Below are 141078 nucleotides of genomic sequence, written 5' to 3' on the forward strand. Positions count from 1 at the left end.
ATTCTTAATCTCTGTACTTTTCAAATTTTGAAATTTCAATCTTGACACAAACCACGATGATTAAATCCATTAATTGTTTTTTTATGAGTAATTTGTCTCCAACATAAGATTTTGGGCATAACTCAACTTAATGAATTTAATAAACTATTATTTGGTCAGGACTAAAATTTTAAATTTTGAGAAGTACAAGGACTAAAAATGACCAAATTAATGTACATGGGCTATATTCAAAATTTATGCATAGTACAATGGCTAATCGCATAATTAATCTATTTTTATTTGATAAAATGTTGCCAATTTTAATAAATAAGTAATTGTATTACATGCATGTAGGTGTGAAAACAACACATTTAGAATATATGTGTGCATTAAAAATAACATTCAATAAATAATGAAATATATGATTTTAAACTAATAATAGTACATATGTTGTATGTACGAAATTAAAATAAAATGGTATTCTAGTCATTTCTCCAACTGAGTTGGTATTCAATTAACTGGTAATATCAACTCAATTAAAAGTTTAAATTTAGTAGAGATAAAACATCTGGTTTGAAACTAATAATAATGACACATATGTAATATGTATGAAATTAAGATTAAAAAAAAAGGTATTTTAGGGATTTTCCTAATGGAGTTGATGCCTCAAAACAAAAGTTACTCAACTATATCATGGGGCCACTACAAGATTCTATTGTGAGCATGATTGGAGTGTAGGGTATGCCTGGTGTGGGGAAAACATTACTAGTCAAAGAAGTTTCCAGACAAGTCCAAGAGGGTAAGTTATTGGATTCGGTGGTTATGGCCATTGTATCTTCAACTCCTAACATTCAGAAAATCCAAGATCAAATAGCAATGCTATTGGTTTTGAAGATTGAAGAAAAGAGTACGATTGTAAGAGGCCATAGATTATGTGAAAGGTTAATGAATGAGAAGAAAGTACTTATAGTTTTAGATGATATTTGGAAGAAACTAGATCTCGAGGAAGTCGGAATTCCATTTGGAAGTCAGCACAAAGGATGCACGATACTGTTGACGTCAAAAGATCAAAATGTTCTAAGAAATGAGATGGATGCTACAAAGACGCGAAGAAGCTTGGGAGTGTTTTTTTTTTAAAGATGATGGTTAGGGACTGTGTTGAAAGTGTTGAGCTCCAACCCACCGCATTTGAGGTAGCCAAATAATGTGCAAGATTATCGCTTTGCATTGCAACAGTTAGAAGGGCATTGGAAAATAAGAGTATTTGTTTGGAATGCTGCTTTACGAAAACTACAAAGGCCCTCCTCAGAAAAAATCGTCGAGATACCTACTAATAGGTACTCGGCTATAGAGTTTAGCTACAATCATTTACAAGGTGATGGTCTTAAACAGACTTTCATCCTTTGTAGCATACTACGATTGAAGACTTGTTGAGATATGCATTTGGTTTGGGTTTAATTAATGGTGTCAACACCTTGAAAGAAGCACGAGGTAGGTTGTGAACAATGATGAGTACCCTCAAAGATCTTGTTTGTTGCTTGATGGTAATAGTACCAATGAGGAGTACTGTGATGCGCATGATCTTACTTATATTGTCGTCAAATCAATCGCTTCAAAGAACAATTCGGTGTTTGCCTTAGCAGAGGAGGATGTTCTAAGAGATTGGCTAGATGGAGAGTCAACGAAAATATGCAACAAGATTTGTTTGTTGTGTCCTATCATCACCAAGCTTCCTGACTAGTCGAATTGTCCGCGGCTACTTCTTATCCCTATATATAGCAAGCAACTTTCCCAGATGTTGTTGTTGTTCCAATAGGGTCGGAAGCGTGTAAATTATTGTACTAAAAAATCACACAAAGTTCAATTCCCAGGGAAGAGAGGTGGATCACATGGATCTCTTAAATACCAAGTCTTTCCTTAGACAGAATATCCCTTCTATAGTAATTTAATAGCACAATTAAATACTACTATTATACCCTCAAATATTGAAAGAAAAATAGGACAAGAAAGAACACAAGAGATTTAACGAGGTTCGGTAAATTATACCTACGTCCTCGGGCACTAACACCAGATGATAACTTTACTATCTCCAAAATATTACAAACAAATAGAATTCCTTAAGAATTCTCAAATGGGAGAAGAGAGAAAACTAAGAGAGAAAGATTGGTTGGGATGGTTGAAATGAAAAATGAAAAGGCCTATTTATAGTTGAGGTTCAGGGACTAACTTGCAAATGGCCTAAAAAATTAGGGACCAAAATTGCAATTATCCCATTCAACTTTTCAACATTCGGTGCAACTTGCTCAACCTTTTTAACAAGTTGCTTCCTACCTTTGTTGACTTTTCAACAATCTCCACCTTGAAGATTTGATTAGGATAATCACATCTTCACATACTTCCTTCAACTCCCCAAATTCGATAAAGCTATCTTTTGTAGTGCCTCCAAATGCGCTCTTGAGCGCCATACACCTAAAGGTGCTCAAATTCTCAGGATGTTAATCAAGTTCAAACAATGATTAAACTTGATTGTTGTTACCACCTTGGTCATCATATCTGCGGGATTATCTGCTGTCGGAATCTTCTGAAGTAGAATTTTTCCTTTTTCAAAGACTTCCCGCACAAAGTGATATCTTACGTCGATATGCTTGGTTCTTGAATGATAGACTTGATTTTTCGCTAAATGAATAGCACTCTGACTGTCACAATATAGACTAATGTGACTTTGAACAACTCCCAAGTCTTTCAATAATCCATTAAGCCAAATAGCCTCCTTAACAGCTTCTGTAACTGCCATATATTCTGCCTCTGTAGTAGACACAGCTACTGTAGACTGTAAGGTAGACTTCCAACTCACTGGGGCTTTCGCAAGAGTAAACAGATACCCCGTAGTTGAACGACGTTTATCTAAATCACCAGCAAAGTCGGAATCAACATATCCAACTACAAACTGACCAAGTGCTTCATCCTGTTCAAAAATTAAACCAACATCTACGGTTTTTCGAAGATACCGTAGAATCCATTTCACAGCTTGCCAATGTCCTTTTCCAGGATCATGCATATACCTGCTCACAACTCCAACAGCTTGTGAAATGTCAGGCCTCGTACACACCATCGCATACATCAAACTCCCAACTGCATTAGCATATGGGACTTTTGCCATATATTCTCTTTCTTCTTCAGTTTTCGGAGATAATTGAGCACTAAGTTTCAAATGAGAAGCAAGTGGGGTACTTACATGTTTTGTGTTTTCATTTACACCAAAACATTGTAATACCTTTTTCAGATATTGCTTCTGATTCAAACAAAGCTTGCCTCTCTGTCTATCTCTACTTATCTCCATGCCGAGAATCTTCTTGGCCTCACCTAGATCTTTCATCTCGAACTCTTGATTCAACTGAGCCTTCAGCTTATCTATCTCATTTTGGCTCTTCGAAGCGATTAACATATCATCAACATACAAGAGTAGATAAATGAAAGATCCGTCATGCAGCTTCTGCAAATACACACAATTGTCATATTTGCTTCTTGTGTACTTCTGCCTTCTCATAAAGCTATCAAATCGCTTGTACCACTGCCTCGGGGATTGCTTCAATCCATATAGCGATTTGTTAAGCTTACAAACCCAATTTCTACCACCAGCATCTGTGTATCCTTCTGGCTGAGTCATATAGATCTCCTCTTCTAACTCACCATGCAAGAAAGCCGTCTTAACATCAAGTTGAGCTAGCTCCAAATTCAACTGTGCTACCAAGGCCAACAAAATTCTAATGGAGGAATGCTTCACAACAGGGGAAAATACATCATTGTAGTCAATTCCCTCCTTCTGAGCGTAGCCTTTAGCTACCAATCTTGCCTTGTAGTGTATATCCTTCTTGCTAGGAGATCCATCTTTCTTTGCGAATACCCACTTGCATCCGATTGCCCTTTTACCTTTCGGTAATTGCGCCAACTCCCAAGTATTGTTCTTCCGGAGAGACTGCATTTCTTCATCCATGGCGCTTTTCCATTTATCACTTTCTAAGCTTTGCATTGCTTCTTGATAAGTGATAGGAATATCATCAACAACGGGAAGGGCGTAGGCCACCATATTAGTAAATCGAGCAGGTTTACGAATTTCTCTCCGTGGCCTTGCAACTGCAACTGGTTCTGGTGTACTTAGTGGTTCTTGGGTCAGAACCTCTTCAACCTCTAATTCCTCCATTGTGGCTGGAGAATTAGACTTATTAACTGGGCAAATCCCCATCTGCTCAAACTCCACCTGTTTTGGAGTACACTCCACCTGCTGTGGAGTATTGCTCGTCTGAATATCTTTATCTGCTACCTTTTTCAATGTGGCAGATTCATCAAAGGTAACATCTCTGCTACAGATCATTTTCTTTGTGTTTAAGCACCAAAGACGAAATCCCTTCACTCCAGAAGTGATTCCCATAAAGAGAGCTTTCTTTGCCCTCGGATCTAACTTTGACTCCTTCACATGGTAATATGCAGTGGATCCAAACACATGTAAGGAATCATAATCTGTAGCCGGTTTTCCAGACCATACCTCCATAGGAGTTTTTCTTTCTAATGCAGATGATGGCAAACGATTAACAAGATGGCCAGCGTATGTCACAGCCTCAGCCCAAAATTGCTTGCCCAACCCAGCATTGGACAACATACATCGAACTTTCTCCAGCAATGTTCGATTCATACGCTCTGCCACTCCATTCTGTTGTGGTGTATCCCTAACTGTGAAGTGTCGAACAATACCATACTCTTGGCACACATCGAAGAACGGATCACTTTTATATTCCCCTCCATTGTCCGTCCTAAGCCGCTTGATTTTCTTGCCAGTCTGGTTTTCGATCATAGTTTTCCATTTAAGAAAAACTCTAAGCACTTCATCTTTAGTTTTCATGGTATACACCCAAACTCTTCTGGAAAAGTCATCAACAAAAGTAACAAAGTAGTGTTTTCCTCCCAACGAAGGTGTTTTGGAAGGCCCCCACACATCTGAGTGAATATATTCCAAAATACCTTTTGTATTATGGATAGCAGTGCCGAATTTCACTCTCTTTTGCTTTCCCAGAACACAGTGCTCACAAAATTTTAATTTGCAAGCCTTTGCACCTTTCAAAAATCCTTGCTTTGCCAGAATTTGCAAGGATTTTTCGCTGGCATGTCCCAACTTCATATGCCACAACTGCATTGAGTCCAAGTCTTTGTTACCGGAAGCTGTAGCGACTGCTCCAATAACTGTACTACCTTGGTAGTAATACAAGTTATTTTTCCTGATGCCCTTCAATATTACAAGTGCGCCAGATGTCACTTTCAAAATCCCATCTCTCATAGTAACAACTGAACCATTGGATTCCAAGGCTCCCAATGAGATGAGATTTTTCTTCAAACTGGGCACGTACCGAACATCAGTCAGAACTCTGGTTGATCCATCTTGATTCTTTAATTGGATTGAACCTATCCCAACAGTTTTACAGGCATTGTCATTGCCCATATAAACAACTCCTCCATTTAGTTCTACTAAATCAGAGAACCACTCCCGGTTAGGGGACATATGATAGGTACAACCCGAATCCAATATCCACTCATCTGAATGGAACGACGATGATAATGCAACCAGTGATAGTTCAGAGTCACTAGTATCATGCTTAGCAACACAAGCATCTACAGCAGCTTTTCCCTTATTCTTCAGCTTTGGACAATTTTTCTTCCAGTGGCCTTTCTCATGACAAAAAGCACATTCATCTTTCCCGAGTCTGGACTTTGACTTTGATCTCCCCTTTTGAGTTTTCTTCCGAGTGTATGAACGACCTCGGACTACTAAAGCTTCTGTATCTCTGATTGAGTTTTTCTGTTTGTCCTTCTTTCTCTGTTCATAACTGTATAAGGCCGCACAGACTTCGCTCAGAGATATATCACTCCTGCCATGAAGTAGAGTAGTTTCTAGGAACTCAAACTCCTCAGGAAGTGACCCCAACAGCATCAAAGCCAAATCTTCATCTTTGAATGTCTCATCCATATTCAGCAAATCAGTGACTAACTGATTAAATTTGGTGATGTGATCATTCATTGTGGTACTTGGGACGTATGTGAAGCGAAACAGTCTTTTCTTCAAGTGGAGCTTATTTTGACTGTTTTTCTTCAAAAATTTTTCTTCAAGTGCCACCCACAACTTATTTGCAGAAGTCTCCTTTGAAAAAGCATACCTCTGCTCTCGAGAAAGGCATGATCGAATTGTGCCACATGCCAACCGATTGATCGCCTTCCAATCTTTCTCCTGTACATCATCTGGTTTCTCTTCATCAATGGCAATGTCTAGACCCTGCTGAAAAAGGGCATCTAGAACCTCACTTTGCCACATACCAAAATGGCCCGTGCCATCAAAGATCTCCACGGCCAATCTTGCATTTGCAATTGTCGGTCTTGTCCACATGGACGATGTTGAAGCTCCTACACCGACCATTTTCTCCATAATCTTTCAATATACCTAAGGAAATCTTTTCTGATGTGGAAGATCAGTTTAAACTGCAACCACAGAGCATACTACGATTAACCTTCGGCTCTTGATACCACTTGTTGTTCCAATAGGGTCGGAAGCGTGTAAATTATTGTACTAAAAAATCACACAAAGTTCAATTCCCAGGGAAGAGAGGTGGATCACATGGATCTCTTAAATACCAAGTCTTTCCTTAGACAGAATATCCCTTCTATAGTAATTTAATAGCACAATTAAATACTACTATTATACCCTCAAATATTGAAAGAAAAATAGGACAAGAAAGAACACAAGAGATTTAACGAGGTTCGGTAAATTATACCTACGTCCTCGGGCACTAACACCAGATGATAACTTTACTATCTCCAAAATATTACAAACAAATAGAATTCCTTAAGAATTCTCAAATGGGAGAAGAGAGAAAACTAAGAGAGAAAGATTGGTTGGGATGGTTGAAATGAAAAATGAAAAGGCCTATTTATAGTTGAGGTTCAGGGACTAACTTGCAAATGGCCTAAAAAATTAGGGACCAAAATTGCAATTATCCCATTCAACTTTTCAACATTCGGTGCAACTTGCTCAACCTTTTTAACAAGTTGCTTCCTACCTTTGTTGACTTTTCAACAGTTGTCAACTGACTTCTTCAAGGAAGCAACAAATCTTAAAATCTTAGTTTTGATTCGTATGCATTTTTTTCTTTACCTTCATCAATTGATCTCGTAACAAGCCTCAATACATTGCGCCTAGCCCAATGTGAATTGGGAGATAATATAACCATTATTGGATGGGTCAAGAGAGTAGAAACCCTTAGCTTTATGGAATCTAATATCAGAATTGTACCCAAGGAAATCGGGCAACTGGTGAAGATAAAGTCGTTAGATGTAAGTGGTTGTACCAAACTCAAAATAATTTCACCCGATGTCTGGTCAAGTCTGTCAAGATTAGAAGAGTTATATATGGGGTGTCACTTTTATTCAGTAGGAAGTTGAAAGAGCTGGAATAAACAAATTAGTGCGACTCTTGCTGAACTCAACACATTGTCTCATTTGTCCAAATTAGAAATTCAAATTTCGAATGCCAAGGCCACACCAAAGGACTTCTGGAGTTGCAAAAAGTTGGAATTACATGATTTTCCCAAGAGAGGAATGGCAATGCTTTGGAAGCTACTAATATTCAAGAACCCTAAAACTCTGGCTAACCACAAGCATTTATGATTTGGATAGTGGAATTAAGAGGTTGATAAAGAAAAGTGAAGATTTACATTTGGATGAAGTGAAAATTGTGAAGATTGCACTTTAGAAGAGAAAAATTTGAAGAAGTTGCATTCTTGTGAAATCAAAGAGCTATTCTGTATGGAAGGAGATACTGGTAATAAGGAGATGTATGCTGCTCCAACTTTGTCGACAATTAAAAAAAATAAACTTGGAAGGTCTTGATAATCTAAAAGATTGTTTATGGAAGAAAGACGTACGAATAGACCACATTCTACCCAAGCTTGAAACTGTTGAAGTTTTACAAATGTGACAATCTGATGAGCTTAGGGTCATCCTCAGCAGTGTTTCAAGATCTCACCAATTTGTATGTGCGTAAATTGCAAAGGAATGAAATACTTAGATACATGTTTAGCAGTACAGGGTATAGCCCAACTCAAAGTGTTAACGATAATTAACTGCATTTCAATGAAGGAAACGGTTGCAAGTGAAGGAAATGAAGCAACAGCTGACATTATCTTCAGCAGGTTGAAAAGTTTGGAGCTTGTGAATCTACCGCAACTTAAGAGCTTTTGCTCAAGTGACCATGCTTACTAATACTGACCGGTTGTCCTGAGTTGGGGATATTTTGAAATGGAGTTTTAAAGGCGCCATTGGTGGAAAGATTAGAAGATGGAAACGGTACGGGACATTGGCACAATGACCTTAACAGCACTATCCAACATTTGCTTTCAATAAAGGTATGTACTATTTTATATTCTTTTAATTTACCTTTAAATATTCTATTTTATTCCTTTAGGTACTCATTGTTTCTTTGTTTTGGATTTTATACCAAGGTTTAGTCTACAAGGGAGCAGCAGGATATAGGAGTAGTTGGTGAAGAAAAACCACCCTTTCTCAAGACATTTTCAATGAGCAGGTGTGGGGTATGCTGCTGTCATTCAGGATTCTCGAGGCCAAGTTGTTAAAGCTACATCGGCAGAAGTGAGGGGCTGGTTGAACCATGAATGGCCGAGTTGATTGTCCCTCTTAGTTAAGGTCACTTCTAAATCTAATCAATCGGATTACTTATTGGTGGTCGAAGCATTACAAAATTTATGTTCTTTTATTATTGAATTTGGTATAACCCTTCATGATTGTTTAATGCTACAATTTTATTTTGAATCTTTATCATTTCATTAGATTATGGAGGTGTCAATAAAGCAATTCATACTCTTATTAGGATAACCTTATTACAAGCAAACCACTTTGAGTGAGAAGCTCTTCACGCTAATATTTGTTCTATTGTGGCTTCACATCTTGGCAAACCGTTTGAAATTACTAATCCGAAACGTCAATTCGAAACCAGTCTTGCCAAATGGTTTTCTTTTATCAAAGCCAATGACTCTACTTCTTGCCCAATAAACAAACAACTGTAGCAAAAGCAAATTTTTTAAAAAAAATGGTAAGTAACAATTAACCAACAATGGATTTTCTTCCAAACAAAAAATATCATAATCATTGTGTTTGTGTTCAAGTGTTGAGGGGGTTAGCACATGCAGTAAAAATGCAAATAAAAAAAAATTACCAAACACAATGCCTGTTTAATGTTTGTTGAAATGTCTCAATGAATTTAAGCATGTTGTAATTATATCGTGAATTTAGTGTTGTAGGATTTTCACCCGTTTGAAACTTAAGCTTTGATAAAACAAATAAAAAAAAAAGGAAAATGAATTTGTTACTTAATTCTTGGAACCGATTTCCACAACAACATTATTATTTTGGTGTTTAATTTCATCTTCCCTAAATTACATAAGTGTCACTCTAAAATATCGTCACTTTAAAAAAAAATTAATTAATTTAGTCATTATTTTTTATAAAATTAACTAAAATATCACTCAACCATTAAAACCCTTAATAGATTGCTGACTGGACCTACAAAAAATTTATTCTTTTAGTCCATTTAAAAAGTACAAAATTTTTAAGTTAATCACTTAAATCCCCATTAAAAGTCCATATTAAATAACATAAAAGAATGTTAGATCTAGCCTCTAATATGTTTTAGTCATCGTCTTTCTCCATTGTCTCTTCTGATCTCGACACTGAGATAAATTTTTTATTTACTCATGTTTTCCTATTTATTTATTTTTCAACTAAATAGTTTAGTTGCATCATTTTTCAAATGCATCATAATTTATAAAAAGATAACTCTTTACGTAGAAACTATATGTATTAAGATGTTTTTTAAAAATACAAAACTTTTCGTTAACCCAAACATTGAAACCACACAACAATTACATTCCACTTAAATCAAACAAAAAAAAATAAATGAATAATAATCTACATAACTTTTTCAGATTAGTGTACCCTTTTCACCTTGTATCAAGCTAACATGACTTTAAAATCAATCATCTAAACAGTATGAATATCATGTTGTAGTAGCTATGGAACTTTTATAATACGATTTGGATAGGATATATATATACACGAATATAATGTCGTAGTAGCTACGGAACTTTTATAATACGATTTGGATTGGATATACATATTGATATCTACCTAAGTATTCTACATTTTATCTATAACAGTTCGTTTTTTAGTGGTGTTAAAAACAGTAGTTTTGATATCACAATTTCGATGATTAAATAAGTAAATATCATCTATTTAATATTTACGAGTTAAAAATAGTGTTATAATAAAATGTGGTTTCATTGATTTTATTAAATTAGTCAGTTAGTCAAGGTAAGGTACAAGCGGTACGTACCGAAGGTCAATGATTTTCGAAAATGAGATATTGAGACCTCATTTGCATAGATCGAGCTCGTAAATATTTTTATTAAATATTTACAAAATTGTAGTATAAGTGAATTGAAGTTTGGCTCATTAATTTTAATTTTTGAATAATTAATTAAAAAAAACTAAATCATAAAAATTGTAAAAGTTAATCACTATTGTCTTAAAAGAGTTGATTGAGTGCAAAATCATAATTGAATAGATCTTTATGGCAATTTAACTATAGTTAAGATAGTGGACTGTAAGCATGTGTATTTTAGATTAAAAATATGTATAGTTAATGGCACTTTAGTAATTAAATAAAGGAATAAACAAATATAAAAGGTGATAAAATTTTCATGTTCTTATTTCGTCTTTTTTACAACCGAAACCCCATGGTTGAAACCTTAGAAAAATCAATCAAGTTTCATTTGTTATGCATGGTATGTTTTTCAAGCTTATTTCTTGTAAATTTTATATTTTTGAGATCGTTGCAACTAGATCTAACTAATTCGTACCTTCGTTTTCAAAACTTTCAAAGATTTAAAAAGTTTTCATTTATATTATTTAAAGTTTTTGAATATTTATGGTAGATTTTGAAGCTTAGAAATGAAATAAAATTAATTTGTTAAGTAAATTTTATTAGTTTTAAGTTAGGGATTGAATTGTGAATATATTTAAATTGGTATGATTTTTTTAAAATTTTGATAATAGGAGGCTGTAAATGGACATAATTGAAGTGGGTTTAAAATTTGGAGTTCAAATTTGGAAGAAATAGTAAGTTCGGTTTAATGGGCTAAACTGAATAACATGCAAAATTTTAAGGGTAGTCAAATAATTAAATTGAGTTGATACATGTTTATAATTGATGAAATAAAAGGGTTGGAATTAATAAATTGAATTAAATTATTGAATAAATAAGAAATTGGACCAAATTAAAGATAATTAGGGAAATAACAAAAATTACAGATTAATCCTTAGAGAGTTGTTTGTTTGTTGTCTTAACCAGGTAAGTTCATACGGTATGCTTGAGTTAAATTGTTATGCACTTAGAATTATAATTGTAATTATGTTTAATGGAAATTTTGATTGTTTATAATTTGGTATAAAAAGGTGAGTCCCAATAAGTGTAACTCTTCCACTACTCAACCACCGACGATCAACTGCCGCTAGCCACCGAGACGCCACCGTTACAACCACAGACACCACCGTGTCTGACGATGTAGATTCGACACCCTAACGGCACCATGAGCTAGTTCGGTTGCTGTCAGTTCGGTTCGGTTCGGGTCAATGACAACCCGACCGATCTGATCTAACCATCGGTTGCACCGTCAACCCAATTTCACATATTGGACCCAGTTTGACCAATTTTTGGGTCTTGGTCTTAGTTTTGGGCTCTCGAGCCTAATTTACAATCTCAGGTCTAATTTTCAAGTTCAATTACTCATTGGGCCAATTGTCTAATTAGAATATTAACTTTCAAAAAAATTTAATTAATTTGATTAATTTAAATTTACTTGATCAAAATTAATTTTTTTCCAAAAATCACTTAGATTTTCCAAATTAATTTTTCAAGAAAATTCTTTAATCAAATTCTATAATTGAACAATTTTCACGACCATCTAATTTAATTCCACATCGAATAAATCGACTCAAATTAAATTATTCCCAAAGTCGTAGAATTTTCTTCTGATTCAAATGCAGTCCGGTCAAGTTTTAGTGATTACAGTTATGTCTAGAAGCACCGTTTCGATAATTCACAATTACTTAATCATGGATTCAGTCTACAAGAAGTACAACGATTGAAAAATCCCTATTGTATACCCTTTACGAAAGCAATTCATCCAACTGCTTTGTCCAATGACCTCGTCATGTGTGTGTTACCCTCATATGATATCCTTGATTCCTTTGAGTTAAATCCGTTCACTCAATACAATATTATTTTATCTCATGTTACCATTGTGTCTTCTTAATGATTAATATTATCATTGTCAAAAAATGATTGTAATAAATTGCTCGTTTGAGAACAAGCAACCCATGATCACGTTCCATATTTATCAATCCACACAATGCCAATGAAAGGATATTATTAACTCTTTAATTGAGCTATGAATTCCACTGTTGCTAGTAAAGTCATGCCATACACAAGTCATGTACCCAACATATCGGCTATGGGCTCGATCATCTTTAGAGCATAAGCCTCCACTTATATCAAAGCACATGAGTTGCATACGCATGGTCAGTGACTAACTCAGGATTTAGGTAAATCACGCCATGAACATCACAAGTGAATTAACTCACAAATGGATTTAGAATTAATTCATTTTGGGTCAAGTCTAATGTATCATTCTACCAATGAATACATCTATGTCTCTACTTGTGGAGTCAACTGCTCCGATAGCCAAGACTAGCCATCTCCCTAATTGGAATTGTAGACGACATAATAATCCTTCTCAGTTTTTGAATCAAATACTCACTTTGATTCTTTTACAACATTACAGACTCATTTAGATTATTTACTGAAGTGAGTTGTCTTTCTCGCAATGTAAATGTTCTTACAATGTAATTTATCTTCAGTTTGAACTTAGACAATCAATGAGCTAATATTTGCTTGTCACAATTTCGCTATGCATTTAAAATATAAAAGACATATTAGTGAAATGTGAAATTAACTTTATTTATTCATCGTTCAAATAAATAGAAAACAAATACGTGTTTACTACAATATGGACACATTTCCCAACATGTTTATAAATGATTGAGTGAGTTTTATGCAGGTCATATGTGTACCTATTTGTATTTATGAATTAAGATAAATGTTTAGGCATGAAATGAACTTTCAAACTTGTGATTTTTTACCATCTGGATAAGTATCAATACCAAGGACCAAGGTATTAATATTTGACCAAATGAACAGTGTTTTCAAAATTAAAGAATGCCAAAATAGTGTCGATGCTGATTATAATATCGATACCTACCATAAAAGTATCAGTATTTATTCCTTTGGTACTGATACCTAGTTCCGAAGTTTTATAAATATACAGCTTAGTTCTTTTTCATGTCCGAATCTAATCTATTGTATTTTAAAGCTCAATTTAGTTTTATTTTCATTTATAATAATTGATATGCGTATTAATATGATCATTCAATGTTTTAAATTACATGTGATTGTTCTGAAATTATTCGTAGCATCTCGTAACTCGATTTCTGCAATTAGACCGGGTGAGGGGTGTTATATTACCTATTCACATACAGGCTATAACATCTTTGGCAACTGCAATGGTGAGCAATGACTACTTCGTGACTCATAATTTTTTTAAAGTAAGAAGTTATGGGAGAGATGAGTATCGATGGTCAAAAATGGTATATCTAATAGTTAAGAAAAAATAGTGAATTGAATAGTTATATAAAAATAATGTTTAGCTTTAGTTTTAGTTTTAGTTTTATTAGCAGCAACAACTCCATTTTTGTCTTCTTGTTAAATTGGTGAGAAAGGTGATACATGCACGGAAAGGGTGAAATTTATTAAATTTCATTCATCAAATCTACCAATTTTCAAGTTTAGGAAATCAGCAAACCTACGATAACTTTTTTGGATAGAATCTAGGTATTTCTAGGTTTAGATGTTTTGATAGCATTCGAAGATCTATCTCTTAGCTTCGAAGCGTACTTTGAATCACTCAATTTTGAGTTTGGGAGCTCAAGTTATGACCATTTTAGTAAAGACTACGCGAGCAAAATTTTTGGATGGGATTATTACATAAATTATGAGTTTTGGGCTTTTAATTTGAGTTTAATTCATATTAGGTTCGATTTTTAGGCTTAATTTTTTATTATATATAAGTCTGATATTATATTTATTAGGTTTTATTATTTTATTATTTATTTATTCCAAATTTGGGATATTGTTTAAGTATTTTAAGTTGTTTAGGAGTTTTATGTTTCTTAGTCAAACAAGAAAGTTTAGTTTAAAGCTACTTCTTATTTAGATTAATTAGAGTTTCAGCATACATTAGAGTTTTATTTGGATGTACTTAGCTAGTCTATATAAAGGCCTCTTCATTTTTCATTAAGTAGAGAATTGTCTTCGTTAATAAAGTCTTCAACTCTAGGAGTTTATTTCTTTGTGCAAGATTGTTTTATTGTGAGTTTTAGAAGTAGTTTTCTCCTCGATTTTCTTCAATGAGTCATGTGAATTCATTCTTTACCCTTCAATTCGCCAAGAATTATTTTTTGAAGGGTTGATTAGAGCCACTAATTGAGTTTGTTGGGATTTATATCTCAAAGGGTTCAATTGGACACTTATCATTCTATCCAACATATCCATCAGTTTACTTGTTCCATCTTCCACTTTGTTTTAATCTATCTTTTCTTTATTTAGCTTGTTAGAATTAAGTGACCCGAATCCTTATTTAAATAAAATATAGTGGTAAAATAAAATAAAAGTAAAATCTCTATAGAACTACACTTCTTTTATTTTCTTTTAGAATAAGGTTTTTTAAACCTTATTAAACTCCATCTATTTGATATTGATTAGAATAAGGAGTTTTAATCTTACTACACTCCTATTAGAATATGGTTTTACAAGCCTATAAATAGACATAGTTTACTCATTTTGTAATCATTCGAATTCGGCATAGTGAATTATCTTCTCCTCTACCCGTGGTTTTTTTCCCAAAAGGGTTTCCACGTAAAATATGTGTATTCTTTATTTTTCTCTCTCTTTTTCTTTGCGATAAATTGTCAGTATCAACGTTCTATTTTTTACAATTTGGTATCCAAGCTTCTGGGTTGTTCATCTTAATCACAGTAATAGCGTCTTTGAAGTATGAAATTCTGTTGTTGGATTGCAACACCAGATTTGCGTTGTGGCAGATAAAGATGCAGACAGTTCTTGCACAGATGGACTTAAAAGAAGCCCTGCTAGGGGTAAATAAGATGCCTTCAACATTGATGGAGGAATAGAAGAAGTGTAAGGATCGAAAGGCGTTAACATAGTTACATCTGCATTTGTCTAACAAAATTTTGCAGGATGTGATGAAGGAGAAGGCCATCGCTGGATTATGGAAGAGGTTGGAACAAATATGTATGTCGAAAAATCTAATTAGCAAGCTGCATATGAAGCAGCGTCTTTATGCTTATCGTTTGGAGTAAGGTGCATTTATGCACAAACACTTAACAGTGTTTAAAGAAATTCTCTCAAACTTGGAGGCCATGGAGGTTCAGTATGATAAGAAAGATCTAGGGTTGGTTCTACTTTATTCTTTGCCCCCGTCTTATTCAACCTTTAGAGATACGATTTTATATAGCTGCGAATCTCTGACAATTGATGAGATTTATGATTCTTTAACCTCGTAAGATAAGATGAAGTATCTTGTGGTTAAAATCGACTCTCAGGGAGAGGGTTTCATTATTCGTGGAAGATAAGATCGAAATGTTGATGATGATTATAGAAAGACACAAGAACGGAATCCTCACTGTAAATCTGAGGGTAGATCGAAGTCTTTAAACAGAAGTAAAACTTGTAACTTCTGCAAGAAGAAAGGGCACATTAAATCTGAGTGTTATAAGCTACAGAACAAGATCAAAAGGGAGGCTGCGAATCAAAATAGAAAACAACCATAAAATTTTGATAAGACTAATGTTGTAGAAGACTACAGCGATGGTGAACTTCTAGTCGCTTTTGTCAACAATTCTAAAGTGAGAGAGGAGTAGATCCTTGATTTCGGGCTACACTTTCCACATGAGTCCCAATTGGGATTAATTTACAACTTACGAAACAGTGTTTGAATGTGTTGTTTTGATGAGAAATAATACTTCATGTAGAATTGCAGGTGTTGGAACAATTAAAGTTAAGATGTTTGATGGAGTTGTCAGAACACTTAATGACGTATGACATGTTCCAGAATTGAAGAGAAATTTAATTTCATTAAGTACTCTTGATTCAAAATGGTACAAATACACAGCTGAAAGTGAGGTTTTGAAGATTTCCAAAGGTTCTCTCGTTGTGATGAAAGGGCAGAGAAAGACTGCCAAGTTATATGTTTTGTAGGGTTCTACTATTATTGGTGATGCAACTGTCGCATCCTCTTCCTTGTTAGATGATGATATTACTAAACTTTAGCATATGCGCCTAGGGCATATGAGTGGGAATGGCATGGCAGAATTGAGCAAAAGAGGACTTCTTGATAGGCAAGGAATTTGTAAACTGAAATTCTATGAACACTGCGTTTTAGGGAAGCAAAATAGAGTTTGATTCACCATAGGAATCCATAACACGAAGGGAACGTTGGAGTATATTTATTCTGATAAGTGGGGGCCATCCAGAGTGCCTTCGAGAGGTGGAGCTAATTATATGCTAAATTTTATTGATGATTTTTTCAGAAAAGTTTGGGCGTTCTTTCTGAAGCCGAAAAGAGATGTGTTTTCCACATTTAAGTCTTGCAAAACTATGATTGAAAAACAGACTGGAAAAAAAATAAAATACTTCTGCACAGACAATGGCTTAGAGTTATGTTCTGATGAGTTTAATAAATTGTGCCAGTCAGAAGGGATTGTGAGACACCTGACAGTTCGTCATACTCCACAGCAAAACGGTGTTACAGAACGAATGAACAAAACGATCATGGAAAAGGTTCGATGTATGTTGTCAAATGCCAACTTACCAAATTCATTTTGGGTCGAAGCAACCTCTACTGCATGCTTTTTGATCAACCAATCTCTGTAACACCCCTTACTCGTATTCCAGCTCGGAACATAGTATGAGGTATTACTAAGTTTTTAAAAAAAATTTCGACAGCATTTCTGCTTAATTTTGCTTAAACCTCCTGCAAATTTAAAACACAATCCAATATATATATCAACCAAACTCATTTATAATAATACTCACAATTTAACTATTAATGAACACCACATTTAAAACGAGGCATAACATAAGTTTACATGATGATTCCATATTTCATAGGTCGTCTATACATGCCATAAAATTTCCGGAGCGATAGTAGCAAAATACCCCAAGTGTGAAGGATAGTGTGGATGATTGTCTGACTTCGTTCCAAATTTCCGAGTTGTTGGAAGTCACTATAATCAAGGGAAAAATAAAATCGAGTAAGCATATAGCTAATTTATTCATGAATTTATTTTTCTCACATAACTACACCAAAATATAAACTTATTCATGAATAACTTCATTGTTTAGGCAATTTCCAGCAAACAGTTTTTCTGTGTCATAATCGCTAATTTATTTTTATCCGGAGCTACAGGGCTCCAAATTGAGTTACGTAAATTTTCCCTGAAACTAGACTCATATACCATTTCACCATAAAAATTTCAGAATTTTTGACCCAGCCAATTAGTACAGTTTATTCATTAAACCTTCCCCTGTTTCACTGCCCAATGGTTCTGACCTTCCTCACTAAAATTCCCTTAACTCTCTGTACAAAATTTGAAAAATGGTTTCGCTTGTTTCTATTAAAAATATACTCAATAAGGAATCCAGGGATATACATTTCATGCCATAATTATTTTTTTACAATTTTTTGTAATTTTCCAAAGTTAGAACAGAGGATCTCAAAATCAATCCAGCCCTGTTTCAGTAAAATTCAGATATCTCCAAAAATACAACTCTTTTGCTTATTCTATTTCTTTCATATGAAAATAGACACATTCAGCTTCAATTTCATATATTATTCAGCTTCCCATTCATTTTCAACCATTTATGGTGATTTTTCAAAGTTACCCAACTGCTGTTGTTCAACACAGTTTATAATTAAATCGTTCCTTTTTCGTTTTTGATATTTTCTCCCATCTCATACATGGATCGATTTAGTATCCAACTCAATATTTACCCCATAAAATTTTCCACCATATGGCAATATTCACCTTCCACACTTTTTCGTTGAACACTCGGAATGTTAACCGTTATTGGTGGATCTCGCACTTAGCACCACCACTGAATCGGGGAATCAACACTTAGCAACCCCTCGGGGGAATCAGCACATAGCAACCCCCTTTTCATTTCAAAGATACGGTGGATATCGCACTTAGCACCACCAATGAACCGGGGAATCAGCACTTAGCAACCCCTCGGGGGAATCAGCACATAGCAACCCCCTTTTCACATTTCAAAGATATGGTGGATCACGCACATAGCACCACCAATGAACCGGGGAATCAGCACTTAGCAACCCCTCGGGGGAATCAGCACATAGCAACCCCCTTTCACATTTAAAAATACGGTGGACTCAGCACTTAGCAACCACCAATAAGTAGGGGAATCAGCACTTAGCAACCCCTCTATATGTAATATGCTCCGGCCTATTCCGAGTGTCCAACCAGAAACCGTATTTTGCAAACCTTACCACCTTTCCCGATTTAACAACATTTTTGGAATCTTGCCAAACACTTATTTTAATTTCAAATAAATCTCAACACATGTCAAATAATATCAAAATAATACATTAAGTCATGTGTTTACTTACCTCGGTGCAAAATATCGTAATTTTGCACTTTACTCCACTATCTTTTCTTTTCCTCGTTTGATATACTCTTCACGTCTTTCTTGATCTATAAGAGCAAATTTAACTCGTTTAAAGTCCACATTTATTAAAATAATTCACCACTCAACTTTTTGAAAAATTACAATTTTGCCCCCCAAACTTTTTCATAATTACATTTTTGTCCCCAAGCTCGGAAATTAAACTTCATCACTTATTCTTAGGTTTTATGACATGCTGAACATTTTTCCCTTCTATGGCAACATCAAATTCCCACTCTAACACATAATTTTGAACATTAACTATTTTTACCGATTATGTCTATTTACCCGTTTTCGCTTAAAATTGCTTAGCAAAAGTTGTTTAACATAATCTCTAGCTTCATATTCCACCATAAAACAGCGAAATAAACACATTTCACCTATGGGTATTTTTTCAAATATTAACCCTAACACGAATTAATGGTAGAATAAGCTAAACCAAGTTACCGGGATTCTAAAAACGTAAAGAACATTAAAAACGGGGCTTGGAATCACTTACTATGGAGCTTGAAAGCTTAAAAACCCTAAATATGGCTTCCCCCTTGCTGATTTCGTTCACCATGAAGAAGATGAGCATATTTTGCCATCTTTTTCCCATTTAATTCTATTTAATAACCAAATGACTAAAATGCCCCCATTTAAAAAAAATCTATTTCACCCATTTCTTATGTCTATTTTTGTCCATCAACTAACTAATGGTCTAATTACCACATAAAGACCTCCAATTTAAAATTTCATAACAATTAGACACCTCTAAGATGTAGAACTCAACTTTTGCACTATTTACATTTAGTCCTTTTGACTAAATTGAGTCTCAAACGTCGAAATTTTCGAACGAAATTTTTACGAAAATTTTCCGTGAAATTATAGACCATAAAAATATAATAATAACCATATTTTCCCTCGTCGGATTTGTGGTCCCGAAACCACTATTCCGACTAGGCCCAAAATCGGGCTGTTACAATCTCCATCCATTGCCATTGAGAAAAAAACTCCACAAGAGGTATAATCTGGTAATCCTGCTGACTATTCTGATTTAAAGATCTTTGGGTGTCCTGAGTGTGCTCATGTTGGTAATGAAAAATTGGAACCGAGATCCATTAAATGTGTTATTCTTGGTTATAAAGCTAGTGTAAAGGGTATAAGTTATAGTGTCTTGAAAATAGAAAAGTTGTGATTAGCAGAGATGTTGTTTTTGATGAAACTGCTATGTTACCTAACTTATATCTTAAAGACTTTTCAAATAAAGAAAATCAAAAACAAGTGGAGCATCAGATTAATCCAGAATCTACAACAGAGTTGACTCCTCAAGCCAGTACAAAAATTCAAAATAGAGTTGCTTATTCACCACAATACTATATCGCAAAAAAAAGCACTAGAAGAGAAATTAAACCTTCAAATAAGTATGCCAAGGCTGATCTAGTTTGTTATGCTTTAAATGTGGCTGAAGATATAGATGTAAACCAAGAGTCATCTAATTATTCTGATGCGGTTAGCTGTAAAGACTCAGAAAAGTGGATGTTTGCTATGCAAGAGGAGATGGAATCACTCCACAAAAATAAAACATGGGATCTTGTAAAAATTTCTAAAGGTAAAAAAGGTTGTTCGTTGTAAATGGGTGTTTAAAAAGAAAGAAGGGACTCTAGGAGTTGAATAACCCAGATATAAAGCAAGGCTTGTTGCAAAGGGTTACAGTCAAATTTCAGGAGTGGACTTCACAGATGTATTCTCCCCAGTTGTGAAGCATAGTTTGATTCAAGCTTTGCTTGGTATTGTGGCCATACATAATTTGGAGCTTGAGCAGTTAAATGTAAAAACTGCATTTTTGCATAGAGAGCTTGAGGAGGATATTTATATGTAACAACCATAGGGTTTTACAGTCTTAAAAAAAGAGAACTATGTTTGCTTGCTGAAAAAGTCCCTTTACGGTTTGAAACAATCACCAAAACAGTGGTACAAGAGGTTTGATTCCTTTATGACTTCTCATGATTTTAAAAGAAGTAGCTTTGACACTTGTGTTTACTTTAAGAAAAATAGTGATGGTTCTTTTGTGTATCTACTCCTTTATGTTGATGACATGTTGATAACAATAAAAGATAAATGAGAGATAAGAAAGGTCAAAGCCCAACTAAGTGAAGAATTTGAGATGAAAGATTCAGGACCAGCAAAGAAGATACTTGGTATGGAGATTCTCAGAGATAAAAAAACAAGTAAATTGTACCTAAGTCAGAAGGGGTACATTGAGAAAGTTCTTTGTAGATTCAATATGTAGAATGCTAAGCCTATTAGTACTCCTTTAGCTACCCATTTCAGACTTTCATCTGCTTTGTCTCTATAATCAGATGATGAGATTGAGTACATGTCACATGTTCCATGCTTTAGTGCAGTGGGATCTCTCATGTATGCTATGGTTTGTTCACGTCCAGATTTATCATATGCAATCAGTACAACCCATTTTAGACTTTCATTGACTTTGTCTCCACAATCAGATGATGAGATTGAGTACATGTCACATGTTCCACACTCTAGTACAGTGGGATCTCTCATGTATGCTATGGTTTGTTCACGTTCAGATTTATCATATGCAGTCAGTGCAGTTAGCAGATACATGACGAATCCCAGTAAAGAACATTAGAAAGTAGTTCAGTGGATTTTAAGATACTTACGAAGTACTACTGATGTTTGCTTACAGTTTGGAAGAACTAGAGATGGAGTCATTGGGTATGTTGATACTGATTTTGCTGGAGATTTTGATAGAAGAAGATCTCTCACAGGTTATGTCTTTACAATCGGAGGTTGTGCAATTAGTTGGGAAGCCACTTTGTAATAGTTGTTTTGTCTACCACTGAAGCTGAGTACATGGCAATTATTGAGGCTTGTAAAGAAGCTATTTGGTTAAAGGGACTCTTTGGTGAACTCAGTAAAAACCTTCAGATTAGTACAGTATTTTGTGACAGTCAGAGTGCCATCTTTTTTTACAAAAGATCAAATGTTTCATGATAGAACAAAACACATTAATGTTTGATATCATTTTGTTCGTGATATTATTGCTCGTGGTGATATTGTTGTGGGCAAAATTAGTACTCATGAAAATTCTGCAGATATGATGACTGAGTCACTTCCTATAACCAAGTTTGAGCATTGCTTAGACTTGATTGATGTTCATTGTTGAAGTTAAACCCTTAAGGGGTTTTATGGAAGAGGTGGAGAACTTGTTCGTTGAGAGTTCGCGATGAAGAACTTGTTCATTGAGAATTCGTTTCAAGGTGGAGATTGTTAGAATTAAGTGACTCGAATCCTTATTTAAATGTAATATAGTGATAAAATAAAATAAAAGTAAAATCCCTATAGAACTACACTTCTTTTATTTTATTTTAGAATAAGGTTTTTTAAACCTTCTCAAACTCCATCTATTTGATATTGATTAGAATAAGGTGTTTCAATCTTACTACACTCCTATTAGAATATGGTTTTACAAGCCTATAAATATACATAGTCTACTCCTCTTGTAATCATTCGAATTCGACATAGTGAATTACCTTCTCCTCTGCTCGTGATTTTTTTCCTTTATTTTTCTCTCTCTTTTTCTTTGCTATAAATTGTCATTATCGACGTTCTATTTTTTACATAGTTATTATTTTGAATATTTATTATTAATTTTTAAATTTATTTATTTTTGTTATTTTCTTTGTTTTTCTTTTCTAAATCTATTTGGTTTCTTCCTTTCTAGTCACATCCAAATCTTTGTTTCTCAAGTCGAACAACTTGAATACGATCTTTCTTCCACCTTAATCCACATTGGTTCTCAATCCTCCATAAAAAAGGTTGCACCCCAAACAGTTGTCAAATTTACACATATGGCACTTATCCATAACTTCATTCGATTGTAATACGATTGAAGTAGAAGAAGAACCCTTAACCATGGCTAGGGTGTCGAAATCCAAACCAAAGTCAACAACAACAACAACAGTGGAGCAAAAGGAAGATATTGAATTGATGCTTATGTTTTTAAGGGCAGAAACCAAGACGGAGTTTTCTTGTTCAAGTGAAAGACAACGAAGCAGAGACAGTAGCGACATCATAGAAGGTGGTGCTATGATAAATCATTATCTTTTCTATTGCCTAAGCATAAAAAAATTAAAACTTCGAGGGTATAACAATGGTGTTAACTGAATTTTTTAATTTTTAAATGGACTAAAAGAACAAATTTTTTCCTTTTTTTTTGCAAGTCCAGTTAGCAATCCGTTAAGGGTTTAACGGCTGAGTGACCATTTTGGTTAATTTTTATAACGGCAGTAAGCAAATTGAGAAAAAAATTAAAGTAACCAAAATAGAAATCATGTTATTCTAAGGTAACTCCGATGTAGTTTACCCTTTTATGTTTGTTAGTGTTTTTTTATGCTAATTACATTTGACGTGAGTTATACCTGCGTTTTGGATAGCTAACGGTAATGTATTTAATGAGAACTAAATTGTTATTAAGTGAATCTTAGAAAAGAATTTTATCCTGACCTTGAAAATAACAATCCATGTATCTTAACCTAATTTGTCAATGGATATGAAAATCATATTGGAGAGGAGCCTAACCCAAATAAGATTAAGTGATTGCAACTGAATTCCTTTATGAAAATTTATTACTTTTAATTTAAATTGTAATTTTATTTTATTGTTTGATTGTACTAAAATTTTTGTCTATAATTCTTTTTAATAATATATTTTGTTTGGTTGTTGTGCCGATGGAAACTCTTGCATAATTGCTTATGATTTGCATCTAAAGATGTCCATGGGAGAAAATGTTTTTTTAGGTTTTAAGAATATAAAAAGCCATGGATTTGGAGCTAAAAGTCTGAAACTAAAAATGGTTTGAGGAGTAATAAAAGATCTTTTATGCAGTGCTCTTGCAGTATAGGCATCTTGAGCTAGAGAGCCTCTAGTTGAGTTATTGAAGACCCTCAACACATGTTTTTGGATGTGATTAGATGATGTTTTGTCTTGTTGAGGGGCCACACCACATGAATTCATATGTGGTTGGCAAGAGTTCAAGTGTTTTTGCACGTATTGTCATGTTGTTTTTAATTAGATTAGCCAGTATAATCTAATGATTAGACCTTTATACTTAAGTTTTTGGCAAAGAGTTGTGTCTTTCCTTCAATCTCGGCAAGTCATCAAGATTGTTTAGAGGCATTGAGCCTTAAGCGAGGTATTTGAATAAGGCTATTCAATTTCAGTCTTTATTATACTAGGCTTAACATATATGCCAAACAACCTGTACATGGGTCTAGAAGAGCCAACAAAGAGAGCTATTTAATTTATACTTGTCCAAATTACCCCTAAGTGCCATATGACACCTTTTGTTATGAATTTGCAACCTCATCCTAGTGGTAGACATCCTACCTATATGATCTTTGATGCCTCAAACAATGCAACTGTTAAGGAGTTAAGAAGCATTCACATGTCCTTCTAGTTATTGATGGGTTTCATAAATTGGATCACCTCATTTTTTTAACCCGTAGATCTAACAAATGTAAATTTACATGCTAATCTTCTAGATTGCAATCTCAACTTCAAAACCCTTGCCCATCAATTAGTGTGAAATTGAAGGGCATCAGTGTTGTATATGAGGATGTTAGAGTTGTGTAACCCGAATATTTGTTAAAGAAATACAGTGGTAAAATAAAGGAATCTGTGTAGGATATGTATAGAACTACACTTCTTCTATTTGACATTGATTAGAATAAGAATTTTCAACCTTTAAATAAATGTAGTTGAAACTTCTCTTAGATCATTCATTTTTCAATATTCTATTGCCAAAAATAGACCTAGAAGAGAAATTAAACCTCTAAAGAGGTTTACTGAGGCTGATTTAGTTTCTTATGCTTTAAACGTGGCTGAAGATATAGATGCAAATCAAGAGTCATCTACTTATTCCAAGGCAGTTAGCTGTTAAGATTTAGGAAAGTGGATGATTGCCATGTAAGAAGAGATGAAATCACTCCATAAGGATAGAACATGGGATCTAGTGAAGCTTCCTAAGGGTAAAAAGGTTGTTCGTTGTAAATAGGTGTTCAAGAAGAAAGAAGTGACTCTAAGAGTTAAAGAACCTAGATATAAAGTAAGGCTGGTTGCAAAAGGTTACAATCAGATTTCAGGTGTAGATTTCACAAACGTGTTTTCTCCAGTTATGAAGTATTGTCTGATTCAAGCCTTGTTTGGTATTATGGCCATGTATGATTTGGAGCTTGAGCAGTTAGATGTAAAAACAACGTTATTGCATGGAGAGCTTGAGGAAGATATTTACATGCAACAACTAGAGGGTTTTATAGTCTTAGAAAAGGAGGATTATGTTTGCTTGCTAAAAAAAGTCCCTTTTATGGCCTGAAATAGTCACCAAGGAAATGGTACAAGAGGTTTGATTCATTTATTACTACTCATAATTTCAAAAGAAGTAGCTTTGACAGTTGTGCTTATTTTAAGAAAAACAATGATGATTCATTTGTATATCTACTCCTTTTTTTGATGACATGTTGATAGCAGCCAAACATAAATGAGAGATGAGGCCAAAGCTCAACTTAGTGAAGAATTTGAGATGAAAGATTTGGAAGCAGCAAAGAAGATACTTGGAATGGAGATTCTTAAAGATAGAAAATCATGTAAATTGTACCTAAGTCAGAAATGGTACAATGAGAAAGTTCTTTGCAAGTTCAATATGAAGAGTGTTAAGCCTGTTAGTACTCTATTAGCAGCCCATTTCAGACTTTATCGACTTTTTCTCCACAATTAGATATGAGATTGATTACATGTTATGTAATAGCCTATTTTCAATAAAATCAGAACAGTGATTTCGGGGCCACAAATCCGAGTCAAAAAGAAAATTTATTTTATTAATATTGCATAATCTGCATTACGATAAAAAAGACGTATGAAAATTTTGATAAGAGAATTTTACGGATTTTAAATTTAATTAGGAGGAAAGGACCAAATTGCATAAAATGTAAAAGTTGAATTCTAGTAGCTATAAGTAGCAAATAGCTATAGAATTTAAAATTTGAGGTCCTTATATGGCAATTAGACCATTAAGAGAAGTTAGTAGATATTTTTGATGATTCATCCATGGAAAATTAGAAAAAGAAAAGGACTAAATTGGAAATTGAAATAAATAAAAGATGATAAATAAAATAAATATCTAATATCATCATTTTATATCATCTTTCCCAATTAAAAAGCCATGGAAACCCTAGAAAGAGAAAACTTGTTGGGCCAAATTAGGTGAGTATTCAAGTCCCGTTTTTAGTAATTTTTTAATTTCTGAGATCGTAATAACCTAATCTATCTATTTTGGGGATTAATTTGTAAATTTATCAAAGAATCAAAATTTTTCCATGTATGAATATGCTGAAAATTGGAAATTATGGTAGAAAATGAAAGGTTGTTGATAGATAACAACTTTTGTAAAGTGAATTTTGATGAAATTGTGATTTCAGGACTAAATTGTAAAGATGTAAAATTCATGGAAAATTTATTATTTTTGTGAAATAAATGAGCTGTAAATCTTATATGAAAAATTCAGCTAGGTTTGGAATAAGGATTGAATTGCATGAATTTCATTTTTTGAGCCTAGGGAAAAAATTGGAAATAATTAAAAGTATAGGGGCAATATGGTACTTTTGCCTAAGATGTGGATTAGATTGATTTGAATGTGAAATGTAATAAATTAAGGATTAAATTTATTTATATAGATCTGGAAAGACTAAATACAGAATTGGATCGAGGAAAATAAAACGTATCGGATTAGTAGATTCTCAAATACGAACAAGTATCAAGGTAAGTTCGTGTAACTAAATTTTGTATATTTATATGCTTGAATTGAATGTTATGTATGTGATTGTATTGTTGTTATGAATATGAAATTAATATTATATCCGACAATACCTGACAAACATCAAGTTCCGATTGAATAAATGAATTTCGATGGATACAAGATTTCCCGTATTGGATGTGAAATTGCATATATTACGGACACACCACAACTCGAAAGAGCGTCCCGTTATTAGCCCTCTTAAGCTTCCCGTTAAATGATTCTTGTGAGCTTTTCGTTAATAGCTTTTCGGAGCATCCCGATCGGTTGTGATCCTGCATGTGTTGTGGACACACCACAGCTCTTATGAGCGTCCCGATATATGGCTCTTCGTGAGCTTCCCGATTAAAAGCTCTTTGTGAGCTTCCCGATACTGGCTCACTTAAACTTCCTGATATATGGTTATCCGGAGCTTCCCGTTAATGGCTCTTTGGAGCTACTCGTTATTGGCTTGCATGAGCTTCCTGATTATGGCTCTTATGAGCTTTCCGTTATACGGCCCGGATAAACTTCCTATTACATGGCTCACATGAGCTTCCCATTATATGGCTCGAGAGTGTACTTCCCAATTATGTGCTCTATTGAGCACACCTGAATATGAATTGATGGATTACAGTTTCGTACACTTCAAGTGTACTACCGGTGTATCCATTGAAATTTCAAATAAATTCAACAGGCAAAGTTTCGATATGAGATAATCTTAATTTGAGATGAATTATTTTAAATGTAAAAGTTATATGAATATATGATGAGGAAAACATATTTATATGAAATTGTTATATGATGAGCTCATCTTTGTTACATGAAAAGTACTTGGAATTCATGACTAATATGCTTGATGAAGATTTGTATGTGTTTAGGCTATTGATTTTATTGGTTTGGATGTACTATGAGTGTTTATTTTAAATGAATATAATTGGTAAGTAAATTTCCTGCTATACAAACTTACTAAGCATTATATGTTTACTCTATTTATTTCTCTCTATTTTATAGTGCACGGAAGCTCATAAAGGTTGGAAATCGGTCGGAGCATTATCACACTATCATTCAGCTCGTTTTAGTACAAATAACAAACTTATTTTGGTATAATGGCATATATACCATGTATAGGCTAAGTTAGGCAAATTTGATGACATGTTTTGGTTGTAACTAGCCATTGGAATGACTAGTGATAGTATGGTTAATGTAAATGTATGAGGTTATACTATGTTTGATATGTAAGTGTGCATGATTGATATTATAGGTTTAAATATGCTTAAGTAAGAATATGTTCAATTGATTAAGTTGGATATTTAAATCAATGTCAAGATACATCATGCATAAGAATTTGGTTTTGGCTTGGTTTAAATGTCTTGGATTGGTTAGTGAATGTGCTTAAATGCGGTTGTAGGTGGAAGATCAATTAGGTGAGAAAAGTGGCCTTGAAAATGGCCTATTTTCATCCACTTGGGTAGACACACGGGCGTGTGTCGCAGCCGTGTGTGGCACGCGGCCATGCGCACGAGCGTGTGGTTTGGCCATGTGTCTCCTACACCTAATTTTTAAAAATTAAATTATCCACACGCCCTAGCACACGGGTGTGTGATTGGCCGCATGACATAAGTCAGAGAGTTACACGGGTAAGGACACAGGCTAGGACACGGCCGTGTGCTTCATATCGAATGCCCACACGGCCTGGAACACAAGTGTGCTCACACGGCCCTGGCCACACGAGTGTGTGTCCTCTGCATCTAGGAGAAATTTTTAAAATTTCACGAAAAATTCTCTAAGTTCTCAATTTAGTTTCGACTTGTTTCTAACTCATGAATTGGGCCTCGAGGTCCATTTAAGGGACAATATGATTGAATATGTCTGATTTTAGATATGAATAGTAAATGATACGATTTAATTATATTTGATCTGTAAACTCTGGTAATGCTCCGTAACCCTATTCCGGCAACGGATATGGGTTAGGGGTGTTACATGTCACGTGTTCCATATTCTAGTGCAATAGGATCTCTCATGTATGCTATAGTTTGCTCACATCCAGATTTACCATATGCAATTAGTAGATACATGGAGAATCCTGGTAAAGAACACTGGAAAACAGTTCAGTGGATTTTTAGATACTTACGAGGTACTACTAATGTTTGTTTACAGTTTGGACAAACTAGAGATGAAGTAATTTGGTATGTTGATTCTGATTTTGCTAGAGACCTTGATAAAATAAGATCTTTCACAGGGTATGTCTTTACTATTGGGGGTTGGGCAATCAGTTAGAAAGCCACTTTGCAGACTACAGTTGCTTTGTCTACTACTGAAGCCGAGTACATGGCGATTTCTGAGGCTTGTAAAGAAGCTATTTGGTTAAAGGGACTCTTTGGTGAACTCAGTAAAAACCTTCATATTAGTACAGTATTTTGTGATAGTCAGAGTGTCATTTCCTTACAAATGATCAAATGTTTCATGAGAGAACAAGGAACATGGATGTTTGATATCATTTTGTGCGTGATATTATTGCTCATGGTGATATTGTTGTGAAGAAAGTTAGTACTCATGATAATCCTGTAGATATGATGACTAAGTCACTTCCTATAACCAAGTTTGAGCATTGCTTAGACTTGGTTGGTGTTATTGTTGAAGAATACCCCTTTAAGGGTTTTGTGGAAGAGGTAGAGAACCTGTTCATTGAGAATTCGTGTAAATGTAGAGATTGTTAAAGTTGTATGACCCAAATCATTATTAAAGAAATATAGTGGTAAAATAAGGGGATCTGTGTAGAATCCGACCCTCGCGGTACGGACCATGCTGCATAAGTAAAATCTGTATAGAACTACACTTCTTCTATTTGACATTGATTAGAATGAAGTTTTTCAACCTTTAAATAAATATAGTCAAAACTCATATTGGATCATTCGTTTTTCAACATTAGTGAATTTATTTTCCTCTACTCGTGGTTTTTTCCTGAAAGGATTTCTACATAAAATCTGTGTATTCTTATTTTTCTTTATTTTTGCAATTATTCTATCGCCATTATCGACATCTATTTTAACAGAGGAGATGAATAAAATGCTTACTAGTGTCAGCTCCTCAAGCTGATTATCACCCTGAGGTCTTGTAACATAAAGTACTAATTTTTTTTCCTGTAGGCTATTTATTAGCCCAAACAACAAGCCCATCATTGTAACCCATTTTAAGATGCTAGTTGTTAATAAACCTGATTATAGGTCGAGTCGAGTTGATGCAAAATTTTAGGTTTGAGCTATGCTTAGTTTGAAAATTGGGTTTAAAATTCTACTTAAGCTCGACTCAAATTAAAAATGCTAAACTCAAGTCCGACCCGACTCACCCGTATTAATCTTTTAGATTATTTTTTATATGAAAATAAATTTAAAAAATATTATACATCAAATACACAAAAAAATTAAAATAAATGTTTCTCAACAAATTGAAAATACATTTGAAATTTTTTTATACTTAAATGACAGTAAGATAGTTGCATTTTAACAAGTAAATGCCTCTAAAATAGTAGCAAAATTAAAAATAAAACAATAGTTACACAATACCCAAATAGTAACAATATAATAACGAAACATCAACAAAATGACAACAAAACATCTTGTTTGGGCTAGGTCGAAATAAACCAGGCCCAAGCAAAAAAACCTTACTCGAGGCCTGACCCTACTAAAAAACGGGTCTTATTTTTTGTCTAATTCTATTTTTCGAACCTATTTTTTATATAAACTCTTCCAGTTTTCGAGTGAACCTTCGTATTTGAATGAGTAACACGATTCATGATCAGGTGTAGTTGCCTAGAATTTTTTTAAGGGTAAAACAAACTCTTTTAAATGATTAAAAAATGAAAATAAAACATGTAAACAATGGTTGAAGCAACAAGATTCTCATCCTGTGTGAAATTTGGCGCAGACAGCCATCGACTGTCAAAAAGGATGAACAACAGCTTTGACATTTTAAACATTATATTATCCCGCACCCGCACCCGCACCCGCACCCGCACCCGCACCCAAACCCAAACCCGATAATGCATTTCCTTTGACACAGTTGTCGCCACCTAACCTCACCGTGTTCTATTTCATCCTAAAAATGAATCCCACCGTCATTTTTGACTTATTTCATCCTAAAAATGAATCCCCACTATAATTATATAATTAAGGGTAAACTATTAAAATAGGTGCTTCTATTTGTCTTAGATTATATTTGAGTTATTTATGTTAAAAATATTATGTTTTTGTCACTTACGTTATCGTTTTATAACATTTTAGTCACTGAGTATTAATTATCGTTAACGGTGTAACAGTAAGATGATGTGGCACGATAAATCATCATTTTAAACTAAAATTTTAGGTTAAATTATACAATTGGTCTCTATATTTTTTTTATTTTGAGCAATTTAATTTTTTTCTTTTACGTTAAAAGAGACGGAGAATGAAGGAAAATAGATGAGAAGCAGAAGAGAATAGAAAATAAAGAAAAAAAAAGAAAGTTAAAAGAACATAAAGAAAAAATTGAAATTACTCAAAATAAAAAAATATGAGAACTAATTATATAATTAACCTAAAATTTTTGTTTGAAATGCAAGAAAGTTTCACAAAATATAAGTTGAAGGAAATAAAAGGGAGTATTTTAGTAGTTTATCCTAAAATTAATTATAAAATGAATAACCCAGATTTCTAAAAAGGGAAAAAGAGACGATGTTCATAAAATGAGTTGGATTCGAATTATTTTAAAAAAATAAATGCAGAAATTAAGACCGTTGAAAACTCTGAAAGAAAACGCAAGAAAGACAAATGGAATCTTATCCCATTGAATCGTGTAAACAATGCCTGAAGAAATTAAAAGAAACCCTTCAACAAGCCAAGCTTTATAAATAGGAGAAAAATCAAATCTTTCAAACTGCAGATTTCCATTTTCAATACGATAACCATTTTTTTCCTCATCAATAACCCATTTATTTCCCCTCATTGAACACAAGAATGGAAGAGAACAACCATAAAAACAACCACCAATCCTGCAAAACCAGGCTGTTACCCAAACGTATAATCCTAGTCCGACATGGTGAGTCCGAAGGCAATTTAGACACCTCGGCCTACTCCACAATCCCCGACTACAAGATCTCCTTGACCGAAGGAGGCCGTGCCCAAGCCCGCTTGGCTGGTTCCCACCTTCGGGACCTTGTTTCCAGCCATGGGCCTTGCCCCGATTGGCGGGTCTACTTCTATGTCTCTCCCTACGAGCGCACCCGATCCACGTTACGGGAGATCGGGAAATCGTTTTCAAAGAAAAGGGTGATTGGCGTAAGGGAAGAGTGTAGGATTAGAGAACAGGACTTTGGGAATTTCCAGGTTGAGGAAAGGATGAAAATTATCAAGGAGACGAGGGAAAGGTTTGGGAGGTTTTTTTATAGGTTCCCTGAAGGTGAATCCGCCGCTGATGTTTTTGATCGTGTTTCAAGTAAGTTCTTCTTCATTCTGGAGTTTTTTTTTTTTGTAAATTTTGCTAAGGGCATTAAGCTTCTATGAAGAAAAATGGTCATTTGTGGATGGAGAATCGAATGGTTTTTTATCAGTTCATAGTCATTTAAGAAATAGAAAAAAGAAAGTGCAAGTGTTAATTTAAAGTAGTTTAGTATTCTTCACTGATTGTGAAAGCAATAAGAAAAACAAAAATATTAAGAGACTGTTAAAATCAATCTATATTTTCTTCTTGTTATTGTTGGAAAGAAATGCTTCTGGAAATGGTACTAATTGGCAATGGCTTGCTTTGCAACTCTGATAGCTATGAACTTCTAAATGAAAATTGGGTTCTGTTGTGTTAATGGTAAAAGAGAAGTAATATTACGGGACTGTTAAGCTGTTTATACAAGCATGTCTTTCATTGCTTACTTAACCATTTATGAGCATAGATCTCTTTGATATGTGTATATTTTTAACTCTGCAACAAAATGATGTCTTTGAAATGCTAGGAAATAGGTTCGGCAAGTTGTTTTATCCCCAAAATGTTTCTATTTGGGTAATAGTCTCGTAGCAGGACATGCAAAAATATTAGATAATTTTACTTGATGAGTGGTTTTAATTCTTCTTATGATAGCTGTGGATGAGTATCGAGAGCAACTTCTCGGGAATTATTCGCTAAAATGGTTTTTGAGTGCTTGATTTGCCATGTCATCCATTTTTGAGCGAGCTAACCATAATTGTGTATGCTCATTGTTCACTGGTTTTGAAAGTCTTCAAGTTAGAAGTAGGATTGAGCCAGATATGATTCTATCCTTTCAAGTGATGTTGGAAAGAGATCTCAAATCTGTGGTTTGATATATAATCTTATTTTGTTCTTTAATCTTAGAGAATGAATCCAAATAATTAAATGCTTTTGATATGTAGTTTGGATCAGTGGATGCTAAATCGAAGATAAATCATTGATATTTGCAGGTTTTCTTGAATCTCTCTGGAGAGACATAGACTTGAATAGGCTTCATAGCGATTCTTCTCAGGACTTGAATCTCATAATAATCTCACACGGTCTAGCCTCACGGGTGTTCCTAATGAAGTGGTTCAAATGGACGGTTGAACAATTCGAGCGCTTAAATAATCTTGGGAATTGTGAGATTCGAGTTATGGAGTTGGGACATGGCGGTGAATATAGCTTAGCAATAAATCATTCGGATGAAGAATTGCTGGAATGGGGACTCTCTCCGGAAATGATAAAAGACCAGAAATGGCGAATTGATGGCAACAAAGCTGACTGGAATGATCATTGTACTTGGTATCTTAGGTCATTTTTTGACTATGAATCAGACTCAGAAGATGATGTTGAAAGAAGTTGATATTCATTCGCCAAAAAAATTGGTCTGGAAAGTGATTCTTAGGGTGCAAAAGTTGTGCCATATGATACCCTCATTGGAAAGTTCATTTATGTAGATGGATGTAACAAATGCCCTTTGTTTATTTGTTTTTAATTCATTTATAATAATAAAATAAGTATTTAACCAGCAACTGTATGTAGCAAGATCATCACTGATGAAAATTTAATAAATTAACTTAAAAACAAACTTTTATTCAGCATTTTAATATTTTTATAATAATGGATTTGTTTGAAGATAAAGGATAATGCATTGATATGATATTCATGTGTTCTCAGGGTTAAATTAAACAGTGTTGAGTTCTCTCAATTTGCTTTTGGCATGGAGAATCAAAACTGCAATAATTCATCTAAGTTCACAAATTGATATGATATGATATTCACAAATCAAGAACCATTACAAAGAACATTACCAGCAAGGTAAATTCAGGTAGACCCCAAACTGTTGCTCTCATAATCTATCTTAGACCCTACTTTTAGAATCGATTTCAAAGGTTTTGGTTCCTCTATTTCTTGGTCAAATGAACCCATTTTTTCTGCTCTTTTTTTCTTCTTACTTTTCTTCTTGCTTGCAGTTGCAGTCATCTCCTCTACTGTATCATTTATGCTAACCATTTTCTTCGGAGGTCGAGCTTCAGACATTGCTGCTTCAATAACATCCTCATTTTTCTCTTCATTAGATGTTGCAGAAGGAATTCCACTTTCACTATGATTATACATTGGTTCTGGCTCTACTTTGGCCTGCAAACTTGAGTCTTCAACTGGTGTTGCTTCAGCCACAGGGTGTGTTGCTTGGTCGGTCATGGAGCTCGATATAGCTGATTCAGCACCTGGAGAAGGTAACTGAGCTGAAGCCTGATGAGAAACATCGCCTAATGTTACACTTTTCATGGCATATGTTGCTAGATATTTCGTGATGAAATTGTACAACCTGTGGCAAAGGCCGAGAAAGATTTGATCCATTTTTGTGGGATATGGTTCAAAAAAGGGTATAGGGTTGTTTTATAAATTTGATCTGCCAATGGGAATAAAAGGGAACGTTTTAACTCATTTCAGCAATGCTTTACTTGGAAGCAAGGAAATGTATGTTACTTGGGAGAAATGCTTTACTTTTTCTTAATAGCAAGTCTTTGTCTATTATACCTTTATTGGCTATCGCTTGTGTGCAAAGCATAAGAGGATAGCACGACTTTCAGAAGATAATTATTTATTCTTAGAATTGAACAAAACTTGTACGCTGATACTTTCGTAACTACACTGGCACTATTTTACAAAAAAAGAAAAACAAAATATTTGATTGTGGGATAGGAAAAGCACTTACTATAGCATCATCAACAAACCAAAAAATAAAATAAATAAATAAATAACTTTTAATACCTACAGAGCTATGTTACTGGGACTCTGGTGTATCTTCACATATGAGTATGCTCAGTTTTCTGTATTTTCTTCTTGTATTAGGAGGATCTCTAGAAGGTCATATCTTCATACCTATAAAGAGTCAGAGTAACATAGATGTGATTGTTCTTCAAGTTCTTGAAGCTTCATCAGAGGCACCAGTGGGTGAACCAGGCACAAAAGGAACAAACCCTCTTCCTCCAAAAACTGGTCTCATGAATCTATCATCAAATTTTCTCCATAAGTAATGAACTGTCCAAGTTGGATGAGTCAATAGCAACCTCAAACTACTCCTCCTAGGGCCTGCTCCCATGTCACTTGGTTCACCATTTTCAATGAACATAAGTCTCAAGTCATCTAGGCTGGGGATATCAGTAGCATCTGAAACATTTGGTTTTGCATGTCTTAGTAGCACTGCTTCTATCAATGGTTTGGTTATGGAACCAAAAACCTGTTCCACAACAACATTATTACATCAATGTTTCTGACATGGCAAGTTCAGTATATTGCACAAAGTCAAATCATTAAGTTATGAACTAATTAGCTTACCACTGTACTAAACAGGACTACAATAATGGTAGAGGTGATCATCAATGCTGAATCTTGGGTATCTTCATCATCGGAATTTGAAAACTGCATTTGAGCATACTTGATCTTAATATCAATAAAGAAACAAGAAAATTAAGTTACTAAACCAAAATTAGGAATATGAGCATATACCTGGTTATAAGACAGTGCAATAGTAACAGCACCTCTCATGAGGCCTGCCCACCACATTATAAACTGAGAATTGAAGGAGTTAGAGAAAAGTTCGGATTGGAAACTGTTCGACAATAGCTAAATGCTTGGACGGTTGCTAAGTATATTACCTGTTTTCGAAACGCGATATTTGAACCGTCTCGTTTACGAATACAATTGATGAAGTTTGCTAGAGGGTACACAAATGCTGCCCTTCCAACTAACACCAATGCAAACAGTGTTGAGCTGACAGCAATAAAAGTTCCTGCACTGAATCCAGAATGTGATCCAAGTTAGAATCATATGAAATTATAGCCGCTTGCTCAATCAACCAATTTGCATATTGGAGTTATATTAGTTGAGTGACAACCGCCTAATTTTCTGGAAAGATACATCAGAAAAGAGGGGAAAAAAAACCTTGCACTGCTGGCTTTCCATTTGTCAATGTCCAAGGCATCCATGCCAACATATAGGAATATAAATGTTTCTGCAATGAATGACATTGTTGCAAATGCATGCCTGAACATCAACCGGTGCAAAGAATGAGGATTAAACATGTCATAGTTTTGGTTCTTGAAGATTCATTGAAGACAAAGGAATGTTTTTACTTTGTTGTTATCCTTGAGCTTTGAGTAACATTGTGCCATGTGTAATGTGACATGACAATGCCACAGAAGAAAACTGTCAAAATCCCACTGAGATTCAGTAGCTGCAAGAAAAAATACAGGCATAAACTCGTGATTTTCAAAGATAAGCGTCTCATATGTTGGTTTCAAATCTGTATCCCAGACTTATTATAATGGAAAGAAGGAAGAAGAAAATTGCACCTCAGCCAACATATATGACAAATAAGCCATGATCATCATGAGTGCAACTTCCCGGTCTGTCGAATGCCTGTAATTTTAAGAGAACAAAGGATTATATAACTGCTCGTGAACTATTGGAAGAAACATTAGTAAGAAATGCATAAATGGCGGAAATAAGGCATATGTACCTTCCAAAGTAGAGTGTTTTTATGATAAAAGCACTTAAAAGACCCGCCTGAGGAAAAAAAAAAAACAGCAGTGAGTAAATTTAGTTTTATTGAAAACCTTATTAAGTCCTCAAAGTAACTTCAAATTTAGATGAAACAAGACCAAAACTGTGAGGCTGATATGGATACTGCTTAAAGCCTTAAATAGTAACGGAAGAAATAAAGGAAGTGAAAGCATATTCACTGAAAAATCTTTCAGTAATTGAAGCAGCCAAATGTTAAGACTTACTACTACACCGAGAATGGTACTGGTGAAGAAGAGGTAAAGAAAGGTCCCCAACAGTTTCAAGGATATCATGGCATCGATATTGTTGAAATCGAGTGATTGAACTGCATTGAAAAGCACGATAGAAGTAGCATCGTTCACCACTCCTTCCCCAAATATAACACTGTAAAGGAAGGGCGTTTCATCTTGACTGAGAACCTTTTCAACATAAGAACCAAACTCATGCATATTAGTGACATAACAAACTTATCTTTATACCAAAACAGTAGAAATTTTATCAAATATACCTGCAATGTACACACAGTATCAGTTGCTGACAGTATGGCACCAACAGCTGCAAGAGGAAACTGAAAGTGTGAGTTCTGGACAATAAAATATCCAGGCAGCATGTAAAACTATGAACCGGGAATCGTTATATCACCCAAGTAATCTTGAGTATTCAAAGATGTCACACCGATTCTGTTGAACAGCAAAAAGGCACCTGCAATATTTGCAGCAAATGTTAACCAAGTTAGGACTTTGCTCAAGCTTATCTGCATATATAATAACTAAGGTGAATTCCAGGATTAACAATCAAATTTCCCTGGTAAATAGTAAAGGGAACAGTAGATCTTACCTACTGATATGAGGCAGAATGAAATCACTGTACCAAATATTCCAAACATCAAAATTATTGTGAAATTCTTGAAGAACTGCTTTTTCTTGACTTGGAATCTGCAGTAGATTTCCATGTTAATTACCAAATTTTATCTTTACCTGACCAAATTCACCTAGAAATGATCAGAGTAAATCGTACCCGGCATTGAAAATGATTGGAGGAAGCAAATAAAGGAAGAACAAGTCCTCACTGAACACTAGAATCTTAGAACTATTGCCTTTACTCGCCAACAACACCACAGCTCCAGCACACAATCCCTGTATCCAGGCCTCAATCACAAACAATTCTTACCCCAAAAACAAATTTAAGGTCAGAAAGACAACATACCAAAAGAAGTGCTGTAATCGATTCATTAGCCCATCGGTTCTCTTCAAGTAGGTGACCTATGATGATACAAGCACAAAGGAGTGAAAAGAAGATGGTAAGTGCAATTATGGTGGTTGTACTAAGAAAATCTGATGAACTTTGGAGTGTTGAAAGATGGGACATGGTTTCAATTTCAATGGTGGACATATGGGAAGGTCTATAGATGAAATTTATTCAAACAAAACAACAACAAAAAAAAGGGTTATTGTGGAGAGATTGAAATGAAGGGTTATTGATGAAACTGATGTTTAAAGGGTTCAAGTTCAGTGATGCACAAGTGAGAGATTGATAGTCCTTACATTTTAAAGATACAGTTGGAGGGAAGACTGTTAGGTGCTATGGGAATTATATTCTATGCCATACCAACACCATGTTTTTCTATAATCTTACTACCTGCCACGTGACCGATAAAGTTCTGCCACGTAGAATCGAAAGATATTGAAAGAAAAAAAAAACTACACCATTAATCACTAAATTATGGTTAAATTTTCGTTTTGACCATTCAACTAAAAAAAGTTACAATTTAGTCACTAAACTATTCAAAAGTTTAGTCTCTTAATTTTTTTTTAAAAATTTCGCTAGCGAGCTCCAAGCTACGATTCGATAATCGATATGTTGAATCAATACCCATAGACAAGTAAAAAAATATACTTTAGATCCAAGTTGATCTGACAATCACATGCCGAAAATCGAAGAAAAAAATTGTTTAAATTTCGGTCCACATGTTTGTGATGTCTAAAGATGTTTTCATGAAAAAAATTGAATTGCAAAAAAGAAGGAGAAAGAAAACTTTCAATTTGTGCAAAAGTGTGAACAGTACAATAACTAAATTATATTTTTTTAATTAAGTGACCAAATAAAAAATTTACCCATAATTTAGTGACTAATGGTGTAGTTTACCCAAGTTAAAAAAAAATTTCAAAAAGACAAAAGTGGACGCGAATCTTGAACTAGTCGGGAAATAGGTAAATAAAGTCAGTCCACCCACAGGAGATCAATGCTCCAGAAGTGTGTGCTTGGTTGACAGTTGATAAAAGGCCGTTAGTTAGATTTATTTTCTTTCCCAAAATATTTGGAATGGTTGGGACTAAAAGAGAAGAAAGAAAAAGAAAATCTAATTATTGCGTGAATTACATGCAGTAGAAATTTTTGTTAAGAGATCGAAATTAAATTATATATTTTTATGAAATTAAAAATATAATTTAATTATTTTTATAAATTTTAAAAGATTAAGTAAAATTTTTATCTTAAAATATAATTTTATTATTACTATCTTAAAATTTTATAAATTATAAAAAATTATGATTTTAGTGGCCATGACGCCTTGCGTAAAAGGACAATTATTTGATTTAATTAAAAAAAGAATTTAGTATAATTAGAGATACGTTAAATAATAAGCTCACAATTTAAGAATAAAAAATAAAATAGAACTCAAAATTTCAGTGGTTATAAGGGGAAAGTAGGCAAACTTCATTTACGTGGTCACAACTCACGAGGCAACAAACGGAAAACTTTGGGCTCAACACTAACGACAATTATATGCAATAATAAATAGATTAATTAATTAACGATTTAATTTTATAAAATAGTTAAAAAGGGATGTTTGGCCAACAACCTCCCAGTTTTGCTACTAAATCAGGTTTAGGTAAAAGTACCAAGGAAGCCCTCTAGATTGTAGTTCAGTCTCTTTATTGAAAAAATAGATAAATTAACATTTATGCATTTCGGTTAAAATATGTAAATTAGTCCTTCGTTAAATTTTTCTGTTAAAACCCAAATATGCTTTCATTCTATTTTGGTCATTCAACTATTATTTTTTTATTTAGTCACTAAACTTTTCAGAATCAAATATTTTAGTCACTCTGAGCTTATGTTGCCTTTTTTTATTGGTCTAGTAACAAAATTAGCCCTATAATGTTTACACATTCTGTCAATTTGATTTTAAATATGAAAAAATTTCAACAATTTTAGCCCTCAATGTTTACAAAAATTTTCATTTTAGCTCTAATTCTAAAAAACTCAATAAATTTGACACTAAGCATTTACAAAATCTGTCAATTTAGTCCCAACTCTAAGAACTTAAAAATATTTAAAAAAAAACACACATTTAGCTCCTTATAACCCATCAACTAACCCATGTGAGATATTAAAATAAGAAAAAAAGAAAACTACCCTCTTTCAAGTCACTTGAAAAAGAACTCTAAAAAGCTAGGATAAAACACACACAAAAAATTAAGATTCCAAAAGAAAATAAAAGCATTAAAAGTGTTATATGTTAGGGTAGTAATGCAACCAATTATTTTGGATAGGTTCTAAATCAATTGGTTGGGTCTACTGTAAAGCCTAAATTATAGTAAAAGAAATTGTTACAAGTGGCTTAAAAAATAGTACTTTTTTTTAATATCTCACATGGGTTAGTCGATGAGTTATAAAGGGCTAAAAATGATTTTTTTTAAGAGTTAGGACTAAATTGACAAATTTTGTAAATGTTGAGAGCCAAATTTATTGATTTTTTTAGAATTAGAACTAAATGAAAATTTTAGTAAGCAATGAGAGCTAAATTTATTAAATTTTTTATATTTAGGATCAAATTGATAGAATGTGTAAAATTAGAGGGTTGATTTTGTTATTAGACCAATAAAAAAGTCCACATCTACTTAGGGTGACTAAAGTATTTAATTTCAAAAAGTTTAGTGACTAAATAAAAAAATTTAATAGTTGGGTGGCCATTTTATAGTTAAACAATAAAAAATAATTTTCGGCATTGATTTAACATCACACGTCATCATTTAACAGAAAAAATTTAACAAATAGGCCAATTTACATGTTTCAAAATGTATAAGGCCTAATTTGCCCATTTTTTCAGTAAATGGGTCAACATGCAATCCACCCCTAAGTATAAGGGCTTCTCTAGTACTTTTATCTAATGCTGTGTTTGATAAACCATTAAAAATTTTCATTTCATTGAAAATGGAAAATTTTAACCTTTAATATTTTAAATGTGTTTGATAATTATTTTAAATTTTTACTTAATATAAAATTTTCAACAAAAAAAAATGTTGAATAAGATAAGCTACTTATCACTTGAGCTAGAAAATATTAAGTTGATTTTATTTTATTAAAAGATTGAAATAAATTGTTAATTTTTTAAAAAAAAGTAGAGATATTCAAATTAATATATTTATTTTTACCCAAAACTATAAAACTATCTAAACAAAATATTATATTTATAAGATTAAAATTAAGAAATAAATATTTTTTAAAAAAATTAATATTTACTTTTATCAAACAACATAATTATATTAAGTATTTATATTTACTAATTTACCAAGCAATTTTCTAATGTGAGTTCAGCAGATATCAAATTCAGTATTAAAAAATCATTGTTTAATTTTTCAGCACTTGAATTTTTAATTTATCAAACACACCCTAAGCTTTAACCAATTTAGTAGGTATAAGTTAGCAACAAAATATTTAATAATTTTTTTATTTTCTCTTATAGTTTTTGTACTCCCTCATAATTTGCCGGTACGTGCACATATACATTTTTTGGTATTGTTCATAGATTTTGGTACTCTTTCATAATTTTTTTTTTTGTATTCTCCCAATTAAGTTTTCGCATGAGAAATCGATTTTTGGTAGTAAAAAATGTATATTATTTCTACATTCTAATATACATTAATAAATATAAAAATATTTAAAATTAAATTAATAAAGCAAACTTTTTTTAATATGAACCAATATTTTTTAGTCCATCATAACTTTTTGTACTTCATCGTATCTTTTTATATTCCCTTGTATTTTTTTTGGTACTTCCTTATAATTTTTTATACTTCTTCATATTTTTTTTTGGGTATTCCTTTGTAATTTTTGGTATTCCCTCATTTTTTTTGTACCCCTAATAGTTTTTAGGTACTCCTTTATAATTTTTGGTACTTTTTAGTACTTCCATATATTTTTTTGGCATTCTCTCATAATTTTTTGTAATCCCTCAAAATTTAGAGACATAAGGCAAATATCTTAATTTGTGGCTTCCATCTTAAGCTTATTAAAGATCTTTTCTCTTGATTGTAATACTGTCTGTAATAGCCTATTTTCAATGGTGTCAGAAACAATGGTTTCGTAACCACAATTCTGATGAGTGAGTTAATATTTTAATATTTATTTAATGTTTATAGGGTTATATTAGGGTCGTATTGAATTTTAAGAAATTTAAGGTTTAAATAGTTAATTAAGTAAAAATGGCTAAATTGAAAAAAGTGTAAAGGTTGATTTCTATTAGTTAAAAGGATCAAATGGATGTGGAAATGATTATCAATGGACTTGGATGGTAATTATACCATAACCTAAGTTAGTGGATAAATATGAGTAGGTTTTAGTGTAATTTTAATAGTTTTTAAAGGTTAATTTAGTAATCTAATAATTAAATGATAAGTTAAATAAAACAAAAGGTTAAAAAAATGATATCTTCTTCTTCTTCATTAGCTCTTCAAAACCAAAAACACCATTAGAGTAGAGCTTAGAGTATTCGGCCAAGCTCCTATCTTGCATATCAAGAAACGAATCAACCAGACCTAAATCGAAGAAAAGCTAAAGTGTTGGAATAGTCAATGGCTTCGTTTTTACAATAATTTTTATCGAGGTAAGTTCGTATTTTATTTTAAAATATTACATTTGAATTTATAAGATTAATTGATAGTTTTCTTATATGTATTTATGTATTGATGATTAATATTGTTTTGGTTTGAGAAAAGAAAATGATCGTAATTGAAATACCTCATGGTATTATACTCGAAAAGGAAAAGATCATGGTTGAAAGACACCATGGCATTATATTTGGTATTTCGAATCCTTGAAAAGGTTGAAAAGGATGTATCCGAAAGGATATCAAATGAAAAGGTTGAAAAGGATGTTATTCGAAAAGGATGACAAAAGAAAAGGATGTGTTGAAAAGGGAATCATGGAATGAACCATTAAGTAAAGGTTTGTATGTGATTTGAAATGGTTATGCACTTTTGAATTGAAAAGAAAGATTTTTTATTGCGTGAGTGATGATTTATATATTGAGATCTTATGCATGAAATGTCACATATTATGAATTATATGTTCTTATACATGTATTTACTTTCTAACTTATGAAATGGTGTGTTTAGGAAGAAATGTGCATATAGAGATTCAACAATGCTTGAATGGTTAATTATGAAATTGTTTATTTGGCAAGTTTGAGTTTCTCTTATACAAGCTTACTAAGCAACGTTTGCTTATGTAGTTGCTTTCTTTTCTCTATCTTGTAGATCTTCAGAAAGCTTGTTCGGTTGGAATCTTTCCGGAGCTCTATTACACTATCTGTCATCTACTTTGGTATTTTTTGGATGTTTTGTCAAATGGTTATAAATGACATGTATATGACTTTGATATAATAGGTATTTTGGATTAGTTTGAACATGTGGTATGTTTTGGCCTTACTTGTTCTTAGTTGTATATATGGCTTTGGTTTGGCTTGTATATGTTTAAACTTATTGATATGGTCATTTTGGTTATTTCTATCTAAATAGTAAGTTGTAGTGGTATAAATTGAGATGGAATGGTCTTTTAGTACCACTGTTATATGATTGAAGTTGGTATTGTAATTTTGTTTTTGAATGATTTTGGTGCATGAATTGTAGTGCTTTTGAAAGGTATATTGGTTAGAACTTATAGGATAATTGTGTAATGACCCAAATTCAAGGTTATCGGAATAGTGGTTTCGTAACCACAAATTCAATTTAAAAAGAAATTTATTCTAATATTTTTGCATGAATATTGATATGATAGGAAAAATCGTATGAAAATATAGATAGAAGAATTTTACCGATTTAGTGGTTAGTTAGAAAAAGCAATTATTGAAGAAATTGGGTAAAAATAAGGTATCGAGACCTTGATCTCATAAAATCGAGTCGGAAATATTTTTATAAATATTTATGAAGTGTTAGTAATATGGTATTAAAATTTCGTTAGAAAATTTTAATATTTGGGTAGTCAATTAAGTGAAAAGAACTAAATTGAAAAAGGTATAAAAGTTACTAGAAGAATTAAATAGCTCAATTGTTAAATGAGGATGGACCTAAATTGCAAATAAGCCCAAAAGAAGATATTTTGGGCGGCATAAGCTGAGAAAAATCAGGAGAATTGGTGAAATAAGGGTAAAATGAGAAAATAACAAATTTTACTAACATAAAAATGAGACCAAATTGGAATATCTAGAATTCTATTTATTTTTCTACATTCTCATCAGCCAAAAAATGTCCTAAGGGTTTATTCAAGCTGGTTTTTCATAATTTTTGCACCAAGTGAGCTAATCCTTGCCTTTTTCTTGTAATTTTTGTGTTACTAAGACTTTTACAACTAGGTCCTATTACTAAATTCATTAGTTTTTGATTTTATGAATGAAATTGAAAGTTGCTATGAATATGTGCTAGAATTTTATGATGTAATAGCATGAAATTTAAGCTTTAATTTGTTTATGAGATGATTTGATTAGGTAATTTCAATGGAAATTGATTTGTAGGACCTAATTGTGAAAAGGCTTGGAATTAAAGTCTAGTGCTAAAATTCTGATTTCCAAAGGTTATAAAGTAGTTTAAAGTGATGGGATAAAGTGTTAATTTGAGAAAAATCAGCTCAATTGAGAGGTTAATTGAGCAGGGATGAAATTATCGTTTATTGAAAGCTTAGGGAAAAATGGTAATTAACATTAAGCACTAGAATAGTTTTGAACAGCAGCAGTAGGTTAAATTTCAAAAATCACCAAAAATTGTATAAATTTAATTATAGGATGAATAAAATATTAAATTAAATCTTATTGAGTCTAGTTTCTCATAGAAGAAATGGCGTAAGAAATGTAATTGTGAATCATGAGATATAATAGGTTTTGTGAGACAAGGTCAGAATGATTTCGGGTTCCCCTGTTCTGACTTTGGAAAATCATCAAAAATTGGATAAAAATAATTAGGGGCTTAAATTTATATGTTTAGAATATTTAATGAGTATATTTTCAAAATAAATAAACGAGAATATCATCTGAATTCTGTATAATGAGATAATTAATTTTTAGTGAAGAGGGGTCGGAACTGTCAAACAGTGAAACAGGGGAAACTTTAAAGAATAAACTGTACTTATTGGCCAAACCAGAAATTCTAAAAATTTTATGGTAATAAGATATGTGAATCTAGTTTCAGGAAAAATTAGCGGATCTTAATTTGAAGTTCTGCAGCTCAAAATATAAATAATTTAGTGACTATGACTCAATGAGACAGCTTTGAATGCACTATAAATAATAATGGAATTATAGAGAATGTTACACATGAACATGAAATGTATTAGATTAATGATTAAATTTATTTATTTGGATCCAGAAAATTCAAATACAAAGCTAGATCGAGATCGAGGAAAAGAAAAATTTCGAGATTAGTAGATTTTTGTTTACGAACAAGTATCGAGGTAAGTTCGTGTAACTTGAATTATATTCTTAAATGCTTGAAATGTTTGTTATTGATGTGAATATGATTTGAATGTTAATTGAATGAAAATTGATGAAACATTGATATATTTGATAAAAAGGGGAAGAAATCCAGGTTAAATAGAAGGAAAATTCAATGGATCTCTGAAAAGGAATTGACGGTAAAAAGGATCTAGCCCGGACGGGTGATCCTATCCTGATATAGCCCTCCCGAAGAATATGTCGAAAATGGATTTAGCCCGGACGGGTAATCCAAATTAGGTCTGAATTTAGCCTGAACTGGTAATTCAGATCCAAGCTCATTAGAGTAATTGCCATTGCAGGGGATTTAGCCTAGACTGGTAATCCCGACAATACTCTATGAGTTTAGATTATACGGGATTTAGCTTGGACTGGTAATCCCGCTGTAAGGATGAGGTTCGCGGGGGTGTGCTCTCTGAAATGAAAATGTGCGCACATGAATATGAATTGACGGATCCGGATTTGTACACTTAGGTGTACCCCTGAAAATCCATCGAAATTCCAAGTAGTTCAACGGGATAAATATGGAAAAATAAAAATGGAATGGAAATCATGAAATTGATGAGCTCATCAATCATGGTATATATATTATTGATACATGGAAATTATTGGACTAACTTGAATGTTGAGTTTGTGCATGATAGGGGAATAATGTATTGAATGGATGTATGAATGTTTATTGCATTGTATTGAAAATATTAGGTAAGTATAATTCTTGTTACATGAACTTACTAAGCACATAGTGCTTACCTTGTTTCTTTTTCCCTGTTTTGTAGTGTTAAGAGCTCGGAGGTCGGATTTAGTCAGAGACGTATCACACTATCAACCTCAAGATCTCGGTATATAAAGAAACTTTATTTTGAAAATCAATGGCATGTATAAGCTAGTAAAGTAAATGTTAATGTGAAATGAATGTATGGTTAGCCATTGGTATGGCTAACAAATTTTGGTTTTGGTATGTGATGAGGTTATCTTATGAATACGTTAAATCTATCTTGAAAATATGTTGAAATGGATTGGTTGTGTTGGATTGGTCTCGGTTTACAATTGCAGGGAAGATTAGATACTTGTAAAGGGGTTATATTGAGTTCAAAAAAAAAACTTTAGGATTTTGCGAAAAATTTATTCGGTAAAATCTGGTAATGCCTCTACCCCATTTCGGCGATGAATACGGGTAGGGGGTATTACAAATTGAATTGGTATGTTTTTAATGTGTTTGAAGTGTGTTTGGTCATGTGAATGTTGATAGAATTGGAGTGTCTTGGTGTGCAAGTTTTGGTTTTGAAATGGCTTGTTTTAGGAGTAACTTTTGCTACACACGGCCTGCGATATGACCGTGTATCTCAAGTGAGTTTGTAGCACGGTCTGGCACACGGTCTGCGACATGGCCGTGTGACCCTATTTTAAATACTCACAGGGGTTGGAACACGGCCATGTGTCTATACTTCAAATATCCACACGGTCTGGGCTATGTCACACGGCTGTGTGACCCCTGTTTCCCAAATTTTCATGTTTTTCTAAAATTTTATGTTTTATTTCGATTTGATCCCAAGTTGTTTCCAAACTGTTTTTAGGGATCCATAATTTCGATTTAAGGCTTAATAATCTATTCTTACTATGGCTATATCAAGTTGTTAGATGTTGATATTAAATTGCTTAATAATTTTTTTGTTTTGAAGTTAAACGTTCTAATTTGTTCGGTAATGCTCTGTAACCCTAATTCAGTGATGGAGACGGGTTGGGGGTGTTACACTGTCTTTAGATATCTAGTTCTTATACCAATTGTTATGATCAATTTACACCAAGAGAGGATGAATTTGTGTTTAAAAATTTTAAAACAAAAAACTTAAGAAAAATGACATAAGAGATTTAGAGTGGTTCGACTCTAATTGTCTATGTTCATTACTTAGCTTAACACCACTAAGTATTCCCCAAATTCTTTAATTTGAACATTTTAAGGACAATGTTTAATTTTTACAACGCTATCTTTTCAATTAGGCACACTTCTCCTTAAGGTTTTCTATCCAGAACCTAAACCCTCATAAATTTGAAAAATACAATTGAGAATGAAGAAGCACGACTAGAAGGTAGATAAACAATGACATAACTCTTAAAAGTACAAAACAACACTTGAAAGCATGAATAAGAATTGAACCCGCAAAGTGTTTACAAGTGAAAATAAGAATAACAAGGTGAAAGATTAGATTTTTTCTCTTTGATCTTTGAAGGTTTGTTTCTTATATTTATTTGGGTGCCCTTGATCTATATTTATACCCTCTAGTAAGTTTGGGGTCATTGGAGGCATTTTGGAATCATTACATCAATCAATTTGTGCATTAATTGTAGTCAGCAGACATAAGGTATCGATACAAAGGTTTTAGTATTGGTACTAACCTTTAAAAATATAGTTGTTAAAAGTTAATGGTATTGCCACAACTGGGTTGGTACCAATACAAGTCCCCAAAGAAGTTTAAGGGGTAAATTGTCTAGGTTGTTGCGATACAACTCCTGGTTGGTACCGGTACAAGTCCTCAAAGGAGTCTTAGGGAGTAAACTGCTGAGGTTGTTAGGATACAACCCCAGGCTGGTACTGATACAATCCCAGATTGGTACCAACACAACCATGAAAGTATCAATACTTTTACGTTGGTTGCAATACTACTCTTCATGGTTTCACAATTTTGGTTTCTATCTTAGTTGTACTGATATAACTAGGTCAAGGCACCGATACTAAGCCTTAGACTTAGTTTAAAATGTTTAGAAGTATTTTAATGACCTTTTAAAAGGGATCTTATACTCATAAAATATATTAAATCATATACTTGAAAATAATTTTATGAGTTTTTTACATTTATTTTGCTAATTTGATTAAAGGAATTTTTGAATTGAATTGTTATATAAAAACATTTGAAAATCAAAACTAATAGAGAGCTTAAGTACCTGAAATTGCTTAAAGAGAGAGTGGGTTCAAGAGAGTGAGAGTGCCTCATCAGATCAGACTATGTGTGGTGCACAATCACCTACTAAGGGACATGAGCATCTATGTTTGATAGAGTTTGAACCCATGTCCTTTTAGGTCCAATCTAATGAGGCACTCCCATTGTCTCTTCAGATAATTTTTTACGCTTGGGCTCTCTATAAAATCAAGAGACAACCCCGATCGAGATCAATAATGACACCTTCCAATAGATGACACTTTAAAAAATTTATCGAAAAGAGTCGACTTATCAACAAAGTTGAAAATTGATTTTCTCTTATGTGTTATCTAGAAATTGAATGCTTTATTGAATATGGAATAATGTGATTTTCATATATATATACACACACATGCATACATGAAAAGCTGAAGAAAAGACAAATGCTCCTTTTTATAAATCGAACTGTACAAAAAATGGTTTCGACACGAACTAATTCACGAACATTTTGGGAGTTTAGTTAATTTTAAAATAAATTTCGAACCACTCTTCTGAACCATTTAAAGGTTTAGATATGTGGGTAAAATTGTAGAGCTCATTAGTATCGTAAAAGTTCTATGGGAAGTGTGAACATCTTTAGTACATGAATAATACAAGTGAAAGGTTTAGTTCATCTATAAATTAAAGTTGAAGGACGTCATCTTAATCAAATATGAAGAAAATGAGCATTTATGGAAAATTGTGATCATATATGACCCCATGTTGCAAAAGAGGTTTGCATTTCATGTTGATGATTTTGGAAGATAGATGTTACTTGCAAAAGTGGTACACTACAAACTATATATATAACTACATATCTGATTTGCAGCTTAATTTATATGAAACACTCATTCAACCTCTTCATGTTGACAATGCTTATTTTAATTTGGATTATTTCTTTTTGTAATAACTTGTGAGTTTCACCCACCAAAATAAATGGGACTGGGAGGGGCAGGGAGGCCTATACTCTCAATGAAAAGCACAAGCAAAGAATAAAGAAGGTTAAAATACGCCATCCATCCTATATTTTAAGTAAATTTGAGATTTAGTCACTTTTTCGATTTAAACCTCGTGGTTTAATCATCCATATCATTAGTATTTTGGGTAAATTTTATAGATAGGCACTTAGAATAAAATATTTGTAATATAAACACCCACGTTACATAGTTTTATCATTTTGGTCACTCCTGTTTGTTAGTACAAAACTCCGGTAAGGAAAAAACTCGAACACACGATCGGAACTCGAAAAGAAAAAGAAGAAATAGGACAGGCTCCAAGGCGTGTATCAAGCCACTATCTTTAAGGTTATATTCGCCCCCACTTATCTTCAGTGTGCAAACGAGTTCCAAGCAAATTAACCTCGAGGATACAATGAAGCCAATGACTATTTATGTTTTGCACTGACGAGAATAGTCCACTATGCACTGAGTAATGTATAACAAAAACTCAATTTCTACAAAGGATTTCTGCAGCAATACTTTATAGAATAATCTAATAATATTAGAAAATAAAGGAAGAGAAGAAATAATATTAGAATTTGTTGATATAATTTCCAAATGAAATCCCATTCCTATTTATAGGAATTTTCATGTCTCTTCATAGAGACATCTTTCAATAGGTGTCTTTATGAATAAATAAATAATAATTATTCATTTAATTTTGTAACTATTCAAATAATATTTTTTGAATTGTTATAATTCTTTTTTTAAAAAATCAAATGATATAACTTTTGACCAATGACCAAAAGTTTTATCTTTTGATTAATTACACCCATTCATTTATAGTTATTGGGATACTATAAATATTTGAAAATATTCCAACAATCTCCCCCCATTTTCAAAATATTTAGATTTTGATATTCTTGGAAATCAATTTGCATAAATAAAGGTGTCTTACGATTGAACCTTCACTTAGTGAAAACATGTTAAAGTTAATCGAAATTGTATGGTAGACTAAGCTTTGAACCAACTACTCCATTTGATTAACTGAACACATTTCACACAATGATTTCAACATCAGTCAATGCATAGTATCTAGGGACACTATTATAGCCATGTGTCTATGTCCTCTTTTCATGAGTGCTGTCAGAGCCAAGCCCTTAAGCTCCTAGAAGCGGCCACACTTCCACTCACATAGGTAGATCCCATCAAAAGTGTTCCCGTAATTATAACACTCTAACATATTTATGTTATGGGTCCATTAAGAATACATTACTCATCCTTCCTTTATCATTACGGGTACCTAGCACTTTAATCTTAGGATGGATTTATTTATAGTGCTAACAGTCACATACTAATGATGTACTTTGTCTCATTGAACTCAAGACTTGACGTTATACCAAGCGTTGAGTCGAGTTTCCATCATGGGTGACTCTAATTAATAGGCTTGAGTCCCATCCCTTTTGAGGTCCTTTTTACTGCATCTCTAGCAAGACTTTTTGTCAAAGGATCTGCCAAATTTTCACTTGACCTCACATAATTAATAGTGATCACTCCATCAGAGATTAATTGTCGGACATAACTATGTCTTAATCCAATGTGTCTAGACTTTCCATTATATACTTGGCTATATGCCTTTGCTAGAGTAGCCTCACTATCATAACGGATAGAAATAGGTGAAATTGGCTTAAGCCATAAAGGTACATCATAAAGCAAATTTCTTAACCATTCTGCTTCTTTAGATGTAGCGGCTAATGCAATAAATTCTGCTGCCATGGTGGAATCAGTAATACATGTTTGTTTCTTGGAACCCCAAGAAATGACTCCTCCACCAAGAATGAAGATCCACCCACTAGTAGATGCATGATCTTCCAAACTTGTAATCCAACTAGCATCCGAATACCCTTCTAAAACTGGAGGATATCCATTATAACACAATCCATAGTTAATAGTTTTCTTTAAGTACCTAAGTACTCTATTTAAAGCTTGCCAATGCAAACTACTTGGATTACTTGTGTATCTACTCAATTTTCCAATAGCATATGCAATATCTGGTCTTGTACAAGTCATTATGTACATAAGACAACCAATTAGACTTGCATATTTCAATTGATCAATTTTCCTACCAGCATTAGATACTAATTTTAATTGAGGATCCATGGGTGTAGATGCTGGTATACAGTTGAAAAGATCAAACTTTTTAAGCACATTTTCAATGTAATGTGATTGTGATAAAGCTATAGTGCTTTCATCTCGGGTTATTTTAATCCCAAGAATAACATCTGCTACACCCATATCCTTCATAGCAAAGTTGTTTGACAAGAATTTCTTTGTGTTTTCTATTTGTTCCAAATCCGTGCCAAAAATGAGCATGTCATCTACATATAAGCAAATTATAACACCCTTTCCATTATCAAATTTACTATATATGCACTTATCGGATTCATTTATTTTATAGCCATTAGCTAAAACAACCTTGTCAAACTTTTGGTGCCATTGTTTTGGTGCTTGTTTAAGCCCATATAAAGATTTAACAAGCTTACATACCTTATGCTCTTGTCCTGGAACAACAAATCCTTCCGGTTGCTCCATGTACACTTCCTCTTCCAATTCACCATTTAAAAATGCAGTTTTAACATCCATTTGGTGAACAACCAAATTATATATAGAGGTAAGTGATATTAATAGTCTAATTGTAGCAATTCTTGCTACTGGAGCATAGGTATCAAAGTAATCAATACCTTGTCTTTGTGTAAAACCTTTTGCTACCAACCTTGCTTTAAATTTATCAATGGTTCCATCGACCTTCATTTTCTTTTTGAAGATCCATTTACAACCTAATTGGTTTGGAACCTGGTGGAAGATCAACTAAGATCCAAGTTTGATTTCCCATTATTGAATCCATTTCATCATTTATTGCTTCTTTCCAAAAAGCAGAGTCTTGAGATTTCACTGCTTCTTCAAATGTAATAGGATCAGATTCGGTATTATAACAATAAGGTATCTTATTGCTTATACTTTCACCTTTTCCTTCTACATGAAACATAATGAAATCTGGTCCAAAATCTTTGACCTTTTTAATCCTCTTACTTCTTCTTAATTCTTGACAAGATTCATCATTATTATCAATTTGTTTCAATGGAATCTCATTCTCATTTGAAGAATGAATCAATTGTTGTGGTTGTAATTGTCTTGATATAGAATTAAATCTATTTTCATCAAAAATAGCATCTCTTGATTCAATAACCGTATTAATTGAAATTGAATCATTTGGTTCAATTACTATGAACCTATATGCCTTGCTATTATGTGCATAACCTATAAATATGCATTCAATTCCTCTTTCACCTAACTTTTTACGTTTAGGTGTTGAAACTTTTACAATAGCTCTACAACCCCAAACCTTTAAATAATTAAGGTTTGGTTTCCTTTTCTTCCATTGTTCATAGGGGGTTATTTTAGTTTCCTTATTAGGAACTCTATTCAATATATGACAAGCTGTTAGAACAGCTTCTCCCCAAAAACCCTGTCCAAGACCTGAATATGATAACATTGAATTTACCATTTCAATCAAGACTCTATTTTTCCTTTCAGCTACACCATTTTGTTGTGGTGTGTAAGGGGCTGAAACTTGATGGACAATTCCAGTGAGTTCAAAATAACTTGGATTATAGTATTCTCCACCTCTATCCGATCTTAAGCACTTGATAAATGATTCACACTGAAGTTCAACTTCAGATTTATAAACTTTAAATTTATCAAGCGCTTCATCTTTTGAATGCAATAAATATACATAACAATATCTAGAACAATCATCAATAAAAGTAACAAAATATTTCTTTCCACCTAATGTAGGAGTATTATGCAAGTCACATAAATCACTATGTATCAAATCAAGCAATTTTGTTTTCCTTTTAACCTTAGGGAAAGGATTTCTTGTAATTTTAGTCAACATACAGGTCTTGCATTTTTCAATATTATTATTAAAAACAGGAATTAAATCTAATTTATACATGTCATTCAATTTTCTATAATTCAAATGACCTAATCTATAATGCCACAAACAAAATGATTCAACCATATAAGCAGAAATAGTATTTTTATTCTTATTAATAATATTAAGTTTGAACATGCTTTCATACATATACCCTTTTCCCACAAAAATTCCTCCCTTAGACAAAATAAACTTATCTGCCTCAAAAACAAGTTTGAAACCAAACTTATTCAACAGACTTCCAGACACTAAATTTTTCCTAACTTCTGGTACATAATATACATCATTTAAGGTTAAAACCTTTCCAGAAGTGAACTGTAGTTCAACAGACCCTTTGCCTTTAATTGTTGCGGTGGAAGAATTTCCCATGTACAAGACATTGTCATTTTCACATTGTGTGAACTTTGTGAACATGCTTTTGTCTTTGCACACATGTTTGGTTTCTCCGGTATCAATCCACCATGTATTATCATCTTGTGCCATATTAATTTCAGATATCATTGCAACGAACTTTTCGTTATTATCAGCCTTAGAAGATGATTTCTTCTTTAAAAATCGACATTCATTCTTGAAATGTCCCGGCTTTCCACAATGATAGCATGAGCCCTTTTGTTTCTTTTTGAACTTAGGTGCTCTATCAGTCTGATTGAACTTTCTCTTGAATGGTTTAGTAGTCTGTACTTCCTCCGTAACATGTACTTTGGCATTTTCAGAATTTAGGTTCTGATCTTGTTTTCGATACTCTTCTTCAATACGAAGATGATTTGCCAAAGCCTCAAGAGATATTTCCTCTTTCTTATGTTTTAGACTTCTTTTAAAGTCTTTCCAAGATGGAGGAAGTTTGTCTATTATGGAGGATACCACAATCATTTCATCCATTTTCATATCATATTGCTTAAATTGATTCAGCATCTTTTCAATATCACGAAATTGTTCCATAACAGAACGACCATCAACCATTTGATAATTATTGAAACGACTGACAAGAAATTTCTTACTTGTAACATCTTCGGTCATGTATCTTGCCTCCAATTTGTCCCATAATTCTTTAGCGGTGACGTCGTTTTGGTAGGTGTCGAACAAACCATCAGATAAACCATTCAATATGTGGCCCATGCACATGTAATCAGCATTGTCCCATTTTTGTCTTTCTCGGGTTGCAGCAACAGATTCATTTTCGTTCTCTTCAGGTCTTGGAGTATCCAAAACATAAGCAATCTTCAAAGTTGATAACAAAAAGTGCATCTTTTTCTGCCATCGTCGAAAATTGCCACCATCAAAACGATCAAGTTTAACAAAGTTGGAAGCCAACTCCCTTAGTGTTCCACTTTCATGTGTTGTGGTAGTCATCATGAAATATAACCTTAAAATTGTTAGTACAAAACTCCGGTAAGGAAAAAACTCGAACACACGATCGGAACTCGAAAAGAAAAAGAAGAAATAGGACAGGCTCCAAGGCGTGTATCAAGCCACTATCTTTAAGGTTATATTCGCCCCCACTTATCTTCAGTGTGCAAACGAGTTCCAAGCAAATTAACCTCGAGGATACAATGAAGCCAATGACTATATGCGTTTTGCACTGACGAGAATAGTCCACTATGCACTGAGTAATGTATAACAAAAACTCAATTTCTACAAAGGATTTCTGCAGCAATACTTTATAGAATAATCTAATAATATTAGAAAATGAAGGAAGAGAAGAAATAATATTAGAATTTGTTGATATGATTTCCAAATGAAATCCCATTCCTATTTATAGGAATTTTCATGTCTCTTCATAGAGACATCTTTCAATAGGTGTCTTTATGAATAAATAAATAATAATTATTCATTTAATTTTGTAACTATTCAAATAATATTTTTTGAATAGTTATAATTCTTTTTTAAAAAATCAAATGATATAACTTTTGACCAATGACCAAAAGTTTTATCTTTTGATTAATTACACCCATTCATTTATAGTTATTGGGATACTATAAATATTTGAAAATATTCCAACACTGTTAAAATAATAAACGACAAATTAACGTAAGAATAAAAAACCCAATATAATAACAAATTTAACTCTCAATTTTTATATATTATATCGATTTAATCATTATTTTTATAAATTAACTCTCAAAATTTACAAATATTCTCAATTTATTGTCAAAAAAATATATAAAAATACATAAATATTTTTAAAAATATAACAATAAATTTTAAAATATACATTACAAATTAAAAAAAACACCTCTTCCTCTTCCTCTCCCTCTCCCTCTCTCCACACTGTTGATTGTGCATCAAAATACAGTTCGGGTGTAGGATCATTCAATAGACACACATGACAATGAAGTGAAGTAACATCAGAGTTCATGGGCTCCCCTTGATACTCAACATCCTTCGAAATTCAACCTGACCTAATCCCCGTTCCGTCATTTCCATCATCAGATGCTAGTAGCTCGGTAAATGAGAAATATGTTTTGGTTCAAACTCCATATCCACATGGTTAAGATTTTCATAATCAAATAGCAGCTCACCCCCATTGCTAGGAACATCCCATTCTAAACAAAACAAACTCAATAAACCCCGATTTTTTTACTAATATATTGAATGGTAAATGAGTCGGACGGTGGGGGAGAGTTGTGGTTGGGGGGGGACAAGGGAGGGAGAGAGGGAGAGGGACGTGTTGGGGAAGGTTTTATTTTATTTTATTTTATTTTATATTTAATTTAATTAATTATTTTTTTTATTTTGAATATAAATTTTAAATTTATTATTATTAAATTTTTAAAAATAATTTATGTATTTTTATATATTTCTTTGATTTTTTAGAATTAGAAACAAATTGAGAACACGTGTAAATTTGTAAATTTTGAGAGTTAATTTGTTAAAATTATGATTAAATTGATATATTATGTAAAAATTGAGCGTTAAATTATTATTATTATTATTATTAAAAAATCAATGTTTAATTTTTCAGCACTTAAATTTTTAATTTATCAAACGCACCCTAAGCTTTAACCAATTTAGTAGGTTATAAGTTACCAACAAAATATTTAATAATTTTTTTTTATTTTCTCTTATAGCTTTTGTACTCCCTCATAATTTGCTGGTACGTGTACATATATATTTTTTGGTATTGTTCATAGATTTTGGTCCGCCTTCATAATTTTTTTTTTTTTGTATTCTCCCAATTAAGTTTTCGCATGAGAAATCAATTTTTGGTAGTAAAAAATGTATATTATTTCTGTATTCTAATATACATTAATAAATATAAAAATATTTAAAATTAAATTAATAAAGCAAACTTTTTTAATATGAACCAATATTTTTTAGTCCATCATAACTTTTTGTACTTCATCGTATTTTTTATATTCCCTTGTAAATTTTTTGGTACTTCCTTATAATTTTTTATACTTCTTCATATTTTTTTTGGGTATTCCTTTGTAATTTTTGGTATTCCCTCATATTTTTTTGTACCCGTAATAGTTTTTAGGTACTCCTTTATAATTTTTGGTACTTTTTAGTACTTCCATATATTTTTTTGGCATTCTCTCATAATTTTTTGTAATCCCTCAAAATTTAGAGACATAAGGCAAATATCTTAATTTGTGGCTTCCATCTAAAGCTTATTAAAGATCTTTTATCTTGATTGTAATACTGTCTGTAATAGCCTATTTTCAATGGTGTCAGAAACAATGGTTTCGTAACCACAATTCTGATGAGTGAGTTAATATTTTAATATTTATTTAATGTTTATAGGGTTATATTAGGGTTGTATTGAGTTTTAAGAAATTTTAAGGTTTAAATAGATAATTAAGTGAAAAAGACTAAATTGAAAAAGGTGCAAAGGTTGATTTCTATTAGTTAAAGGATCAAATGGATGTGGAAATGATTATCAATGGACTTGGATGGTAATTATACCATAACCTAAGCTAGTGGATATTTATGAGTAGGTTTTAGTGTAATTTTAATAGTTTTTAAAGGTTAATTTAGTAATCTAATAATTAAATGATAAGTTAAATAAAGCAATAGGTTAAAAAAATGATATCTTCTTCTTCTTCATTAGCTCTTCAAAACCAAAAACACCATTAGAGTAGATCTTAGAGTATTCGGCCAAGCTCCTATCTTGCATATCAAGAAACGAATCAACCAGACCTAAACCGAAGAAAAGCTAAAGTGTTGGAATAGTCAACAGCTTCGTTTTTACAATTATTTTTGTCGAGGTAAGCTCGTATTTTATTTTAAAATATTACATTTGAATTTATAAGATTGATTGATAGTTTTCTTATATGTATTTATGTATTGATGATTAATATTGTTTTGGTTTGAGAAAAGAAAATGATCGTAATTGAAATACCTCATGGTATTATACTCAAAAAGGAAAAGATTATGATTGAAAGACACCATGGCATTATATTTGGTATTTAGAATCCTTGAAAAGGTTGAAAAGGATGTTATTCGAAAGGGATAACACATGGAAAAGATGAAAAGGATGTATCCGAAAGGATATCAAATGAAAAGGTTGAAAAGGATGACAAATGAAAAGGATGTGTTGAAAAGGGAATAATGGAATGAGCCATTTAGTAAAAGTTTGTATGTGATTTGTAATGGTTATGTACTTTTGAATTGAAAAGAAAGATTTTTTATTGTGTGAGTGATGATTTATATATTGAGATCTTGTGCATGAAATGTCACATATTATGAATTATATATTCTTATACATGTATTAACTTTCTAACTTGTGAAATGGTGTGTTTAGGAAGAAGTGTGCATATAGGGATTCAACAATGCTTGAATGGTTAATTATGAAAATTTTTATTTGGCAAGTTTGAGTTTCTCTTATACAAGCTTACTAAGCAACGTTTGCTTACGTAGTTGCTTTATTTTCTCTATCTTGTAGATCTTCAGAAAGCTTGTTGGGTTGGAATCTTTCCGGAGCTCTATTACACTATCCGTCATCTACTTTGGTATTTTTTGGATGTTTTGTCAAATGGTTATAAATGACATGTATAGGACATTGATATAATAGGTATTTTGGATTAGTTTGAACATGTGGTATGTTTTGGCCTTACTTGTGCTTAGTTGTATATATGTCTTTGGTTTGGCTTGTATATGTTTAAACTTATTGGTATGGTCATTTTGGTTCTTTCTATCTAAATGGTAAGTTGTGGTGGTATAAATTGAGTTGGAATGGTCTTTTAGTATCCCTGTTATATGATTGAAGTTGGTATTGTCAATTTGTTTTTGAATAATTTTGGTGCATGAATTGTAGTGCTTTTGAATGGTATATTGGTTAGAACTTGTAGGATAATTGAATTAGTATGTTTTTAATGTGTTTTAAGTGTGTTTGGTCACGTGAATGTTGTTAGAATCGGTGTGTCTTGGTGTGCAAGTTTTGGTTTTGAAATGGCTTGTTTTAGGGGTAACTTTTGCTACACACGGCCTGGTACATGGGCTGTCACATGGTCATGTGCCACATATGGTCACCCTACACGGTTGTGTGTCTTTATTGTTTTAGGTGCAAGATTCACACGGCTTGTGATACGACCGTGTATCTCAAGTCAGTTTGCAGCACGGTCTGGCACATGGCCTGCGACATGACCATGTGACCCTATTTCGAATACTCACACGGGTGGACACAAGGGTTGGAACACAGCCATGTTTCTATACTTCCAATATCCACATGGTCTGGGCTATGTCACTCGGTTGTGTGACCCCTATTTCCTAAATTTTTATGTTTTTTAAAAAAATTTTGCTTTATTTCGATTTGATTTCGGGTTGTTTCCGAACTATTTTAGGGATCAATAAGTTCGATTTAAGGCCTGATAATCTATCTTTACTATGGCTATATCGAGTTGTTAGATGTTGATATTAAATTGCTTAATATTTTTTTTGTTTTGAAGTTAAACGTTCTGATTTGTTCGGTAATGCTCCATAACCCTAATTCGATGATAAAGATGGGTTAAGGGTGTTACATTGTTTTTAGATATCTAGTTCTAATTCCAATTGTTATGATCAATTTACACCAAGAGAGGATGAATTTGTGTTTAAAAATTTTAAAACAAAGAACTTAAGAAAAATGACATAAGAGATTTAGAGTGGTTCGACTCCAATTGTTTACGTTCATTACTTAGCTTAACACCACTAAGTATTCCCTAAATTCTTTAATTTGAAACATTTTAAGGACAATGTTTAACTTTTACAATGCTATCTTTTCAATTAGGCACACTTATCTTTAAGGTTTTCTATCCAAAACCTAAACCCTCATAAATTTGAGAAATACAATTGAGAATGAAGAAGCACGACTAGAAGGTAGATAAACAATGAAATAACTCTTAAAAGTAAAAAAACAACACTTGAAAGCATGAATAAGAATTGAACCCACAAAGTGTTTACAAGTGAAAGTAAGAATAACAAGGTGAAAGATTAGATTTTTCTCTTTGATCTTTGAAGGTTTGTTTCTTATATTTATTTGGGTGCCCTTGATCTCTATTTATACCCTCTAGTAAGTTTGGGGTCATTGGAGGCATTTTGGAATCATTGTATCATTCAATTTGTGCATTAATTGCAGTCAACAGACATAAGGTATCGATACAAAAGTTTTAGTATTGGTACTACCCTTTAAAAATATAGTTGTTAAAAGTCAATGGTATTGCCACAACTGGGTTGGTACCAATACAAGTCCCCAAAGAAGTTTAAGGGGTAAATTGTCTAGGTTGTTGCGATACAACTCCTGGTTAGCACCGGTACAAGTCCTCAAGGGAGTTTTAGGGAGTAAACTGCTGAGGTTGTTGGGATACAACCCCAAGCTGGTACTGATACAACCCCAGATTGGTACCAACACAACCTTGAAAGTATCAATACTTCTACGTTGGTTGCGATACTACTCTTCAAGGTTTCACAATTTTGGTTTTTGTCTTAGTTGTACTGATATAACTAGGTCAAGGTACCGATAATAAGCCTTAGACTTGGTTTAAAATGTTTAGAATTATTTTAATGACCTTTTAAAGGGGATCTTATACTCATAAAATATATTAAATCATATACTTGAAAACAATTTTATGAGTTTTTTACATTTATTTTGCTAATTTGATTAAAGGAATTTTTGAATTGAATTGTTATATAAAAACATTTGAAAATCAAAACTAATAGAGAGCTTAAGTACCTAAAATTTCTTAAAGAGTGAGTGGGTTCAAGAGACTGAGAGTGCCTCATCAGATTAGACTATGTGTGGTGCACAATCACCTACTAAAGGGACATGAACATCTATGTTTGATAGAGTTTGAACTCATGCCCTTTTAGGTCCAATCTAATTAGGCACTCCCATCGTCTCTGTAATATCTAAATTTTACTCGGCCCTTAATAAGCAAAAATAATAATGAAAAGTCCAGTGTTTTTTTACAAGTCCAGAACAAAACAAGCCCAGAATACAAGGCCCAAAATACAAAAACAGAGGCCCAAATCCAGTGGCCCAAAGCAATGGCAGAAACCCTAGGGTTTCTGAGGTAAGCTTCAGCCGCCGCAACCCAAATCTTCCACACAAGCCGAATCTCCACGCGATATTCATACCTGCACATCAAGAAAGAAGCTAATAGTATATGGAAAGAAAAAGTGAAGATTTGCAAATCAAATCATTAAACAGATTCGTTTCTTTATATTGTTTTGAGAATGGCTATAAAAATCCATTGAATATACTGTAAGAAGGGGGAAATCGAGAAATCAATAAAAAAAGCAAGCATTTTCACAGCTAAAAGACGGTTAGTTCAACACAAAAAGAGCAGAAATCAGTCCAAGGTTGTCATTTATGTTATTTTATTTTCATTAATCTACAGTTATTATTATTTTATATTTTTATATACGAATAATATAAAAGAAAAACAGAAAGGAATCACCTTTCTTTGGACTCTAAAGCGGCGCTAAAGTGTTTGAGGGAGCCACGCCAAGGATCGGTGGCCGAAAACCGAAGGGTTTCCTTGACTTCTTTGCGATTTTCGTCGATATTTTGAAAACTCCAAACCCAGATTTGGGTTTAGAGAGGTCGAAGGAACTGAATGGGGAATTTTTCCCCTTTTTCAGCCACCACAGATGGCGGTGCTGGCGCCGGAGATCGGCGGCCGGCGCGGTGGCCGATGGCCGGACTGGACGTCGGAGAATTGAGGGGTTGAGAGCTTTTTTGATTTTTTTAAAAAGAAGTGAAAGAAATGATTTTTTTTTGAAAGGTTTTTGGCTTAAATAGCCAACTAAAATGGCGCCGTTTTGGGAATGGGTCGACCCGAAACCGACCCGACCCAGCCTAGGATCTGCGTGTTTTTATGCGGATGGGCAAATTGCACTTTTAGCCCCTCCGCCTTTTAATATTTTTACAATCAAGTTTATTTTATTTTTAAAATTCGCCTTTAATCTATTTTCAATTTCAATTTGGTCCCTGTGCAATGACGTCGTTTAAAAGAAAAAGGTAAATTGCCCTTGCAGTCCCTCCATGATTATTCGCGCGTTCGATACAGTCCTTTGGGCTTTATTTATTTGCGGATTTACCCCAGATTTTTTAATTGAAGTTCAATTTATTTTTTTCTTAAAATTGATTAATTCTAATAATGTAATTATTTTTATTTTTATTTTTGTAACTTTTATATATATAATTATTTTTTTTAAAAATCTATATATATGTATATTTATTTTTTATGTACATTTATATTTTTTCCTCATATTTATATATATACAAATATCTATCTTTTTCATTTAATTAATTTTGATAATGTAGTTATTATTTAATTAATTTTAATATATTTTATGTGTATATGTATACATATTTTTTGTTTTCATAAATGCATTATGTATATAAGTTTTGTAACCCAAAATTTTGTATGTAAATCATATGTATATCTTCATAATGTCTATATGTATATTATATACCTTCTTTTCTTTATTTATTTTGCTTGCTTTCTTCATTCGGTATTTAATTGTGCTTACATTTAATTTTTTATTCATTGGATATTTTGCATGTCATGGATTATTGTTTTTTTACATATATTCATTTCGTTTATTTATTTGCCATAGTTGTATTTGTTATTGTGACATTTATACATACATTCAATTAACATTACGTCATCTTTTTACTCGAATTTAAAAATGAAAATTTTTCAAAATAAAGATAATACTCGTATTTAGGATTTTCAAGAAAATTGAGCCCTAACGTATTGGGTTCCAATTTTCTTCGTAAAATCCAACAATCGAGAATTGCTCTTTAATCAAACAAAATAAAGCTTGTCATCGGGAATTCAACATGTGGTGTCCTAACGTATTGGATATGACGCGTTGATTTCTCGAGATGAAATTTTAAAAAAATAAAATAAAAAAGGAAATATCCAATGCTTAGAATTTTGAGAAATTGTGCCCTAACATATTGGGTCGCGATTTCCTTATAAATTTTAAACAAATGAATATTCTCTTAAATTTTATTACACGAGTTTTTTTTTACTAACTCATCTTGGAAAAAATAAATTAATATTATGCCCTAACGCATTGGGTGTGTTGTTTTCTTTTTCAAAATGAGAGGGTCTTAATAAATAATTTAATTTAATTAAGGATCGCATTTTTTAACTCTCGACTTTAAGACATAAATTAATCAATTTGGTACCAATTTTTGGGCGTTATGAGGGTGCTAATCCTTCCTCGAACGTAACTGACTCCCACACCCATTTTTCTAAAACTTGTAGACTAAAGTCGTTGTTAGGTGGTCCAATCACACCTTAAAAAAAGATTGGTGGCGACTCCAAATTTTTATCGACAACTAAATTTTTGTTTTTCAAAAAATAGTTTCGACAGTCTCTTCAGATAATTTTTTACGCTTGGGCTCTCTATAAAATTAGTAGACAACCCCGATCGAGATCAATAATGACACCTTCCAACAGATGACACTTTAAAAATTTTATCGAAAAGAGTCAACTTATCAACAAAGTTGAAAATTGATTTTCTCTTATGTGTTATCTAAAAATAGAATGCTATATTGAATATGGAATAATGTGATTTTGATATATATATATATATATACACACATGCATACATGAAAAGCTAAAGAAAAGACAAATGCTCTTTTTTATAAATCGAACTAATTCACGAACATTTTGAGAGTTTAGTTAATTTTAAAATAAATTTCGAACCACTCTTCTGAACCATTTGAAGGTGTAGATATGTGGGTAAAATTGTAGAGCTCATTAGTATAGCAAAAGTTCTATGGAAAGTGTGAACATCTTTAGTACATGAATAAGACAAGTGAAAGGTTTAGTTCATCTATAAATTAAAGTTGAAGGACGTCATCTTAATCAAATATGAAGAAAATGAGGATTTATGGAAAATTGTGATCATATATGACCCCATGTTGCAAAAGAGGTTTGCATTTCATGTTGATGATTTTGGAAGATAGATGTTACTTGCAAAAGTGGTACACTCCAAACTATATATAAAACTACATATCTGATTTGCAGCTTAATTTATATGAAACACTCATTCAACCTCTTCATGTTGACAATGCTTATTTTAATTTGGATTATTTCTTTTTGTAATAACTTGTGAGTTTCACCCACCAAAATAAATGGGACTGGGAGGGGCAGGGAGGCCTATACTTTCAATGAAAAGCACAAGCAAAGAATAAAGAAGGTTAAAATACGCCATCCATCCTATATTTTAAGTAAATTTGAGATTTAGTCACTTTTTCGATTTAAACCTCGTGGTTTAATCATCCATATCATTAGTATTTTGGGTAAATTTTATAGATAGGCACTTAGAATAAAATATTTGTAATATAAAATTTTATATATAAATTATCATGTATTTTAGATTTGATATCCACATTATATAACATTCACCCATTGGTCAAATTGTATTTTATATAATTCGCCTCCTTAAACTATAATGTTATACTTTATATTGATAAACTATTTTTCAATTTTTAATTATATAACTTTAATAATAATAATAATAATAATCAAATATTAATGTATGATGAGTCTTGAATGACTAAACTTAGAGACCCAATATGAACTTTAAAGCCAAATTTCAGAATTAATTGATTTGGCCTATACCCATACATATTAGGTTAGTGACTTTCTTGTATTTTAATTTGTATGCCTTACTAATAAATTATCTTCCTTTGGTAAGGTGCGACATTGCTGAGAGAAAAAGAAAGGTATTTGATGTTGAGACTAAGAGCACAGAGTAAAAATATATAAATTATCTTCCTCTTGCCTCCTTACACCTCTCCGTAAATATTTTTGTATAGATTATGTTATTTATTTATTTGACTTATTATTTTTTTCTTTTTCCTAATATATTGTTGTTTAATATATTATTATATTTTTTAGGTTTTTAAATTAAATTATGATCAACAAAAAGATCGAATATTTTTTAAAGAAAAGGGTATCAGAAATATTTAATTTTTAGAATTATAATGATATTTATGAAATTTTTAGTATAGTATTAGTTATTCTTTTTTGCATATTGAAAAAAATATTTAATTTTATATAGTGTGATTTTTTTCTTTTAAATTTTTTAAAGTTAAATCATTCATGCTTTTTAAAAAAAACATTAAATTGATTTGTTTGATAAGAAAAAAAAGTATCAGACAATAATTGACACTTTTTTACATTAAAATAAAAAGGTTGTTCAAATTGAAAAATTTCGCCCCCTTAAAATAAAATCCTAGATGATCCTTCCAATATATCGAAATATATTAAATATGCTAATATATGTAGTAGCTGATATATTTTTATTCTAAATTATAATCCATCACTAAAATGCTTAAAAAGAATGATATTTTTCTTATTTAAGTGAGTAAAATTTCAATATATTTAATCATGATAAATTTTATTTTTGAAGTTACTAATTCCAGTGATATAATATTTCCCTAAAATATCAAATTAAAAATATACCAACAAATACTCGGAATATAATTTAAATGGTGTGCCATTTTGGACATCAAAAGGGTGTTTGAAGGAAAATGAATTAAATGGTGACATGTTGATCATTGGACAAATTGGCTTTGGAACATGGTGGATTTTTGGCTTACTGGCTGTTGAGCATTCTTATATTTGTATGATGATGTTTATTGCTTTTGTTATAGGTGTCGATACTGAGGTGATACAGTTGGGACTTAATTCATATTTTATTTATTTTAATAAAAATTAGAAATTATAAGGGTATTTATGTTGAAGTTTAGATAGATAGATTGGAAAGAAAAAAGAGGTAACCTTTGATTCATATAGGCTAAAACAAAGGATAAATGCAAGGCCAATTAAGTTGTTGAAATTTCTTATCAGTACACTTTTATATTCCATAGCAAAAATATGGAGTCATGGTTAATGTTTACTTTCAGACATCATAAATCCTGTATGTAGATAAAAAGGTCTTGGTGAACAAAATGGGGCGCTCAGATCAGGACTTGAGTTCAGACTCTAAGCTTTCTGCTGTTCACAAGCTGTTGTAAGAAGGTAAATTGCTATGAATTAGGTGTCGAGTCGAAAATTCTTCAGCATATGTCAAGATAAATGACCAGAGACCAATGCCTAAACCAATCTGATTCTTGTACAAAGTGGAATATGTGACTCAAAAAACCTGTTTGTGCAAAGAACTACAGAGCTGTCAATGAGATTGCAGCGGAACGTAGCTTCACTCCATCATCATCCCACTTGGAACACGGAGCTGTTGCTCCGGAAATAATAGCCTGCATCAAGTGTTAGTTGATGTGATATGCAAATTAGAACAATATACATTTAGGAGTATTATTGATTAACACACCTTTCCACTGCTAACGGTAGCCATTAGTGCAATGTGTTGATCATCTCTTTCAAATTCATAGAAATAGTAAGTCCTGACATGAATCAAGCATTTCATAGCAAATATTAAGACTCAGAGGCAAAGATAGTCATTTGACATCAAAATGCACACGCTTTAAATAACTTTTCTTCCATATTATATTCTTTATCCTTTGCAACTTTGTAGTGCAACATACATAATACTTATCTGTTATCTAACATGCATGTTTCCCCAAGGTTACACTTAAAATTCTGAGAAACACCACCATTAACAGTAGATGATGCAAAAAGTAATATATGCTGAAAGAAGATGATTAGGATTTGCTTAAGTTACTTTCATTAATTGTGTAGTCTATGCTTAACTAATTGAATCAATAATTGACAGTTTATAACAGACCCCGGAATGCTCGAAATGGCTTACTTGAAACCTTCATCTTCTTTTATCTTTATGGTTCTGGCATTGTAAAGAGTTGCTCCACCTGCCATTGCAAGGATCAAGAAAACCAACAATAAAGATGACAGAAATCAAGAAGACAGCTAGAATTATCATTTTTTAAGGAGCCTAAAATCAACCTGGGACAAAGATTTTGGCTGCCTCTTTTATGGAACCCAAATCAGTAATTTCTTGGGCCTGTTCATAAGAAAAGATCACATCAAGTTCTACAAAGAGCTGGTAGCAAAATCTTACAAATAGATAAAAACAAATTAAGAGATAGGATAACATGGCAAACATTACATTAATTTGAGGAAGCCTAGATGACTAATGAGATTATAGTGATAATTTAAGATAGCTCTATGATCTAAATTTATACCAACATATGATTCGATATCTATATTTAACACATATGGCATGCATTTATCATTGGCAACATCTCATATATGCTTTTGGAGCAAAGCTAGCTCTAATAATAAAACTTATAGAAACAAACCTCTAGGAAGGTGATTTTGAGTTGATTGGTTGGGCGAACAACAACACTTAAAACTTCAGATCTGCACATATGGAAATATGACAGAAATCAAACACCATAAGTCTCTGCATATAATATCATATAGGAAACATATATAAACATAAGACTCAAAGGTAAGGGAAAGGAACTTGGCATAAAAGTACTGCATACCCATCAGTAGATGCAAACCGTGCTGCAAATGGCCGGGGTTTTGCTTTGTCCCCGTACAAAGACGCTCCAGCATTAAAATCCTACAAAAAATGAGCAATCCATTAAAGTTTATCAACAAAACTCTAATTATCTTTACATATATTGATCATAACTTATTATTAACATTATTTTCCAGAAACAACTAACATTTTTTATCCATGAATATCGAATAATCTCTTTTTGCAGTTTAATCACATAAAAAGTGCCAATTATAAAAATGCACTAGATTTAGCTAGAATGCATCAAAACTAATGGCATAGTTAGGACTACTTTTCTGGTGAAGAACAATGAAAGAAGCCTATTAGATTTTACCAAAATATTTTGAAACTTGGGGGGGGGATAAAACCAAAACCAGATAAGTTAACAATACCATCATTTATTTCCCAGTTCCATTGAGACCAAATTGCAAAGAACAAACAATTATAAATAAATAAAAAGTACCTCAGGCTCCATGATGTCCTCGAATTCAGGAGGAACCCTAATGGCAAAACCATCACCATAGAATTGGAACCACGATTTGGTGTTTGCAAGGTTCAAAGCCGGTTTGGAAGGTGTGGAAGCTTGAGCTAAAGATTGTGGGATTGGGTTTTGTTGGGCCAAAAGAATAAAGCAAAATGAAGTAGTATGAATGATGAAATGTCTCTTCGTATTGAGAGTGGAGGAAAGTGGGGTGTTTAGAGAGGAAAGCTTAGGGTTTAGAGGAGGGTTTGGAGAGAAGGAGAGTAGAAAGGCCATGGCAGAGGGAAGATAAAGTTCATGGTTGTTAATAGACAAACTAGATAGTGTGGGACAGTTAATTGTGGCTGTCATGTCCCACACTTTAATACTAACAGGAGGGCATTGTAGTCATTTTCATGTGATTGAAAGTAACCCGGATTAGGGTTTTTTTTTTTTTGAAGAATTATGATAATAGGCTGATTTTACGAAAACATTTCTACCTAAATTATATATAGCATATTGACAAAAAAAAATACTTCCAATTGAAAATACTTTCTGTCACATTAGCATTAAAAATGATAACAACAATTTTTTTTTATTTCTTAATATCAACTATTAATGTGAAAATAAAATTTATAAAATATGTATTTATATAAACCTAAAGTCTTATTTCTCTTTTTTTAAGCGATATGGATATAAAATATTTGTATATATAGATTTATAATTCATTTGTAACATGCTCCTATACAATACAATGTAGGATTACTTACTCTTATACCAACATCTTTCCCCATGTTTGGTGTTATGAATTAAAGGAGAGAGAAGTGAAGATGTGTGTGTGAGAGATATTATTAAATAGTAATTCAGTTTAATTTAATTTTTTTAATATTATTAAAAATGTCATGTATCAACTCTTAATTAGTTGAAAGAATTTTTCTAACAAATATAATAGTATAGACCATAATAGTTATGAAATTATAGTTTAGATAGTTCTTTGACGAAAAAAATTTAAATATCTAATCAAAAAATATATGATTTTAAGGTTGCTTATTCCAACTTTTATTTTATACAATAATAGTATAAAAATATAATTCAAAAGATAATAATAATAATAATAATAATAATAAAAGAAATCAAATAAACATGGCTATTAGTGATAATTACGGGATCATATCATACTTTTTCATTAGTGTTTACACAAATACTAAAACTCCAAAATTAGTTATGAATTAAGTGAATTAATGAACTCAACAAGATAATTAAAAATAAATAAATAAATTTCAATATAAAAACAAAAATACAACTCTCTACATTCATATCTTCTTATTTTCAATTTAATATATATTCTAGAATACTCTCTATATTTCTATAGAGAAAACATATTTGTGTAGCCTTTCATCTTATATTGTTTTTTGTAAAAAAAAAGATAAAAAAATTGTAATTATAAACAATATTTTTAAATATAAATTAATACATGATTAAAAACAAAAAATAATTGGGTAATGTATAAATTTTTCATGATAAAAAATGAAAGAAAAAAATTATAAAATATAGCGTAGCATTTAATTCAAATGTTAATGACCAAGTTTTTGAAACTCTCAAGATGCTTGATGATGAATCATTGTATGATATTTATGCAAAACTTAGTGATATCTCTAACTAAGCCTTTACTCTTGGTAAAGAGTATTAGAATGTCAAACTAGTTGGAAAGGTTTTTAGGTCTCTTTGAGCATTTTTTATGAACTCTTGCATCTTTAGAAAACTTCAAAATAAATCTTGAAAAGATTAAGAAGAGTAAGGGTATGGTAGAAAATAATATTGATTTGCAAGTTGCATTCTTAGTTGCAACTCATTTTGCAATTGGATGATTGTGTAACTTATCATATATGCTGATATACTTTTAACCGAAATAATTTGGTTTAATTTTTACATCTCTTTGAAGATTTTAAGTTGTAATTTTATGGATTTGGACTTGCTAAATATCAACCAAGCAATAATTCTATTTGAAGAATTTATGTGTGATCAAGTTATCATATTTGAGGAGATCCAATTTCTATAAAAGTTTAATTAAAGAATATCACTACTTATTTTGATGCCATATAGAATTTTAATTGAAGTACAATTCTAAAGTATATCTCGTTTACACTACCCAGAGATTTACAAGCTTATAATATCTATTTAAAGAAGGCTTATTTATTTGATGATGTATGAATTAGAGAGCACTTATTTTGCTCATTGAGAGAAAATTGTTTTAGTGCAAAATACTCGTATATAAACTATATTCATGTTCACTTCGTAGCTAAGTTTTAAAAGGAAAAATCCTAATAGAGGGTGATCTTGATTGATGTATAGATGTGAGGTTACAATGAGCTAAGCTTAAATCATAACTTGCGCTATTGTCTAATAGTGGAAAACATTTGAAGTAAAGGGTTAGTAAAGTGTTCCAAACTAGATAACCAATTATTGTGTCTATATATCTACATTTTACTCTTTTAATCAACTGATAAGTAACTCAACACTTACCTATTAAAAATAAAAAATTATAAAAAAAATCATACAATGGCATTTTAGTAAATATATTAGACAAATTTTACTTAAATCTATATTTGATTCCATCATGAAATTTTTAATTAAAAAAAAAAAAGCTAACCCACCCCTTACCCAAACTCTATTTGTAAGTTATATAGATTTAGTTTAATAAAAAAAAATCATGTTGTCTTGGCTAAAATATTATAAATAAAAAAACAAATATTTAAATGAAGCACAATATTACTTAAATACCCTTTGTTTATCTACATGGATGAGATACATTATCCTCCAGGGAAAAAATGTGGCTAACCAATCCAAAACAGGACAACATCCAGACCACACAACCATTCTAAACTAAAACACAACCAGAAACACATTGAAACTGTAATGAAAATAAAAATCTTTCCTTTCTCTCTTAAATTCTTTGAAAAAAATTCCATCTCTCTGCTATCCCCGATCTGGTGAACAATTATAATGGAAACAATTCTTTCTTCTCACTCCCTTCATCCAATCTTGAATCCCAAAGCATCCATTTCCAAGAACCTTTTGTTACCTTCACAGCAACCAAGACCAGCCTCTCTCTTTCTCTCAAAACCCATTACTTGTACCCCCAAGAAACCCACTTCCCAATCAGTAAAGCCATCTTTGGCAGAGCCCAGAAATTGGTTTGTTCATGCACAGCAAGGGCTAGCAGCATTAGCTATCTCTTTGGCACTCAATTTTTCTCCAGTTCTATACACTGGCAATGCAATTGCATCGGAGTTTGATGTGATAAATGAGGGACCACCAAAGGAATCTTATGTAGTTGATGATGCTAATGTGCTTAGTCGAGTGACAAAATCTGATTTGAAGCGCCTTTTGTCTGATTTGGAGTCAAGGAAGAACTTCCACATCAATTTTATTACTGTTAGAAAACTCACTGTAAGATCTTGTTTTGATGTTTTTACTTGTATGATTGTGAGTTTCTGTCTTCTATGAGATACCTTTTGTTGATTTACTGTTGTTCTTTGGTTGAACTATATGAAATTTGCAATGAGAAGATAGGGTAGAAGCTGTAGTCATTAACCGTCTGTTTGGTCACTTAGAAAATCAAGTAAAAAGTTGTAGGCAATTTTGGCTGTTTAGCTTAAATCTAACTCAATTTGTAGAGAAGCTGATTGGTGATAGTACCATTAACTCCTTTTCTTTTGTTTTGAGTTTCTCAGTAAACAGTGAGAACTATGAGTGAAGAAGTAAATTAGAGAAGTAAATCAACCAGGATTTTTGTGATTTTTGATACTGAAGATTGACAAGATTTGATTGCAGAGCAAAGCTGATGCTTTTGAGTATGCTGACCAAGTTCTGGAGCGTTGGTATCCTACACTTGAAGAGGGTAGCAATAAAGGGATTGTTGTGCTTGTCACGAGCCAAAAAGAAGGGGCAGTCACTGGTGGACCTGCATTCGTACAAGCTGTCGGAGAAAATATTCTCGATGCTACTGTAACTGAGAACCTTCCTGGTAAATATTTCTGAAGCTGAAACCTTATATTCTTTTGTCATGTGCTTGGAAATGTTGATAATGTAGCTCATTATGTGAAATCTACACAATAACATTTTCATAGCAACGATAAGACCGTCCAAAACTCGAAAAAAATAAGAATTCAAAGATTACTAGGGAGAGGTTTCATGGAAAGAATTATAGGTTCTTGCTGCAACACCCTGTAGAATTACATTTATCCTGATTGAACTTGTTGGAGGTTTTCTTTTGTTGTCTGTGCGATGATAAAACTAAAACAATCAACAAGTTGTGTGATCAATATGCACAAATTATCCGTATAAGCTTTTAGTTGTCTTCTCTAGCCCCTGCATATGAGTTGCTAGTGCTAAGTGGTATACATTTATTCATGGTGCAATTTTAGTTACCACTCTTCACCGGTGAGCTCTCTTGTTTGATTCCATTGTTTCAAAGTACATTCTACTATTCTAGGCCTTGCTCTCTTATCCAAGAATGGCTGACTTTGACTTCTAGATGCCAACAGGAAGATAGCCTCAGTTATTTGGTTTTCATTCCAACCTAATGAATTTATTTGATTACTCTCAGTCTTAAACCATATTGGCTTTTTTCATCAATGGTATAGCTTACAGTGAGGGTTGAAGTTTCATATGCATAAATATCTTTCTTTTCCTTTCATTTCGTTTATTGCAACTTTACTGATCATAGTAATGTTCTTTGTGATTGCAGTTTTGGCTACGGAAGAAAAGTACAATGAAGCGGTTTATAGCAGTGCCAAAAGGCTAGTTGCTGCCATTGATGGACTGCCAGATCCTGGTGGCCCCCAGGTTAAGGACAACAAGCGGGAATCGAATTTTAAATCCAGGGAAGAGACCGAAGAGAAAAGAGGACAATTCAGTCTTGTAGTTGGAGGTTTGTTGGTGATTGCTTTTGTTGTTCCTATGGCACAATACTATGCCTATGTCTCCAAGAAGTAAAGGTTATCTGTATTATAAGATTTGTCTTTCGAATCCCTTCCTTTGGATGAGGAAACATGTATAACATCTAGTTATACCATCACTCATGTTAAAAATGGTTGATGAGAAACTTGCAATCCAAGCAGTAGTACAGATTTTTGGTTTATCTTTAGAAAACCAAAGCTCGATTATAACACACAACCGACTTCTATGATCAGCTTAATCAGAATGCTTTAGGCCACTAATGGAGAAAAGGGAAGTGAAATATGTTTTCCCCTCAGGTGACACAAGAACTTTACTTTTGAGACCTGTCATACTTTTCATTCATTCATTCATGAATGATTTTATCTGCCTATCATTTAGCATGTAAATCCAATATGCATAGCTTAAGTCAAATACCGGATACCGAAAATCGAAGCATGGTAAATTATTCCTGTTTGAGAATGTAGCCACAGTTTCATATAAGGGAGTTTTGCTGCCTATACACTCTGCACATATATAGTTTACCTTTGGGTCAATAAAGTAATTGAATGGCAGAGTGCAATATCTGGAAAATGGACTTCCAGTTACAAATTATAATTTTCTACAGTAACTTTTGATCAATAACATTTGCAATGACTGCTATAAGCCAATACAAATTACAAAGAGAGTCGCAGCATTGAGTAAATATTAGGCCTTCAGAACTTGAGACTGAGAAGGAATGGCATTTTGTCTGAAAAGGGTGGATCGGAGTATTTTCCGGTGAGTATTTGAGATGAAACATACTGATTCGCAGCCTCTGAATAATGAATTCCATCCCAGTTAACATATTCAGAACTATCATTGCATGCTTTGGCCGTAACTGTGGCTCCGTTAATGACTTTAGTTTTCCCGCATGAGATTCGGCTGTCGTAATTCAAAGGTGGACCACCAAATCCACAGCAAGCCATTATAGGCTGCTCAAATCCTTCAAAATGGTAAGCACTCAAGAATTAATTCTATTCATGTACCCTTCATTTACCTCTTATTGCACTCAGATATCAGACACTAAGGCATAAGTTGAAACCATTGTAGGATTTCTTGCTACTAAAACTAAATTAAGAGGGGGGAAATTCTCAGTAATGTAGTAAATGATACTTACCAAGTTTAGAATAATTTGCTATAAGGTTCGATTTTATCGTGTAGATGTCAACGTATGTAAAATTCGAATCTGTATACAGGCCCTGCAATTTTTTAGTAAGGGCATGAAGCTGCAGATTGAAGATTTTGGCAGCTTGGTTATGCTTTCTAACACACCCTTGCTCATCAAGGCTAGATGCATCAGTTCCGAATTTGGCGACATTTTGAGCTAAGCATCCAAGAGGTCCTGTGTTATGTATCCAAAAGTTCCTTGCCCCTTGATCATATAATGCCTACAATCAAACCCAAAGAATTCATGTATTAAAGTGCTTGCTCAAAGTACCCATCAAGATAATCAAATGTGTCTTTCAATATAGAGGAATTCCATGAGAAAACATGGGAACCTCGAAGATGAAAAACATTCTTAGACTGGTGAAGTGTTCTCGAAGCTGACCTTTATTCCAGTTTCAAATTCTATCAAGATTGTGGGAATTGAGGCAAGTACTTGATCCAAAGTTTTAGAATAAAAGGCACCAGCAAGATCATTCTGGCCTATATCGAACATGTAAAGCGCCTTCTGAAAATAATCTTGTGCTGGAAGGTACTTACCAAGTCTTTTACCTGCAATAAATGGATATCTATTAACATTTCCAACAGTTATATATATTGCAGGTATTCTCTAGATGATTATCTATGTCTGCACCTTTGGCTAGCAATTCAAGAACCCGAGCTTTGAACCTTACAAACTGAGCCACTTGAACACCAAATGAAAATGGACTGACACTTTGTGCAGTAGCTGGTTGGATGGTTGAGCCTGCAGCTGCAAAATTGCACCCTTTGTGGAAACTTGGTAGGCCAATTGAATCCAGGTAAGCATTTAAAAATGGCAGATCCATTGCATCCACTGTAACAAATACCCCCAACAAACAAACAAAATAAAACTGCAGATACAATAGAAAATTGGTAATTTGCCATAACTTAATCAATAAAACTGCAGATAGAACAGAAAATTCTAAATAGTGAGAAAGTTAACTGAGAAAATCAATGATTAGACGGCCATCACAATATCTCCCAGAGGGTGTTTGAAAGTAAATTTGACCATGAGGTGGCTCAAGGCTCTCAATACCGGCTGAAATAAGCTCACCAGTATCAGAATTAGAATCTCCAAAGTTGAAAATAGAAGGGAATTTGAAGTGAATGGAATTGGCAAAAGGCAAGAAGATGAACACCAAGAGAATGTAAGGCTTGGAAGCCATGGTTTACAAACATGAATCACCAGGGTTTAGGCTTGTAGCTTACACTAATTTTTTTATGTTGGTTACCAAATGCCAACTATAAATAAATAATTAGTTTGGTTGGTGGATCATATGTGTCCCAAGCCAGTGGAAGTTTGCTTTCAGTTGTGGTAACACAAAAAAAATTTCCCATACTACCACCAATACAATATCAATTTCTTTTTTTATTTTTTTAATCTCTTGTAAACTAGAAGATTGGCCTTGGGACATATTCCATGTCTCACTTTTATGAATATATATATATAGTTTGAAGTTGGGATGAGAGAGCATTTACTTAGGAAATCAATGGTGAGGCGACCATCACAAAATCTGCCAGAAGGAGTCTTGAAATAAGTTTGACCATTAGGAAGATCCAGGATATCTCCCAATGCTGCAACAAGTTCACCTGTGTCTGAGTTTGAATCACCAAAGTTGAAAACAGCAGGGTAATTGAAAACAACTGAGTTTGCTACGGGAAACAACAGGCAAAACAGTGTTGTAATTTGGAGAAGGAAGGTGTTGGTGTTAGCCATGACTTTTTGTCCAAAACTAACAAGCAATGATGAAAGAAAAAGGTCTTTCTTGATTGCTTTTTATGGGCAAATTTTTTATGAGTTTTACTTAGAAGCCAAGGGGAAATACTAAAAAAAGCAAAGTTTTGTGTTTGCCTATCCTCTTGCCTCTCTCTAATCAAAAGGAATTTATAAAAACTATCTAAAAAGTGTTTTTTCTCTTAATGAAGCCCGTGAAGACCTCGAAACTTGCAAAGCCTTGATTATAATTTATTGATAATTTGAGTGAAAATTATGGGAATCCTGAGGTTTGTTTGAGGAAGAGATTGTGGCAGGGAAATGAGCACCGTTCTGCAAGCAATGTGGTGGAATTTGCCTTCCACGGGTGGTCTTTAACATACTTACTTGATGCCTCTTTTGTGTTATCCTCGTCCTTACTCCATTAGTTTTCTTGTATTTCTATAGCTCAAACCAATACGCGTATGTATGGATTTGTTGGTTTAAGTGATAAAGAATTTGATATTCAATGAAGGGATTCGAGTTTTATAGATAAAAATAATTTTAAGATAATTTATCACCAATTTAAAGATTTAACTCCACTTTAAATATAATTGAGAATCAATACGATTACCGGATATCGAATCTTGTTTAACTTTGGGGCAATTGAGGGAGTGGGGACATCTTCCATCTTCTTACACTCTTACAAAAGTTAAGAACGGACCCAGATTTGTTCCATCATGGATTTGCCGAATGATGTTGACTCTGAAGATCATCCTGCCCTAGACTTACCCACTGCAGTGTTGGGGCAAAAAGAAAAACCAGGTTGTAAAATCATGAGTTTTGACAAATTAAAGATGGGCCTTCTCCACAGTTCACACATCTCAAAGCTAAACAAAACTACAAAAGTTGTGCCTTTCATGGGTTGGAATCAAGGTCTTATCACAGGAATTCTAACAAATCTGACGATCAGAGAATAGCTGTCAGAAACTACATAACATTTTAGGATAAATACAGTAGAGCAAGCTTTAGATCAGAGTCCGGACTTAAAGACTGTTATCCAGATTCCGTAGATACTTGCAGGGAAATGCATCCAAACAATAGAGAAGTATCCAGGAGTAGAGATGCAGTAATTTGAATAATTAATGGAGCAACAGCAAGCTCTATTATACATGCAATTACATTGTACTAAATATAGGCAGTGATAAATTCTCCAATAATGCAATCCCAACAGCACATGTGCTAGGATTTTGGAATTAGTTTTAGCAATATTGTGATTATACCTATGGATCATCTGTTGAGTGTCGAAGATCTATTCAAAAATTGTAAATGTTTGGATAAAAATATAGACTTAAAAAATGATATTGGATAAAATAAATAAATTATATTTTTAATTTGTCGAGAAAAAAAAGAGAAAACAAAAAAAATATGAAAGCAATAGAGAATGTATTTTATTGATTAAAATGGATGATTACAATATTTCATCAGAGTATCTATTTATAGACATAAGAAATATAAAAGAAGAAGAAATATAAAAGTAGAGATCTAATTCTAATCATTATTAGAATTTAAAGTGCACCAAAACTTTATTTTGATTAAGATGGACATCCACTTAATAAGATATTCATAACACTCCATATTGGATGTCTATGGATATATAATGTGCCTCGTTAAAACCTTATTAGAAAAAACCCTATGGTATAAAAATCTAATGAAGGAAAAAGAGTACACAATTTATAATACACATAATATGCTGCCTCATTAAAAACTTACCAGGAAAACCCAATGGGATAAAACCTCGATTAAGAGAAAAAGAGTGCAACGCGTATTTACTCCCCCTCATGAAAACATCACATATTTTCTCATATTCTACATATTCAATCTTGAATACTAGTTTTTCAACTGACTATTTGAATATATTTGCTAAGCATTTATATTACCATTCTTTTAAAAGTCATGAGTGAGGGAAATTTGGGGAAATTTATTTTGATCTCTTCAGGAGATTCAACAATAATCATAACAAACTTTAATCATGATTCTTTTATAAAAACACAAATAGGTATTTTGGATCATTTTATAATCCTCATTCAACTACTATTCACTAAGTCAAATTTATCACATATGTTCAAATTATTTCAATTCATATAAATGAACAATTTCTCGAGAATTTCAATATGTTTATAGCATCCTAAATCATTCAAGGATTTTAATATAAACTTTACTATATAGTGATTCATAAAAGATTGTAACAATAACCATTAGACGCAAGTTAAATCTTTTATGAATTGTCAATTTAATAATATATCTAAAGGTTATTGCATCCAACACAAAAGAATATTATATCTTTTCATAATCAATGTCGGGACTTAACAAAAAACTTCATATTTTTATTCTGCTTTTGCAAAACTACTTCAATTGCACCATTACTGGATTTATACCTTTAGATATTTGGACTACAATTCCAAAAACTCCACGAATTTAATTGTACTTGAGTTACGTCTTTCTATTTTGATCAATTTCACTACACCAAAACAGGTTTTTAGCGGCATCTTTTGTGGCGTTTGATAGACAAACGCTGCTAAAAATCGACCATTAGCGGCGCTAATCCTAAAACGCCGCAAAAACCTAAACATCTAGTGGCGTTTTTTACAAAACGCCGTAAAAGAACATCATTAGCGGCGTTTATATGTAAGCGCCGCAAAATACCTTAACCAAAACGCAGCGTTTGGTTTTGTGGTATATTAGTATTAGTGGCATTTACGAGAAAACACCGCTAAAGAATAGTATTAGCGGCGTATTACAAAAAGCGCCGCCAATATCTTAACCAAAACGCACCGTTTGGTCTTGAGCCAGGTTAGAGTTAGTGGCGCTTATTAAAAAACGCCGCAAAATATTGGGATATAGCGGCGTTTTGAGAGAAACACCGGTAGAGGTAAGAAATCTGAGGAAAAAATTTCAGCAAAACTGTACTGTTTTAATTTTTCCTATTATTGCTTTAGTGGCGCTTAGTAAAAAACGCCACAAAAGATACGGATTTCGCGGCTGTTGTTAACTATAGGTAACTAATTTGCGGCGTTTCCTTTATAAACGCCAGAACAAAAATAAGCAAAACGGCTTCGTTTTGTTTCATTGTATTGCTTTAGTGGCGCTTGGTAGTAAACGCCGCTAATATTTCGGCAAGAAGCTTTCTTGTTTGGTGGAATGTTCGTTAAAACGACGCCACTTTTGATTTTCTGTATTGGTATTAGTGGCGTTTTTGGCAAAAACGCCGCAAAAATAGCCAATTAAAATTTTAGGTTTTACGGTTTAATATTTAAGTTTTATCGTCTCCGTTTTAGCGTTAATGATTTAAGGGTTACGATGCAAAGTTTTATCATTCCGATTTTATGGTTTATACGAGTTTAATATATATATGCGCTATCACTACTATTCTCGTATTTGATCATAGTTTAAAAGAAGCAGGCGCATGAAATTCAATTTCACTAAATTTCAACTGCAGGAGACAATATTTCAGCATTAAAATTAATAATTAAGGTGATTGTTGCTAAAATCAATGGATACAATGTCGTTTATTATTGTTTCCGTTGAAACGCCCTTTCAAACCTGAGTAAATGCAATTTGCCTTTTTCTTCGACTATAAAGTTATAATTTATATTTTTGAGTTTTAAAATTTGGTTTAATATTCGAAAAATTTTGGGATCGATTGGATATTGAATTCGGATTTATAATATTCAAAGTAAAAACAACGCATAATTAGTAATGTATTGATTTCCAGACATCTCAAGGGTACTAAAATTTTTCTATGTATAACTTAGAGCATAAAATTAAAATTGTAAGACATTATTGGAATAGTAGTGTCAATAATTTATAAATTGGAATGCCGATAGTAGTTAAATAATACATATATACTTACATATATAAAATGTAATTTTTTTTAAGATTTGTACAAAAAAAATGTTAGATCTGTGTCATAATTTTAAACTATTTTAATTGAAATGAAATTAATAATTTCATATTAATGCATCAATTTAAAAAAATGTCATAACATTTATCCAATTTGAAAATCCACTAAAAAAAGAAATAGTTATAAATATAGACATATAAAATATTATTAAAATTGAATAACTAGTGGCGTTTTAACTCAAAACGCCTCACTAGGTAGGCTTTAGCGGCGTTTCTTTTAAAAACGCCGCAAATAAATTTGCAAAACGGCTTCGTTCTGCTTTCACTATATTCCTTTACTGGCGTTTTCTGATAAAACGCCACAAATATGTCTGCAATACGACGACAAAACGACGCCGCTTTTGATTGGATCTAGTGGTATTAGCGGTGTTTTTTGAAAAAGCGCCGCAAAAAAGAAATAATATATTGCGATTTAGGGTTCGTTACACAATGTTTATTATTTTAGGATTACAGTTTTGACGATATGGGTTTAGAGTTTAAGTTTACACCTCGGGGATTTGTGTTCAAGGTTTAGAGTTTACATTTCAGTGTTAATATCAGGTTAGGCAATTTTCGGCTTATAAGATAATGAAATTTAATGTTTTAGGGCTTCATGTTTATGGTTTATGATTTAGCGTTAATTATTTATGGGTTATGATGTTAATTATTGCGTTTCAGATTTAGGGTTTATACGATTTACAATTTAGGGTTTAATGTTGTGGTGGTTTTAGGGTTTTTTACTATTTTGATACAAAAGTCAAAAAAAATTCGAATACCATGTTTTTTACTTCTTATTATGTAATTATTAGGTTCAGAACTGACAGGGTTTAGGGAAACATATATATATTCATGGCACGATATCATGTATGATGAAACAGTTTAATATTCATGGCACATATATATATATTCATGGCACGATATCATGTATGATGAAACAGTTTAATATTGTGTACGAGGTAGCGTACGTTATCAAGATTTCCATAACTGAGAGCATAAAATTAAAATTGTAAGACATTATTGGAATAGTAGTGTCAATAATTTATAAATTGGAATGCCGATAGTAGTTAAATAATACATATATACTTACATATATAAAATGTAATTTTTTTTAAGATTTGTACAAAAAAATGTTAGATCTGTGTCATAATTTTAAACTATTTTAATTGAAATGAAATTAATAATTTCATATTAATGCATCAATTTAAAAAAATGTCATAACATTTATCCAATTTGAAAATCCACTAAAAAAAGAAATAGTTATAAATATAGACATATAAAATATTATTAAAATTGAATAACTAGTGGCGTTTTAACTCAAAACGCCGCAATAGGTATGCTTTAGAGGCGTTTATTTTAAAAACGCCGCAAATAAATTTGCAAAACGGCTCCGTTCTGCTTTCACTATATTCCTTTAGTGGCGTTTTCTGGTAAAACGCCGCAAACTTATTTATCAATTTCAATATTGATAGTATTTAAATTGAGAGTATTTATAAATTTGAATATTTATTAAATATGTATAATTGAAAAACATGTATTAAATCTATGCCATATTTTAAAATAATAGTATTGAAAAAATTTAATAATTTCATATTAATGTTTCAATTTAAAAGAATGTCCAAACATTTAACCAATTTAAAAATCAATTAAAATTCAAAATGCTTAAAAATAAGGTGAATATTTAGTGGCGTTTTTAACTAAAATGCCGCAAACGGTAATTAATTGTTGAACGACACGTGGCCTTTTCACGGATGCGTTTAGGGTTCAGTGGCGTTTTTGCTCAACGCGCTGCAAACCCGTAAGATTAGTGGCGTTTTTTTTAAGCGCCACAAAAAAAATTAATTAAAACGGTGTCGTTTTGAAGGGAAATTAGATTTGGGGTATACCCCCGCAGCCAGCCCCAAATCCCTTTTCAGCCAAATCCCTAAGTCTTTCTGCGATTTCCCCTCATCCTTTCCGATTTCCCCTCATCCTTTCTTCATCTCTTTCACACTTCTGTTATTAAGTTTCGATTCCTAGCAAAAAAAACCATTGGAACCTGTCATTACATCGTATTTGTTGAAATCATTTACATTATTTGCGGGAAAGAGGAGGGAGAACGTGGAGGAACATCATTTAAGGTTCGAATGTCTGATTGTGGTCTTTATACATTGGGTTTTGTCTTATTTTTTACTTTTATTTTGCTTTTTTATTGTTTGGGGATACTGGATTTTAAAAAATTGTATTTTTCGTGTTTAGGGCTTTCGGTCTTCGACTGTTTCGTTCATCTTCCTGGAGGTACATTACTGCTTCGATTGTTTAGATCTGGTGTGAACGGTTTCATTGGTTTCATCGGTCTTCAACGGTTTCAGATTTCTTCATCCTGCTGAAGGTACAGAACTGATGCTTTTTTTTATTTGAGATGCTTTCATTATCAGTGTAACGGGTTAAATGGGTTGGACTAAATGTCAATATTCCATTTATTCTCTGTTGGTTTCGGTGAAATAATTTGGTGCTATTTTTTTAGTATGAAATTTTGATGTCTACTTTAGGGTTTACTTTAATAATTTATAAAATTGTTCTGTTAAATGTGATGCAGCCGATTACATTCCCAGGTAATGAATTGGATATATATTGTTAAATTTTTTTAGGCCATGTTGTTATTTAGTCTGATGAAACAGTAGTGTTCCATGTACAGCAGTTTCTGTTTGTTTGTTATACTTGTGTTTCATCCATTTTCTTAATGTACTGTTGGAATATATATATAAAGTACATTGGATTGGGAACTGTCATTTACCTTCTTATACTTGTGTTTTTGAAATTATATAGATGCGTCTCACCGAACCCATTTCTCTCTAAGTATAGTTTAATTTGCCGAATGAAAATATATATTCTGTTCTAGAATCAGTGTTATGATTTACTACCTATTCTTGTTTTAAATTGTAATCCATCCATACTATGTTGCTATGGTATTGTATCCCATTGTGTTGATTTAACATGTTCAATTTCAAAATTAGGCCAGCATGGAACGCATAATTTTGAATTATTGTTTTGAGTGATTATAACGGTTTTTTTATCTTAATTTTCATATGGATTAAATCCAACCTCTAATATGATTTTAATATTTTACTTAATTGTCTATTTTCATATGTTTTTCTCAGTTACTTACTATGACTATTTATTAATTTAATAATGTGTGTTAGAATATAATGTTGGGTTACAGTTTCATTTTGTGGGTTGTAAACTAGTAATTCCATTTTTAAACTTTCGATTTATGGTTTGTAAGCTGATTCATAATCAGTCCGTTTACAGTTTGCTTAAATCGCAAGATGTACCTCATGTATTAGGTTTTATTTTCCATGTTAATATTTTCTACCAGCAACTTAGAAAGGAATATGTAATATGTTCGTGCAAAAAACGCAATCATTTGTGCAAGTAACGCAAAAAATTTTGGACGGAAATATATATATCATAAATACGATAATTTATATTCTTTTTACATATTACATATATTAATATGGGCATGTAACCTGTATTTAAATTTTGACATAATAATAACATTTTAAATTTTAAAAAAGCTTGTAAATGATAATTTAATATCTATTAAAACCAATAATTATAAGTATTGTTTTATTTTCTATATAAGTTTTCTAAATTTATAAGTTTTGTAAATAATTATTCTAAATTTATTAGTATAATTTTTTTTAAAAAAAAATTATTATATTGTTTTAAAAATAATTATATATTTTTTAAAAATTTAAATATTTTATTTATATAAGATATATATTGTTTTAATATACATAACCAAAATAACTCCAATTTAACAATCATACGATAACTTATAAATAATTTTACAGCATACATAACGTATATATAATAACATAATAAATTACATAATACATAACTTATATATAAGTTTGTATAACTTACATAATAACTTTCATAACTTATATATAATCTGATAATACATTACATAATACATAATAACATAATACATAACTTATATTATAATCTTGCATAACTTACATAATAACTTCCATAACTTAATACACCACTTAAATAACTTACATGGGTTATACACGTACATAGCTTACATAATATATAAACATATATAGAAACTGACATAAATTAAATAACTTACATAACTTACATAAATTAAGTAACTTACATAACTTACATAACCTACATAAATTAAATAACTTACATAACTTACATAACTTACATAAATTAAATAACTTACATAACTTACATAAATTAAATTACTTACATAACTTACATTATACATAACCTTCTTAACTTACATTATACACGACTCACATAATTAATATTACGTTTTAACTTACATAATAACTTTCTTACATAACTTACATAACTTACATTACTTACAGTACTTACATAATACATAATATATAACTTACATAATACATAAAAATATATCATATCACAATTCCGTAATTCATTTATGGTTATAACTAGTGTTTTAACTTACCCGTGCTAGTGCTAGGGACAATAATCCTGTCGAGAGAAATGTGGAATATTTCGGACATCTTACTGACATAATTGAGTTGGATTACTACGGCAAATGGAAAGTTGTCTTATTTTGAGGTGATTGGGCCGATGTTAATACAGCTCGTGGAATTAAGCAAGATCAATTTGGTTTTACAATGGTGAACTTTGACCGATTGATTCACATAGGACAACAACTGATAGATGAGCCATATGTATTCTCATCTCAAGTCAAACAAGTTTTTTACTCAAAAGATCCAACTGATGAGGGTTGGTACGTTGTACCCCGTAACATCCCTAGAGACTTGTTTGACATGGGCAGTGGAAGTAGAGATAACATCGACGACAGATCAGAAACTTTGCCCTTTCCAGAACAAAACTTAAACGATAATATCCCTAGTACTAGTGCACAATTTCAATGGGTTTGTCAGGATACCGATGATATTTACGAATAATGATGTAGTAAGATTTTATGATTGTTTAATTATATGTAATATCATATTTTAAATCTTGGTCTGATTATATATTTCAACTGTTTTATATGTGCTGTTATTGTTGTAATTAGTTATTAAGTTGTGAACTATTTTATGTGTATTGCAGATAAAATGCCTAGAAGAAAAATTCTAAGGGGAAGCATTGTTCAAAATGATCCAAACTCGACAGAAACAAATAGTACTGAACAACAGACAGCAATTGGATCTTCGAATGTTCTGATTACAGCTGAGGATCCAACAGAAGTTCAAAGTAATTTTACATTTAATTTACATGCTTGTTGACTTATAGTTGATTTATTTTTCAAATTCTTATATTATAATATACCATTTGTAGCTGAAAATGGTGGGACGCGCAGAGGTCGAGGACGTACGCTACTTAGAGAGTTATACCAGTTAGATCCAGTCGAGCGTGTCAAAGTTGGACGAAACAGTTTTGGTCAGCCTGTTGGATCAGAAGCTCGACTTTTAGCAGGATACATGGGCATTTTAGTACGAAATCCGAATATGTTGCCTATCAACTATGAGTCATGGCATCAAATGCCTGATAGCAACAAAACCAAGCCCTCGATAATATTAAGGTAACACAAAATGTTAATGTCATCTGTAATGCTTGGAAAGTAGTTTCATTTATATTTACTTTATTAACTTGTGTTTTTTGTTTTTTTGTAGGCGAGGTTTGCTTTAGAGGTCTCGGATGCTTATGTAAAGAAGGCATTGGGAAAAAGATGGAGAGACAATAAAAGTACTTTGAAGAAAATTTATTATAAGACAAAAACAACCCTCGATGAGGAATTGCAAAATGTCCCGCCGGGTATGTTGAGGTACCAATGGGAAGATGTGGTTAGATTTTGGCATTCGAATAAAGGCGAGGTATGACGTACTTCCAAACTATTGTAATTATTTTGGTTTACAGTATTTTCTATTTACGTACTAAAAATTGCATAACGTAGGATCGTGAACAAGGTGGAAAAAGCAGCAGGCAGCAACAAGAATTCACCCACACAGCCGGGTCGAGAATTTTTGCATGTGTAGTGAGGCGGAGGTATTTTTAATTTTTTAATATTGTTAAATATGTATAACTTCCTATTAAATAATATTTTTACTACTATATTGTAGGAACTGTCGTCCGGTCAAAAAGTTGGACGCCTTCAACTTTTTGAAATTACACATAGGAAGAAAGATGGATCTCCCATGACTCCTGAAGCTGCTGAAATAATGGTACGTTTACTTAATACGATTTGACTTGTTTTAGTTATTTATAATGTTTATTTTCTGATGGTTTAATTCATTGCTTGTAATGCGACTATTGTTATGTTGCATATGTTTTTTAATATATAATATTGCGTTCCTAACTATGTGATTTATTTATTAGGAAAAACTAAATGATAAAAAGGTAGAGTACGAAGCGATTGCTTCTAGTGATAGTTTTGTTCATCTTGAAGACATTAATAACCGGATTATTACTGAATTTTTGGGTCCTAAAAGGTATGGTCGGGTTCGATTTCAAGGATCTTTTGTTAGCCCAACCCAATATTTTGGATCCAGCTCGCACCAATACATGGCTTCGGGGAGTCAGGCTCAAGCTGAAGTTCAGAGGTTAAAAGACCAGATGGCTCAGATGCAAGCGACCACAGTTGAGGTTCAAAGGAAATATGAAGAACTCCAGCTACAACTTAAAGAAGAGGCGGCAGTGAGGGAAGCAGCGGCTGCAGCGAGGGAAGCGGAGGCTGCAGCGAGAGAAGCAGAGCAGAGCAAAAAGTACGACGAACTCCAGCAACAGCTTCAGATTATGTTGAAGATGTTTCAGTCGCAACTTCCGCCGTCATAGTGTATGGCATAAATATTTTTATCATTTTAACATTTAACATTTTTGCAAAAATAATATGAATTCACTTTTATTTATTGATATTAATATTATTTTATTCGTTTAATTTGAAATATTATATAAATTTATTGCTTTTGGCTGGTTTAGATCTGGTTGCTTTTGATTTGTTGCTACAGGAGGGCTGAAAAATGAAAAAATTAATATAAAAAAATTCCTAAAATAGTGGCGTTTTTGTAAAAAAACGCTACTAAAGAACATGTTCTTTAGCGGCGCTTAGAAAAAAAACGCCACTAAAGAACATGTTCTTTAGCAGCGCTTAAGAAAAAATGCCGCTAAAGAACATGTTCTTTAGAGGCGCTTAGAAAAAAATGCCGTTAAAGACCATGTTCTTTAGCGGCGTTTTTGTTTGTAAACGATGCAAACGTTTGCGACATTTTCGTTAGTGGAGCGCCACAAATACATTTAGTGGCGTTAAAAAACGCCGCTAAAGGCCTAAAAAAACGCCGCTAAAGATCTGTTTTTGTGTAGTGTTTACTCCATATTTATATTTCTCAATAGATTTATTCAAGATCCTCCTTCTATTTCATTATTTCAATAATAATATTGAATGCAAAATCATTGTTGACCATTTTTATTATCCAGTTCCGCATTTTCTCGAATTTACATAACTTATCGAGATTTCTTACTTTCATTATTTTCAAATTCAGTTTCAGGTACCTGAATCTCTTCTGAAGTTTTATTTATTAGGTATGTCTTAGGTCTCTTCTAGAGCACTCTTCTCCACTATATGACCATCTAGAAGAATTTTCATCTTTGGAACCGATCAATCTATTATTTATTCTAACTGATTGTCTTATTGGGACTTTGACTCAAATTAAAATATTAGATGATATATAACACTTGGTTATTCTCATTAAGTTTGTAAATACATCTAACAGTTAACTTGTAATGAGTTATCCTTATTAAACTTCTGGTTCAAATTACTCTCCCTCTAACTCATTACAAGTTATTATTTTTCTCTCCCTAATGTCGAAAAAACTATCGAATCAAAATTGTAATAACAAATCATCTCATAATTGAATCTCGAATACAATCAAAATATCTAATAATATAAAGAAACTTGAAATTAATATATATTCCCAACTTTCTTTGAGGATTCACTATCTTTGTGCGTTGTGGTAGAGCAATTGGAATATATACGCATATACAAAAATTCAAAGATGAGAAATATTTAGCTATTGATCAAAAACCAATTGTAGTGGGGAGTATTTATAACTTATTGGTTTGATGTGTACAACACATAAATCAACATAATCTCATGTTGAAATTGGAAGTTTAGTTCTCAGAAGTAATGGTTTAGACATTAATCAGATGTGTTTAATCAATAATTTTTCTAAACCATTATGTGCAAACTTTTACAAAAGTTTTTCAAACTCAATCAATAAAAGCTTGAGATATAAACTCATCAGTATTAGCAAATGAATTGTCTTAATTGAGTGATCTGAAATTAATTATTTAAACAAGCAATCTTGCAAACGATAGGTTGCAAATTGATAACACATATGTGATTATTTTGTAGATACATCTACCAAATATTATATAATATCAAAACCATCCACATGGTGGATGAATAAGCCCATATTCGTTTCAGAAATGCAAGACATTAAATCTCAACTTTAACTAGTGAGTTTCTAATAATCAAATTTCATTGAGAACAAGCAACATGTGAGAATTCTTTTAAATTAAAGAATCTTCTAGTTCTTTAATGAATGTCTATATGAATTTTTAATTAATTTTTGCATCATATATAATCCAAGGTAGTCTAACTGATCACGCCAAGTAGTAAATGCATTTGTATCAGTAAACTTCTGGTTTACTTTAACATGTGTTTCAATTGTACTTAATTGTAACAAATTAATAATTTTATTATCTTTCATTTTACTTTGTATCCACATATAAATGTTATTGTGACATTTACTACTGGAAATGTCTAAATCAATGTGAATATTATAATGTCACTAAGTTAACAAAATAAATATAATTTTCAAACAATTATATGCAATATTCGCTTCAGGGAATATACCAAAATATTAAAATATCTAAAAAAATTTCAACTTCAGGTGCATCCAACCATAATGAGCTTTAGATAGAATTATCATATTTTATTGCTTATAAATAGATCTTTCACCGTCAAATATTTTGCTTTCTACCCCTTAATAGGGATAATAACAAAAGAAGATCACAAAGATTATAAAATAAATATAAATTAATAACACAATTCTCTCTTTTTCTTCCATTCAAAATTAAATATTTATAGCAATAGTGATTCATATGAAATATAATATTTTCCTCATTCACAATTTCAATATAAGATCTATTATAAATATCTTTTAAAACCAATGGATTAACCATTACAAGATATCAATATATTAGCTCTTCTAGAGCTTTTGGTTAATTTTGTACTATCAAATATTGAAATAATATTTGTTTGTTTTAGTACCAAATAAGATAAATATTTTCTATCTATAATGATAGAATTTATTACTACATTCTCATATCCTTCCTCAAAGAATATTAACAGAAACAAAATATCTGGGCATACGTCACATATGTGACCAATAATCTTTCATATCACATTTATAACATAAGTTATCTTTACCCTTTGAAGAGTTATCTTGAGACCTCTCATTGTTCTCTTATTTATTACTATGTTCTAACTTTTAGTGGTCCATGATTATATATTTTATTTTCTTTATATTTGCATTCACTTCAGGGAATGCCTTCATTAATTCTTTATTTTATAATCACCATCGCAAAACATGTATGGATTTCAAATCAAAATCTATCTATTCATGTTGTTATGATTAGTCTCCAATCATATCCTTAATTACAACAACAATCATGATTTCTATATTTTCATTTTTCATAATTGTTATGTACTACTACATTTACTTCAGGGAATGAAGCAAAACTAGTGGGAAGAATTTCAGAGTTTTTCATTAGTAACTTATTATTTTGCTTAGCCACTAGAATGTATGAGATCATTCGAAAATACTGTTAAAGTCATTTTCATAATATTGCTACTGCAGGAGAACATTAGATATTTCAATCATATTGTGTAATGTATTCCTTCGGGGAATATATATAATACAAATACATGAGTATCTCATGTTATTTATATATATATGGTTTTAATGTAAAACACATGAATATTTTATTCAACATATATCTTCTTGATCTGAAACATGATATTATATTTTATAAAATTTTGCATCATAGGGAACTAAAATATAAGCTATTAAGAGCTTTTTACAGTTTGATGCAATATTAGCTCTTCAGGAGCATATAATAATTTTATTGTATAACCTTAAAGAATGCTTAATTTATTTTAAATAAAATTTTATTTATTCATATAAAAATAAAATGAATAGGTATAAATAAAACATATATTAAACGTAACAAATAATAAATTCATGTCACTAATAAATCATTGTGGTTAGATAATATATTATATATATTTTATATATGTCAAATTAAAATAACTTTACAGCTATAAAAGTTTAAACATTAACATTTTCTAACATCCACCTCTTATGACATAATTTCATCTCAAATTTTACAATGATATGAAATTATCACAAACAGAGTGAATATCCCAAAGTTCATGACAAGTAAGTATTTTTACTCACATTCCGCAATAATCATATATCTTAATCAAAATTAAAATTAAACCAATCAATTCTATTAAAAATGAAAAAAATATTTATCTCCACATAAAAATCCCAATAACTATATGCGTGAAGGGTTTTATAAATTTATAGAGATATGGATAGTGAATTATATAAATTGAACTTTTTAATAGAAATCAAATCAAATTTCAAAAGAAGTTGATTAGGTTGACTTACATGGATGAGAAGTAGTGATTATAAACATCATTTATAATAAAGAGAAAGATATCATCTCCAAGCAAATATCAAAAAACAAACTTTGAGAGTAGATCTTATTTCTCGGTTTCATATAGGTAACGATATCAAATCTTTCACCATCATTAAGAACAAAAAGTAAAATAAGTTAATCAAAACAATGATAACGTATAATGAAAGGAGAATGAAAAATAATAATTAGATATGAAACATTAAATAAAAGAAACTTCTTGTAAAAATTTTGCATCTTGCCGTCAAAGATATTGGAAATCATGGAGGATAACTTTGATCATTGATAAAAGAAACTATCACTTTGAGCAAGATTGTGCTAATAACATGTTATAAAATAAATAGAGATGGAGAGAATAAAGAACAAAGAAAATATGAAAGCAATAGTGAATGTACTTTATTGATCAAAAGGGATGATTATAATGCTTCATCAGAGTCTCTATTTATAAGCATAAGAAGTATGAAAGAAGTAGAGATCTAATTCTAATAACTATTAGAATTTAAAGTATATCAAAACTTTATCTTGATCATGATGGACATCCACTTAATAAGATATTCATAACAATAACTTCTTTTTTTTAATTGACATATTTTGATCATAATTAATTGTTGATTTTTTTAAGATTACTATTATCATCTTAATAGAGATTTTACATGGAAAAATAAAATTAGGCAAACTCCGAAATTCTTAAATAGAAGAGTCAATCTTTAAAGAAATTTGATATTAAAATGTCTTTGTATGATTTTTATGAATTTATAAAAAAAAACCCTTATCAATTAATGAATAAATGAATAAAAAAACATGATTTTTAGAGATCATAATTTTAGCACTACATCTAATGATTTCAAAAGATTTATATAATTTATATAGCTTTGTATTCATAGTTAGTATTTTGTGTTTGTTTTAAAAATTTATCAAATCAACTAGATATTAAATTATACACGTTATGTTATATAAAAAAATTTTCATAAGAAGATTATTTGAAAATCTTTTTAAATAGTTATTTTAGAAGAAGCAATGATTATAATTGGTTGTATTTGCTTATATATTATGACTTGTTTAGGTTAAAACTTATGAATTAGAGAACATTTTATTTTGTTCAATTAGAAACCAATTTTTTAGTTCAATTTTGTAAGTAATGTGTTTAATAATTCAATGAAAATGAAAATTTTTAACATTTAATTATTTTAATTGTGTTTGATAATTATATTAATTTTTTACCTAATATAAAATTTTCGATAAAAAAAGTATTGAAGATGATTAGTAGATAGCTACTTATCATTTAATGTTGAAAATATTAAGTTGATTTTATTTTTTAAAATCTTATTTTTGAAACAAATTATTTATTTATTTTATTAAAAATTAAAACATTCAAGTTATTAGTTTGCTTTTCTGGCACGATTCTTTTGTCTACTATTTTGGCACAGTTTTTTTGGGGGGGGGGGTTTTACGAATTTTCTTAGGGCGTTTTTCACTTTGACTGGTTTTGTTTTCTGGTAGATCTCGTTTGAGTGGATGCATGATGGGCAGTGGTGGTGATAAATGGTGAGATGGAGAGAGTTATGATAGAGCTTTCGCTTGATGGGGGAGAAAAGGGATGGAAAGTGGATTTGGGTGGATCTCAAAGGGCGGTAGAGGACGATCTGTGTATGGTGGGAAGATTTTTAACCGCAAGTGTTATTCAATTTCAGGCCATGAAGACGACCGTAGACAATCTTTAGCAACTTCACGATGGCATGACAATTTTTTATATGAGGGAGAAGAGGTTTCTATGCCAATTCTATTATGAAATTGATTTTGACAGATTCTTGGCAGAGAGTCCCTGGACCTTTAATGGTCATTTGTTGGTCTTCTACAGATTCTACTAGTTTTTGTGGATTTTTGGGTTCAGATCCACGATTTTCTATCTGGGTTGGTTTTGGAAGTCATGGCTAGGCAGTTTGGCAATTTCATAGGAACATTTTTAGACAATTATATGAAAACGATGGGTACTGGCTATAGGGGTTTCATACGGATCGGGGTTCGGATAGATGTAATGGGACTTTTGAAGCGGAGGAAGAAAATTATATTATCACAAAATCACAGTCTATATGCTCGATTTCAATACAAATGATTGTCTATCTTTTGTTTTCTATGTGGCTGATTGGGGTACTCGGAAGGTTCTGTCCTATAAGGATAATTCATGGAAAAAGAGACTTGCCTCTATAATAGGATCTGTAGATTAAAGCTACTCCTAGGAAGGATAAGATTGGGAAAATTTGTTGGCTTAAGGACAAGGGTGTTGTTTTCAAGATGAATGAAGTGCGGCAATCTTCGTATAGTGGCTCAGTGGTTAGTCTGAAGGATATTCAAGGCTTCTTCCAAAAGAGTACTTTGGTAATTCATATTGATATTACTTTGGGGTTGAATTTCGGGAGGCGGCAAAATTGTATTACTAAGGTTATAGAAAATGACAACCCAAATCTGAACTTGGTGGAGAAGGATTTCTTAATGGAAGTCAGGGAGTGGAAGAGATGATCGCGTAAGTCTGGGTTTTCCCCAGTTTCTGTAGGAATGGATTCTAAGGACACATTTGTTGAGCATATTACCTTTCATGCTTTTGGAATATCGAATTGCAAATGCTGATGGGGGTATGATTGAGGGGGAGGGGGAGATTGAAAGAGTGGCTTACTTGTGTTTTACTAATCTATTTACGACTCAAGATCCAAGAGATATACGTATGCTGTTATTTTGTATCTCGATTCGTGTTACTGACGACATGAATGCTTTTTTGCAGTTTGAATTCATTGTGGAAGAGGTTCTATTGGCTGTTTGGGGGGTGGCACCTGATAAGGTAGCAGGTAGTGATGGTATGCCTGCTTTATTTTATTAGAAATTTTGGCATATAGTGGGTAAGGATGTCTGTAATTTTTACTTACATATACTTAATGATGGTGGATCCCTTAGTGAAATTAATGACACCAATATTGTTCTCATCCCTAAACAATGTAATCCACAGAACATGACAAACTTTCGGCCTATTAGTTTATGTAATATGTTATTTAAGATTATATCTAAGGTGCTCGTTAATAGGTTGCAGAAGATTATGCCTCATTACATTGATGAGGGGCAGAATATCGTTGTTCCTAGTCAGCTGATCACTGATAATGCCATTGTTGCTTTTGAGTTGTTACACTCTTTTAAAAGGAAGCGAATGGGCCATCGGGGAACTGTTGCTCTGAAGTTGGATATGAGCAAGGCCTATGATAAGGTGGAGTGGCATTTAATACAGACGATTATGATCAAAATGAGATTTGATGTGAGCTGGGTTAATTTGATCATACGATGTGTTCAAACAGTCAGATATTCGGTTGTTGTGGATGGAGAGGCTAAAGGTTTTATCGTACCATATCGTGGCCTTCGTCAAGGTGATCCATTAAGCCCTTTCTTGTTCTTATTCTTGTTCTTATTTGTAGTGAGTGCCTTTCTATTTTGTTGAATCTGGCGTGTAATGATGGCCTTTAAAGGGGGGTCTAAGTGAGTCGTGGGGAGCCTCGGGTTTCTCATTTATTCTTTGTCGATGAAAACTTGATATTTGGCGAGACTATTGTGGGGGCGAGTTATGTAGTGGCCATTCTATAGGAATATAAATTGTGTTCAGGGAAACAAATCAATTTTGGAAAGTCTATTGTTTACTTTAGCTGAAACATTGATCATGGGTTGCGCAATGCTATTGAATGAGTGTTGGGTGTCCGAAGCACTATGGATCTTGGGAATTATTTGGGCTTGCTATAGTTGTTGGAAAGAATAAAAAGTGGGATTCTCGAGCTATTAAAGAATGATTTCTTGAACGAATTGGTCGATGGTATAATCAATGCCTTTCACAAGGTGGTAAAGTCATTTTTATTAATTCGATTTTGCAAGCTATCCTGATCTACTCGATGTTTTATTTTTTTACTTCCTAGTTCCTTTTATAAAGAGTTGGAGGCTTTAATGTGTCATTACTGGTGGAGTAAGTCAACCACGAGGAGGGGGATTCATTGGTGTTCTTGGGAGGGATTGTGTGATTTGAAGGAGGTTGGTGGGTTGGGTTTTTGTGATCTATTGAAGGTTAACATTGCTCTACCAACCAAGCAAGGTTGGTGTCTAACGACTAGTCCGAGTTCTTTAATGGCGCGTGTGCTTAAAGCTAAGTATTACCCTACTAGCAATTTTATGGAAATAGAGTTAGGACATCAACCTTCCTTTGTTTGGCAAAGTATCTGGGCCGCTAAAGGCCTTCTGTAAATAGGTTGTGGTTGGAAAGTGGGCAATGGGCTCTCAATCTCGGTCTGGGATGATGTTTGGCTTCCTAGGTAAACGCCCTGCAAGATTTAAATTGATCGTGTTAATGGGATTGAAAAGGTGGTCGATTTAATTGATATGGATCGATGAAAGTGGAAGGGTGAGTTAGTAAGGGCTTTATTTCCTGACCTGATCGTGCGTTGCATACTAAGTATCTCGTTAACCGTTCATGATTTGGCAGATCATTGGTGATGGTTCTTGGAGGACAATAGGGAGTAATTGGTCCGGAGCGAATGTAAGTTGCTGTTACGAGGCTTCTCAAAGACAGATGATTATTACAGAAATATAACACAAACCACGAGACTTATTTACAAACAAATATAGGGGGCTCAAGTGCCCGAGAAAATGAAAATTACATGCTAGTGTCAAATAAGCAGTTTTCTCCCTATAAAGGTTAATTTATTTCAGCGTATACTCAGGTTAGATCAAATGTGCCCTCGCTATGGTTGTGGTCCTGAAACCATTCTTCATGTCTGTTCGGATTGTCCTAGTGTCTTGCAAATTTGACACACAATCTAGGCATCAATTGGGATAATATTCCAGATTCTGAAGATACACATATCCACTGGGTTGGGCAACTATCTGCTAAACATATGAGACAAGTGCAGCTTTTTATTATTACTGTATGGACTATTTAGACCTCCAGAAATAAAATCACCTATGAGGGATTTTATCAATCGGTTCGGTCTCTACTTATCTTTGTATTAGGCTATCTGCGTGACTTGGAATCTCTTCCATCGGGCTCTGGAAACATCGCGGCCACTGAGTCACTACTTTGGAGGCCTCCTGTTGATCCTTGGGTCTGCGTCAATTTTTGTGACGAGTTCTTTGATAACCTGTAGGTTGCCAACACGGGAGTTGCTGTTAAAAATTCTGAAGGGTTGCTAATGGGGTTGGCTTATTTTGAGTAGGAAGATGTACCTTGCTTGTTGACAACCGAGGCCCTGGCATGCATGCGAGCTCTTGGATTTGCCCGGGATCTGGGGTTTCGGTGTGTTGAACTTAAAGGCGACTCAGTAGTGCTTATCTCCAAGCTAAACAGCTATGATATAGACAGATAAAAAGTGAGCACCCTTGTCTAGGATGCGAAACGACTTGTAATGGTTTTTGAACGATTCAAGTTTCAACACATTAAAAGATGAGGTAATATGGTGGCTCACCTATTGGCCCGTTAAAGCTTTATACGAAGGAGGGATGTTTGTTGGGTGGTGGAAGGACCAACATCGATTTTGGTAGTGGTGGACATATATAGGTGGGGAGGGGCTGAGTTTGTCGGAAATTTCAGGAATCGGGGGTGCTTGCTAGATTTGAATCCATACTAGCAGTTTTTGATGTGGCTTCAACTGTGAGCGTTGATCAGTGGCAGGTTCACACGGCGTTGGAGCTTTTCTGGACATGCATCTCTAGCTATGGAAGATGAATGGGTTTCTTCAGCTCTTTCTGCTTTGGTTTTTTCTTTTCTTTTTTAGTTTTGTTTTTCTTTGCTTCGTGGGATATGTTGCACATTTTTTGGTGGAGTCCCCAAAGTTGTTGCTTTACTGTTTTGGCTATTTCTAATAAATGCATGCCGGTTCATATTGAAAAAAATATATATTCAAGTTATTATCTTTAACTTTTATCCAAAAATATTCAAAATAAAATATAATACTATATTATTTAGAATACTAAAATTATGAAATAATGAATTTTCAAAAACCCAAATTTTCTATTATCAGACAAAATAATTATATTTAAAGCTTAATATTTACTAATATATCAACACAATTTTATAAAATAAGTTCAGTACTAAAAATTTCAGTAGTTGCCTCTAATAGTCCATTGTTTAGTGGTGTCGGAAACAGTAGTTTTGGGGCCACCAAATTCGACGAGTAAGTTCATAAATATCATTATTTAATATTTATAAGTCAAATATGATTTTAAAAAGGTTTTTGATATAGTAATTTTTGTTATATAAGCGAGTTATTAAGTTCAAGTGGTTTGACCTAAGGTCAAGTAGTTTTAGAAAATGAGGTATTGAAAACTTGTTTCTATAAACCAAGCCGCAAATATTTTTATAAATATTTACGGAGTGTCATTAAGTTTCGTTGAAATATTTTAACGTTTCGATAGTTAATTAATTAAAAAAGACTAAATTGTAAAAGATGTAAAATTTAGTCACTATTTGACTTGAGTGATTAAACGGTTAAATGAATAAATAAAAAGGGACTTAAATGGTAATTAGAACATTCAAGGAGTTATTGGACAACTATGGGCATGAAATTGGTGTTTTATTTATTAACCAAGGTTAAAATGATAATTTGGTATATAAATTAAAATAAAATAAAACCAAAATGTTTATCATCACCTTAATGTCTTCTTCACTAATTTTGAGTGGAGAAAAAAATCCATGGAAGACCTCGAAGCTTTGGCTTACCTTGAAATGATGCATGTAAGCTCGTTTTAGCCCCGTTTTAATAATTTTTATATTTTTGAGATAGTTGCAACGAGGCCCAGTTAGCCCGTACCTTCGATTTTGAAACTGTTAAAGATTGTGAATGTTTCCATTGATGAATCTAGTGATTTTTGATGTTAAATGATGAATTTGAAATATTGGTTGGTATTTAAAAGTATTTTATTAAGTGATTTTTGATAAATTTTTCGATTAGGGACTTAATTGTTAAAATAGTAAAAGCACAAGGATTTGATGTGAAATTAATACAAATATGGGCTGATATGGGTGCCATGAATATTTTTCTGTTATAATTTGGCATTAAAAATGGTTAATTTGCATGCTTTGGGATCAATGACTAAATTGAATAAAAGTAAAACTTTAGTGGTAATTTTGTAAAATGTAAAAAAATGACCAAATTGCATGAAATACATTTTTTACTGTGTAAATTGATAAATTGAATCAAATTATTAATTTAGATCAAGATCGGGTGGAAAATCGAGGAAAATAGAAAATTACCAAAATGCCCCTGAACTTTGGTATTTCTGCAATTTAGCCAGGTAAGTTTGTATGAACTGTATTCTGTATAATTTTGATTAAATTGAATGTTAATATGTGTTTATATTGTGATTAAATAAATATTAGTATGAAATTTACCGTGTTATGAAACGACGTAAATCCAATGATGTACGACGATTACCGAGCCCCGTTTGAACCTTAGGAATTCGTAGGATACAAATGACATGTCATTAGGGTTTACATGATTCGGGTGCTGGTCCTGAATGTCCTCCCGATGGCTGAGGTCCGGCATATGTTGTGGATGCTCTACAGCTCGTGTGAGCAGCATTGTGTACCTACGTTCTGACCCATAGCTCGTGCGAGCAGGCCCATTTTCACAGCTCGCGTGAGCATTCTGATTCACAGCTCATGTGAGCATACATGTACACAAATTGACGAATTACAGTTATATAATTTAGCATACTATGTATGAGCTATCCCGGGTATCCAACGGTATTCTCAATGGTTCAACGAGAATTATTCAGATAAGAAACGATAAGAGAATGATATGTATTATGACATGTACATATATGAACATCTTTGATATGATGATGCATGGAAATTATGTAAGTTGAGATGAGTAATAAACTCAAGTGTTATATGTTGAGAATAAATGGCTATCAATGTTGAATTTATATGAAATATGTTCAAGTATGCTAACACGTGTTGTTGTTTGATACTTAGGCATTTGCCAAGCTATTGATTGAATGGTATTATGTTTACTTATAAGTTGTATTGAAATGGTAAGTGCTCAAATGGAAATATGCTTGTGTTTATGAAAGAGTGGTAAAGTTTAAATTATGCAATTTCTTATGAAATGGTTTATAATGTGACTAATTCGAAAAGAGCTATGTTTAAATTTACTAGCTTGTGGCTATGGTTGAATGAAATGCTTATGTATTGTGTGTTATGCATATGAAACGGGTGTGGAAAGAGTAATGAAATAGTAAGTTCATACTTGAAGTGTAAAATGATGAAAAGGGAATTATGTGTTGAATTAATGTTGTTATTTAAGCTAAAGATAGTAAATGCAATGGAAAGTAATGAAATGCAAATAAAAATAAGAAAATTAGAAGGGTTTAAAGTTTTATAAACTCCTAATATGCTAGGAATGATATGTATAAGTGATGTTGTGGATTTGTCCACTTTGTTAGTTGTTGAATATGGTTTCATGAATCTTGTGCTATCGGTATAGGATTATTCTTGACATGTATAAAATTCATATTTGAAATGGGTTGATATGACTAAAGTTTATATGAGCTTACTAAGCATTCATTGCTTACGTAGTTGTTTTTCCTTACTTTTCAGATTCTTGGAAGCTCAATCGGGTTAGAAGCTAGTCGGAGAACCATCACACTATCCAACGATTATATCGGTAGATCTTGATGTCTTGGTTAATGTTATAACGGCATGTATAGGTGAACTTATGGTTGATGATTAGTTGAATGTTAGTTGATGCGTTTGGCAAGTATATGACATTTTGGGTAACGTAGCCTTGGTGCATTTGGTGCCTTATTGATATGTGTTAATTTGATAATGTGTTAAAGCATGTTAGAATGGCCAAATTGATAAATGATGAATTGACCTCAACATGGTCAAGATATGGTATGCTTTGGAAAGGTTTTGCATAGATGTGCATGATTGAAATATGGTTTGTATACATATAGATTGTTGGAACCATCTAAATATGGTTAGATTTGTGTCATTTAGATGGCCTTGATGGTTGTAATAACCAAATTTTGCTCGGCCCGAGCCCAAAATTAAAACCTAAATATAATAAATATAATAAATATAATAAAGATCCAATACAGTCCAGTATTACATAGAATCCAAACCTGGATTACATTGAGCCTCAAACCCAAATTACAAAATTAAGCCCAATACCCTGGCCCAACTGGCCTAAACCAAATGCCAGAAACCCTAGGCATTCAGCCCTAGCACGAGCGCCGCAACAGCAGCCTCCAGCGCCGCTCTCTTCAGCCGCCGCAACCGTAGCCTCTATGCGCTGCGCCGAGCCGTGCCACGTCTTCGTACGATACCTGCAACAACTCGTAACGAACACCTGCAAAGCAACAGACAGAACGCAACAAAAAAATGGTAGAAATCGACAGCAAATCAAAAAAATAGCAGAAAAGAAGAAAATGTAAAAATAGGGATTTTGATTATTTCTTTTGAGGGGGTTTTTTCGGCAAGAGAATAAGATATCAAAAATTGTAAAAGGGGGGACGAACACAAAAACACACATACACGCATATTGTATCATACACAATAACAAAAAAAATCAAAAGAAAAAACAAGGAGTTTTTTTTCGAAGGTGATTTCCTTCTTCAAAGTTTTTTTATTTTCTTCTATCTTTCTGTTCTTGTTTCTTTTTTCGATATACTTAAATAAAAGGAGAAAAGGACGAGAGTTTTACCTTCACAAGGGCACGCCGACGGAGCTTTCGTCTACTCCGTCCAAATCGGAGTTTAGATGGGGGTTTTCATGATCGAAACGGCGCAAAGGGAGGGGGCAGAGATAAAGTTTTTTTTTTGCTATGTTTTAATGGCAGATCAACCTCATTTAGGGTTTTTAGGTTATTTCTTACGGGGTGTTTAAACGACGCCGTTCTGAATCAATGGCTCCCAAAATGGTGTCATATTGCCCAGCAACCCGCGCGCGACCCGACCCGCTCCATGGGGAATCCGCGTGTTATTCATTAAATGGGTTATTTATCCCTCTGGTCCCTCCGCATTGGAAATGTGTTCCAATTTGGTCCATGTCAAGGCGCTGCGTTTTGAGGGAACGGAATATTTCCCATTTGGCCCTCATGTTATCCACGTGTTGTATTTTGGCCCTCAGCTTTGTTTTATTTTTGTTTTTTTCTTTAATTTTGTTTCAAATTCAATTCAATCCTTATTGGTTGATTTAAATTCGCTTGTTTATTTATTTATTTAATTACTTATTATTATGATATTTTTAATTTAAAGTCTAATATTATTTGAATGTTTAAACCCTTTTTTATTAATCCAATATATTTTATACATTTTTAATGGTTTTATTTTATAATACATTTTTTTAAATTCACTATACAATAATATTCTTATACAATGTTTTATCTATATATATATACATACAGGTTATATTAAACTATTTTCATACATACATATAATAGGTTTCCTTTGATTATAATTATTTACCTTAAAGTTGTCTTGTAAATATGTTTATATGTTTTTAAACCAACATTTTTCTTTTACATACATATATAATTTATTTCTTTGGGAAACTTACTTTGTTTAATTTACCATTTTCAAGTTTTACATATATTGTTGTAAGTATATCACTTTATATATTTTAATTTCCTTCTTATATAATATTTGCTTCAAAATTCATCTAAAATGTTATTATTTATGCATTGTATCTTTAAAAATTGGTTAATAATTCATTTAGTTATTATTTTTACATGATATGAGATAATTGCTTATGTGTATTATATTGCTTGCTCATATCTATTGATTCTTTGTCGTTCATTAGCGTGCATCTTAATTTACGAATACCATTTCGCGTTCTACATTATTATTTCATCATTTTATTTGTTCAAAAGGCTATGTTTAATATCATTTAAGTATCAAAACCAATTTATTCAAAAATCTTCAAAATACTCGAAGTTTGAAATCCTTGAGAGAATTAAGCCCTAACGTATTGGGTTCCAATTTTCCTCGTCGAATCTAAATAATCGAATTTTTTCAAACATACAAATTTCAAATAGAAACCCATTCTCGGGAATTCGACACGTTGTGTCCTAACGCATTGGATATGACATGTTATTTTCTCGAGACGAGGATTTTAAAAATAAAGGCAATGTCCGATATTTAAGAATTTTGTGAAATCGAACCCTAACTTACTGGGTTTTGATTTTCTCATTTGACCAAAACGATCAAATATCATTCTTAAAAATGCATAGGTTTTAAAAGTTAAAAGATAAACTTAATTTTGAAGATTAAAAATGTTGCGCCCTAACTCACTGGGTGTGACATTTTATTTCTTTGAAATAAGAGTGTTTTATTATTCAATTTATTCAAGTTAAAAGAATCGTACTTTAAAATCTTTTCAAAATTTCGACACTAAGACATTAAACAATTAATTCGGTACCAATTTTGGGCGTCACGAGGGTGCTAACCCTTCATCGTGCGTAACCGACTCCCGAACCTGTTTTCTCAAAATTCGCAGACCTAAAGTTATTTTCAATGTGATCCAATCACACCACAATAAAATATCAGTGGCGACTCCCGTTTTCATTTTAAAAGTTGATCCCCGTTTTTTCAAACTTAAAAGTGGTTTTGACAGCTTGGCAACTCTACTGGGGACCTTTAGAGAGTCAAGCCTTAAAATTGATTGTTTTCTGTCTTATTGTCGAAAATGGATTTGAAAAATTACGATATTTTCTTTGCACTTGTTTGCATGATTATCGTAAATTAAGTTGTATATTTTGGCATCATATTGCATAAGACTGTTTAGTCTTGTCCTTTTAAGTGGGAGTGAGAAGCTACTCCTTCGTGAGGTTTTCACCTCCGTGCAGGATAGTGAATCACTTTCGGGATACATCCGTACCTATGTCTTCGTGAGATTTTCATCTCCGTGCAGCCATAGGGAAATGTATTCCCCTGAACCGAACTCAGTCTGTATAAGCCTATAATGGGTGAAGATCGAGAAATCTACTGGTTCGGGTACCTGACTTTAGAACCAAACCTCATATAGTGGACTTAGAAACTTAACCTAGGTAAAGCCACTCCAAACCCCTAGTAGTCACCCGACTAGGTACTTTTGTTTTCCTTGTTTGCTTCTGTTTTATACTAACCTATCTTGTTTTGTTTTGATTATGATTGCATTGCATTTTCATATTAGGAAAGAGATATTGATTCAAATCCGATTACTAAATTAGAAAGCTTGTCATGAAATACGGATTCCTTGATAAAGTGGAAAACAATATGGTTGTCTGAATATATTCTGAGAAACACAAGAAGATCGATGGAAGAGTTCGTGACCTTACTTTGTGGCCTGAGGGTTCGAGACGATTGTCCAAGAGCCTTTGACTTTTTAACTCCCTAGAAGAAGCTGACGAGCCTTATGAAGATGGGCATATGATGGATCGCGACCAAGATCGAGAAAAGGAGCTAGCAGTGGCACCTATTGGCGAGATTATCTTCAGCATGCGGATGAAGAAAAAGATCGATGTTGTTTCTTGGAATATGAGGGTGAGGCTTTACACCTATCTGTTTTATATAAAGGAATTTGCTTTATAGAAAAGTTTCCTAAATGTAATTGAATCAGAATCAACGTCTCTGTAGGCAGGCATTTCATACATCTGTATCGTATGCATTAAAATCCATTAAAATGGTCTAATTGAGTAAGTTTATTTCAGCTAATCTGGAAAACCAACCAACCAAACATCCTTACGGTACTTGTCGCAAAACTAAGGAAATAGATCAAATATTAGAGAAATTGGAGCAAATGCAAAAGGATATGCAAGAACGGTTACAAGTACAAATGCAAGAGCAGCTAGATAAAATCCAAGAAGACATGATGGAAAAATTGATCAAGGCTCAAAAAGATGCGATGGCTGAATTGACCCATCTACTGACTAAAGATGTAAATAAGTGGAAATGCCCTATGGTAAATGATGAAGGAGAATAAAAAGAATAGACCTATCTATCCTTTAGGCTTTACGCCTCTGCATGCGCAGATTCAGACCGAGGTACCTCCGCGCAGATCCTCTGTTTCAATTGAGCCTCAGCGGTTTCAAACTGATGTTTCAATACCGATGAACTTTCAGGCTGGATCAGGTTCTAATCCTAGAGATAACCCAGTGAATCTTGTTTTCGATGAAATGGCTGAAAAAGAGAAGGCAAACGTTGAACTGTCAAAACAATGGGAGGATGGGTGTAAATGGTTGGAAGAAAAATTCAAAGCCCTGGAAAGCACCGATAGTCACCATGGAATCGATGCAAAAGATTTGAGCTTGGTTCCAGACTTAGTACTCCATCACAAGTTTAAGATGCTTGAATTTGAGAGATATAGTGGGACCAGTTGCCTAGAAGCCCACATCACCATGTTCTGTAGGAGAATGACTGGGTATATTAACAATGATCAGCTATTAATACATTGTTTTCAGGATAGCCTCATTGGAGCAGCGTCGAAATGGTACAATCAGTTGAACCGTACCGAGATTGGTTCATGGAGGGACCTAGTATAGGCATTCATGAAACAATACAATCATGTGACAGATATGGTTCCCGATAGAATCACTTTACAAAATTTGGAAAAGAAATCGAATGAAAGTTTTAGGCAGTATGCACAGAGGTGGAGGGAGGTTGCAGTCCAGGCTCAGCCACCCCTCTTGGAGAAAGAGACGACAATGCTCTTCATCAATACACTAAAAGCCTCGTTGATCACGTACATGTTGGGAAGTGTTTCAAAGAGTTTCTCAGATATAATCATGAATGGTGAAATGATTGAAAACGCCATCAGGAATGGAAGAATAGAGGGTGAAGAGAGTAACAAAAGATCAGTCTTAAGGAGAAAAGAAGATGAGATGAATAACATAGGTTACTCAAGGTCAGTAAGTCATTCAGGTAAAGGGGTCGCTAGTCAACAGGGTTCATTGAGACAAGAATCTGGAGTGAAACCAAGTACTGAGAAGCTCCAGTTTACACCAATTTCGATGTCATATAAGGAGCTGTATCAAAATTTGTTTGATGCACACGTTGTCTCCCCTTTTCATGTGAAACCTCTACAACCTCCATACCCCAACTAGTATGATGCGAACGTACAATGTGACTACCACGCAGGAATTACGGGGCACTCAATAGAGAATTGCACTGCCTTCAAAAAGAAAGTTGAAAGACTCATCAACATGGGTATTGTCAAGCTTGATCACCCATCTAGTGTAGAAAGCCCGCTACCTAATCATGATTGATAATGGAGTGAATGAAGAGGTGTCGGGAAACGTTTGCATGAATGACATATTTGAAGACATGAATGAAAGGGACCTTGTTAGATATCTGCCCTTATAAATCTGGAGTGTTCTAAGCAATTAGACTGCGGAAGAAATCCCTATAGTTTTTACAGTTTATCTAGAGTAATGTTCAGAACATTTTGTTGTTTTTAGCCTAGAAATGATAGAAATTCCTTTGTGAAATAGGCTCATGTCTGAACGTTGTTATTTTAATGAAATACATCATTGCAATTATTACTAAGCCAATATTTTCATTCTTTACAAACAATTCCAAATTCTTTCATTCTTTTGAATTTTCTTCTAAATTGTTATTCATTCATTCGTAATCATATGGTACAAATAATTATTCATGAATTTATACATTCTTTTGCATACTCTTTGGTACTTACCATGGGTCCCCAGATATCAATGAGATGAGTGACACTGCAAAGACTTAGAATCTCGTTTTGAGCGAGATGTGTTTAGACAGATCTCATGACTTTGGAAATGACATAGATCGTAGCTTATCTCCGAACTTGGTAGAACAAGAGAACAGATAGATCCTACCTCTCGAGGAACCATTAGAAATTAGGATTGACCTGACCGCAAAGACGAAACAAGGCTTTGTTGAGTCACCTTTAGAGTTCAAAAATGTCTTTGTATGATTATACCAGGATGTTCCCAGGTTAACCGCTGATAATGAAATTTGCACAACAGCATGATTTGCAGTATGAACGATGCAATTCTTTACCAGAGCAATGCCTTTCCCATTGACTCATCATTAGCTTTGCCCGTTTGAAGTCGAGTTTCCATCTCTTCAAGTTTATTTTGGGTTTATCCTGATTAAAGAGGAAGATCTAAAGTTTTCTGTCGTAGTTGCACCCCAACAGGCTTTATGAAGGAAATCCGATATCAAAGAAGATTCTTCGAAAGGGATAACGAGGACTTGCCTAATTCTTTGAGTCCAGATTCAAAAAAAAACCAAAGTCAAAAAGAAGAAAAATCAAAATCAAAATCAAAGTCAAAATAAAAATGAAAAAGAGAGAAAAAAAAAGAAAAAGGAAAAACAAAAGGAGAGGCCAAGGCTAAAATTCGCAAAGGGCGCTTTGTGACTCAAATTTTGAGCAAAATGGGGTATGGACATCCATTATCGAAGACTTCTAATGGGCATTACTTCATTTTTGAGATCATTCGAGGCTGTTTTGTACGCCAATGTCATCATATGCAGATATAGAATTCCAGAGAAAATTATATTAGATAATGCGTTGAGCTCGAACAACAGCATGATAACTGAGGTTCGTAATCAAGTCAAAATCAGACGTTACGATTTGTCAACGAATTACCTAGAGATGAATATCAAGAAAATTGAAGGAAAATTGACTGAGACTTATAAGGACGGGCATGAGAAATTACCATTTGCCCTCCTTGTTGGTTGAATATCTATCAAGATTCCTACCGGAGTAGCATCATTCTCTTTGGTTTGAGGGATGGAGGTAGTTCTACCCATTACAGTAAAATTTTTTTCTCTCCAGGTGTTAGTTGAGCTAAGAGTTGGATGAGGCAGAATGAATCCAATCTGATCAGAAGGAAAAGACTAAAAGCTATGCAGCATAGTCAAATGTATCAAAGGCAAATGATGCGAGCTTACAACCAAAAGGTTTTCCTCAGAGAATTCTATAAGGGAAACCTAATGTTGAGAAAGATCCTTCTCACATTAAAAGATTTTAGAGGAAAATGGACACCAAAGGCCTTTTCCAGAGAAGTTCTGATCTTAAGTAGGATAGATGGTACAAACTCGCCAAATCCTGCAAACTCAGATTTAGTCGAGCATTACTTCACCTTAAGAATGAGAAGAGACAAAGATGAAAGCCTGCAAAGGGTGCCTTAATTCTTAAAAAAAAGGGTGAAAAGTGAAAAATGAAAATGAAAAAGCAAAAATGGAGAGGCTAAGGGGAAAACTCGCAAAGGGCACCTTAGGCCAAAGGGGATTTGAGTTGAAAACCCGAAAAGGGCGGCTCAAATATTGATCAGAATGGGGCATGAAATGATTAGAGCAACTCGAATCTTGATCAAGATTGGGGCATGTGGTAATCTTGTTATACCTGAATCAATAGGAAAGGATATGCGACATCTTGGGGCATCGACAGAGCATTGTAGATCTCCTAAACACATATCCAACTCAAAATGGTCTTCAGAAAGTTTGTACAGAGAAGTTCAAGCTGCGATATCTGGGGCACCCAATTCTCATATTATTTGTTGTTCTTGGAATACTTTTTTCTTTTCCAAGATATACATTCCCAATTAATTTCTTTGTCACCCTTCTTGACTATTTTCGATAATTTGTTCTTTCAAGCTATGCTCAGAACCAACTTTATTCTTATCCATTGTTATAACCTTTTTTGCAAACATGTTGCATTAGAATAATGATTAATGGACTAATAAAACTTTCACAAAGAAAGTTTTGCATATTACCCTGAAAAGTTTCTAAATAATATAGGAGCCTGAAACAGGACTATTGTTTAGAACGCACCAGGTAAATGTTGGAAATTTGAGAAGGAAGAGTCTAAATTTGGACTTTCTCTTTGGATTTCATTGTCAAATGCATTGGTTGAACAAAATGATAAGATAACGGGTTAATGACAAAGCTTAAATGAACAAGCAAGCAATGATCATCAGGCAATAGGAAGAGGTTACGTCAGAGAAGAGAGCCTCCATTTGCGTATGAGTCTTTGGTACGACACCCTGGGATTGGTGTAAGGAACCAGAACGATGTAGATCTTGTATCCTTGAATTGGGTAAGAGAGGATTGAGGAAAAACCATATTTTTACCCTTGGATTACAGTGGGAGAATGATGGTACAAATTTTGCGCCCCAATGAATTAAACTTTGAGGTTTACAATGGGGGCAACCTGACTAAATGTTTCTTTAGAAAACGCTAATCGAGAAGGAATGTGTTATAGCACTTTAGTGATAAAGCCTTAATAAACTTCGAGTAATGACAACCTAAGCCGGATTATTCTCAAAATAAATAAAATTCTGCATTCATGCAAACACCATTCACACATGTCTAGTTAAGAGCATCTGATTCATTTTGATCATGCCATCCTAATCATTAGGCATAATTAGGTCATGTTCCCCAGGGAACAGATTAGTGAAGATAGCAGATCTTACCTTCATGTACTAACAGCGAAGCAGATCGAAGATACCAGCCTTGCCTCCCTTGGTTACAGTGGAGCAGGTTAAAGATTGTAGATCTCGTCTCCCTAAGCAGTAGTGGAGCAGATCGAAGACGGTGAATTTTATCTTCCACAGGAGTAGGGAAACAGATTTAAGCCACAAGTCCTATGTCCCTGACCAACAGTGGAATAGGTTGGAAATTACAGATCTTATCTCCCTAAGCAGTAGCGGAGCAGATTGAAGACGACGAATCTTATCTTCCCCATGAGTAGGGAAACAGATTTAAGCCACAAGTCCTATGTCCCTGACCAGCAGTGAAATAGGTTGGAAATTGCAGATCTTGTCTCCCTAAGCAGTAGCGAAGCAGATCGAAGACGGCGAATCTTATCTTCAAGTGTAAGGAAGCAGATTGAAGCCGATAATCCTATCTCCCTGAAGTTGTAGTGGAGCGGATTAAAGTAATAGATCTTATCTCTCTAAGGTTGCAGTAGAGTGGATCGCAGCAGTCTTATCCCCCTAAAGTCACAGTGGGGCAAACTGAAGAAGCAAATCTTATCTCCCTGAGATTGCAGTGGAACAGGTTGAAGTTGATAATCCTATCTCCCTGAAATTGCAGTGGAGCAGATCAAAATAAAAGATCTTATCTTTTTGAAGTTGCAGTAGAGTAGATCGCATCCAGTCTTATCTCCCTGAATTTGCAGTGGAGCAGACATAAGAAACCAATCCTATCTCCTTGAGGTTGCAGTGGAGCGGATCAAAATGATGGATCTTATCTCTCTAAAGTGGCAGTAGAGCAGATCGCATCAAGTCTTGCTGACTAGAGATAGCAAATTTTGTTTTAAAGTTACGAGTTACAAATCCTATCTCCCCGACGTTGCGGTGGAGTGGATCGAAGCACCAATTTCAATACCTCTGAAGATGCAGTAGGATGGAATGAGGCAACTCAAAGAAAAAGAGCACTAAGGTCCAGCACGACTGGGTAAAATTGACCATTTTTGGAGTCTTTGCTTCGTTCTTGTTACACGACAACGAGCAAAGAGGGGCTGCTGTAATAACCAAATTTTGCCCGGCCCGAGCCCAAAATTAAAACCCAAATATAATAAATAAAATAAATATAATAAAGATCCAATACAGTCCAATATTACATAGAATCCAAACCTGGATTACATTGAGCCTCAAACCCAAATTACAAAATTAAGCCCAATACCCTGGCCCAACTGGCCTAAACCAAATGCCAGAAACCCTAGGCATTCAACCTTAGCACGAGCGCCGTAACAGCAGCCTCCAGCGCCGCTCTCTCCAGCCGCCGCAACCGTAGCCTCCATGCACAGCGCCGAGCCGTGCCACGTCTTTGTACGATACCTGCAACAACTCGCAACGAACACCTGCAAAGCAACAGACAGAACGCAACAAAAAAGGGCAGAAATCGACAGCAAATCAAAAAATAGTAGAAAAGAAGAAAATGTAAAAATAGGGATTTTGATTATTTATTTTGAGGGGGGTTTTTTCGGCAAGAGAAAGAGATATAAAAAATTGTAAAAGGGGGGACGAACACAAAAACACACACGCGCATATTGTATCACACACAATAACAAAAAAAATCAAAAGAAAAAACAAGGATTTTTTTTCGAAGGTGATTTCCTTCTTCAAAGTTTTTTTTATTTTCTTCTATCTTTCTGTTCTTGTTTTTTTTTCGATATACTTAAATAAAAGGAGAAAAGGACGAGAGTTTTACCTTCGCAAGGGCACGCCGACGGAGCCCTCGTCTACTCCGCCCAAATCGGAGTTTAGATGGGGGGTTTTCATGATCGAAACGGCGCGAAGGGAGGGGGAAGAGATAAGTTTTTTTTTGCTATGTTTTAATGGCAAATCAACCTCATTTAGGGTTTTTAGGTTATTTCTTACGGGGTGTTTAAACGGCGCCGTTTGGGGCCTGAATCAGTGGCTCCCAAAACGGCGTCGTATTGCCCAACAACCCGCGCGCGACCCGACCCGCTCCATGGGGAATCCGCGTGTTATTCATTAAATGGGTTATTTATCCCTCTGGTCCCTCCGCATTGGAAATGTGTTCCAATTTGGTCCATGTCAAGGCGCTGCGTTTTGAGGGAAGGGAATATTTCCCATTTGGCCATCATGTTATCCACGTGTTGTATTTTGGCCCTCAGCTTTGTTTTATTTTTGTTTTTTTCCTTTAATTTTGTTTCAAATTCAATTCAATCCTTATTGGTTGATTTAAATTCGCTTGTTTATTTATTTATTTAATTACTTATTATTATGATATTTTTAATTTAAAGTCTAATATTATTTGAATGTTTAAACCCTTTTTTATTAATCCAATATATTTTATACATTTTTAATGGTTTTATTTTATAATACATTTTTTTGAATTCACTATACAATAATATTCTTATACAATGTTTTATCTATATATATATACATACAGGTTATATTAAACTATTTTCATACATACATATAATAGATTTCATTTGATTATAATTATTTACCTTAAAGTTGTCTTGTAAATATGTTTATATGTTTTTAAACCAACATTTTTCTTTTACATACATATATAATTTATTTCTTTTGGGAAACTTACTTTGTTTAATTTACCATTTTCAAGTTTTACATATATTGTTGTAAGTATATCACTTTATATATTTTAATTTCCTTCTTATATAATATTTGCTTCAAAATTCATCTAAAATGTTATTATTTATGCATTGTATCTTTAAAAATTGGTTAATAATTCATTTAGTTATTATTTGTACATGATATGAGATAATTGCTTATGTGTATTATATTGCTTGCTCATATCTATTGATTCTTTGTCGTTCATTAGCGTGCATCTTAATTTACGAATACCATTTCGCGTTCTACATTATTATTTCATCATTTTATTTGTTCAAAAGGCTATGTTTAAATCATTTAAGTATCAAAACCAATTTATTCAAAAATCTTCAAAATACTCGAAGTTTGAAATCCTCGAGAGAATTAAGCCCTAACGTATTGGGTTCCAATTTTCCTCGTCGAATCTAAATAATCGAAATTTTTTCAAACATACAAATTTCAAATAGAAACCCATTCTCGGGAATTCGACACGTTGTGTCCTAACGCATTGGATATGACATGTTATTTTCTCGAGACGAGGATTTTAAAAATAAAGGCAATGTCCGATATTTAAGAATTTTGTGAAATCGAACCCTAACTTACTGGGTTTTGATTTTCTCATTTGACCAAAACGATCAAATATCATTCTTAAAAATGCATAGGTTTTAAAAGTTAAAAGATAAACTTAATTTTGAAGATTAAAAATGTTGCGCCCTAACTCACTGGGTGTGACATTTTATTTCTTTGAAATAAGAGTGTTTTATTATTCAATTTATTCAAGTTAAAAGAATCGTACTTTAAAATCTTTTCAAAATTTCGACATTAAGACATTAAACAATTAATTCGGTACCAATTTTGGGCGTCACGAGGGTGCTAACCCTTCATTGTGCGTAACCGACTCCCGAACCTGTTTTTTCAAAATTCGCAGACCTAAAGTTATTTTCAAGGTGATCCGATCACACCACAATAAAAGATCAGTGGCGACTCCCGTTTTTATTTAAAAAGTCGATCCCCATTTTTTCAAACTTAAAAGTGGTTTCGACAATGGTTGGAGTTGAAATGGTCATTTGAAGTTGTGTTTTGAATAACCAAATTGGTATGTTTGAATGTGATTTTGGTATGTGGTCAATTATGGTATAACTTGGTATGGAATTAAACTATACATATATATGGATAAGTTATGGTCAAATATGTATAAGTTAGATATATGTATATTTGGGATGCATGAAAACTATAGTTCAAATGATAAGTTTTAATGACAAGGTATAAGTTAAGCATAGTATGTTTTAAAATGGTAGCAAGGTGATCAACTATGCATATGGTTATACAAGTTTAATTGTTGTGATTGAGGTGCCTTTTTGGACATATTGGTTGTATGCATATGTATCTTATTTGGATAGCTTGTTGTTGTATGGTTTGGAGTACTTTGAGATGCTTGATTACATGTGGTAAATAGGTTATAGGTGTGTGTAGGAATGGGTGAGAAAAATGGCTTGTAAATGGCCTATTTTTCGTCCACACAGTCAGAGACATAGGCGTGTGTCTCAGCCTTGTATGACACACGGCCAAGTGACACGGCCGTGTATCCCCTATAGGTTTTTAAAGGTTACACCTCGAGGGTACACGGCCTAGCACACGGGCATGTGGTTTGGCCCTGTGACCCAAGTCAGAGAGTTACACAAGCTAGGACACGGTCGTGTGTCCCTACTTCGAATGTCCACACGGCTTGAGACACGGGAGTGTGTCTCAGCCGTGTGAGTCACACGGCCTGGCCACACTGTTGTGTGACCCCTGCAGTTTGAAAATTTTCATCTTTTTTAAAAAAATTCTACCTGTTTTCGATTTAGTCCCGATTTGTTTCTAATGTGTTTTTTAAGGCCTCAAGGGCTCGAATAAGGAACAATATGTATGCCTTTTACTGGTTCTACTATGATTGATGACGTGAATTAAATGCTTTAAATTTTTTATTGTTTTGAATGAAAACTCCAATAATGCTCCGTGATACGAGTTAGAGGTGTTACATTGCCAGTGCATGAGAATGTGGGTTCAAGTGCATTAAAGCGCATTATCCTCCTATTTAAGGATTGAGGAGGGGCTATGGGTAGTTTTAGGTATAAAAAAGATAAGAACTTATAATGAGATTAATATTCAAAAAAAATCAATAGTTAATTTTTCAACACTTAATTTTTTATGTTTATCAAACACACCCTAAGTTTACATCTAAGCTTTTGGAAGGAAAGTCTTAGAGGGAGAATGATCTAAATTGAAGTATATAGGTGTGGTTGCAACTTGACGAGTGAGTTGAACTTAAATCACAATTTATATTTGTTGATAATGAATTAGTCTATGAATAATTTATGGTGTCCATCTTTATTTTTCTACTAGTAGTTACATTGTCCAGTTACAACTTAACAAATAATTGATAGGTAAGAATCAATGCACTTTCAATTACTTGGAGCGATTTTTGGTTTAAACCGATCCAATCAGTTTGGTTGGCATCAGTTTAATCGAGTGGTACATGTTTTTTTTTATTGTGCCTTCGATTTTGTCGGGTTTTTTTGGCTGGTTATCGGTTTTTAAATTCTCAAACCGACCCAATTAAAAAATTGACTTAATTTTTAATATTTTTAATTATTTAAAATATATTTATATTATAATATATAAAATATAAATATCTATAATAACCCAACCCAATAACCCAATATCTCATTAAATCAACTATACAAAATCAAAATAAATTTAACCCATCTAACCCAATTAAATAATCAAAAAAACCTTTAGAAAAAAAAATATCATTTGAGAATAATTTACATTAGTATGATCCTAAAATCTATAATTTTTAGATACCAATAAAATAGTGATATATCCTCAATTTTTAAATACATTGAAATGTCTCAACTGAGTATTTGTTCGATTGGCATTGAGATTGTTGTTAGTGTAGGAGGACGTGTGTTCGAGTGCATTGAAGCGAATTATGCTCTTATTTAAGGATTGAGACGTGGCTATATGTAGTTCTAGGCATTGTATCAAAAAGAACGAATATGATACAAACATAAAATGATATTAATATTAAAAAAAATTCAAAGGTTACTATACACTCATTCATATCTAATAACTTCTCTAATTTAATTTAATTTTTTAAATATAATTAAAATTTTGAAAAAAAAACAAAGAGGTGTTCTTTCTTTTATAATTTAAATAATTTTTAATTTTCCTTTTCAAATTTTAATAGTCTTTTATTTATGTTATAAGATTTTTATTTTTTTTAGTTTCTTTGATAGGGAACGCATTATTTTAAGTGAATTTTTTTAATCAAATACCAAAGTTTGATAACACAATCATTGGTATGGTTTTTCAATTCTCATTTTTTTCTTAACATATTTGTTATACCTCCTTGACACGTCGCAACATAGAAAGTTACCTTTAGAGCATACCTCACCCGTTGCAGACCGAGAGGTCACTAGAACTCACTTCCCATCTCAACCACCCAAGCATGCGGAAGGTAGTTGTTCAAGGAGGCTAACCGCTCGCTCCTCCAGGCATCCTACCTTAAGAATATAATTCTTTTGGTCATCAAACCATCAAACCTCAGGTGGGTCAAACTATTTCGTACTTTGAATAAAAAAGAATGACATAATATGTCACATCACAAATATTCTTATCCCATCAAAGACATCCACCCAACACGTCCTATAATGATGACCTGATTGCGAGTTCACTACATTAACATAGTCTAGTAGTGAACCTCGCCTATAAATAGCCCCAAAACAATGAAGAAGGGATCAACTCTCCGGCATACTTACCTACACTCTACTTGTTTACCCTTAGCAATCACCTCCACCATCTCACTCTATTTCTAGTCTTCGGCTCTCTACCCAAATAGGGTGATCGACCTCCATCAGCACCACCACATCCTCCTCTATGTCTCCTCCTTATTGGTCCCACTCATCAATAACATTTTTACTTCAATTTTTCTTAATTTTTAATTATTAGTTTTAGGTTGTTTATTCATTTTCAACTTTTTAAGCATTTTTATGAAAAAATCAATTTTTTATTATTAATTTTAGCTTTTAATTTGCTTATGATTTCTTTTAGTTTCAACATGTTTTTCTTTAAACTACTTAACTATTAGTAAGTTTACGTTTTGGTCATTCAACTTCAAAAAGTTGTAAAATGATCTCTGAATTATTCAAAAGTTTTTATTTAAGTCGTTGAACTCTTCGAAAGTTTTTATTTAAGACACTGAACTCTTCGAAAGTTTTTATTTAAGTCACTGGGTTGTTAAGTTAATTTTTTCTTTTATAAGTTCAAATAACGAACTCCAAGTGACAATTCAACAATCAATACGGTGAATCAGCACTCATCAACGAGTAGAAGAGTATACCTTAGATCCAAGTTGATTTGACGATCAGTGTCGGAGATTGGAGAAGAAAGTTGTTTGGATTTTAGTTCACAGATTTGTAACGTTTAAAGTTGTTTCATGAAAAAAAACTGAACTGTAAAAAAAAAATCGAATTGTAAAAGAGAAGGAGAATGAGAGCTTTCAATTAGTGCAGGTGATGCAAACAGAAAATGCCACACAACAACGAATTTAACAACCAATGACTTAAATAAAAATTTTAAAGTAGTTCAAGGATCATTTTGTAACCTTTTGAAGTTGAGTGACTGAATGTAAACTTACTAATAATTTAGTGACATTGAGCATAATGTATATTTATTTTCAAAATTTTAACTCTTTTAAACAATTTAATTAAAATTAAAATTAAATTAGAGAAGCTATTATATGCGCATGAGTATATAATAACATTGTATATATTTAAAAATAAAAGATATGAAAATATTTTATTAATACTTAAAAAATATAAGTTATTTCCTTTTATCAGACTTCTGCTCAACTACTCCCATATCCCCAAATCTATTTTCCATGACATGAATTATTTTTTGGACAACAACTGAAAGAAAACAAAAGATAATAAAAAATCGACTGAACCAATTTCAGTTGGATTTTATCGGTTTCAACTATAAATTCAGTCAATTCTAATTTTTGAAATGTATGCCAATTAAATCGGTAAGAGAATTAATCAAAATCCAACCAACTGTTTAAACCGATTCCTCCCCATACTGTTAATGCTAAAGGACTAGAGCTCATCAATATAAATTTTACTATGATATAATTGTTTTTTGAATTACAATAATAAGGGGAAGTCTAAACAATAAATACGATTAACGCGATTCGAACTCAGACCACACCTGTGATAGTGAACACCCTTAACCATCAAACCATCATATAGAGTTCTTTACTATGATACTTTTAATATATTGTGCTTTAATTGTTAGTGCTTCTAATATTTTGCATTAATAGTTGATTTTCATTGTTGAGTGTATAGATTGAAGGGGAATGTTGACTTACTTGTTCTCTATTAAGTTTTTGTTTAAAATGTCAAAAAGGAGATTGTTAGTGTGAGTTATAATTGTCAATTTCGACGTCAGTTACAATTTAAAGAAATATTGACAGAACATTATAACTCGCTTTATTTTATTGGCATATTTTAACTAAGTTTACTTGGATAATTAATCATTTAATTGCTAATTTTTTGAGGATTACTAATTACATATTAACGAATATTTCATGTGAAAGAGTTAAGTAAGGATCGGGTTTAAACTTTCAATGCAATCAAAGTATCTTTAAATAAAAATTTTACTTTTTTAAAAGAGTTTAATTTTGAGAATCTTTATTGATAAGAAGATTATTCGAAAACCTTTTTAAGTAACTATTTTGGAGGAATTAGTGATTTATTTTAACAAATCTACTTTGCTTTTATATTATGTGGCTTGGGTAGGTTAAATGTATGAATTAGAGAGCACTTTTTGTTTTATTCAATTAAGAGTTGTCTTTTAGTGCAATTTTGTAAAGAAACTAGATTGAATTAATTAAGTTAAAAATTTTAGGAGTAAAGCTTTAGAGGAAGAGTAGTCTACATTGAAATAAGATTGTAATTTAATGAGTGATTTGAATTTAAATCACATAGTGAATTGCTCTTTGAGTGAGTTACTACAAATATAAAAAATTTCGTGAATGCCATTTCTATTTCTCCAGTTTCAACTGAAGGAATTGCTACTAGACAAGAATCAACGAATTTACAATGTTCTTATACCAAAAAGTTACTACCCAAAATATCAACAAAAAAGGAACTATCGGCCCTTACTCTGCGTTCGATATTCTCCTGTTTCTGTTTGAATTCCATGAGACCTACAATTATAACTGCTAAATGATAGAACTCATGACTAACTACATATCATGGCAATTTATTCTGAATTTGCATGTCACTCAGGAAACCATGCTCTATGGAGACAGTGATTTCATTCCTTCTAAAGAAACAGTAAAACCTTATAGGTGCTCAGCATTTACATCTAACCTCCTCATTATCTTGGTTATGGAGATATGATTTTTGCTCAAAGGAATTGAAGTAGTTCAAAATATGGATAGTGTTTATTTGGATTCTATTATCAATACCTGTAAACCAGCATCATGGAGTGGAATAAAGTTTCATCTCTACATTTCAGGAATAAAGGAGCTGAGAAAGCCAAAAATCTTGTGAAGAAAATCTGCATTTTCTCCAGGCAAAGCGTCACATCTTTCAGCAACAGCAAGCCTTCCCTTCATGGCATTGTTCTCTCTCTGAAGCTGCAAAGATGGTAGACTCAGCAATTGCATAAACCAACTTCAAATTGCATGATATGCAGCTCCTATTTGTTTGGAAAATAATTTCCATCCCTCTTTGTTTTTACCCTTGTTTCTCTAGTAGAAGATAATAATGGCTTAGTGAAAAATATTACCATCTCAACAGTAGATCTGAGCTCTTCCACAGCTTTCATCAATGAAGAAATGGTTTGTTGAACAACATCTTGAATGGCTGATTCCAAGTCTTCTTCTGAATCAGGATCTACAAATAGTCCCGCCTGAATGAATAATTCCTCAAGTAACTTTATATCTTCGTCATTAAGTCTCTCACTCATCTAAACAAGAATAAACCATATTAGAAAGTGACAAAGAATGTTTCATCAAGAAAATGTTTTATGATCTGACTAACCTTTTCTAGAATTTTCTCAAATGACTCATCTCTGGTACCAGAAGCATCTCCATTCTTCTTAGAACATTTCTCTTCACTAACCTTAACAAGTGGTGATGTCTTTATATGCTTTGCCCTGCAATGAAAATTACAACCCAAAAAGTGAAATGAAAAGATGGAGAGTGATATTAGGCCTTAATGCTTAAACTTCCTCTTTTCGCGGGTTAATATGTATAATAGCATATTTCCAGTTCATGAACCTTGCACCAAAACGAAGAGTGGACAGGCTCTCGGATGCATTTGAAGGACTTGGTGAGCAACAACAAAGCAATGCAGTGCGAGAGTTCCCACCCTGCAGATTTAATATGAAAACCAAGAGATCATCGAACTGATTTGATGACATTACTGTAAGATGAAGTTAGGAGTTAGAGAGCGAACAAGAGCATCCTGCAACATTCGAGTGAGCTTGGAATCACGATAAGGAATATGGTTTGCTTTTGCTGGTGAACCACATGTCAGAGCATTGATCACATTCCCTAACGCTGAGAGGGATTTATTGATTGTTTTAGCTTCCTCAAGAACTCTTCCTTCAGCCCCAGTTTTCTCTACTTTCTCTGACCCGGCTAGGTCCACAAGAATCAACTTCCCAGATTTCACCCTGGTCAGATTGTGAAATTTATAGATCAGTTCATTTGAAGCCTTGAACATAGTCAAGGGATAAGCTATACCTCTTTTCTGAAATTGATTCTTGGTTGAGTGTGAACATGTAAACGCAATGACTCCTGCTGCTTGCCATGTTCATTTCTGTCTACGTTTAAGTCCCAAAACAAATTCCAAAGAGAACTTTAACTAAGTAAAAGTGATAACTGTGAAATCTGTAATACAAGTTCTACTTTACCAAGATTAAGAAAGTAGTGGAAAAAATAGGAACAGAAAAATACAAAAGGGATACGGGTCTCTCCAATTGCTCTGTTAGCTATCCCACTCTAAATTTCAAGGCCGATATTAGAAACAACATCCTATGAACAAAATGGAAGATTATGTTCTAAATAGTCTTAATCTTACAGATAGGCTTTGCAATGCTTCGGCTGTGTCCGAAAGAGAGATCTGGGAACAACATCAGTGCATAAAATAGAAACTTTATTAAGGAAAGAGCCATGCAACAATATCTAAGTGAAGCAAAGTATAGTTCCAACATAAATAATATGAAACTCTTTAATTTGCTGTAGGGGAAAGCGAATTTAGCACCTAAATCATTCAAGTTGTACACAATATTGAGTATGTTCAAAATAGAAGTACTCATGCCACTAGACCAAACCATCATTACTGAGAAAATAATTAAATGGAGTACTTGAAGAATCACTGCATTATATATGCATACATGGAATGGATGTCAATTAAAGGCAGTTTATGCTCAACGGAAAACAGAAAATTAAAAGAGGTCAACAGAACAATTCTCAACAAATATGAGAGTCTGAAGTAAACAAGTTCAAAGTTAATCTCAACTAGAAAGAAAAAAGCCTAACAAAAAATAACCCAACTGATGTCAAGTATAAAGATGGAAAATGTTACTCCAGTACATATGTCAAGCCTAAAGGAAATAGTAATTTCTGTAAGAAATAGATTACCTCTGTTGCTCCGGATAACACTATTCCTTGTGTTTTGCTTTCCTTAATCTGAATATTGTCCTTTGATAAATCAAAAAGGTCCCTGGGGATAATAAATGCATGTGAATTTAACATAAATACTAAAACAGTTAAAAAAGCAACTCTTATAATATTTCATTAGCCTGAGCTTTCGAATATCATGGGTACAGAAAGGCCAATCAGAAACATTTACAAAGAGAATCAAAACTCTCAGTCCAACAACAAATAGAATTTAAGGTTATACATACCTAACCTTCTCCATATAGATCTCCACCTATAGACAAGAGCAGAAATTTTCATGAATCATACAGCATTAATAATAAAAAAAGGAAGTAATTTAGGGCCCTAAATAAATACGATAAGTTTTCATACCATTGACAACTTGACGGTGTACTTTGTTGAGTCAGCAGAAGTTTTGATACACGCAAACAATCCGTCCACCACTCTTGGAAGTATCCCTTTCTTCTTTTCATCAGATTCCAAGATGTTTGGTCCCTGATACAACGAGGTACATATCATCAATGAAATCAATTTAATGTATAAAATTTAACTAACGGAGCTACATTTATGCTTTCATCAGCACACCTCCATACTATATGTCTTCCCTGCCCCAGTCTGTCATCAAAAGAAGAAAGTTAATCAAAGAAATAAGACTATGCATATCCATAAGTTAATTAAAGGTGAAGACAATGTGTTGCGTTAGCAGCGTGATCTACTAGTTACTAACAATGAATGGGAAACAGAAACCTAAACCATCAGATTTAAAGGTCCTATTAACCTTATTCATTGAAGAGCTTCGGATTGTATCTCTCACCATTAAGTTCTTTTTTATCTTCTAAACAGTGACCAGTCATACTAAAAACTAATCCTTAACCGCAGCATTTAGTTAAGTGAGAGATCATCAAGTACTGCAAGCTCTGGCATGTAGTAATAGTAATAACACAAATACGCAAGATTTTTTACCTGTCCATAAGTGATGATTGTTCCATTTATAGAATTGACAGTATCTGTTTACAGTAAAAAGAATAAACACATAAAACAGTTGATCATGAAAATGAAGATAATAAATCAATGAACACTTTTCTAATCATACCACGGACAATTGGAAGAACAAGAAACTCATAGACATCGGCTTGCTTAGATTCCTCATAAAAAACCTTATCAAAGCTAAACGCAAAACCTTCTTCCTTCTCATCCTATCATATACAAACTCAAATTACAGAACCGATCAGCTGTTTTTTATAGTTTTTCTATCACAATTTTGAAAAAAATAAATAAAAGCAACAAGAAATTGGAGTTAAAAATAAAATTAACAGAAATTAAAACCTTGATGATGACGGTTTCGGAGTCCATGCTTTGAATACAGATATTGTCACCGAGATCTTTTTTCTCCTTTGAGCTCAAAGGCCTGAAGCGTACGCAGACCGTTACGTTTGACATTTCTACTCGAAAGTTGATTCAAATCTGCAACAAAATCAAATCAGTTGAAAGCTTTTAAAAATTCATTTACTACATAATGAAGTAGATTGTTTGGATTCGAGAAATGAAACTTTTCCATTAAAATTAGCTATAAAACTACTTTGAATGAGGGTTTCTTTTCCAAATTTCTGAGAATCCAAACAGTATATCGAATTCTCGCGAAAACTTTTAAAATAATCTTACAGGTTGAAGTATAACGCTAATAATTAGAGGATTTTTTTTTTTTTTGAAATTTCAGTTTGGATATAGAAAGGGACTGAGCTGAGCTGAGAGAGGCAAAAGTATTTTCGGTTTTATAGTAACTGAAGGCGGGAAAGAAAAAGTTCTTGAATAGTATTTTTTTAAATAAAATTTGCAGTGCACCATATTTATTTATTTTTAAACAATTTAATACTTATAACCTCTCTCCAATCCATAAATAAAAGGATAATCTGTTTCAACATACTCGAACACACATTCTCCTACGTTGACAACAATATTCATGTCAATCGAGCTAAAACTCAATCGACCATTGCACCATATATATATATATGAAGAAAATATCTCATATATACTCCAAAAAATTCAATTTAAATAAAATATAAAAATAACCATGCTGATTTATCAAAATAGAAAATCTAAATAGTCGTTGAACGTTTATTTAAGTGATAAAATAGTTAAAGGGTGAAAAGTGTAAAAGATAAAAGTAATATTTAAAAATATTTATATTTGCATTTAGGGATCTTGATGTTAAGATTTGAGAGGATTAATTAAAACTTTTAAAGAATTTAAGAGATTTAATGAGATTTTTTTTTTAAAAATAGTACATCAAATTAAAATATTTGAAAATGTTTAATGAAAATGTTCAAATTTTTAGAAGGTATGATTGAAATTTTCTAGTAATTTTTTCAAATCTCGAGACAATCCGTCTCTGTATATTTATTGCATGCATATAAAATTAATAAATTGATAACAAAAATAAATGTTTATTTTTTAAAAAAAAAATCAAAAGGATAACTTTTATACGAATTTATGATATATTTTCATCAACATCACCTAATATTTTATATAAACTTTTAAGAGTTAACAAGGAAAATTGCATGCAAAAGAATTAATAATATTGAAATTATACATAAATTAAAAAAGGTTTATTGGTGTAAAAAGTCCTCCAATTTTTTCAAAAAAAGCAATTAAGCCCCTTCTTTCTATTTTTTGCATGCAATTGAGCACTTTAACTTTCAAAATGCATAAAAAAAGGCCTTCAAAATTCTTAAGCCCCTGCTTTTTTTTTCACTCAATTAGGTACTTGAACTTTCAAAATGCATAAAAAAGACCCTCAAATTTTTTTTTAAAAAGCAATTAAGTCCCTGCTCTTATTAAAAATTAGAAAAGATTTTATAAAAAATAATAAATTTTAGAAAAATTATTAAATTTTAATAAAAATATAAAAATTTATAATTTTTTCATAAAAATCATAAAAAAATAAAAAAAATTGTAAAATTTTATAAAATCATAAAAAATGGCGACCCCTAATTTTTTTCAATTAAAGTCATCACAACACAGTGTGACATGTGGTGAAAAATTATAAAAATAAATAAAAATCAATAAAAGTTATATAAAAATTATAAAATGTTTCTTTTGGTACGATAATTTTTATAAAAAAAATTTACGAAATTTATTTTTATTTACATTTTGTATAATTTTCTTACAACTTTATAAAATTTTAAATTTTTTGTATATTTCTATATATTTTATAATTTTTACTATTTTTATAAAATTTAACAATTTTTTTATGATTTTTATATTTTTTATATTTTTAATAAATTTTTAATATTTGAATTTTTTATTAAAATTTAATAATATTTATAGCTTTTTATTGATTTTAATTTTTTGTATTTTTTTCTAATTTTTAATAAAAGTGGAGGCCTAATTGCTTTTTTTGAAAAAGTTTAAGGGTCTTTTTGATGCATTTTGAAAGTTCAAGTACCCAATTGAATGTAAAAAAAAAAATTAGGGGCTTAATTGTTTTTTAAAAAAAAGGTTTGAGGATATTTTTTATGCATTTTGGAAGTTCAAGTACCCAAATGAGTGTAAAAAAAAAGCAGGGGCTTAATTGCTTTTTTAAAAAAAGTTTGAGGGCTTTTTGCACCTTGAAGCCATTAAAAAATTGATAGTCGTTAGGCAGTAAAGTATAATTAAACTTAAATAAAAAAAAATTGGTGACTGATCTGTCATAATTTAACACACAAATTAGGCTCTCTAAAACACTTAATGAGTTTGTTGAGTATTTTCTATGTTTTTTTTGTTGATTTTTAGTTTTTAGTATTAATGACCGTTTTTTTATTTTTAGTTTTAATCCTTTTAAGACCCAAATTGACAAAATGGTGTCATTAGGAGTCTAATAGTGTATTTGAATTTATGTAGGGAGACAACTATAGCCAAACTTTGAGGAAAACTGCATCTAATGTGGGTATCATGACACTAATGTTAGGATGTTGCGACATTGAGCCTCCATCATCTTAAGGGAGCAAAACTTCAACAAGAAGCCAACCTGGAATAGTTTGTCGAGCCTGAGGTTGCCGACGTCAAGCCTTCAAGGTTACAACTCCACTGCTGATGGTTGAAGTGAATGAGCCAGGGCCACTATTGAGAATATTGTGACACCAACTAGTCTGTGTCGCGATATCAAGAACCTCCAAAGCCAACGTTGTGCCACTGTCGAAGGTATTGCAACACTAAAGTCTAACATGGTGAAAAATACTTCAAGGGTAATTTTGTGTCCAACACTAACTTAAGTCAGCTCATACACTCTAATGACGTTTTTGTCAAACTTTAGGATTGTAATTTGGCTGTATTAAAGCCACTTTTGATGTCAAACATAAAGGAGTCATCTTTTATCATCCTTTTAGTTTCTCTTTTATTCTCGTCATCATTTTTAGGTTTAGAGTTTTTTCCTTTCTTAGCTTAGTTAGTTGATAATTGTTAGTTTCTTTAGTTCTATTGTAGCTTTAACTTTCTTGCAATTAGATACAAAAACTCTTCTTTGTATTTTGATTTCCCTTTAAAGCATCTAATAGATTTCAACTTTGTGAAATTGCAAAAGTGTAAAAATCTCAACTTTGGTTGTGCTTTCATCACCATTGGTGTTGCTATCATCTTCCACAAAGACTCCATCTAGAGTTACTAAGATTTTCTCAACCTTGTTTTTTTTTATGCTTTCCTTAATGAACAATTTAAGCCTGAACTTTACTGATGTTTGTATGTTGATGATGGGTAGTCACTAAATCTTATGGCGGTTGGTAGATGGAAATGTTGTATGGTTAGTTTTTGGGTCAGAGATTAAATCGTAAAAATTGAACTAAATTGAATAGACTTCAAGACCTAGAATTGACGCCTCTTGGTGAACACTTATATAGGTGAGACCGAGGGGAGAGCTTATTGAGAACCAATTTGATTGTCCTAATTTAGTTTAGTGAGATCGAGAGATAAATTAGACTAAATTGTCTAATTGGATAAAATGGTGACTAAAAGGTAAAATTGAACCAATTAGGAATTTGAACAATTTAGATCTCTAATCCAAGAATTGACTAGCAGCATAGAAGTCAACCGACCACTTTAGTCCATTGAATTGATATTTATGCACTTTTGTCTGCTTTGCAATTTAGTCCTCCTAGGTGTAAGTTAGTGTAATTAATCTATTATGATGATTTGTCGTGCTATAATACTTAGGGAGTAGCTAGCTAAACTTCATAATTGCATGCATTTTCATTGTTAGTCACTTTATCACTCGATCTCTCTTGGGTTTGATCATCGGAATACTCCGTGTTTCGTTGTAACACATAAATATTACATTCGGTCTGCCATACTTGAAGTTAAGCCACTCTAATTTTTTATAATTTTGTGTTGATTCTCTGCTCGGCGTTCATACGTCATGAAGTTGTTAGTGACATACAATAAATTATTAAATGAATTATCTAATTTTTCACAATTAATTTTTAAAATTGTGTAAATAATTTATTTATCAAAAAGTATAAATAAAAAGATGTGGTTATAGTAATGTTAAAATTACATAAATAAATTTACTATTGTAATTACTTAGGCAAACGAGAATTTTATTAATATTTCACTGCAAAAATAAGATACAAACAACTATTATAAGGCCAAAAATGGTACAAATAACTCAAACTACTTCGGATTAAAAAGTTCCTTAGAATTTAGGAAAGAAACCAAAAATGTCAACCAAAAAGGAAAAAAAACATTGAAAATCTCGATATAAACCTTATTTGAAACCTTCAAAGCTTTCAACAAGACGTGAAATGCGATATAAACCTTATGGCTTATGAAATGCTTTATAGTTTAGGCCAAAATGGTAACACAGTTAGGACAGAATTTCTTACTGCATTTCTTTAGCCAAGCTCTAATACAACGATCATGGAATACATGAGAGCATGGTGTAGCACTAATCTCCGATCCCTCCAAGAACCCAACCAAACAAATGGAACATAAATTCTCAACAGGCTCTTCCACCACCACTTTCCTTAGCTTCCTAAACGCCTCCGCCGTCTCCCAAAAATCATCAGCCTCCGCATCGATACAATAAGCATCCCCTTCCGCCAAATTCGGCTGTTCGTCCACCAATACCTCAATCTCCACCCGCATTCTCAACACTTTCCGGTTCTTATAACTCTCCTTCGCAACCATGCCCAGCGCACAGCCGACGATTTCGTCTACCGTGGAGCGACCAATGGGGATTTGCATTGAGTCCAATACGTCATAGATGTTGGTGTCGTTCCAGTCTTTGGTTACGACATCGTTTAACAACTGCTCCAGTCGTAGCTTGTGGGATTCCTGTTGGACGATAATTCTCGCCATGCCCGACTTCTTTCCTTCTTCATCTTCTCGTTCTGTTTTCTGGCTGGCAATGAAAGTTGCCTTAACATTAATGCCGAGTATCTTAGATGGCCACAAGTGGTCTTCCGGGCATTGCAAATCGACGTCCCAAGCTTTGCATGAAGTTAAGTAACAAATTGGAGCTGATGACATAACTTCGACAATGGCGAACGCTGGGGGAATTAGAATAAAATTGTAGAGGAAACAAGGGTTTGAAGTGTGCATATATATATATTTGTTCAGCAATAAGGGAGTTCTATAAAAATAAAGGTAGTAGGTACCATAAGTCGATTACAACGACCGAAAGCATACTACAAGAAGGATTTGAGCTTATTTGCTCCATAGTCAACCTCGGTCAAATGAATAGTTCATATAAAAAAATCAAAGCTAGTATACAGAAAAGTTGGTCAAATATGTGTTTCTGCTCACAAGCGTCCAAATTTCCAAAACAGCCCATTTTGGACTCGGTCAAACTCAGTACGATGTTTGAAAAAAAGGTCAAGGAACTACCTTCCCACTAGTGCTGTTTTTCTCCCTGAATTTTTGTCAATAATTACATATTAGGGTCAACTACACCAAGGTGTTCATTAGGTATTAGGTATTTATCGGGTTTTGAAATAATTACAAAGAATTAATTAAGTTTTAGTCAAAAGTCAAGTGTTGTCATTCAACTTGCTAATGTATCATATTAGTCATTCAACTTGCTAATGTATCATATTAGCAATACGTTAATGAATTAATGGATTTTTAATGGCAATGACCTGCTCGAATAATTATCTTATTTAAAGTGATTAAATTGAGAAAAAAATTTTAGAGGAGCCGATGTACAAGCCTAATTTTAGTCCGGGGCCTAAAACCCAAACCAATTAAACCCTCAAACTAAACCTACCCAAATAATCCATTACAAGCCCAAATGTCAAACCCACTTAAAACTAACCCAAACGGCCCAATGTCATCGGCCCAATAAGCCCATTAACAAATCAGACCCAACTAATAGTCAAACTAGGGTTTCAGTTTTCTGAAACCCTAGCCTACTGCCTTCAGCCACCGCCGCACCTAACCCCTGACCTTCTACCACCGTCGCGTCACCTACTCTGCCACCAACTCTGCCACCAACTCTGCCACCGCTCGTCAATCACCCTTGTAAAGCCCAAAATCTGCCCGGGCCCATACCAATAAAATAACAAAACCCAATAAACCAAATAAATAAAGTCCAAAGTACAAAACCTAAATAAAAATACCCAAAACCCAGTTACAACCAGACCCACTACCTAAACACTAAAAAAACCAACACCAGCCCAAAACAGTGAAGCCCGATAGGCCCAAGTCTCCAAATTTTTTTTGGAAAGCCAGAAACCCTAGGGTTTCTGGCGCCGTTGCCCATACACTGCTCCACTATAGCGGCCCCATACCCCCACGCGTCTGACACCATCTGCCGCTGCATGCTCCTCCTCCACTACCAGCACCTCCATGCCCTGCAAGATCAAGACAAAAGACAGGATAGAATAATAGAAAAAGGATGTAAAAATGGGTTATAAAACCCGAAATGAAGGACTGAACAGGGGGGTTTTTTTTTACTTTGGTTCTTCTTCTTTTTTTGTTTGTTTTTTGGCATTTGAATACAAAAAACAGAAGTTAGAGTTTTAAAAAATATATAGATCTCAGTACTGAGATAGCAAGCAATCGGAAAAAGGAAAGGCAAACGGAAAAGGTTACTTTTTTTTTCGATTTCTATATACATATATATACATTTTTAAAGTTAATATAAACCTAAAATCTATATATTCTAAGTCCAAGAACAAATAACAAAAAAAAATAACAAAATTTACGGTGGCCGGCGCCGGCGCCGGCGAGTCTCCGGTGGCCGTCCGGTAACCCCCCTTGGCCGGAAATCGCTCCGAGCTCCCCTCTCCTCTCTCCCTTTTCTTTTTTTTTCCTTTCAGCTCTACAAATGTTTTTTTTGAAATTTTTTTGACTTTTATAGGGGGTCAAAACGCACCGTTTTGGACCCCCAGTTTAAACAAATAAAACGACGTCGTTTTGAACGCGGGTCGGGTCGACCCGACCCGCACCAGGGAGGATCCGCGTGTTTTTCTTTGGAAGGGCTAATTGCACTTTTAGCCCTTCCGCTTTTTCGGGAGTTTACAATCAAGCTTTTTTCTTTATTTTTAATTTGGCTCCATGGTTTCGCCCCGAATTCATTCTGGTCCCCCATGCTGCGCAGCGTTTTAATACTTGGGTTTATTGCGCTTTTGACCCTCCAAGTTGCACGCGCGTTACAATTAAGTCCCTTTTCTTTGTTTTCATTTTAAATTGGCCCTACAACTTTGTTTTTAATTCGATTTTAATCCTTTTTTCGTTTATTTTTGTATCTTTATCAAATATCCTTATTATTTTTATATTATTAGTATTATTAGTATTACTATTATTATAATTATGTACTAGTGTATATTTTTATTACGTATGTGTATACACATATATTTTTTTTGTATTTAATATTTTTCATTTCACTTTATTTTAATATTTTATTAATTTTATGTACGTTTCTTTTATATTCCAATGTTATTATTATTATTATTATTATTATTAGTTTATGCTTTGTTATGTATTTATATATTTATAATATGTATATATACGTACTTATACATACTTAAATATATTTTTTCACATTTCATAATTCTTATATACTTACATATATTTATGCATATTTTACATCATATACATACTTATATATTTTATACTCTTAAAAATGCTTTTCGTATATTTCACATATTTTATAATTCACATACATATATTTTATATAATCACGATTTGTAAATATATAAATACACATTTACATTTTTTATAATATTTACCGATTTTATATATATGCACATACTTATCTATGTTTTCATATTCTGTAATTTATATATTTCTTATTTTATGGCTTTAAATTATACATGCATATATATATATATATTTTTACATAATTGTATTTATTGTCATCATTGTTATTTGGTGTATGTTTATTTATCCATGTACACTAGTGCTTTTTCTAAAATGTTAGTTCTATTTATATAGTTGTATGCTTTGTTTATGTAATCGCCTCGTCATTTCATTTTGCCTATTGCATTGTTGTTACTCATTTTACTTTGCTCACCTTGTTGTATTCGTTATTGTTTTGTCAAGCATCGACACTAAACACCAAAAGGAAAATTTTTCTAAATAAGGCAATATTTCGCGTTTGGAAACTTGAGAAAACGTGCCCTAACGTGCTGGGTTTCGATTTCTCGTTTGACTAAATAGCCAAATATCCTCTTAAAGCTTCAAAGTATGGTTTCATTAAACTATAAGGTGATCTTGGTTTCGATGGTTAGAGTATCGTGTCCTAATGTGCTGGATGTGATATTCCTTCGGAACAAGAGAATCTTATGTTTCAATTCACGATATCAGATTTTCTTTTAAGGATCGCATTTTTTAAAACTCTTCAAATTTTCAATTTTCGACACTAAGACACTAATTAATCAACTAGGTACCAATTTTGGGCGTATCGAGGGTGCTAATCCTTCCTCGTGCGTAACCGGCTCCCGAACTCATTTTTCTGAATTTCGTAGACCAAAATCGTTGTTTTAATAAAATTAAATCATTTATTAAAAACAACCACTTTTTGAGGTGACCCGATCACACCTCGTCAAAAAAGGATTGGTGGCGACTCCCGTTTTCATTCTTTTTTAAATCCAAGTTGACCCCGTTTTCATCCAAAAAATGGTGTCAACAGCTTGGCGACTCCACTGGGGAATTTAAATAAGAGAGTCAAGCCACGAGTTGATTGCTTTTTGTCTTTGTGTCAAAATTGAAAACTTGCTTTTTGCCTTTATTTTGGCTTTTATTATTTGTTTATAATTACTGCTTTGTTTAGAGTTTAGGTGTATATTTCTGCACATTCCATTGCATGACCGTTGGTCACACCTTTTAAGTGGGAGTGAGAAACTACGCCTTCGTGAGGTTTTCACCTCCGCATGGGATAGTGAATCGCTTCCGGGATACATCCATACCTATGTCTTCGTGAGATTTTCATCTCCGCATGGCCATAGGGAAATGTATTCCCCTGAACTGAACTCGGTCCATATGAGCCTATAATGGGTGAGGATCGAGGAATCTGCTGGTTCAGGTACCCTTACTTTAGAACCAAACCACACATAGCGAGCCATAAGAACCCACCGAGATAGAGCTATTCCAGACCCTAGTGCTTACCGAATAGATGCTTTATTTATTATTATTTACTTTAAATCCTAGATCTAATTTGCTTTGTTTGTGATTGCATGGCATTTTCATTTCAAAAGAGGCTTCGATTCACGTTCAGTATAGATAGAAAGCTTATCATGGAAAAGAGGTTTCTTGATAAAGTAGAAGACAATGCAGCTGTACGATTATGGGCTGAGACGATGTGGAAAGAGAAAGGCGATAGTCTTGCAGAAGGGTACGTATCAGAGTTATGGGACTTCACCCGTATCAGCGTAATCCAAAATGATCTTCGAGAAATGAAGGAAATATGGGATCAATGGGACGACGGGACCAAGCAGATGTTTTACTGTGATTACGGGGACTTGCCTCACCTACTTGGTGTCAAAGTGGACAAGCATTTATTTCGAGCCCTAGCCCAGTTTTGGAATCCTGCTTACAGTTGTTTCACTTTTGGAAAAGTGGACTTGGTTCCCACCGTGGAAGAATATACGACCCTACTTCGGTGTCCAAAGATTCAAATTGACAAGGCCTATTCTAGAGCTGCTAGTGTCCCGACATTATTAAAAAAATGATGAGCATTACAGGGATGAGCGAACAGTGGGTCGCTGCCCGAATCCAGCAGAAAGGAGACAGTAAATGCGTTCCTTGGAAAGGCTTGCGAGATTTAGTATTAGCACACCCTGATGTGAAGAAAAGAGTGGATGTCTTCGCTTTAGGTATCTATGGATTGGTAATTTTCCCTAGAGCTTTAGGGCACATAGATGAGGCTGTCTCTGATTTGTTCGATCGGCTTAGTAAAGGAGTCACGCCCATCCCGGCAATCTTAGCAGAAACCTTCAGATCTCTAAGCGCATGTCGAAGAGCAGGGGAAGGAAGGTTCATTGGATGCGCACAGCTACTATTGGTGTGGTTCCATAGTCACTTTTGGAAGGTGGAAAATGTCTCTTATCGAGTCTTCTCAGAAGGCTATTCCCCATTGAAGGAACAGGTTGCTACACCAAGACGAGACGACATCACGGAAGAGAAGTGGATGACAATTCTCCAAAATCTTCAGGAGGACGACGTTGAATGGAAAGCTCCTTGGATGGTACCCGACGAGATTCTGTATCGATGTGGTGATTTCGACTGGGTCCCTTTACTCGGAATTTGGGGAGCTGTCGGTTATGCCCCTTTACTCGTATTAAGACAATATAGATCGAGACAGTTCATACCAGCAACACAAGAGCTGGCTCAATGTGAGTTTTCTTATAAGGATGAAAACTACAAGAGAAAAACTCGAGAAATATCTAACGCTTGGAAACAGGTTCACCGAATGAAAAGATTTACCGTAGGAGCGATGGCAACTTCAGAATATTATGGGTGGTGGAGTAAAAGAGTCAATGACAACATCCCTAAGCCGAGGGAAGATTACGTTCAGTCTATAGAGGAGCATCTACAAGTAGTTCCGTCAGAATTAGAGATCATCAAACGAGACTTTGAGAAAAGAAATTCTGAGTTGGGAAAGAGGATAGAACAGTTAGAAGAAGAAAGAGTGCATTTGGGATTAGACATCGATATCCACAAGCTAGAAGCCGAGAAATTAAGGAAGGGAAAGAACAAAGCTGAAGAGGATTTGGATAGTCTAAAAACAGATTACAAGAAGCTGCGATTGTCGATGAGAACCGTCGGTCTGGGTAAAACGTCAGAGCAGTGGCGACAAGAGATCAATGAGGAAAAGAATAGGGCCGATCAGTGGGAAAAGAAATTTCAAGATGCTCGAGCTCGAGAAAACGCTTTGGAAAGGAGTTTGTTAGAGTGCCGAAATGAGAAGGCAGGATTAAAGGCCAAGGTGGCAGAGCTAGAAAAGTCACTTCACTCGTACCGTAGTCGCAACTCCATGATCGAATTAAGAGCAAGCTTAAATAAGATCGAAGAACTGAAAGGAAAGGTAGAGGAGCTTGAGGACGCATTACACAATTCTGAGCTACGAATGGAGCTTCTTGAGAGGAGTAATGATCAATGGCAAGAGCAGTTCCATCATTCTCAAAGGCAGATTAGAGATAGAGATTACGTTATGGGCGAAGCTGTGACTCAAGTGCGGGAAGTGGCTGATCATCTGCAAACATTAGCAGTTCAGGCCGATGTATTGAGTTTAAAATATGAGTCAGAATCAAGCCGAGGTCGAGATTTAGCTTGGCTTCTTAGGAAGGTTAAGGCTTTGGGTATAAAGGCGAAGCCGTATATGTAATTTATTTTATGTAAAGAAATTTGCTTTCTAGTTGAGTTTTCTAATGAAATTGAATTCGAATCAATGCCTCTTTTTTGCATTCATCTCATACATTTGCATTACATCTCATAAAATGACCCTAATAAAATTAAATTATGACAGTTACCCTGGAAACCAACAAAAATCTAATCAAATATCACTACGGTACTCGTCGTCAAACAAAAGCAATGGATCAAAGGTTGGAAAGATTGGAACAGTTGCAACAAGAGATGCAAGATCAGATGCATGAACGACTGGAAAAAATCCAGCAGGACATGTTAGAATCCCAGAACACTGTGATGAACCAATTAAAGCAGTTATTGGCTGGAGGAAATAACAAAGGAAAAGACCCCGTAGTTGATGCTGGGGAAGATCACGATGACCCTGTTTATCCTCCAGGTTTCACCCCAACTAACATCCAAGCACAACCAGAGGTGTACCCACAGAGGGTACCGGTTACCATTAGACCTCAATATTTGGCTGGTGCCTCGGTACCATTGCATTTTCAAATGGGCTCGGGTTCTAATCCCGGGGATAATCCCACTAATCCTGTGGTCCCGGACCTCGATGATGTGGCAGAAACAGAAAAAACAAGAATGAACCTGCCAAAACAACTAGAGGACCGATGTAGATGGTTAGAGGAAAAATTTAGAGTCATGGAAAACATCGACTATCATCGCGGGGTTGACGCCAATGATCTGAGTTTGGTCACTGATTTAGTACTCCCACCTAAGTTCAAAATGCCGGAATTCGAAAAATATAATGGGACTAGTTGTCCTGAAGCTCATATAACTATGTTCTGTCGAAGAATGACAGGATACGTCAACAACGATCAGCTGTTAATCCACTGCTTCCAGGACAGTTTGATCGGATCTGCAGCCAAATGGTACAACCAACTGAGTCGTGCTAAAGTTAGTTCATGGAGAGACTTGGGGCAAGCTTTTATGAAGCAATACAGTCATGTAACGGATATAACACCCGATCGAATTACGTTACAAAACATGGAGAAAAAGCCTAGCGAGAATTTCAGGCAGTACGCCCAACGATGGAGAGAAGTGGCAACACAAGTCCAGCCACCCCTTTTGGAAAAAGAGGTCACCATGTTGTTTATCAACACTTTGAAAGCCCCGTTCATCAACCACATGTTGGGGAGTGCTACCAAGAGCTTCTCGGATATGGTAATGTCCGGTGAAATGATTGAGAACGCGGTAAGGAGCGGTAAGATTGACACGGGGGAAAACTTCAAAAGACCAGCCCCAAGAAAAAAGAGGGCGAAGTAAACAACGTAAGCACATATAGCAAGAGCCATTCAAAACCGATTACTGTTGGCCCTCCAAAAATGATAACCACTAGTCACCAAGCCCCCTCAAGGCAGGAACCCAACACAAGGACTAACGCAGAGAGACTTCAATTCACGCCCATTCCAATAACATACGGGGAACTGTATCAGAAGTTATTTGATGCACACATAGTATCTCCATTTTATCTCGAGCCCATGCAACCTCCATATCCCAAATGGTATGACACGAATGCCCAATGTGAATACCATGCAGGGATACCAGGACACTCAATCGAGAACTGCACTGGGTTTAAAAAGGCGGTGGAAAGGTTCATTAAGATGGGGATTGTGAAGTTTGACAACCCATTAGGACCCAACGTAGCAGCGAATCCGTTACCCAACCATGCTGATAAAGGGGTAAACGCAATAATCGAAGGTGAGGAAAAGAGAATCAAAACCGACATTGCAGAGATAAAAACCCCATTGAGTTGGGTCTGGAGACAAATGATAGAAGGATGTCTCATCAAACAAGATTCAAAAGAAATGCCCGAAGGAATGAAGACGTACTGCGAGTTTCATGCTGAAGAAGACCATGACATTCAAAACTGCACTGAATTCAAGGCCATGGTGCAAAATCTGATGAACAACAAAGAGCTAGAATTTTATGAAGAGATCAAAGGACTTGAAAATGGAGAAGTTTATGCCTCGGAGGAGGGGCCTACGGGAAAGGCCCCAAATCACCCAGTGGTGATTATTTCAAGGCCAACGAGTACAGGATCTGGAATACAACTGGCGCCAAGGGTCATAATCCAAAAACCTGTAGCCTTTCCTTACAAGTATAGCAAAAAGGTTCCTTGGAATTACGACTGCAATGTGATGATCACGGGAGAGGAGAACCCGATAAATGCTTCAGAAGAGGGTAATGACGCAGGTTTCTATACGCGTAGTGGAAAACGTTACGACCTGGGAAATACAAAAAGGGAACCTATAAAAGGAAAAGCCTTGGCGGTTGAACAAGATAAAACGAAGACGACCGGAATTGAACCGCAAATTAACACACCGGTGACTGAAAATGAGGCTAGAGAATTCCTAAAATTCTTGAAGCATAGCGAGTATAGCGTGGTGGAACAATTGCATAAGCAACCCGCTCGCATCTCAGTGCTCGAGTTACTTCTAAGTTCAGAGATACATCGTAATGCGTTGGTAAAAGTGCTAAATGAGACTTATGTCGCTAAAGATATCTCAGTGAACAAATTGGATTGCATGGTTAACAATATAAATGCCGATAACTTCATCTTCTTCAACGATGATGAGATCCCGCCAGGTGGTATGGGATCTACCAAGGCCTTGCACATCACTGCCCGTTGCAAGGGGTGTATACTACCGGCGGTACTCGTGGACAATGGATCGGCCCTGAATGTTTTACCCCTGTCCACATTAAACAGGTTACCTGTGGATAGTTCTCACATGAAATCATGCCAAAATATAGTGAGAGCATTTGATGGCACTGAGAGAAAAGTGATGGGGAGAATCGAGATACCTCTATTGATTGGTCCAAATACATACGAGGTGGACTTTTTGGTAATGGATATTAAACCATCTTACAATTGCCTATTGGGGAGGCCTTGGATCCATTCTGCAGGAGCTGTACCATCGTCACTTCACCAAAAGTTAAAGTTGGTGATAGAGGGTCGATTGGTGACTATAGGTGCAGAAGAAGACATCATTGCATCAGTCACCGATGATATGCCATACATAGAGGCTGATAGTGAAGCGATAGAATGTTCATTCCGATCATTGGAATTGTAAATGCCACATTTGTCATCGAGATGAGCAAAATCCCAGAGCCTAAGATATCCAAAGCTATGTCAATGAGCTTACAGCTAACGATGGGAAAGGGAGCATTGCCTGGAAGAGGATTGGGAAAATACCTCCAGGGAAGGGTTGGAGTACCGATCCTAGTTAACAAACAGGACCGTTATGGTTTGGGATATAAGCCTAATGCTAGGGAAAGGAGGAAAGAGATGGAGAAAAAGCAAGAAAAGAGAAGAGCACATTTGGGCGGGATAGAAGTCAAGTGGGGACCGATAACCTTTCCCCATATATCTAAGACTTTTGTTTCAAGGGGAATTGTCCACCCTGAAGAGAAGGATGAGGTTATAGAAGGAAGGATTGAGAGGTTGGACATCAATGCCATATCCGCGGAAGAAAGGGTGGAAAGGAATTTATCGGGCATTCGTCCTTACGAACCTGGAAGTGTTTTGAATAACTGGACTGCAGAAGAGATCCCTGTAACATTTAGAACTAATTCAGAGTAATATTCAGAACACTTGTTGCCCTAAGCCTGGGGGTGATAAGAATCTTTTGTAAAAGGCACATGTCCAAAATCTAATTTCAGTAAAACTTATCATTCAGTTTCATCTTAGCAAATATTCTTTATTCTTTTCATTCCCTTTATAATCATAGTATGCATACAAGTATTCTTAGATTCTTTTATTTGGGCCTCCATTTGTTCCAATAACAGGTCTTCAGATATCAACGAGATGAGCGACTCTGTTACTAATTCAGAGTCTTATTTGAGCAAGACATGAGTATAGATAATCCTCAAGATTTTGAAGGTGACCAAGACAGCGTTTTATCTCCGGATTTGTTAAGAATGATGGAAGAAGAAGAAAAACAAATTCTACCCTATAAGGAATCAGTAGAAGTTGTGATCTTAGAAGAGGGCAGAGAGGTAAGAGTTGGCGCTTGCATTGCCAAGGAAACAAGGCGAGACCTTGTTGAGTTGCTTCAAGAGTTTAAAGATGTCTTCGCATGGTCCTACCAAGATATGCCAGGTTTAAGTACTGATATCGTGGTACACCGATTGCCTATAAAGGAAGAATGCAAACCAGTCCAACAAAAGCTTCGAAGGATGAGGCCTGATGTCTTGCTAAAAATAAAGGAAGAAGTCAAGAAGCAATTTGATGCTGGTTTCTTACAGGTGGTCAAGTACTCAGAATGGGTAGCCAATATAGTCCCTGTTCCTAAGAAAGATGGGAAGGTGCGAATGTGTGTGGACTACAGAGACTTGAACAAAGCCAGCCCAAAAGATAATTTCTCACTGCCTCATATCGATACCTTGGTAGACAACACGGCCGGATACTCACTGTTCTCTTTCATGGATGGTTTCTCCGGGTACAACCAAATTAAGATGCTTTCTGAAGACAAGGAAAAGACCACATTCATAACGATGTGGGGGACGTTTTGTTATAAAGTGATGCCTTTTGGATTGAAAAATGCGGGAGCAACATATCAGAGAGCCATGGTAGCATTATTCCATGATATGATGCATAAAGAGATAGAAGTTTATGTTGATGACATGATCGCAAAATCCAGAACAGAAAAGGAACACGTGCAAGTTCTGAGAAAACTGTTTCTGAGGTTAAGGAAGTTCCAGCTAAAACTTAACCCAGCCAAGTGTACTTTCGGGGCTAGATCAGGAAAACTGCTAGGATTCTTAGTCAGCGAAAAGGGAATTGAAATTGACCCAGACAAAGTTAAGGCCATACAAGAATTACCTCCGCCAAGTACTCAAAAGAAGTTCGGGGTTTCCTAGGAAGACTGAATTACATCGCTCGATTCATTTCACAATTAACTGAGAAATGTGACCCCATATTCCGCCTTCTTAGGAAACACAATCCAGGTGTATGGGACGAGGAGTGCCAGGAAACTTTCGAAAGAGTTAAACATTACTTGTCCAACGCCCCAGTACTGATGCCACCTTGCCCTGACAAACCACTGATACTATACTTGGCAGTATTTGAGAATTCCATGGGGTGCGTGCTCGGCCAACATGATGAGTCAGGACGAAAAGAAAGAGCGATCTATTATCTCAGTAAGAAGTTCACTGAATGCGAAACGAGATATTCGCCAATTGAAAAATTATGTTGCGCATTGGTTTGGACTACTCGGAGATTGAGACAATACATGTTGTACCATACGACTTGGTTAATCTCAAAGTTAGACCCTCTGAAATACATGATGGAGTCAACTGCTCTAAACGGAAGGATGGCCCGATGGCAAATTCTACTATCTGAATTTGACATAACCTATGTGAATCAAAAGGCTGTAAAAGGGAGCGCGATAGCAGATTTTCTAGCAAGTAGAGCCCTGGACGATTATGAGCCTTTGAACTTTGACTTCCCAAATGAGGATCTGATGTATGTGGCAACTACTGAAGCGAGCACACAAGAAGGCAATACTTGGAAATTAAATTTTGACGGAGCCTCAAATGCCATGGGCAACGGGATTGGGGCAGTCTTGGTATCTCCAAACGGTGATCATTATCCTTTCACCTGTAAACTAGATTTTGATTGCACAAATAACATGGCAGAATATGAAGCATGTATCATGGGAATCCGCGCGGCTATGGAACGCAAAATCAAGGTACTTGAGGTATATGGGGATTCGGCATTGGTAATTTATCAGCTCAAAGGCGAATGGGAAACAAGAGACCCTAAGTTGATTAGTTACCGAAGGATAGTCCTAGAATTGATTGAGGAGTTTGACGACATCACTTTTTGTTATCTCCCACGAGACGAGAATCAGATGGCCGATGCTTTAGCTACATTGGCTTCCATGATCAAAGTAAATAGACCAGAGGATGTGAAGCCTATCCAAATGAGCATTTATGATGCTCCAGCCCACTGTTGTAATATTGACGAGGAAGAAGAAAAGGACGACAACCCTTGGTATCAGGACATATTGCGATACTGAAAAATTGTGAATACCCAAACCAAGCAACTGAGAATGACAAGAGAATGTTGAGGAGGCTGGCCAGTGGTTACGTTTAGATGGAGAAATCCTGTACAAAAGAGGAAAAGATCAGGTGCTGTTAAGATGTGTAGACGCTGTGGAGGCCAAGCAGATCTTGGAAGAAGTCCATGATGGTATTTGTGGAACACACGCTAACGGTTTCACAATGGCCAGACAGATCATGAGATTCGGATATTATTGGTCTACCATGGTAGGAGACTGCATCAAGTATGCTAAGAAGTGCCATAAATGCCAGATTTACGGAGACAAAATTCATGTGCCTCCATCACCTCTTCACGTCATGACTTCCCCATGGCCTTTCTCCATGTGGGGCATGGACGTCATTGGGCCGATATCGCCAAAGGCTTCAAACGGACATCGTTTATTTTTGTAGTGATTGACTACTTTACTAAGTGGGTAGAGGCTACTTCTTACGCCAACGTCACAAAGACAGCTGTCAGCAAGTTTTTAAAGAAGGAAATCATATGTCGGTATGGAATGCCTGAAAGGATCATATCAGACAACGCATTAAATTTGAATAATAGCACGATAGCAGAGGTTTGTAATCAATTCAAGATCAAGCACACAACTCATCGCCATATCGTCCGAAGATGAATGGTGCGGTGGAGGCAGCCAATAAAAATATCAAAAGATTGTGGGGAAAATGACTGAGACCTATAGAGATTGGCACGAGAAGTTGCCATTCGCCTCTATGCTTATCGAACGTCCTCAGACTTCTACCGGCACACCATTCTCTTGGTTTATGGAATGGAGGCAGTGCTACCAATTGAGGTTGAATTCCTCTCTCCGAGTTTTTTCAGAACTAAAGTTAGACGAAGCGAATGGGTCAAGCCGATATGATCAGCTAACTTGATGAAGAAAGGAGGTTAAGAGCTATCGTCATGGTCAAATGTACAGAAACGAATGATGCGAGCTTACAATAAGAAAGTTCGTCCTAGAAACTTCCATGAAGGGGACTTGGTACTGAAGAAGATCCTTCCCATACAAAAGACTTCAGAGGAAAGTGGATGCCAAACTGGGAGGGACCTTATGTAGTAAAAAAGGCCTTTTCAGGAGGGCATTAATTTAACTGGGATGGATGGCAAAAGCTTGCCAATCCTGTGAATTCGGATTCAGTGAAGAGTACTTTGCCTAAAAAAAAAAAAAAAAAAGGAGAGGCCAAGGCGAAAACCGCAAAGGCACCTTGAGACCAAAGGAGTTTGGATGAAAACCAGGAATGGGCAATTCAAATTTCGATCAAAGATGAGCATAGAGTAGTTTTGTCTTCTCCGAATTAACAAGAAGGAGAGATGTACATCTTGGGCATCAACAAGTCTTTAGGATTCTAAACACAGAGTTGTGCAGAGAAGCTCATGCTGCGATATCTGGGCATCTTTTTATCTTACATCTTAGCAAAATTGCTATTTGTTCATTTAAAGCTCTGCTCTCAATAAATTCCATCTTATTCATTGTGATAATCTTTTTCATCATATCTCAACAAAGTTTGCTATCTTGATTGATTTATTCATTTCGAGCTTTGCTCTCAGCAAAATTTCATTTTGTCCATTTTGTAATCTTTCAAGCATTTTTCTTTGAAATAACGATTAATGGATTGACAATACACATGCAGAAGGAGTTCTGCATATTACTCTGAAAGTTTCTAAATAACAGAGGACCTGAAACAGGACTATTGTTTAGAGCTGACCAAACTTAAGGGTTAGAAGCATTGGAGGAAAATAGTCTAAATTGCATCTATTTCTTTAGGTTTTCTGTCAAAGGTACTGGCTGAACAAGAAGGCATCAGTGATAGAACCTTGATGAACAATGAGGAATGACAACCTAAGCATTAAAATGGATCATTCTCATGACATTCTACAATATAGTACATACACATCTAGTTAGGAGCATTTGATTCATTCTGATCATGTCATCCTAAACACTAGGCGTAAATAGGTCCTATCTTCCTATATTGGTAGGAAGTGGATCGAAGATGCAGATCTTGTCTTCCCATATTGGTGGCGAAGTAGATCGCAGAAAGCAGATCTTGTCTTATGTATTGGCGTGAAGTAGATCGAAGGTAGCAGATCCTATCTTCCTATATTGGTAGGAAGTGGATCAAGATGCAGATCTTGTCTTCCCATATTGGTGGCGAAGTAGATCGCAGAAAGCAGATCTTGTCTTCATGTATTGGCGTGAAGTAGATCGAAGGTAGCAGATCCTATCTTCCTATATTGGTAGGAAGTGGATCGAAGATGCAGATCTTGTCTTCCCATATTGGTGGCGAAGTAGATCGCAGAAAGCAGATCTTGTCTTCATGTATTGGCGTGAAGTAGATCGAAGGTAGCAGATCCTATCTTCCTATATTGGTAGGAAGTGATCGAAGATGCAGATCTTGTCTTCATATTGGTGGCGAAGTAGATCGCAGAAGGTAGATCTTGTCTTCATGTATTGGCGTGAAGTAGATTGAAGATAGCAGGTCCTATCTTCCTATATTGATAGGAAGTGGATCCAAGATGCAGATCTTGTCTTTCCATATTGGTGGCGAGTAGATCAAAGAAAGAAGATCTTATCTTCATGTATTGGCGTGAAGTAGATCGAAGATGGCTGGTCCTGTCTTCCTATATTGATAGGAAGTGGATCCAAGATGTAGATCCTTGTCTATGTATTGGCGTGAAGTAGATCGAAGATAACATGTCCTGTCTCCCTATATTGGTAGGGAGTGGATCGAAGAAGCAAATCTTGTCTTCATGTACTAGCAGTAGAATAGCAAAAAATAGTCTTATCTCCTAACAGTAGTGGAGCAGACTAACACAATTCACCCATGGAGTCGTAGCAGGTAGATTGAAGCTACAAGGTATCGAGTTGCAGTGAGTGGATCGAAGCAACAAAGTAGCAGCTGAATGAGGGGCGGGGGGGGTACTTGAAGAAGAAAAAAGCACCAAAAGAATGGCAAGGCTCAGCAAAGCCGGGCAAACTTTG

General features: G+C 33.5%; 8 protein-coding genes and 1 long non-coding RNA gene across 11 annotated transcripts; 2 read left to right on the forward strand and 7 right to left on the reverse strand.

Annotated features, from left to right (window-relative positions):
- Nucleotides 1-31539: 31539 nt before the first annotated feature.
- On the forward strand, nucleotides 31540-33814 carry LOC107941397 (phosphoglycerate mutase-like protein AT74). Its single transcript, XM_016874962.2, has 2 exons — nucleotides 31540-32276; nucleotides 33251-33814. Exons 1-2 carry the CDS (start codon nucleotides 31799-31801, stop codon nucleotides 33643-33645), a joined length of 873 nt encoding a protein of 290 aa, XP_016730451.1. The 5' UTR covers nucleotides 31540-31798; the 3' UTR covers nucleotides 33646-33814.
- A 221-nt stretch (nucleotides 33815-34035) lies between these two features.
- LOC107941398 (uncharacterized) lies at nucleotides 34036-34643 on the reverse strand. The gene has a single exon (XM_016874963.2). It carries the CDS (start codon nucleotides 34641-34643, stop codon nucleotides 34107-34109), a length of 537 nt encoding a protein of 178 aa, XP_016730452.1. The 3' UTR covers nucleotides 34036-34106.
- LOC107941395 (sodium/hydrogen exchanger 1) lies at nucleotides 34036-38382 on the reverse strand. Its single transcript, XM_016874961.2, has 14 exons — nucleotides 38058-38382; nucleotides 37869-37987; nucleotides 37689-37786; nucleotides 37494-37553; nucleotides 37360-37406; nucleotides 37076-37270; nucleotides 36808-36854; nucleotides 36641-36707; nucleotides 36422-36522; nucleotides 36231-36332; nucleotides 35945-36083; nucleotides 35796-35858; nucleotides 35625-35708; nucleotides 34036-35526 (listed from the first exon to the last, which is right to left on the reverse strand). The coding sequence occupies exons 1-14, from the start codon at nucleotides 38241-38243 to the stop codon at nucleotides 35206-35208; spliced, it is 1629 nt and encodes a 542-aa protein (XP_016730450.1). The 5' UTR covers nucleotides 38244-38382; the 3' UTR covers nucleotides 34036-35205.
- Nucleotides 38383-65775: 27393 nt separating this feature from the next.
- Nucleotides 65776-68368, reverse strand: LOC107941392 (uncharacterized). Of its 2 annotated transcripts, XM_016874958.2 has the most exons (8): nucleotides 67894-68368; nucleotides 67414-67493; nucleotides 67225-67285; nucleotides 66869-66926; nucleotides 66717-66774; nucleotides 66279-66351; nucleotides 66096-66204; nucleotides 65776-65958 (listed from the first exon to the last, which is right to left on the reverse strand). In XM_016874958.2, exons 1-7 carry the CDS (start codon nucleotides 68260-68262, stop codon nucleotides 66112-66114), a joined length of 792 nt encoding a protein of 263 aa, XP_016730447.2. In that variant the 5' UTR covers nucleotides 68263-68368; the 3' UTR covers nucleotides 65776-65958; nucleotides 66096-66111. The 2 variants fall into 2 exon arrangements, with proteins under 2 accessions (XP_016730447.2, XP_016730446.2); XM_016874957.2 differs by having other exon boundaries at nucleotides 65776-66204; nucleotides 67894-68277.
- A 2325-nt stretch (nucleotides 68369-70693) lies between these two features.
- LOC107941400 (UPF0603 protein At1g54780, chloroplastic) lies at nucleotides 70694-73033 on the forward strand. Its single transcript, XM_016874967.2, has 3 exons — nucleotides 70694-71340; nucleotides 71725-71917; nucleotides 72641-73033. The coding sequence occupies exons 1-3, from the start codon at nucleotides 70894-70896 to the stop codon at nucleotides 72886-72888; spliced, it is 888 nt and encodes a 295-aa protein (XP_016730456.1). The 5' UTR covers nucleotides 70694-70893; the 3' UTR covers nucleotides 72889-73033.
- A 268-nt stretch (nucleotides 73034-73301) lies between these two features.
- Nucleotides 73302-75977, reverse strand: LOC107941399 (GDSL esterase/lipase At1g54790). Of its 2 annotated transcripts, none has more exons than XM_016874964.2 (5): nucleotides 75535-75977; nucleotides 74669-74869; nucleotides 74420-74586; nucleotides 73988-74258; nucleotides 73302-73813 (listed from the first exon to the last, which is right to left on the reverse strand). In XM_016874964.2, exons 1-5 carry the CDS (start codon nucleotides 75770-75772, stop codon nucleotides 73545-73547), a joined length of 1146 nt encoding a protein of 381 aa, XP_016730453.1. In that variant the 5' UTR covers nucleotides 75773-75977; the 3' UTR covers nucleotides 73302-73544. The 2 variants fall into 2 exon arrangements, with proteins under 2 accessions (XP_016730453.1, XP_016730454.1); XM_016874965.2 differs by lacking the exon at nucleotides 75535-75977 and adding an exon at nucleotides 74999-75456.
- Nucleotides 75978-95033: 19056 nt separating this feature from the next.
- On the reverse strand, nucleotides 95034-96359 carry LOC107941401 (uncharacterized). Its single transcript, XR_001695615.2, has 2 exons — nucleotides 95669-96359; nucleotides 95034-95583 (listed from the first exon to the last, which is right to left on the reverse strand). It is a non-coding gene; the product is annotated as an uncharacterized lncRNA (long non-coding RNA).
- Nucleotides 96360-116894: 20535 nt separating this feature from the next.
- LOC107941394 (kinesin-like protein KIN-1) lies at nucleotides 116895-120975 on the reverse strand. Its single transcript, XM_016874960.2, has 16 exons — nucleotides 120869-120975; nucleotides 120533-120670; nucleotides 120300-120402; nucleotides 120170-120213; nucleotides 119792-119821; nucleotides 119579-119701; nucleotides 119455-119480; nucleotides 119189-119270; nucleotides 118626-118667; nucleotides 118513-118546; nucleotides 118289-118364; nucleotides 117999-118218; nucleotides 117821-117912; nucleotides 117582-117696; nucleotides 117328-117507; nucleotides 116895-117175 (listed from the first exon to the last, which is right to left on the reverse strand). The coding sequence occupies exons 2-16, from the start codon at nucleotides 120644-120646 to the stop codon at nucleotides 117044-117046; spliced, it is 1413 nt and encodes a 470-aa protein (XP_016730449.1). The 5' UTR covers nucleotides 120647-120670; nucleotides 120869-120975; the 3' UTR covers nucleotides 116895-117043.
- Nucleotides 120976-125020: 4045 nt separating this feature from the next.
- On the reverse strand, nucleotides 125021-125707 carry LOC107941393 (uncharacterized). Its single transcript, XM_016874959.1, has one exon. The coding sequence runs from the start codon at nucleotides 125705-125707 to the stop codon at nucleotides 125021-125023; it is 687 nt and encodes a 228-aa protein (XP_016730448.1).
- Nucleotides 125708-141078: the final 15371 nt, after the last annotated feature.

Source organism: Gossypium hirsutum, chromosome D11, assembly GCF_007990345.1.
Source record: "Gossypium hirsutum isolate 1008001.06 chromosome D11, Gossypium_hirsutum_v2.1, whole genome shotgun sequence".
Lineage (NCBI taxonomy): Eukaryota > Viridiplantae > Streptophyta > Magnoliopsida > Malvales > Malvaceae > Gossypium > Gossypium hirsutum.

Excerpts from the sequence above, each read along its gene's own strand:
- LOC107941392 (XM_016874958.2), bottom strand. The coding sequence starts at position 68,262 with ATGACAGCCACAATTAACTGTCCCACACTATCTAGTTTGTCTATTAAC. Across the intron at positions 67,494-67,893 it reads AGGACATCATGGAGCCTGAG|GATTTTAATGCTGGAGCGTC; the intron begins GTACTTTTTATT and ends CATTTTTTGTAG. Across the intron at positions 66,352-66,716 it reads AAAGAAGATGAAGGTTTCAA|GACTTACTATTTCTATGAAT; the intron begins GTAAGCCATTTC and ends GATTCATGTCAG.
- LOC107941394 (XM_016874960.2), bottom strand. The coding sequence starts at position 120,646 with ATGTCAAACGTAACGGTCTGCGTACGCTTCAGGCCTTTGAGCTCAAAG. Across the intron at positions 119,271-119,454 it reads ATCTATATGGAGAAGGTTAG|GGACCTTTTTGATTTATCAA; the intron begins GTATGTATAACC and ends TATTATCCCCAG. Across the intron at positions 118,219-118,288 it reads GAATCAATTTCAGAAAAGAG|GGTGAAATCTGGGAAGTTGA; the intron begins GTATAGCTTATC and ends CAATCTGACCAG.
- LOC107941393 (XM_016874959.1), bottom strand. The coding sequence starts at position 125,707 with ATGTCATCAGCTCCAATTTGTTACTTAACTTCATGCAAAGCTTGGGAC.
- LOC107941399 (XM_016874964.2), bottom strand. The coding sequence starts at position 75,772 with ATGGCTAACACCAACACCTTCCTTCTCCAAATTACAACACTGTTTTGC. Across the intron at positions 74,870-75,534 it reads CCTCACCATTGATTTCCTAA|TGGATGCAATGGATCTGCCA; the intron begins GTAAATGCTCTC and ends TATTTGTTACAG. Across the intron at positions 74,259-74,419 it reads AATTTGAAACTGGAATAAAG|GCATTATATGATCAAGGGGC; the intron begins GTCAGCTTCGAG and ends GTTTGATTGTAG.
- LOC107941397 (XM_016874962.2), top strand. The coding sequence starts at position 31,799 with ATGGAAGAGAACAACCATAAAAACAACCACCAATCCTGCAAAACCAGG. Across the intron at positions 32,277-33,250 it reads TGTTTTTGATCGTGTTTCAA|GTTTTCTTGAATCTCTCTGG; the intron begins GTAAGTTCTTCT and ends TGATATTTGCAG.
- LOC107941400 (XM_016874967.2), top strand. The coding sequence starts at position 70,894 with ATGGAAACAATTCTTTCTTCTCACTCCCTTCATCCAATCTTGAATCCC. Across the intron at positions 71,341-71,724 it reads TTACTGTTAGAAAACTCACT|AGCAAAGCTGATGCTTTTGA; the intron begins GTAAGATCTTGT and ends ATTTGATTGCAG. Across the intron at positions 71,918-72,640 it reads TGTAACTGAGAACCTTCCTG|TTTTGGCTACGGAAGAAAAG; the intron begins GTAAATATTTCT and ends TTGTGATTGCAG.
- LOC107941398 (XM_016874963.2), bottom strand. The coding sequence starts at position 34,643 with ATGGATCAAATCTTTCTCGGCCTTTGCCACAGGTTGTACAATTTCATC.
- LOC107941395 (XM_016874961.2), bottom strand. The coding sequence starts at position 38,243 with ATGTCCACCATTGAAATTGAAACCATGTCCCATCTTTCAACACTCCAA. Across the intron at positions 37,407-37,493 it reads GAATACTCAAGATTACTTGG|CTGTTGGTGCCATACTGTCA; the intron begins GTGATATAACGA and ends TTCCTCTTGCAG. Across the intron at positions 36,084-36,230 it reads TGGAAAGCCAGCAGTGCAAG|TGCAGGAACTTTTATTGCTG; the intron begins GTTTTTTTTCCC and ends TTCTGGATTCAG.